This window comes from Cinclus cinclus, chromosome 18 (assembly GCF_963662255.1).
Source record: "Cinclus cinclus chromosome 18, bCinCin1.1, whole genome shotgun sequence".
Taxonomy (NCBI): Eukaryota; Metazoa; Chordata; class Aves; order Passeriformes; family Cinclidae; genus Cinclus; species Cinclus cinclus.
This window is the reverse complement of record NC_085063.1, coordinates 6,778,105-6,882,018: the sequence shown is the minus strand read 5'-3', so window position 1 is coordinate 6,882,018 and position 103,914 is coordinate 6,778,105. Positions and strand designations below refer to the sequence as shown.

The 103,914-nt window shown below is 51.6% G+C and overlaps 5 protein-coding genes across 5 annotated transcripts; 4 read left to right on the top strand and 1 right to left on the bottom strand.

Moving 5' to 3' along the window:
* Positions 1-25,783: 25,783 nt before the first annotated feature.
* On the top strand, positions 25,784-27,263 carry PKIG (cAMP-dependent protein kinase inhibitor gamma). The gene is made up of 2 exons (XM_062504795.1): positions 25,784-25,934; positions 27,184-27,263. The coding sequence occupies exons 1-2, from the start codon at positions 25,784-25,786 to the stop codon at positions 27,261-27,263; spliced, it is 231 nt and encodes a 76-aa protein (XP_062360779.1).
* A 2,522-nt stretch (positions 27,264-29,785) lies between these two features.
* Positions 29,786-49,435, bottom strand: ADA (adenosine deaminase). Its single transcript, XM_062505022.1, has 11 exons — positions 49,400-49,435; positions 41,855-41,916; positions 38,658-38,780; positions 38,398-38,541; positions 37,478-37,593; positions 35,080-35,204; positions 33,560-33,631; positions 33,197-33,298; positions 32,403-32,470; positions 31,879-32,008; positions 29,786-31,485 (listed from the first exon to the last, which is right to left on the bottom strand). The coding sequence occupies exons 1-11, from the start codon at positions 49,433-49,435 to the stop codon at positions 31,384-31,386; spliced, it is 1,080 nt and encodes a 359-aa protein (XP_062361006.1). The 3' UTR covers positions 29,786-31,383.
* A 20,106-nt stretch (positions 49,436-69,541) lies between these two features.
* CCN5 (cellular communication network factor 5) lies at positions 69,542-74,693 on the top strand. The gene is made up of 5 exons (XM_062505166.1): positions 69,542-70,354; positions 72,701-72,917; positions 73,530-73,781; positions 73,980-74,173; positions 74,670-74,693. The coding sequence occupies exons 1-5, from the start codon at positions 70,295-70,297 to the stop codon at positions 74,691-74,693; spliced, it is 747 nt and encodes a 248-aa protein (XP_062361150.1). The 5' UTR covers positions 69,542-70,294.
* A 5,086-nt stretch (positions 74,694-79,779) lies between these two features.
* On the top strand, positions 79,780-80,832 carry LOC134051543 (P2Y purinoceptor 1-like). The gene has a single exon (XM_062505337.1). It carries the CDS (start codon positions 79,780-79,782, stop codon positions 80,830-80,832), a length of 1,053 nt encoding a protein of 350 aa, XP_062361321.1.
* Positions 80,833-93,344: 12,512 nt separating this feature from the next.
* Positions 93,345-97,950, top strand: KCNK15 (potassium two pore domain channel subfamily K member 15). Its single transcript, XM_062505189.1, has 2 exons — positions 93,345-93,636; positions 97,037-97,950. The coding sequence occupies exons 1-2, from the start codon at positions 93,354-93,356 to the stop codon at positions 97,948-97,950; spliced, it is 1,197 nt and encodes a 398-aa protein (XP_062361173.1). The 5' UTR covers positions 93,345-93,353.
* Positions 97,951-103,914: the final 5,964 nt, after the last annotated feature.

Genomic DNA, 103,914 nt, shown 5'->3' with positions numbered 1-103,914 from the left:
CTGAAACTTTAATGTATTGAAAAGTATTTAAATAAAATTAAATAAAATCTTATATTAAAAAAAACATAACAATAAAACAAACAGAGATAGATTGGAAGGAATATTTTGCACAAAAGATCTGCAGTGACATCTGTGAATGAACCATGAAAAGCACTAGCAACAGATGGCTGGTAAAAAAGAGGAGGGAGTGAACAGTTTCATGCTAGGTGAATGTGGTACCCTGCAAACAGCACAGGGAGCTCAGACAGGGCCCCCAGGGGTGCAGGATCTGACCCAGACAGGGCTAGCACCGCTGGCTCAGCCCCAGCCCTGTGCTGATGTGAGCTGCTTGTACCTGTCCCAGCAGGAGCCTTGGAGCCAGAAGCATTGCTGGAGCTGGCACCTTCTCCCATCCCAGCTCAGCAGAGCCAGCATCACCCCCTGCTCGCCTGGCACAACTGAGCTGGGCTCACCTTTGGTGCTGGAGCACCTCAGGCTGTGCAGGGCATAGACGACCATGCTTTTAAGTAGCCACTTCAAGAATGGGCACCCGCAAAGCAAGCCAATCTTCCACTTGAGCATTGCCAGAGCACACTTAAAAATGTTGCAGAGTTTATAGTTTCAAATGGTTTCGTGCCTTTTCCTTGCTTGATATATTATCTTTTCATTAAGGCAGGATTTATTTCCCCTGTGTCTGTGACCCCATCTCTCCCCTGAGAGCCTGCACTGAAATCCAGCTGGCCAGCTTTTGTGTATCAGCAGAGCAGCGTCTAGTGAAACAACAGTGGGAGGAAAAGTCAGGAATTTCTTGATTTAATCCTGCCTTGAGCAGCGAGGAGTTGTGTGGCTTTAGGTGAGCCACAGGACTATGTGAGTCAATATGTAATGTGAGAAAATGAGCATATCCCAGAGTCATGGCAGACTGTTCATTCATTTTTAAATGCAGCTTAAAATCCAATGAGTACCTGACCCATTTTTTTTTTCTTGCACTAAAGAGAGCAATACAGAATCATACTGGCCATGATAATTTCTCATAGCTGGAGATTTTTTTTCTCCCCCTTCTTTTCCATTGTCCCCCCAACTGCTGCTTTCCAAGATGCTCTGAATCTAGTGAAATAGTTCTTTCTCATAAATCTTTTAAATCATGTAAATCCTCCAAGCATACCAGCTGACATTTCAGATGTTGCATTTTTGCATTTGTGCCAGGAAGCTTTGAGCATGTTACTGTTGCTTATGTTGTTATATTTTTTTAAAGAAGGCAAAACAGTTCCTTCCTCTTGTGTCTCCAGCAGAGACTGTTTCTCCTTGAGAAAGGAGTTCACATGATCATATAGATGCGTCAGATAAATCCCTTCCCATGTTTGATATTTGCCAAGTTGAATGATTGTTATTCCAAAGCCATAGCTGGGATGGTTGTGTAATTTAACATCTCCAGAGCAATTTTTTTCTTCTATTCACAAGCTTTAAAGAAATAGTCTAGAAACTAAAACCTTCAACTTAGAAAGACTCAGTAACCAAACACTCTCAGCCGTGTTATCTTCACAAATATTTCTCCCTGTTTGTTTGTTTGTTTAAAGTTGGCCAAGAGTTCCAGAAATACTTTTAAGATTACCAAAATGGGCATCCAGCTCATAAAGGAACTCTGTATTTAGAAACTCTGAAATACTACTGGGGGGTGGCTGTGCTGTTAACTCTTTTCTGGTTGTTCTGAACCTCTGTGGCATTGAGGAATGAGTCATGACATTCTTCTTTATCTAACTGTTTTTCCCATCCTAGATGATTTAGAAGAAGTGCGCTGGGGAAGTCTAATAATACAATGCCATGCTAGTCACATCTCTGGGTTCAATAGGGTTGTTGCCCAAGAGGGTGTAAATCAAGCAGTTTGCAGAAGGCAGCGCAGGGCAGGAGCTGACAAGGCTCAGCATTCACAGCATCCGCGTGCACTGCGGGCAGAAACAGTCACAATCCTAATCCTGGAAGGGAAGGAAGGGGAAGAACTGAGGGCTGAGTGTTGGTTTATCAGGGGATCTTACAACCAGCTTCCTGCTGCAGAACACACTTGAGAAAACGGAGCTGCAAATGCGCGCAGTCAGTTTAAAGTGCACGTTAAGTGTGTCGTGTTCCTGCGAACCCGAGCGTGTCCATAGGAAACAAAAGCAGGTCACTGTGCTCAGTGTGACGTACAAAGGTGTTTCAGTGGCCCGAGCAGAGTCATTTCCCCCTGTTACAAATAATAGTTCAGTTCTGAATTTGTTGGCTTTACAGATAGTGACAGAAGTTTCTTCAGACTCTACAGGATGACTTAAAATTTGTAATGAAAAGGTGTGCATGTATAATTGCATTTCCTACCTTGTTTTCCCAGGTTTGTGCAGAAACCAATGCCTGGACAGGCCTACAGTACAATTCTTGTGGATATTTTCTTTTCAAAGCTGTTTTATTTCAAACATGTATTTTGTACCATTGTATCCTTCAAATAATTTGATGCAAAATCCATCGAAGCAATGCCCCTGTGTGTTTCAGTGTATGCCACACTAACAGTCGTTTTTGTCTGAGAAATAGTCCTTGCAAGGGCTGAGCTCTCCCTCCAGCCAGTGAAGGTGGACAGACAGGATGAATTATTCTCTGATACCTGATCTACCACCATTCCCTTAGTCCTGGCCTCTACTTACTGTCACGGGAGCTTTGATGTCTTATTTTTAGATGAGCTTTTGTGGTTTTAAAATTAAAGTCTGATTGTAGCTGGGTATTAATTTCAATGAAAAAAAATAATGTGGAAAACCTGACACATGCTGGTCAACAAGGATCATGCTGGGCACTGGGAATCTCAACTCAATTACCTGTCTGTAGGGTTTCAAATTTACTTAGTGTTTTATGGTTAGGCAGCAGCTGATGTGAAGATGTTGCTTAACTGAAGAGTCATTATTTACCATTAATAAAACTGATACCATGACAAATTCCTTATGGCGTAGATGTGCTATCATATCTTGGCAACGGTAGCAGAAGAAATTATTCTGCCTGACTTGCAGGCTTGTCTTCATTGTAAAAAGAAAAAATAATGAGGCTGTAATTACCCAGCTTGGAACTAAACGAACCCAACTGAAAGTGCTGAATGATTAAAGATGACTCCTAACTGCTTCCCAATTGTGGCTTGTTTGAATACCATCACTGACAGTGCCAGCTCCTGGCTCTCGCTGGGCTGGATCCATGGCCAGCAGGCACAGCTCAGTTGTTTGGACTGTGGTGGTGTCCCAGTTTGAAGCACCATGGAACAAATAGTGGTAAATATTCCACAAGCCTTGCCAAAAATGACCTGCTTACACGAGGAAGTCAGCATGCAGTAAATTGGGATGAAATTCAGAGCACACAAACCCCTCCATGTTGTTTATTGGGGTAAAGAAGCCTATTATGTAGTGGTATACTCTGAAACAGTAATTATTTTGCACGTGGGATCACACACTTCTCCCTCCAGCATCCAACATTTCAGTATCAAATCTATCATGTGTGTCTAATTTCTTACTTCCCAAATTGTTTTAGATACTGAAAAGCTGGTGACTTTTTCTCTTCAGGACAGAAGTGACATGTTCGGTGGAGCTCTTGGAGAGATGGGGATGAACTTCCTTTGCAATGAAGAGGCATAAAAGAATGTTTCCAGGTCCCCAGCTGGCTATGTTCTTGTTCAACTCATCCTTGAAAACAGCTGAGATTTAATTATATTATTAATGATAAATTACAGTGCCTGGAGAGTTGGATAAATAATAACCAAAAGGCCCCTTAGCCATGGTAAAGTGGATTTTCCCTCCTGGACACGCTCAGTTTGAGCCCTCGTTCCTGCAGGAAAGCAGGTAGTGCTACAGTGGAACACACATCTCTTGTCTGACCTGCAAGATCTCCTGCTGGTTGCCATAGAGATGGAGAGCTGAGGCCTTTTTGTGAAACACTTCTGCACTGCAAATGCCTTTTGGGTACCACGTCCCCCTTGTCAGCAGCTCAGTCCCTGGAGCTGGACACGTGCAGGTGCCCAGTGTGTTGTAGAGGCTTCTCCCTGGAATCCTGCCTGTGCAGGATGGACAGCACATCAGAGGAGGTTCAAATAGAGAAATGCATCTGTCCCAACAGAAATAATAGCACAATTGTCACACTGATGGCTTGCTGCATACCTGGCAGGTCACATCACTGCCACCACGGCTGTGTGAGTGGAGCCATTGGGCACCACGGCAGTCTGGGCAAAGGCTGCTTTGGGTGGTGACTGACATTTACTTCTCACTCAGAGGGCAAGGAACCAGCTCAAACACTGACTTGTAGATAAAATATGTCTGAAAGTTTCTGGCCCAAGACAGCCTGGATGGTGGCTTTTATTAAAGGGTCTTCTGCAAGAGCTTGCTATGAGATATCTAACTTGGGACTGTGTGGAACGAAGGTTTTGACATACAGATCAAGAAATCTGATGTCTATTTAAACGCTATTGCTAGATTATTCTTGCAATTGATAATCTGAATAAAGACCCTTGATACTTTTTCAGGTCAAGTTTTACAAAGCTGAAAACAATTGCTTGAGAGATGCTATAAAAAGAAATTATTCAATCCACACAAGTGAGTGGCAACAAGGGTCTCTTCAAAAACATTTAACTCTGTCTCCAAAAAGCCATAATCCTGTATAAAAGTGAAAATATTTTACACCTGTCCAAGAAAACCCAGCTCAGCTTTGGGAGAAAGTAAGAATCTGAAACCAATATAGTGAACTAAGAGAGTAAGAAGAACCCTTTGAAAACTGGAAATCCTGGAATAACCATAAGGGAATAGTCATGATATAAACAGCAGTACATTAAATACTTCTCAAAGCAGCAGGGAGTGATATTGGCTATGATTAGGTGAGGAAGGTCTGTCTGCTGGCACAGACCCATGAGAGCATCAGGCCATCCATCTGTGATGGCCATGGAAGAGCTGCCAGTAACAGAGCAGCTGGGCTGGGTTAAAATCTGTCTCCAGTGGTCATTTAGCTGTCCTTCCACCAGCCACCCACCAAACTTTAACTCCTTTAACTTTGTCTGTCTTGGCTATTTAAAGGAATAAGATTTCGGAGGCTGGGACTATGTCGTAGGATCTACTGCTTCAATAGGGAAGGACAGGGATCTCAGATTGGGACACTGGTGTAACTCACTGAGAACTGATGGCTCTGTCTCCTGGCAAATCCCGTGCCCCACAGCATCCTGCATTCCTCCCAGGAGCCAGCACTCTACTCTGCCCACAGCTGGTCAGGAAGAACAGGGCTCCCTCAGCCACTGCGTCCACCCTGGGGTGGCAGAGCCCTTCTCTGGGCCACTCAACATGCAGGGCATCTTACACCTCCCTGTGCCAGCCACTGCACACCTGGGCAACACCTGGAACCCAGAGCATGTTGCCAGCATGGTGCTGGGAGCAGAGGGCTGTGTGCAGGGCGCGAGTGAAATGCTCCCAGGTCACCAGGCAAACCCTGTTTTTATTTCATGTACACTGTTGGCACAAGCAGAATATTTTGTTCTCTGACCAGAACACAGAGCTGTACTCATGAGGCACCCTAAATTCCTGCTGCTCTCAGATGAAGTCACAATGATGCTGCACCCCCTGACCTCAGGAAGAGCTAGAGTAGATAAATGAGTAGACCATGTCTAAGGGCATGGGATAGCACAGGACACAGGAGCAGCCTTGCTGGGCTAATCCTGACTAATGAAGTGGTCAGTTGCTTCACAAGAAGCCATCTGATTACACAAACTCCCTTAATCAACCAACATGGAAAGCAAGGAAACTTAACAAGGATTAGGCTGATTTTTTTCCCAACCACAGATAGAGTGTATATGGTGAAGCCTGAAGATTGCAGGCTATGAGTCACAATAACACAAGTTTGATCCCTCACTATTCCAGAGCAGGAGTCTTCTTTGCAGACTTTGTGGAATAAAGTAATATAAAAGCCCATTTAGCTGAGAGCACAAGGTAGATCAAAATATTTACTTATCTGCTGTGCATGGGCAACAGGAATCCTTGTCTGGTTGCCAACCACCAGTGAACAATCAGCTGTTGGCTGGGTGGCTCTGGCATGTATTTAACACAGAGATGACTATTTGCTTCTCATTTATCAGCAAACCCCTTTGCTTTTCAAACCTCTGCTCCTTGATTTCTTCCAGCTACATTCTCTGTCACTAGCAGAGAGACAAAGGGAAGAAGCATGTGTTTGTGGACCTCAGGACATCTCCTGCTTCCGTGCCAGTAACATCTTAGCAGTCAAATGATCGGCTTAACCAGTCATGATCAGCTTAAGCAATACCTCTCCTGCTGCACCTTCTCATCCTGACAATCATTCTTAGCTTTTTCTGTAGATCTGACCCTTCCTAGCAAGCAGGATGAACCTATTTAATTAATACTTGCATGTTCTTTCCCCCTCTGAACACATCCTGAGCCGACAGAGATGTTATTCACGCTGTGTCTCAGACAAGAAAGCTTTTACCACAAGGGATGATTTTCTGATGAAGCATGTGCTGGATGTGTGACCTTTGTGGGTTTACACTGGAGAAGCTTCTGGAGTCCTTTAGACAAACAAACCCCTGACCAAGCAGGATTTATGCGTGTTTTGTAGCCTTTGTGCCCTGAACCAGCTGCAGCGCTTGTTCCTATCAGCAGCAGGTAAAGTGTTTCTTATAGAGAGTGTGTGAGGGACTTTGGAATGGGCTGTGGGACCCCTCGGGAAAAACCTGGTGTAGGCAGTCTGTCACTGCCTGGGGACTCTGGCTTGCCATGAGATCTGAGTTGGAGATCTGCTTGTATTTATGCAGCTGCAAAGAGGTAATTGTTAAGTGACTTCTTTCTTTTGCTGTCAAGTGACTTCTTTTGCAAGAGCCTTTGGACAGAAGGGATTTTGCAGAAATGAAAGTTGAGAGAGTGTATGTCCATGATGGGCTTCCAGCAAAGCCTTGGAACTAGGCTTCAGGGACTATTACACACAAAAGTCATTTATTTTCTAAACTGAAGGCATTCCCTAGGGAAAAAAAAAAAAGTTTAGGCTGAGACTCCCACATATCTTGTTGGGTCAAGCCTTTTGGAGGTGTTTGGCACAGAGGCAGAGGAGATAAAGTCACTGGAAAGAAGTGGCCGGGAAGGGGGAAGGGATGAGCTCATGGAGTGAAATTGCCCAGAAGCAAAGCACAGCCACTCACTTTGCAATGAAAAGCTTTATCATCTCTGCACAGATTAGTGCAACTAAAAATAGCTTCAGCTCAAAGTAAACAGTTTTCTGAGTGTGCTCTGCCCTGCTGGAATGCCAGCCCCGCACAGAGCCCCCGTGGCAGCAGCCACAAGTGTGTCCCCACTGTCCCGGTGCCCAGAGGGGCTCCCCATAGCCCCGCTCAGCTCCACAACCCTGCCTGTTAAGAGGGGTGACCCTGGAGGGGGGGTTACTAATGAGTTTAGCCTCATTACAAGATTTTTTGTGTTTCACTTGTTGAACCTTTCTGGATGAGCAACTTCTATAAAAACAAAATGGGTCTGAACATCGGGTTATTCATTCAGACATCCCAACACTCACTCTCTTTCTTCCCTAATCAACAGCAAACTGTGTCCCTCCCTTGACAGCAAAAAGAGTGAATTGTCACTAAAGCTGCTTTTAATTGTTGGTTTCTCCTCTCGTGAATCTCCAAGTGAAGCTGTTATTTATGGCTTAAGATATATCCACTCTTGCCTTGGGGAACACAGCACATCAGTGAAATATGTTCTGTAGGGGGTTTTTTTGGATCAAAAATAGTTTATTTAAAGTATTTATTTTATGGGAGGAAGTCTGGAAAGAAAACAGGTTGTCCCATTTTTTCCATGCGTATCTTGTGCCACGCCACATTTCCTTGCAATCGTGATGACATCAAGTGACACGGAGACCTCAGTGCCTGGGAAATGCAGTGGGAAGCTGTTCTTACGTGAGGAGGCTGTGTGCTACATCAGCGACTGCCACAGCGCTGCTCTAACCCTGGCAGCTCGGGCTGCTCGGGGAAGCGAGGCTTAGGCTGCAAAAACATTGGGGTCAGAGGCAGGTCAGACCCTTCTGAAGTGACAGCCTGTCTCCTTGGGCTCCAGAGTGTCCTTTGTGCTGGTGGTTTTCCTTGCTGGGGCAGGCAGCGTGCAGTCCAGCACGGCAGTGCTGCTTCAGGGCTGGGCTTCTTTACGCTGCACCCTTGGGGATACTCTCACCTCATTCTGACATTTGCCCTCTGAGACTGCTATGGTTATGTTCCTCTTCCAGCTAAAGGTTGACAGTCAGCCTGCGGGGCAGCTTCTTGCTCTTCCCTGAGCCGTGCTCTCCCATCGCGTGTGGCACCAGAGTAGCAAAGGTGGCACCCACAGCACGGGCTGCCAGCCAGCACAAGACCATCCTTTCCCTGGGGCGTTGTTCTCTGCATCCCACTCTGTGGCACAGAACCCAAAAATTCACAGTTCACTGCAGACCAACTGCAAGGTCAAAAGCAGCGGAGCCAAACCTCCAGCTGTCCAGAGTGGTAATGGCATCACCATCGATTCTGGGCTACGCAGTACAGCACAGTATGAGGCAGATGGATACAACAACCTCACCAAAGACAAACGTGTGAGTAAAGTAGGAGCCACTAAAGGCTGATTGTGGCTGCAGCTGAGTCAGTCAGCTCAAGGCTGTGACACCATGCGTCACACAGGGCGAGCCACGCCAGGCAGCTCCAACCTCTGCCCATCACCTCCAAATGAATGTCTCATGGTGGACAGAGCAACAGGACAAGATGGTGAGCATGAGCATCAGCCAGGAGTTAGGGTGTGTTACTGTAAAATGTCAGCCTTTACTTAAGAAGAGGAAGACTGAATACATTGAAAGCCATGCATTTTTATTCTAATACATTAAGATTTCAGGAAAATTTTTGGCATCTTGGGACTGCCACCCCTTCTCCCGCTTGTGAAAAAAAAATACAGTCGGTAGAAAAACTAAAACTGCAATTTTTTATGTAAAAAGCGTTTTGATGGAAAATGTTTGACTAGTCACTGTAGGGTATGGTGTTAGATGAGAAAGTCACTGTAAGGACACACAAGTATGTGCAGAAAAGGATGGACTTTGTGGTAGATGCTTGAGGGGGCTTGTTTCCAGGACCACACACAGGATTGGGAGTTTTGAGCAAGACAAGACTTGTCTTAATTTAGAAGTACATACACTGGGCTCCTGGCTTTCCAAAGGACTTGGCTGTTGCCATTATTCTTTGTTGTCTGTTCTGTAATGGTACTGGCCACATTCTGCCAAGGAAATGCCTGGGTAACTGGTGTAGCACTTGCATCCTTACCAGACTTGGCCTCCAAACTCTGCGGTCCAAGTGTTAGTGTGAAGCTATAACCTCCTGGATCCTTTTCAAATGTATGCTGGAGTAAAGGCAAAACTGCAGCCTTGGCCAGCCCAGCACAGCAGTCTCCTGGGGCTGTGCTGGCCCTTGGCACAGCAGAGCCCTCCTTCCTCCCTGGCATCTCATGAAGACAGGAGGGGAATTGTTGTGAATCCCTTACTGCTACTTTTGGGTGAGCAGCAGCAATGTGTGTCTCGAAACGACTGGAGAGAAATGAGTTCTGCCAGGTAACACATCTCAGGAAATCAAGTGGTCCTCCTGAGGTTGTTTTTGTACTAAAACTGAATTGAGTCAGGAGGCAGTACAAGGTAGGTTTAGGGATGCACTGAGCATGGGTGTGTTTTGCTTTATCGAGGTCCACTGCCCTTCATCTGTGCCTCAGTATTGTCATGAGGGTGTTTCCTGTGCTGCTTGCTGCTGTTGTTGGTGGTTTTATCTCTTCCTCTGATCCCGTGGGTATCTTTCACAGCAACCACCACAGTTTGGGCACACAGAGATTCTGGCTGGAGATGGTGATGGCAGCAGAGGTGGAAAAGGTCCAAGTGTGCAGGGTGATGCTGGGTTGGGAGGAGAGGCTGCTCTTCACCTGGCACTGAGTGGCTCTGGGTCCCATCTATCATGGAAGAGCTGCAGGAATGCAGAGATGCACTTCTGTGCCTGTCTGGTGCTCAGTGGGACAGTGGGTTGGGAAAGTGCTCCTGGCTCACACCACTCACTTTGCATGCAATCTGAAACAAAAACTCACCTAGCTCAAGGGAGGACTCGATCCATCCCTTGGCAAACACCCTTTGTGCTCCCCAGTTGAGTTGTGAGGACCTGAGTGTTCTTACAGCAGGGATGAAGCAAATCTTTCAATCTCTCAGCAAAGCTATTACCACTAATGAGCCCTGTTCTAGCAGAGATCAGGCAGGAGCAGGCAGCACTGTGCACATTCTTGTGTGCTCACACACCTTCCCTCCACACTGGTGAGGCTGGGCAGGAGCTCAGGACCAGAGGACAACTGCAACCACCTTGAGTGTTTGGTTTCAGCCATCTGGTGGGGTCTGCAAGGCTGATGGGACACCAGGAGGTGATGCCAGATAGAGGGACATTCCTCAGTCCATATGGTACCAAGAACATAAAAAATTCCTCTTCTTCTGTAGTGACCTCGAGTTCACTGATAGGTCCCAGGGTGTGCTTCACACAGCAGGGTGGTTACAAAGGTGTGTTTTAAGTGGGGTCCTGCCTTAGCACCTTCCCCCTTAAATCTAGGTGCCGTCACCAGCTAGCTCTGCACTTCAGCCCCAAATACAGCTGGCACGCAGGGGCAGATGAGCTGAAGTACTCCTGGGTTTTACTTCATGGGAGTCAGTGGAGCAAGACGCACTCCAAAACAACACACGGGTTTTTCTTGGGAGGCACTTTCACAGCGCTCTACACCTGGTAGGATAGTTCAGGCTGCACGGGGTGTGATGGTGTCTCTGGCCAGGCCCTGGTGGAGAGGATAAAGGGTGGGATGCAGGTGGGACGTGCATCCGAGCAATGTGCCGGAGAAACCGGGGGGAGCAGCAGGCAGGAGGGAGCGCCCGGCAGCAGAAGCCCCAGGGCTGAGCATCAAAGGGAGGATGCTCGGGCACATGCAGCTGCCGGGGGATGGGGTTACAGCCCGAAGCTAAACAAAGATCCCTGTGAAAAGGAAAACGGATCCCTCCTGCGGACTGTAAGGTAGGAGCCGAGCGGGAGCTGCTTGACATCATCGGGCAGAGCATTGGATTACAGCAGGCAGGGACTGACTCGAGGAGAGGAGAACACGCCCATTGGCCCCACAAGTGCAACTTCATTTAGCAGCTCCCAGGAGAAGGAAACTGCAAGTCTGAAAGTGGCTGCGAGGCTGCCGGCCGGCTTGGCTGCTCGCCACGGCGGGCAGGGACGGCAGCAGGGTGTAATCCAGCCTCGGCTCCTTCCTCGGCGGCGGAGCGCGGCCCTCGGGAGCGGAGAAGCGGCGGGAGCCGGGGCTGTAAGTGGGGCTGTGCTCGCTGCGGTGGGGGCGAGGGGCTGGGGCGGGGGTGACAAGGACACCTGTCCGGGAGTGCAGCCAGGAGCCCCTGTCCTGCCCACGGCCGCGCCGCCGGGCAGGGGTTTGTTCGGAGACACGGTGAACTTTTACCCACCCGACTGCCAGCAGCGGGGGGCTTTGCTGCCGGCAAACCGCGGGCTAGAAAAGCAGAGCTGCATCCCGGTTTTTCTGCTGTTGGGAGAGAGAAGCCGCTCGCAGGCTGGCGGCAGGGGAGCAGGCTGCTGCTCGGGAAATAACGCGCTTCAGTACTCGCCGCGAAGGAGTAGCAGGGAGAGCAGACTCAGAGGATAGAAATCACAGAGCACCATGGATCAGTGACCCCCGTGGGGATTTCTGGCCCCATTTCCAACGTGTGTCCGTTTATTCTGAGCGCTTTGCCGGAGGGAATCCCTTCCAGCACGGGAGTGGGACGGGCACCCGGCGGTCCGGCAGTGCGGGGCCGTGCTGGGAATCCATCCCTCGGGATGTCGGAGCCGTGGGGCTGCCCGGGACTCCCCTCGGAACCGCGGGCACGAGCACAGCTTTCAGAGCGTGGCAGCAGGAGCAGGCTCGGAGACTTGCTGGCATCCGGCTTTCCAAGCGAATGTTTGAAAAAGCAAAGACTTGGGATAAAAAAAGCACTGCTGTGTGGTGGTATTCTCAGGAGGGTTTGCAAATTCCTCCACCTCGAAGCTGTGTGTCTTTCCTCTCTCTGGATTCCCCATAGCAGCTGGTAGCGAGCCGTGGTGGGAAGCTTTCGCATGCATGTAATGCCTTGGCCCCAAAGGCGTGTTTGGGAAATTTCGCTTTGCTTGGGAGGAATAAATGGTTCTGCGGATCAAGAGCCAAGTATAGCTGTGAACCCAGAGGCAATGCCCTGGGTGGCTGCGCTGGTGACTCAGACCAGGAGGACAAGCCGGGGTCAATGAGCACGGGGCGATGGTGAAGGGGATATGTGGGGGGGGGGTACGGCTCGATCGGGCGGCTGAGACCCTCCGATGGTGACAGCCCCTCGAGCTCTGGGCTCTTTGCTCGGCGTGCCTGGCTTGGTTCCTGTGGGGAAGTGCTTGGCTTCAGAGGCTCTTGGCTGGAAAGAGCCACCCTGCTAATGTGTGGCCACCCAGCTAAGAAATTGCCACCTTTCAGCTCTTGTGAGGGATGGTGTTTAAGAAAAAAGGATCCATGAAGAGATCCTCAACGGCTGAGTTTGTTTATAATGCAGCTGGAGGTTAAATAGCCATTTATAAACACAGATATACCAATAGAGCTTAATGTACCTTGGGCACCCCATGCCATGGTTCAGGGGGACACTTTCTACGTGGTGCAGACTCAGATGTCTCAGACAACTGGATACAATTAGCTACAGAACACAGGCAGCTTGGTCACAAAGAGATGAAACCTTCACAAGGAATATTCACAGCTGAGCATCTTCCAGCCACCTGGCACTTCTATACCCAGTGGCTGATTCTGAGGAGTGTACAGGCTCATGATGAGCTAGGATGGGAAGTTTTGCTTTTTTTCCTCTCATTCCAAAGAAGAATCCATGTACTTTTGATCCCACTCAGAGGAATACCCACAGGCACACAACCTTGCCACCCAAAATAACTATGGAAGATATTTTCCAAGCTGCTAACATTTCCTGATCTCCCACATTTCAGAGCCAGTTCCTACAAGACACTACTGTGCATTAATGCCTCCAGCCTGTCTGGGCACCCAAGCAGCAGCATCATTCCTGTTTTACATGGGCCTCACACAAAGCAAATGATTTCCCTGGGCTTACACACATCTGTGGCAGAATGGGGGGCGAGTGAATGCACAAAGCCATAAGGAACAGCAGAAGCTCCAACCTGGCTTTTTTGTTTGCCTGTGTCACCCTGTTCTGATCGCTCCCATTTTCACATTCCAGTTGTTTCTCCACACCCCTAGGGATTTCTTTAATGTCATCAAAGTTGTTTATATGGACTGAACCGGAAAATAAGTTTTCCATCACAACACCCATTTCAGTGAGGATGAGAAGAGAAAAAGCCCACTGCTTCTGGTTGTCTTTTGCTCATGACTAGGAAAAGACAAGTCATAAGGGAAGCTGCTCCCCAGGCTTGCCAGCACCATCCAGGGAGAAGGGAAGGCTCATGTGTTCCATGGGCCTTGTCCCAGGCTCCACATGGTGGCAGATAGAGAGGTTGAGATCACTCCACACCTTACCTGGAACCTGCAGCACAAGCAGGAAGAGCAGCAGCTGGACTATGAACTGCCCTGGGCCCCGCTTCAAAATGCTCACTCTCTTGGAGCCTAAGGCAGTATGTACTTTACACCACTCATTTCTGATTTCCACAGCGAGTTGCCCAGCACTTTCCTTCCCAGGAGAGCCCAGAGAGGCTGGGTGCTCTTTGCACAGCTCCTCCATGCAGGCACATTGCCACTCACAAGCCCTGCCTGGGGAACTCCCCGGCGGGCGCCGAAATGCCATTTCTGTTGATATTTGCAGTGATGTAATAAGCCAAACATATCCCCACCAGAGCGTCACCAACTTTACTGGAGTTACTGTTTCCACAAAGTGTAATTAATCTGTGGTGCTCATTGCTGTGAGATACCCGTGGAACAAAGAGCTCCGAAAGCATTTGAATGGATATCAGGGCTGTTATCTTGGTAACAAAACAATCCTGGGTATGATTAAGAGGATATTGCATTGTAAGCATTGTAACACCTCCTGGCTCCGAGTCATTAGTGACTTATGAAAAGCATTCCATTACAATTAGAGGTTTTCTTGTACCTCTGAAGCTGAGGAAGCCAGCTGCTGCTGGAGGCAGGGCACTAAACGAGGCAGGCTGGCTGCTCTGGGAGGACCAGGCTGCTGTCCTGATCAGCCATGCATGCAGCCTGTTTACCCAGCAGCCAAGAGACACAAGAACAACCTTCTCCCTGCTGCCATCACCTTGCTTGAAACCAGGAAGGATTTCCTCTCTGGATCAAAGCAGCACCGCAACAGCTGTTGTGTAGAACAGTCTTGAATTCTGCCAAAAAACATTAATTTTAAAGCAATGCTGAAAGAACTAAGGTTGTTTCATGTGCTTGCTCCTCTTGGATAACAGCTGATCACCATGGAGGGAATCAGAACCTCAAAGATGTGCAATTGTGCACATTGACAAGAGAAAATGGTCTTAAGTTGCACTAGGGAAGGTTTAGGTTGAATATTAGGAAAAATTTCTTCACCAAAAGGGTTGTCAAACACTGAAACAGGCTGCCCAGGGAAGCAATGAAGTCACTATCCCTGGAGATACTAAAAAGATGTGTGGATACAGCACTCAGGGAGATGGCTTAGTGGTGGACTTGATGAGCTTAAAGATCTTTTTCAGTCTAAATGATTCTATAATTCTATGCTGATGCCCTTGTAATTCATACCTGATGGGGTATGGATGCTTGTCTAGCCACTGAACATTTCCACTAGGGTCCCAAAATAACGCATGGTACCTTGATATGTTCCAGGACTAAACTATCAAAAAAGGTGTTCTTTAACAAGTCACTGTAGCCCATCCTTAGGTGGCACCAATCCATGTGCCACCATTAAAGTTCCAAACAGCCTGGCCTTTGTGCTGAGGGGCCTCTGGAGCTCTGCCCATCACCCTGGGAGCAGCAGGACCAGGTGAGCCAGAAGAGGATGAGCCTTTGTGGATGGAGCAAGAGGGTCAGCTTCAAATCTGCAGATTCCACACACCCAAGCAAGGAAGGAACATCTAGAGAGAGCCAAGCCTGCAGGGTTGGAAGCCAATACTGGCTGCTAAAGAGTTTTTGTCTCCAAAAATCAGCTGTTTTATGAGAGAGAAAATGGGGGTTTCCCATCCTATCCTATAATGAACAGGGCTGCTCAGTGAAACCTTCTACTTCAGAGCATCATTGCTCCAGTTTACTTTAAGCCTCTCTTGGCAGAGGCCCACATGTTTTGAGATATTTTGCAACACTGCTGAAGTGCTGGAGGTTTAACTGTTTGGGCAGTGTAACCCACAAGCCAGGGCAGGAAGGCAAAGGAGGAAAATAGAGACTTATGGATTTTCAAAGCTGTGTTTCTTCCTTCCTGCTTTTGTTTGCTTGTTTGGTGCCCGAAAAGGGCAAAGCATATTCCCAGAGTTGTGGGAATACTGTTTCTTTTCCGGTTCACTGTTTCCAGTAAGCACTTTGCTATAAATGGGGTTAAGACTAACAAAAGTTTATTGTTAAATCCTTGTGTCTTTGTTTAGCTCCTGTCATGATCATAATTAGCATTTTCCACTTCTGCAAGCCTGTCATCTGCAGAGCTGAAAGTGTTTTAAAATATTTGAAGCATCTAACAGGGGGAGGGAGTATTAATAGCTCCATTTAACAGATGGGCAAACTGACACATAAAAGCAGTAAGTGCCCTGTCCTTGAAGCAGGGCCAGAGCCAGCAAGTAGTCGGCTCCAACTACAAAGTTTTGAAAGTGGGTCAAAAAAATAAAGAGTAAGGCTGTAGATCTGTCCCAGTTTGGAAAATGACGGGAAATAGTTCCAGTTACAGTGGTACTCAGCCCAGATGGACCAGACAGATGAATTGCTGGAAGAGCTACTGCTTATATGGTTAAAGTGCCTCGTCTCTTGATTTCTGTTCTGCTAACATTTGTCCCTGGGACAAAGGGAAAAACACAGTCCATGATGTTCCAAAATAGTCAGAAAGCTGAAACAGCTGCTAAAATAAGCAAGTGTCCTGTTGGCTGGGCTCTGCAGGTCAGAGGATTGCAAAGCACCCACAGATGTTGAGGCCACAGAGGAAATGTCTTTGAGCAGGGCTTGGGGACAGCAGGAGGAGGCTCAGCTGTGCACAAACAGCAGAGTTCCAAGGAGCTGGACACAGACCCAGCAAAGCAACCAGAACCAGATTAAACTTCCCCTTTCACCTCAGAGAAGCTGGTATGGTAGTTTCACTTCTTTAAAGGGCAGCAGAGCTGCAAACCAATATTCATTTATAGTCTGGAGGCAGCTGCTGGTCCCTTCAGTGCAGGTCAGGACATGAGATGTCTCAGTTCTCCCAGCACCTGTGGAAGGGCAAAGAAAGAAGCAAAACCAAAGAGGACTTCTGTGTGCTTTAACCCAACAGTCCAAGTCTGTTAGCACAAGCCCTCGTGAGGAGGTGCTATACGAACACAACATCCCACAGCCCCTGGGGTGTCTCCACCAAGCCAGGCTCCATCTGAATCTGCTGGGCAGAGCCCTGCCAGCCCCTGCCACCCCTCTGCTGTCCTGGTCACAGAGAGTGGGAACAGCAGCTGAGCTTTTTGCTTCCCAAAACAAGCACAGATAATGTTTTCTTACCTTTTTCCCCCCTTCTTCTTTCCCAGAAGCTGTTGTCCTGCTGTGCATGAAGCGTGTTTGAAGTCATGTCCAGAAGAAAAGTCCTCTAAATCAGGTAGGGACTCCCACTACGGCTGATAAAGTTTTTATTCACAGGGTAATATTACAAACAGAAATGGGTTTTTTCCTTCCTGTAGCATTGAGCCACTTGACCTCCCTCTGAATTACTAGATGCTAGAAAGCTGCTAGGAGGAAAAAAATATCAGCAATTCCCCCATAATGACTTTCCTGCTGTATTATCCACACTTCACAGCCATGTCCTTGTACCAAGCCACATTGCAGCTCTGACTGCAAGCAGCCCCAGTGCCAATTGTGCTCCAACTCTCCTGTCAGTGATGGGGATGTTCTGTGCAAATCCTGCTAAAGGCTGCCCACATGCTTTGCCTGTATGTAGCCATGGGAGTTCTGTTCTGCATGTAAAGTCAGCCCAGCAAGACCCAAGAACCCCCAAAACTTAACCTTTCATGGCTCCTGCATAAATGGCAAGTCCTCTCTGTGTTTTCAGCTGTATATCCTGCCCTCAGAGCATCCCCTCTGTCCTCAGATCATGTCACTGCTTTCCCTTGTTCCTGTGCTGTGGTGTCCCTTGCACAGAGCTTCCAGGGTTGTTTTGTGTGAGCTCTGCAGTGCAGGGTCTCAGGACTGGAGCACACAGACATCCCTCCTCTTGCAGGTCTCTCAGAGCAGCTCATCTCTTGCATCCAGCACCTTCCCTCCATGTGCTGGAGACACCCCATGTCCTTCTATGTCCAGGACACATCAGCAGACCATGAAAGAGTTGGCAATTTTATTAGAAACTTTCTCTATTCTGAGACTACAGCTGGCAATGATCACTGAGCATCCCCAGGGCAGTGCTACAGTGCTACATCTGGAGCACCACTTCAGCTCAGGTTTAGATGTCACATCCCTGGGGACTTAGGCAGAAAGTTTTACCCTGCCTGCAGGAAGGATCAGGAGCTGCTGTCACCTGACACAGCTGTAAGGAAATGTTGCATCCATCACAGAAATCTTCAGCAAAGGAGGTGTGCAGGCCTGCAGAGCTTTCCCTGCCCAGACAGGGAGCCCAGCAGGGCAGCACAGCCAAAGGGGTTCCTGATTCCATCAGGTAACAGAAGCCATGGAGCTTCAGCCACCCTTCAATGCCAGCCTGTTCTGAACCCCAACACTCCCTTTTGCTTTTGCGTGGCAAACACCAATAGCAGCATCCCAGCCATCAAAGACACTTCTCTCACCCCCCTTTCCCAGCCAGCACTGCCCCTGCCCCAGGCTGGGGGTCCCAGCAGCAGGGCAGACACACAGGGCAGCCCACTCCAGGGAGCAGAGCTATGCCTGGTTGTGCTAATCAGCTTCATTCTGTACTGACACTCTTAAGAGGTGTCCTGGTTATTTTTAGGCACCACTGGGAACTGCCAGGGCTTTTGCACCCCAGGAAGATTCACAGCCTTTCTCTCAGCCCTTTACACTGCTCTGAGTCAGGACCACTCTTTGGATGCTGGATGCAAATTCCTGTGGGATTGTGCAAGCCTCACTGAAGCAGAGCCAAGGCAGGTGGCTCTCAGCTTCAGGCACCCTGTGCTGAGCAGAGCTTCCTCAGGCAAAGCCTCCTCAAGCAGCAACAGCCAAACCTGCCCAGTTACAGCCTTCACAGATCCTCTCCCAAGCTCAGCTCCCCTCCCCAGTCATGCAAGCACTGCTTTCACACAGCAGCACGGCTCAGCTCATCAGATGACAGAGAAGAGCTGAACAAAACGGCTCTGTTTTGTTTTAAGCTTAAAAATAAGGACTCATCCTTGTTTACCTCTGTCCTTGTAGAGGAGCTTTCCTCAACCCAGAAATAGAGCTACACCACCAAAGGCTGCTGTGGCTTTGCCTTCCTCTTATATGTGACAAGGGCAGCTGTGCTAGAAAATAGCTCAGCTGCATCTCCTCGGCACTTGTTTGACTTCTCCGTTCCCAGGGAAGCTGCAAGGTGCTGGGAAGCTTGTGCTGGGGTAGAGCATCCCTGGGCCAGGAATTCAAGTGGGGTTTTGGAAGGCGATGTTCACTGAGAGATTGGTGCCTCCATGTGATCAGAAGAGCTGTGGGACTACTGGGGATTATCCAGCCTTTGAGGTGGAATCTGACTGGGACTTTTCTTCATGAACAATCTGGAGGAAGGCAGGGAAGCCAGGCCTGAAGGGGATCCCCACTGCACAGGAATTCACCCCATGGCCCAGGTGTGATAAGGTGACTGCATATCACAAACAGGGAGGATACATGGGACATGCCTGCCACAGCAGCTGTGGGACTTCTGTAGCTGAAGGGTCACTGGTCTGTGGTTTGTCTGCTTTGTAACTTCAGGCACTAGCAGATTTTCCACACAGTTCTTTGTGTAAGAATACATTGACATATAAAGGTAAATAAGTAAGAAGTTGTGGGAAAATAAAAGCAATGGAGAAGGGACTCATAGCCCCAGACTCCTCAGAGCTTTGAAAGGGTCCCTGCAGGGGACAGAGGGTCCTGGGGGTGCTCATGGCTGCTCTGGGTGATCACGAGGGATTTGGCTCTCTTCTCCCTGCCATGCAGAAGCCACAGCACTGTGTCCATCCAGTGCCAGCCTGCCCTGAAGGGGTAAAAAATGGGCAGGGAGAAAGATGCCAGCCTGCCTTATCCTAAAGGCCTGCTGGGGCTCAGCATGCCTTATCCTCACTGTCACCCATCCCTCAGAGGGAGAGGTGGGGGCAAACCAGACTGCCCAGATTCATTGGCACCTTGAAGCTGAGAGATGGGAAAAACAAGCTCGACCTGGGAACAAAACAAAAATATAACTGCTGTCACGGCAACTGTCTCCAGATGCACAAAGAGACCAATTATTTCCATTAATCAACTTAGCAAGAAGCTGCAGTAGCAGCTTAAGCTGCATCAAGGTTTGGTAGTGAGGGGAGGGTGGAGCAGAGGAGCTCCATCAAACAGTGATTCTTCCTGTGGTGAAGGATTTTTGGAACAGATTCTCAGCACCTGTACCTTGTGGGGACTGACAGAGGGCTGCTGCCTGCTCCAGGCATGGGGATGCAGGCTGGCAACAGTGCTGGGCACTGTGCTGCCTTCTGGATGGATGGATGGATGGACGGATGGACGGACGGACAGGCAGCTCTCTCCCACCATCACCCACACATCCTGATGCTAACAGGAGGCCACTGGGGCTGAGCATTGCTCCCCTGCCTCCTTCAAGCTCCCCCTCTCCCCGGGGGATCAGAGCAGAGCACACAAGGACTCACCCTACCCCGATGCCAAGGGTCAGCTGTGATTTTGAAATCTGTCTGGACCATTTCTTACATCAGTGGGAAGCCAGGCAGTGGCTGTGAGAATGTGGGACAGCAGGAGGTACCTTGGGATAGTAGGGACTCCGGAATGGGAGGGCTGTGGGGATGTGCTGAAGGCCAGGAGGGAGAGGAAGGAGTTTGGGGAGCTTGGCAGAGCTAAATACAAAGTCTGTGAAGTCATAGAGGAGTCAGGTGAAGCCTAATCTTAAACGTGGGGCTTAGCAAATGGTTATCAGTTCTACAGACATTAAATGATCTTTATACTGTAAAACCAGGCCAAATGAAAGGAAGGGATCTATTTGTGGACACTGAACCTCAGCTGTATCTGCTCTCCTCCTAAAGGAATTAAAATTTTCCAGCAAGTCCTAGAGAATGCTGGAAGCTTGTTCCTGCAAAACCATTGCAGTGCCTGGAGCAGCTGTGATGTCTGTTCAGGCTGAATTTATCATATTTAGTGTAAGAGCCTGGGGGTGCAGAGTTATTACAAGGAATCCCACAGCAAAAACCTTCCATAAATATGGATGTACTGGACTCAGCTTGATGTCTCTTCATCACTGAAGTCTGGTGAGGCTTTTCTGTGCTGTTCTTGTCTGTCCAGAAGCTGCTCAGCACAGGAGATGGACACACGTGCCCTGGTAGGAGATCAGGCTGCTGCCCTGCTCCTGCCTGTTTTCTCACCAAACCAGGACACTCAGAGCTCAGCAGTTTGGAGCACACCAGTTCTGGCCAGTAAGACCCATCACCACCACAGTGTGGAGAGCACAGAGCCAACGGGAGAGCAGGGGAGCTCTGTGTCTGCTGCAGACCCTGTCACCAACATTACACACCCTGTTGCAGCCAGACTGGGCTCCCAACAGGAGCATCTTCATCCTCAGCTGCATCTTTAGCTCAGTTTCTGGCCAAGGATCTGAGCTGTAGTGCATGGGGATCATGAGACATAATGAGGCCTTTACAGCACAACCCAATAACACCATTACAGTGCCCTTCTTCTTTGATGTACAGCCCCTCACACATGTTCCCAGACAAGACCCAGTGGAAAATTTGCTGAAATTCCAGCTGGACGTTGTCAGACAGTTGGTGGAAACCCCCTGACCTCAAGTGCTGGCTTCAGCCCTACAGGATATTTTTTTCTCCTCACTGGATGAGACTCTCCCAGCAGGAAACCTCACAGCAAACCCACAGGGAGCACAGAAATCCCGGTGCTTCTGTCTTTGTGCTCTACCAGGCCCCCCTCTTTAGTAAACCATCCTACACTGTAAATATTTTAAAAGCCCAGCAGGGCTGTTCAGTATGTTTTGCTGTTGTTATGGATCCGGTCCCAGCAGGAGAGGTCTAATAATAGTCCCTGTACCCTGGAATGAAAGGGCAAGGGGCACTGCACAATGTGGAGAGCTCCAAGGCGAGTGCACCACTTCATTCTTTGGTGGTGGGATGTGATGCTTGAGCAGAAAAAGGAGTCAGATCCCTGTTCCCAAGCAGAACTTTGGAATTTCACCCCAGAAATGTGGCAAAGTTTTGTTCAGCTTCGGGGCTTTACAACTCCAAAACTTTGGATAGTGTTAAAATCCACTGGTTAAATCCACCAAGCAGGAGGGAGAGCGCGTCCTGGGCTGGGATGAGGGAGACATCTCCAACCAAAACCTGCAGCTCTTGGTCCCACCTGTCACTGGCAATGGACAGCATGAGGCCAAAATTGGGTGCAACCCCTCAGGAAGGGACCCTGCCAGGGCTCCTGAAGCTGGGAATTGCCTGCAGCAGGCACAGGGAAGGCTGAGGTACAGGGCTCCCTGCCTCAGGTGTCCCAGGGACAGCACGGAGGGCAGGGCTGTGCTGGCTGCCTGAAGGGACAAGGATGTCCAAGCAGGAGCCTAAGCTGCCTCATGCCTCATGGATCTGTGCAGAGAACAAGGTGAGGAGGAAAACGCTGAGAAAGGTGAGAGGTCAAGGGGCAGAGCAGGAGGCACAAAGCAGGCAGGGGGGAAATGGCTGAGTTCAGCCCAGCCTGCTGATAGCCAGCACCAGCACCCAAAAATAGCCCTTCCTAGCCATTAAAAGTTTAACCTAGACAAGGGACTGATGCAGTGTCCTGGGAAGGGTTTCCTTGAAACTGGAGTCAGGGCTGGGTGTGACTGTAGCATCCACCCTATCCCAGGGATCAGCCTTGGACACTGGCTGGGATGACAGAGCTTGGGCAGAGCCCTGTGCTGAGGGTGCCCTGCCACTTCTCTGCCACTCTGAGGTTGTTTGCAGTAACTGTTTGCTGTAGTCCCTGGCATCCGTGCTGTGAAGCAGGCAAGGGGGACACAGGAATTAAATGCAGGCTTGTCAGTGGAACCAAATGGGATGTGGAGCTGAGCCAAAAAAAATGCTTCGGTTTATTCTACCAAAAGGCAGAGGAAACATTTAACTCTTAAATTTCTTAGCACCCACTTTCTAAGTGGGTAAAACTCAGCCCCAGAATGAGTAGGGCTGGTTTAGCTGCAGCCCCCAGAGTGGAGCCAGCTGCTCTGTCAGCTGCTGGGTGATTTCCCTGGAAAATGCCAGCAAGCCCAGTTGCAATACAGCAGCAAAACCACTCAGGAAGTCAAATCCCCACCGGCAAAGCCAAGACTATTACAGCTCAGATTTTTTAGTACTCACAAGACACTACAGAAAAATAAGTCCAAACCAAACAGTACATGTGGCAGATCCAGGGACAGGAGCAGAGACAGTTCTGGGGACATACCTGTGTCAGTGGCAGCACCATGTTCCCACGGCAGAGGGGACACAGCTCCCTCCAAGCAGCAAACTTTAGAGGAATGTGCAATAGGCAGCAGATCCCAGCTTCCCTGCCCCATCCCTGCGGGCTGGCACGCTGTGCTGAGGGCACAGGGACTGTTTCTGTTACCAGCAGCAGCAGAGAGGAAAGGGAGGGCAGGAAAGGACCCTCTGGGGACAGCCAAGCTGAATCACCTCTGTGAAGTGCCCTGGAAACCTTTGCACGTTATATGTGTGTGCCGTGGGATTATTCCTGGAATGCCTAGGAATAGCAGGAACCATCCTGCAGAGAAAGAAAAAACAAAGGTGGGGAGCCAGCAGGTGAGACACCTCCCTTTGCACCCCCTGCCACCCCTAAGTGACTGTCCACAGGGACACAGGTTCAGGTTCCACTGAACTCTGTAGGCAAGAGGGAAGGTAGTTCCTTTGCAGTTCCTGAAAGATGTTAAAAGCAGTTACCGAGTGAAAACCCACAGAACTGGGGGTTCTGCGCCTGGCAGTATGGAAATGCTGGTTGAAAAATCAGGTTTTCCTATCACAGCGGAGGTAACTGCTCCCATCACTCTCTCAGCCCAACACCCTCCCGGAGGCGGAGGCTGGAATCTCTCTGCCACCGGGGAGGGATCTGCCTGAAAGGTTTTTGAGAGCCACCCACCTTGAAAATCCCAGAGGAATTGCTCAAATATGAAAGCTTCGCTGGTAAACCCGCCTGTCTCCAGATCTGTGCGTGGAGAGCCGAAGGCAGGAACCCTCCGAGCCACGGAAACAAATAAATCACATGCGCCATCTCCCGGCCACCGAGTCGGGACCCAGACCTGCACACTTGCTGCCCTCTGGATTTAATCAGGATCCCATCCTTCTCCCGTGTGAGGGGAAGCAATTACTTGGCACAGCGCTGCCACTACCACTGGCAGCTACATCAAGGGACACCAGGAAAAATCTGCATCCCAGGGGCTGGCTCCTGCTCCCCAGTTTGTCTAAACCTGGTGGTCCTGCCCCTGGTACAAGGGCAGCAGGACTCTGGAGTGTATCAGCTCTGGAATGGCCTCGCTGATTGGAGAAGGACCTGGCTTGTCTGGCTCGCTTCTAGGGAAGCCTCCCGAGTCTATGTCACATCTCTCTGGCAGCTGTAGAAGGTCAGCAGTGTCTGGGCAGTCAGTGACCTGTGAGAACTTGTCTGGGAATGATGGATGTCTGGGGATGCTTGTCCTGTCCTGCTGAAAAGGCACTTTGCTCGCCGAGCTCATCCAGCCTGCTGCATCCAGAGTAGGCACACCAGGGATGGAAGGAGGGAAGATGAGGAAAAACATCTGGGGCATCTCTTCCTGGGGCAAAGGATGCAGCTTTTCCCAGGGCTCATTTAACAGGAGCTAGATGGATGCCAAATCTGTAGAGGAGGCAGGTATTCACAAGAATTGTTAGTTTTGGGGAAACAGGATCTCCTGCAAGATCTGGGTGGGCCAAGCCCCACATCCCACCAGTGAGCTGGTGCCAGCACGCCCTGAGCTGGCATCTGCACTAGGAGAGGAGTCCCTGGGGCTACCAAAACATGCTGGGTGTCTGTGGGTTTTTGGTTGCTGCACCCTGCTCAGCTCAAGAGCAGAGAGAACTGAACCTCTTTTATCCCAGTTACTGCATCCTCACCTGTATACCCTTTCTACTGCTATAACATCCGGCATTGGAGTGAGGAGTGTGATTCCTCTTCTGGCTGGTGCCTGAATCTGCCAACAGATTTCCCTGGCAGGAAAATCAATATCAAGCAGGATTTGTAAAGGAAGCTGAGCAAACTCCTCTGTGGGTCATTAACTTCGAGGCACAAAAGCGAGTGAATGTGCATTAAATGTGCATGAATTTGTTTTCACTGCACATGAGCGTTTCTAATCAGGACCTGCTCTGAGCACTGCCAGCAATCAGCAGGGCTAGAGGCACATTTTCTAGTGATCAGAATCACAGATAAGACAGCAATTAATCTCTTGATTCCATGCAGAAAAACGAACTATGTGCCAAACAGTATACAGGAGCAGGAACTGAGAGCTCCAGGTTTCCTGAGCAGAGGCAGTGTGTGCTTGCCAGCTCTGTGCTGAGGAGCCAGGATGCCCACAACACTATCCCCGGGTCCCTGCACTCTGTGTGCTGTGCAAGCGCTAGCAAGGGAAGCCAGCAGCCAAAATGAAAACCCAGCAACTTAAGGATTCCTCAGCTGAACTCAGAGCTGGCTCACAGCATGGCTCGCATGTGACAAGCGGCCACTCCGGGCCTTTCTTCGTGCTGTGCACTTGGCACTGGCACAAGTCTGGAGTGAAGGGATCCAAATGTCTCGCAGAAGGGCTGAATTTCACATGGTAAAGTGTTTATCTCACAGCAGCCCAGTCCAGCTTCTCCAGTGACATCCAACAGCCAGGGGAGGCCAGTACTGCTCCAAGCCCTGTACCTGTAGAATTACTCCCTGCTCCCCCAACTTCCCAATGGGGATCCATCATTTCCCATTACAGATTCAGGTTGGATCACCACCCCATCCCCCAAGCAGTGAGCTAAATTTGGCCTGTGTTCAGAGCTCCCGTGGCATTTTCAGGAGGAAGCAGGGCTTTCTCTGCAATGCTTTTTCTGTAGGGAAAAGCTGCTGCAAGCGACCTTGTGTGCCTAAAGGAGAAGGCTGGGAACTCAAAGGAGAGCCAAATGCCGTGTCTGCCTTTGCAGTGGGAAGGCAGAACATCTGGGATGGATCCTTCCTGCCTACCTGCCCTCACCTGGCACAGTGGGCCACCCAGCATGGTGGGTCTCCCCACACATTGCCCCACATGAGGGAGGTGATGCCTGACATTTCAGTACCTGCTGTCAAAGGAACTGGAGCAGAGTTACAAGGACTATTTCTCATGCTGTAACGTTACCCCACAGAGTAACCTAACCTGGAGGGAGCCATGCCAAGCATCCTGGGCCTCACAGCTGTGCTTTCTCCACAGCATTTTGCAAGCAAATAGAGATGCAATGGAGGTAGAGTCCAGCACCTACACCGACTTCATTTCCAGCGACCGGGCTGGCCGGAGGAACGCCGTCCATGACATCCAGAGAGAGGCCACCACCATCAGCATGCGCAAGCTGACCGAGGACATGGGTGACCTCGCTGTTGAAGGAGCAGGTGAGCTGCCACAGGCATACAGCAGAAAGCCCAGCAGGTCCTGGCACAGGCTGGGAGGGAAGGCACAAAATGGCAGCACAAGTGGCCAGTGCTGTCTCCAGCAGCATCAGGCTGATGCTCAGGAAGAACATCCCATTTCTCATTGCTTCAGTCAGTGCCTGCACGCTCATGGGGGCTCAGGTAGTGGGAGACTCTCCAGGTCAAGCAGTGCTTGCAGTGAGCAGAATGATCCCTGGATCCTGGCACAGGAGCACTGGATGCTCCAGCCCAGGCCCTTTGCTCACTGGTGCTTAAACAAGGCATGTACTGACCAAGACCCTTCTTAGAGCAAATTACACATCAGTTATACCTTAGGCTTTGTAAAAATCATGTATTGAGCAGGCTGTGGTTTAATTTTTCTTTTTTGGTTGGTTGTTAAAAAAAAAAATCATCAACCTTTGAATAGTTCTGCAGTATTTCAAATAACAACAGAAATAACTTTCACACCAACAGCCATCTCCAAATCCTCCCCTTCAACCCAAACGTGGCAGCAGTATCACCCTGCTCAGTGTCTGCTGCTCAGCTGGCTGTGATGAGCTTGAATCCTCTGTCCAAACCTGCCACTCTGATTTCACTAATAACCAACACAACATAGGCTATCATGGCAGAAGGGAAACTCAGTTTCCCCCCTTGCTTTCTTAATCCTCAACCTGTAACTATAAAAACATTTTAAAATACATTCATTGCTCCAACTGTACTTCTTTCAACATGACCATACCAGCACATGTCCATCCACCTATCCATAGTAAGCACAAAGTGGAGCTGCTCCACCAGAGAGCAGCTCAGGCAGCTGCCAGGCTGTCAGGAAGACAGTTCTGGAGCACTTGAAAGTCGGGTGAGTGCACATCCCTACCTTGAGGCTCCCTCCCAGCATTGCAAGATGTGTTGAGAAGTGTTTGTACTCCAGGAATGTGAAGGGAGAACCCAATACTCTTAATCATAGAATCATAGAAAATGGTTTGATTTGGAAGGGACATTAAAGACCACCTACCATGGGCAGGGATACCTTCCACTCTACTTCCCACTCCAATCCAGCCTGGCCTTGAACACTCAATTTATGAGGCTAAGTATCTGGTCACAGGAGGGAAGTGATAGATCTTCAGGTGAAAATCTTTTGTCTTTCTGGATGAAATCAGCTACAGCAATCACTTATGGCTTGTGTCCTCAGCAGGGTGTAACTGTGCTTTCTTCCCAATCCTCCCTTCTGCAGAAAGCCAAAGAGATGCCAGTTCTTCTGACAACGACCCCGGAGCAAGACCAAAGGGGCAAGAAAGCAGCCCCTCCCCATGAAAGCAAAAAAGGGGGGGGTGGGATGGGCAGGAGGAGGGTCTTGCTGTGAACATTAAACAAGAATTTGTTGAATCTGTGGACAAAAGCCAACCTGGAACAGCAAGCTGTCTGTCAAATGCCTCTGCTGGAACCATGCTTGTGGAGAGAGACACAAGACACTTGCAAGGACTGGCACCTCCAAAAGACTTCTGTCCCCATCCCTAATGGTTTAGAGCAACACTGCCGTGGTTGTAGTGATATGAGCCATTCTCAAGATGCCTTAGCTGCGATTTTCTCTTAGGGGAAAAACAGTTTCAGTAATAATAGACACACCAGATTTTCCTGTCCAAGGTACCTTCCTCCTTTGCAGATTTAGACTATTATTTATTCTGTTTCCATAGATTAGAAATTTAGGTTATTGTTTTTTCTAAGCCTCACCCTCATCTGCATCTTAGACCTGGCCTCTGGATTGTCCACATGGCCCCTCGTCAGGGTGGGCAGTGGGGAAAGGACCTGACCTCTCCTGCTGCCCTCATGTCAACACCACTCACCTGTGCTGCTGCTGCTTAGCATCAGGAAAGGACCAAAGTACAGCTCTGTGGGGATGAGCCCCACCTGGAGACCCAGCAGCACCAGCCACAGGCATCTTCTTCTTCAGGCTTTAACACTTCAAGATGTTGTTAAGGGGAGGGGAGAAACATTTTGCTGTTTTGACTGTTGACATTCAGGCTTAACTTTGCAAGCTGTTAGCTGAGATGATCTCTGGTAGGATCTCACACTCTTCTCTCTTTAAGGAGATGTGTTTTGTGTTAAAGATGGTTTGATAAAACTACATAAGCTGTTGGAATAAATGACACAGCCTTCAAGCATTGAAGGTGTTTTTTTCTGCCTGGATGTTTCTCCTTCCTTTGTTTTGCCTTTAGCTGAGGGGTGGTTTCATGGGGAGACACGGAGCTGTGCAAGAAGAGTCCCCTGAGTTGGGGTCTGTGAGACCCCATGGGTTTGTAGCACACAGATGGAAGCAGATGTAGCTGGGCACAGATTATAAAAGTCTGCCCCCACTTTCCCAGGTTTACTGCCCTGGCTCCAGCAGGATTTGTGCTAGTGGGAAGAGGTGTTTTCCCTCTGCAGCACAGAACTACAGGAACATTGCTGGTTTTTCACTGATCTCAGTGGAGCAGCCTGGCTGGGACTGACCACCAGCACCAGGACAGGGCAGAGCTGACCTGGGAAACTCTCCACTGGTGACACAAGGGCAAGAATTTCCCTGACATCCTAGGGAAGAACTGAATGTTACAAGTTTGAGATTTATCAGCCAAAACAAGGCCATAAATCAGCAGAGAAGTGGCTGCCAGACAGAAGGAGAATTGTCTGTGAGAAGCAACGGCCATGGGGTGAGCACAGAGGTGTCCACAGCTCCAGACCCCACAGAAAACGAGGATTTGGCAGCCAGGCAGTGGCCGTGGCTGCTGCTTTGGCAAAGGGCTTCTGGAATGGCTGAGTGTCATTGCAGAGCCATGCCCAGACAGCAGCCAAGAGCCTGCTCTCACTTCCCATGCCCGGGGGCAAACCAGCAGGTAGCTCCTGTCCCTGGCTGACTGCACAGTTGTGATTTTAAGCCCCATTTCCAGTTCTCCTTACCACAGAGCAGTAATTTTGGCTCATGCTGACACACACACACACAGAGCTGAAAGGCAGTGCAGAAGGACTGAGCAACACACAAGACCTCCAACAGTCAAACGTGGGCTAATCTTAGCTCTCCCTAGTGAGAAAATATCTGTTTCAGAATTATATTTAGGCAGAGGAGTAGGGACTTTTTGGCCAGCTTCTCTCAGGGGTTGGGTGAGAGGGATCGGGTTCCCCCTGCGAGTGACAGCCAGCTCAGCCACTGTCACTGCCTGTGCTGCAACACCAAGAGCTGCTTTAATCCAGCCACATCCTCATCTGCAAGGCTGCTGAGCACAGGGATGCTCCAAGCCTTTCTTTTCAGCTGAACATGGCCATGCCAGACCTGTCAAAGTCTAACCAAGCACTAAATGACCCAAAAACCTTTGGGCAAACACTCCCCTGCTCACACTGACAGTGTAACCCAGCAGCCCAGACTGCTCCTCCTTGGCTCTGAGCATCAACCAACTGTGCAAAACCCAGGAGAAAATAAGTGACTACTTTGGTAAACACATGGAAAGGTGAGAGTAGCCCGTGATGGCACTGCTGCTCTGGCAGTGGTACACACCCCTAAGATTACTGAAGGGAAAAGGACAGGATTGGAATAACCTGCAGCCATAAATCCAACTTGGCTGTTTGGCAAGGGAGCAAACTTCCCTCTGGCTATCATAGTGCTCCAATCTGGCAACAGGAGAAGGCAGCAGTCAAGCTAGCAAAGCCCCATCACACCTATCAATGAACCCCTGTGGTCTAGCAGGGGTTCAGGACCACAGACCACAGTCCCTAACAGTTACTCCTGAACAGAAAGGCACAAGGATTTCTCTTTTAATATAAATTTGTTATTTTATTAAACAGGATTAACAATCAACTGTCCAGAATCCAAACAAGCAACCCTTCATTGCAAACAATTGTTGGAGAAAAATGACCCAAAAAAAGGCCTGTTTCTTTCTGCAATCACGTCCCTAAAAGTGATACTTAATCTTCTGCTTTATAAAAGTAAGAAAAGCACTCTCATCTTCATTTATCTATGTGTATATATGCACCAAGCTCTTCAGAGAGGAGCATTTTACTCTGAAGACCAATATGGAAGCCCAGAAAGAATGAAAATACTCCCAGCACACCATCACTGCTGGCTGAGGCTGGACCAGTCCATGGTCTGTCCATGGCAATGGTGACCACGGCCCCTTGTCAAAGGCAACTTTTTGGTACAGTATCTTTGGAGTGAGCATCTTGGCAGACCCCTGGGATGCTAAAGCACACCACACACTCAGGTAAGAAAACAATGGTCTCTTCTCTGGCTGCCCAGCTCTATTGCTTATTGAGTAAAAACACTATAATGCCATAAAATCACAAAGGAATTTTTGGTGAGTTTCTCTATAAATTCTCCACCAAACTGAAGATCTGACTTCTAGCCAGTGTCATAATTGAGTGAGAGAAGCAATCAGATGGGACCTGAGTCAATGTGTGACAATGGGTCCAAGTTAATTTACTTATTCAGCCTTAAGAGTACCTAATGATTGTGTCAAATCAGAAAGAGGGCAGAATTGTTTAACCAGGCAATCAATCACATTTTTTCCAAGTCTTAAACAAAGGTAAGAGGAAGATCAAACTGCAGTTCACAGGAGTTCTCCAAGATAAGTAAAAAAGAGAGAAGAATCCCAGAAGACAGATTTTGGTGCAAAGTGGTAAAATTATGTTCCAACTTCCTATGCATGTGTGAGCATGGTCATGGCCAGCTGTGAGCACAGCTGGGGCCTGAGCCCAAGGTGTGCAATTCTGCAGCAGTGACATTGGGAGGCCTCATAGATGGGAGTTCTTACACAAGAAAGGATGCCAAAAAAATTGTATTTTATTTTAATTACCCTTCAGACCTGTGCATGGGGCAAGGGCACCAGCTTGCAGCTTGTTCTTGTTCCAGTCTTGTTAGTACAAGACTAACTCTGGGTAAATATAGCTGTGACCAAACCTTCCCACCCACAGGGACAAGAATAAAGCCTCTGTACCTGAAAAGACTGCTCACTCCCTGCCAGCACCAGCACACCTCTTCCCTGGAAAGGTGAAGATTAACCCAGACCACAGCCAGAGTTGAAAGTGGTTATTTCAGCACTGCAGGCAAAGGCCAGGCAGGTCAGCGGGACAGGACAGGTAAAACAGGGAATGAGAGGGAGGTTCTTCTGTTTGCATTTGCAGCACAGAAACACCAGCAGATGGAGAAGGGAGTCAGGCCAGCAGGCAGATCCAGTCTGCTTGCACAACAGCAGGATAGGAAGCTGGATATCCATTCAGGACAGTTTGTGGGTACAAGCAGGTGTATGTGATAGTCTGATTCTGATGAGCACTGTAAGGGTCAACACAGGGCTGCCAGGACTAGAGACTGACTCTGGGCACCTCCTGCCAGTGCTCCCACTGGCACAGAGGACAGTCAGGCACTACTCGTGAAGTAGGGCCCTGCTCCACACTGGCTCCCAGGGACAGGTCACGATGCATTGGGGACCATCCCATAGGCTTTGTACAGCTTGTTGAGCAGCTCCTGCTTTTCCTTCTCCGGTAAGAAGCTGGACTGTGCTGCGTTGATGTTCTGAGGAGGCAGAGGGGGAACACAGGGACAATAAGACACATCAGACATGAACACATGTTTGTGCACAACCCAGCACCTGGCTCTGAGCAGCAACAGGCGAGGGAGAGTGTAAATTTTCCACTCTCAGATTCATTTCCAAAGCCTTATTTTATGCCAGCTGCTCTGGCCCATAACTAGCGGCAGTTCCAGGAGACCAGTACAAAGCAAAGGTCTTTGAATAGTCTGGGAGTTTTGGGATATGTTCTTTGAGCCTGGTCCTACTTTCCTACTTACAAGGCCAGAGCAGAATTTTCTGGTTTACATTAAAAACTCTTCAGCTTATAAAGAAAAACCATCAAGTTGTTCTGGGCTGCACTGAGACACCAGCAGAGCACCCAGCCAAAGCCAACTTACAACTCTCTTGAACTCCTCTTCAGTGAATCCCATGTGTTCCTTCACGATGCCATAGTCCTTGTCAATGGTGGAGTTGAAGATGAGGGGATCATCCGTGTTTAGAGAATAGTTGGCACGATCGTTCTTAAATCTGTAAGGAAATCAGGTTGAACTGGTGGGCAGAACACTGGGTGTGATACTGTGCAGTTCTCAGGGTGAAATGCAGCAAAAGCAAAGATCTCAGGGCTGTCTTTGCAGCTGGAACTGCTGGAGAAAAGCACAAGGTTCAGCTTGTCCCCCCATGGCTCTGCACTGACCTGCCAGGAGTGGCTGGGGTGCAGCATCATGTGCAGGAGGGACAGGACAGCATCCCCAAGGGACCCCCACAGCCGTCCAGTTGCACCAGGCTCTCCCATGCCAAAGGACATGGATGAGCCACGTTGTCACACATAATTAGATGTGCCTTAGCTTTGTACAGCAATAAAGCAGCTGTAATCAACCCAAATCCCGATTATTTGAGATTTCACATAATTGAGAAGTCTTACTGTATTACAGGGTGTTTGGTGAAGTCCGGAGAACATGCTCCAGTCAGATAACTGGACCAAGGGCAGACCTGTTGGGGGAGTTAAGCATGAGAACCAGAATCAACCACATGGATCTAAACCCCAGCTGTGCACACAGATAGCTCAGCACACTGGTAAAACCAGATTAGAGCTTTGTCCACAGCTGCCCCTCAGCACTACTCCGACAGTGCATGTCCTGGATATGGATGCAAGGAGCCCACACGACTGTGACAGGGGCCAGTGGGATGTTGCCCACAGCCAGTCAGTCACCAGCCCTGTGCCCATCACAGTTACAAAACCACTTGTATTAAGTACATATTATTCCCTCTATTAGTTGGCTATGTCCACTCTGGGGAAAAAGCAAAAGAAATCCTTACATGCACTGTAACACCCAGGCATTTCCACCCTCCAACCAGGCTTGCTCTGCTACAGCAGCCTGATCTGTGGAAGGATGAGCCTTCAGGCTTGAGGTGTATAAATCAGTGAATATACCCTCCAGAATTCATCCTTGGCCACAGAAGGATCCATTTTTTCTGCTACCTCCCTCCCTGTGCACACCAGTGCTCCCAGGAGCACACCCCAGCAAACAGACAGGTTTGTCCCCAGCATTTTTCCTGTGGTGCTTTGGGCATCTGGGTTAAACAAACATCACTGTACATGTGGTGAGCACTTGGGTGTCAGGTCCTGTCCCTGCCTGCAGCACAGCCCAAGTGAAGGCTTGTTTTCCACTCAGATAGCAGCTACCTGGTTGTCACGCTCCCACCACACATCTTTACCTCAAAATGCATCTTTATCTTCAGCAGCTCCTTGTAGAGCTCAGGGTCCTCCACGACATGGTATCCATGGCCAACACGCTCAGCCTTCAGGACATAAACTGCCTGGAGAGCACAGGAAAAGCCCTCAGAGCCCCCAAGCACAGCCCAGGCCCTGCCTGCCCAGACCCCCATCCCACTGCAGGTACGACCCACACCACAGAGCTGGCTCCTGGGACGTCCTTCTCCTGCCATCAGGTCAGATCTGTGCCCATGTCCCCAGTGCTCACTTTCCTATGGATATGGGGAGGATTTGGAGCCTCTCTCCCCAGTGCAGGACACGTCACACCCCTGTCCCTCTCTGCCCTGAGTCAGAACTCCTCGTACCTCCTTGACCATGGCAGCAGGGCCAGCCTCCCCAGCATGGACAGTGCGATGAATCCCACATCTCACAGCTTCCTGCAAAACAAGGGAGAATTGTTCCAGTCCCATCACCTGCAGCAAGGTCAGCAAGCTCTGGGGCTGGCACTGCTCTCAGGGGCACAGCAAGGCTCCTGTGCCAAGAGCCCACAGATCACGAGCCTTGCAGTCCAAGGAGTGCAAGAGCTCAGTAATGTCAGAGAGAGAGAGAGACTTAAAAATCCTGGTTATCTTCCACTGGAGCACAGCCAGGATCTTCACAGGCTTTTAAGAAGCACCCCAGGGCAGAGATGAAGAAATGCCCTGACATGAGCACCTCCCTCCTGTATGGGGCTGGGGGTGGAGGCAGCCCAGCTGTAAGGACCCCACAAGTGCAGCTTTGGGTGCAGCTCCATGATCATCCTGAAAATTTCTTTGCCAGAGGGTCACAGGCCACCTGGGCTTTGGGAAGCCTGGAGGGAAGCCTGGCTTCTGCTTTGCTGGAGAAGGGCCACCCAGCTGGCAGCAGCAGGCAGGCTGCAAGCTCCATCTTGCAGCAGACGTTCTTCACAGACAGTCCTTCAGGGATTTGCACTCAGGAGTGTTTTTCAGTTACTTAATACCGATGGGAGGGTGGCTTGCTTCAGCATCTCAGAGCCTGAGTGAGCCCCTGGCACAGAGACAAGATGAATCCTCCAGACAGAGGAGGCTGTGTACTGCTGGCCCACCAGGGCAGGACAAGACTGCCTTCCCATCAGTTACTGAACCCCTGTTCCCGTGTCATTGTTTATAATCACCCTGTTCACTCAGCACAGCAGTGAACAAGGCTGGCCTTGTATCAGCTCCCACTGATGGGGTGAAGACCCCAAGGAAGCCCCATGTATCTTCAGATCTGAGCACTGCTTGCAAACCACCATCCTTCTTGTCAGTGATGGTGCACAACCCCTCCTCCACGGATGGTGGGCACTAACAACCTCAAATTTCCATCAGCAAAGAGGAGTGAGGCTTTCCCTTCCCTCCAAGCCCCTGCAAAGGCTGAGCTTTGGAGACAGCCTGGGATCAGGCTCCTGAAGCCATTCCAGTATTCGAATTTGAGATGATCAGATAAAAGCCCTGCAAATGTGCAGCTTCCCCTCTGCTCCTCCATGATCTCTGCCAGACTGGAAAGGCCAGTCTCTTCCACCCTTGGCTGTGGTTTCACCAGCCTAAGGAGCCATCAGCAGTGAGGTGGGGGTTGGTTTGGGCTCCATGTCACTCATGTCACACTCAGTGCTGCAAGGTAGCCTGCCAAGCCCCAGCTCTAAGGCCACGATTTAGCAATGATGCCTGCCATTAATCATTTAGGAAATATAAACAAATACTTTAGCTATTCAACTGAATGTTTTTAATAGCTGTAACGAATTTTTAAGCTGTTCCAGCTGTTTGCAGTTTGAAAAGCGTCCCTTCGCACACATCCCCTCAATATATATTTTTCTTGTAGTTTCTTTTTAAAATCTTATTCTACAAACCTCATAAGCCTTCTTATGCTCAGAGTAATCCTCCACCTTCAGGGTCTCATCTCCAGCCAGGTCAACAGCCACCACAGAGTCATTTTGATACTTCTTGCAGAGCTCCACCACCTCTGGAGACCAGCCTGGAAGAGGCAGCACCAGGATTCAGGAGGAAGCATTCACAAGGGTCAAACCTTCAGCATTTTTCTAAACAAATCCTAGTCCCGTAACTAGAAGGCTAGAGCTATTTTTTTTAGTCTTCCCCAAAATTTGATGCTCAAAAAGAAACTCCTAGGAAGGTGTGTCATCTCTGTCATCTTCAGGCAAGTAAAAGCTGTCAACTGATCAGTCTGTTTTCAATGAAAGAGAAATCAAATGCATTCACCAGCTGTAAAACTGCTCTTATCATGTTTTTCTGCAAAGAGGGGGAACTTCCACTTCAAGCAGGGGAAAATATTAATTAAACTTCCAAGCAGTGGTGACTGCTGCAGTTGGCTCGAGGTCAGATGAACTGCACTGCCCTGGGACTGTAATATGGTGTGTTAGAGAAATCCCTCAACTCCTGAGCTTTCATCCCTTCCCTGGCTGGGCAAGGTGAGGGCAAAGGCAAGAACTGTCCCACCAGATGAGTTCTGTCAGGGAGGAGACTGGGCTGGGCTGGATCTCTGGGGACCCTGTACAGCCCTCCCTGCTCTGTTGTAGGGCATCCTTGACTCTCCCAAGGATTCTAGTCCTGGTGGGAAGGAGCTGAAGCTTTATCTAATTGCCCTCAGTGAGAAAGAGACTAACAAGTGGCCAACGACTGCTTCAGAGCTCTCTCTCATCACGACTGACAACCTCTGAGAAAGAAACTGCATCTACCAGCTCACATAGCACTTAACCTTAGCAGAAAGGCCAAGAAACAGAGATAAACAGTAATGTTAATAATTAACAGGCACCTGCCATGTACAGACAATCCCCAAATCAGATGAACACACCAGGATGATGTGTGCAGCTTCATAGTCTATTTTTTTCCCACCATTTTCCAACTTGCTGGGTTAGAGTCATTATTTAATTAACAAGTTTAATATGAGTTAGCTCTGGCTGGTATCTCCACCTTCCTCTCAACAGTTCATTAATTACAGGGTGGCTTCTCACTGTGCAGCACATCTGGAATGCACTGCTGAAGACCCTCTATCAAGCACATCATTGGCTCTGGGTATCAGCTGGTGCCCTGGGACACAGGTAAGAGAATGCCACCTCTGCTGGTTGCACAAGCAATCCCTCCTGCAGTGAAGTGCAGGCTGCACATGCCCTTGGATGCTCCTGCCACCTCCTGCCTTTACCACTTGTGCCCTAGCAGGAGCTGTAACTGCAGAGCAGTGTGACTGCGCCTTACACCTCTCCAGTGTCTACAAAGAAAAACATTTTTTTTTCCCCTAGAAACCCAAATTTCCCAAAACAGAAATGTAAGGATCAAGTCTTCAAAGTATTGTTTGGTGTTGACTGCGCAGGCAGAAAAAATACAAACCCACTCTCAAATCTACCACTTTCCAAGAACATAATTTTTCACATTTCTAGACACAAATTAATCATGTAGTCACTAGGAAAAACCTTTCCACCATCTACCCTACTAAGCCTACCTGAAACTGGTGTGAGATATGAAGATACTCAGAATAAAATCTTCACATAAAATAGCTACTGCCACACAGCCTCTCTCTGGCTGCATCCTTCCTTAGAGAAAGATGCCTACAAAATTCTACAGCCCACTGAAATGTTGGAAACTGGGTTTTCTTCCTATTCTGGGTCACAGCACCTGTTACCAACAAAATTTTTCATCAGAGCTACTGATGTTACAAAAAACCATTTTATATATGTGCCTTAAGTATATCTGACATGTTTTCAGCTTAAGCCAGCAGAGATTGCCTGGTGGCAGAGGATTCTCTGGCCACCCCAGGCTAAGGAAGGAGCATCCTGCTGTAGGACCACGAGCAGGGAAGTGCCAGATGTCATACCTGCTCCTCCTTCCATGACCATTTGCTCTCAGACCTCCAGTCACTCGTGGCAGATGCAAGTGCTCACTGTGCCAATGGCTTTCACCGGTCCAAGGTGAGCTCTGGCTTTTGGGCAGGGGACAGAGATCACAGCTCCCCCAGCAGAGGACAGAAGAGCCCCTTTTGACCCTCCATCAAGACCTTTCAGACACTGGTTGTACCCACAGACCCCCTCCTGCATCCAGCACACCTTTCCCTCCAGTGAAAGGAGCAGAAAACCCCAGAATCTCCTCAGCACTGCCTGGTCCTGTATCAGACCCCCAGACTGGGGCTCGCCCCACATTCCTGCAGGGGCCCCAGACCCAGGGACCCCCCCCACCACACACACACACACACACACATCAGGGAAGGGACAGAGCAGCAGGGGAGCTGCAATACATTACTTGGCATATGGCGCATGCAGCATAGAATAGACCTGGCTTTGATGTGGAAATCCCTTTCTCCATCCTTCAGTCCCTGATTTACGAGCTGAACCACTTCGTCTGGAGTGAGGTCTCCCCTGCAGGGAAGAAAAGCCATCAGCAAGAGGCCAGACACTTGCCAGGGAGGCAGGCAGGAGCCACAGGTTCAGCACAGCATCCCCTGGGAGGACAGGCTGCCCCAGGTTCCACCAGCCCATTGAGACCACCCGGAGCCCCAGAGCACCTTTTACACCCATGCCACGACCACATTTACCAGATATCAGGCACTGAAGCAGGCACAGATGACACTAAGGTGTAGAAAGGCATTGGGGAACTGGGTGCCCATGCTGCCTGAGCAGAGGAGCCCCCTATTTGCCAGAGCATCTCATTAGGGCACACAATTCTCTACAGCTGGGCAGGGGCAAGCCCAGGGCTCAGCATTCACCACAGCACTCTTTGAAGGGGCCCCAGAGCCCAGCACTGATTTAATGAGAGGCACATATCACAGGGAGATGACATGAAAGGAAGGGATCTGACCACCAGCCCCCTCCAACACCACCCACCACCTCTGCCAGCTCAAATTCCCATTTTGTGGTCAGGCAGTCCATATGTGGACATTTCTTTCCCTGTCACAGGGAAGGGCTTCAGCCAGAATGTTGCAGCTGCTCTGCACATGCAGAACTTGGTGCCCAGAGCAAGGGATGCTAAAACACTGCAGCACACAGAGGTATTCAAGATGAAAAGCCCTGTTGATGGCAGAGAGAGGTGGAAGCAGGCTGGCTCTCGCTGCATGGGAGATGAGAAGAGGTTTGTTACAGCAGCTTTGAACACACAGTGGCTGACTGGCATGGGGATGCCTTCTCCAAGCCCAAGGAGCTGCCCAGCACGGCAGGATCACTCACTCAGCTTGTCCCCAGGGGATGGGAGCCACACCAGAGTTGGCCAGGAGGTGAGGGCTGTACCGGACCTCCACGTAGGCGACTCCTTCCTTCGCTTTTGTTTCCACAAACTCGTAGGCAATTCTCTTCACTGCCTCACGGTCACCCCTGCAGGGATGGCAGTGGGACTTGTCACCCTCAAGGCCCACAGGGGACCTCCAAGGCTGAGCCAAGGGATCCTGCCAAGGGTTGAGAGGGGAAAAAGCAAAAAGCAGGGTACTTACGCAATGGCAGGCATGTAATAATTAAATTTCTCTAGAAACTTTGGAAGTGTCAGTGGTGTGTCATAGCTGACATACTTCATGAGCTCCTCAACAGTATCCCCAGGGAGAGGGATGCCTCTTTTCCTGGAAACGAAGTCACACGTTACTGACAGGGAAGGTTATTGCATTTTTAATCAGCCCATTTTACACACCAGTTGCATCCAAAGCTGGCAGCATCAACCACCATTTCCTCACAGGAAAGATACAGCACACGCTGTCCTTCCAAAATCTCCTCACGGATGGAGCCCTGAATCTCAGCAGAGAGGAAGGCAGTCCAAAGCACAGGCAAAGCACAAACAAACCGAAATACAAGCCCAGGCTGACCCGGCAGGAACACAGCCAGGGCACATTTTAAGCTTAAGAAGGAGTTCATCTAAAGGGGCTCTGGATTATTTCTTGGCACCTCCTAGACATAGCAGCAGAATTGCCAAAATTCTTTAGAAAAGTTAATTTCCACATATGTAGGCTCAAAGGATTAAAAAATCAAGGAGATGCTCCAAGGCCTGGGATCACACAGGCAGAAGTGTCGTGGCTCATGGCTTTAGTGCCAGCAGCTCCTGCTTCCTGAGCCCAGCATCCTGGTGGCATCTTCTGGGACAGCAACACCTCCCACACAGGAACAAACAGCAACTGCTGCTCCCAGTGCAGGGACAGACAGGCTAATGCCCACATAAATGCTCCCAAGAGGGAAGTGGCCACGTTCCCCAGGAACAGCTGGAATACTGAGGGGGTGAAGGTGTTCCTGGTGTGGTGACTGCCAAGATCAAGGGGGCTGCCAGCCAAGGGCACTGCAGCTTCCTGGGCAGGCTTTGCCACCCCCCTGCCCTCTGGTACCCTGCACAAGCCAAAACAAATTTGGAGTAATAACCAGACATTTGTTTTTAATCCTCTTTCCTGCCACAATGAATTACAGCTGATTGATAGGAGAACTCTGCTAATAGAGACAAAACACCACAGCTTCAGTGCTGCAATGCCAGCGGCCATCCCAATGAGCCATGGCTCCTGGGCTTGGTAAACATTGCTCCTTCCCCACTCAGCCAGGAAGGAAACCAGCCCCACACTCAGCCCTCACATGCAATCCGCACAGATTAAGTTGCTGGCATTCAGCAGGGAACACTCATTGCTGCCAAGGCATCGGTTTTCCTCCCTGCCTTGCCCTTTCCATGGCACTGACACATCGGCCTCTGCTCCAGGAGCCAACATGCACCTTCCTCCACCTGCCCCAGGAAAGTTTCCTGTAGCAAAGCCCCTTCCCTGACTTCTTTCATGTGCTTCCTGAAGCAGTGCCTTCATGCTGGCACCAGTGGCAGCGCTTCGGGATGATCCACACTGCAATCATCCCTGGATGAGGAGATCTGGTCGATCATGCCAGTGTGGCTTTTGGAGCTGCTGCTGCCCCATCCAATCCTCCCTGTAGGTAGGATCCTTCTTGAAGCAAAGTGGCCAGAGGGGGACATGTTTGTCCTCACTGCCATCTCAGAGTCCTTCCCAGACTTCCCTCAGCCGCAGGCAGCACCATGCTCACTATCCCACCATAGAAAGGGCACCTCTCCTTGGGGACACCTAGTCCCCATGAGACATCTGTAACAGCTCTGACCCCTTTGGCAGAGCAGAAGCACCATGCAAAGACTGACCCAGACCTGACAGAATTAGAGTTTCTAAAAAGAGCCGAGTTCAGCAGTGCACTGCCCAAGGGGGCTCGTGTACATGGTCAAACACCACCAAACAGCAAAATTATTTCCAGTTCTTTATCTTTGAAAATAGACCACAGGCAGCTTTCTGTGCCCAGGGTCAGGTTATTAAGGCAGTCAGGCCCCTACAGCCTTCTGCACTGCCCCACTGGGTTTTTTTTGTGCGTGAGTGCAAGTTTTAGAGCCCATGAATAGCACAGCCTTGCTCCACCCAAGGGCTGGCAGCTCAGAGGGATGCCAGGTCTGTTTAAAAATAAGAGGGAGCTCAGCACACACTCAGGCAATGAAGGTTTCTACCCTAAGAAAGGATCCTGGCACAGGATCCCCAGCCAGCCAGTGCTTCCTGGGTTTCAGGGCTCCTACAATTCTCCTAGGGGACGACACTGGCATTTCCCATTTGCAGGCAGAGGGACCCAGCAGAGCCCCAGGGAGTCAGCACTAACTCTTCTGTTCATTTGGACTGTATTCCAGCCCTGCAGCCCATCAGCAGGAACCCTGAATTCAGCATGCCAGCATCCAGCAAAAAATGGGATGGACAGCCCTGACCCACCCTCCTTTCTCTGACTACACAGCACAAAGTATGGCCAGGCCCTGCAGGAAAAGCTACTCCAGCAAGAATATTTCTCCCTAGGACTGCACTGCCTTGGAATCTGCTGGGCTCACAGGATGCCCATCCTCCTTCAAATTGATTTCCTCTCCAAAATATCTAAGACCCATTTCCCAAAATCCTTACAATTGCTGCCTTCTTGATCTGAGAGTATCAGTGACAGCTGGAAGAAATCTTGTTTATTTTGCTTACGAATGTGGAGCCAGGCCCTCACACAGGTTAATCATTCACCCCATGCTTCCCACACGGTCTACACTGAGGGAAGATGCACGTGGGCTCTGTCAAGGAAACAGCCTCTCTCCAAGTCACTGCCAAGTGCTTCCCTGGGTCACCCCCACATCAGCGTGACTCCTCACTGCTGGCACCAGGCAGACAGCCTGGGATTCAAATGCACATGGCAGCAGGGCAGGCAAGGGCACCCCAGCTGGCTTTTCCTCCCAAACCCTGCAACAGCACTACCACCACCAAGACAACTCCCAGCCTGCTGTTTTGGTTTTGTGATTAGTAATGTGGGAAAAGAAATGAGAACACAGCATCTCTGTTGTGTGCTGGGTACACTTCAAAGGCAGGCAGCTCTTTATGAGACATCTTCTGTTTTTTTCTTATGGTGACTCCTCTGAGCTTGCCCAGCTCACAAACTCACAAGCACCTCAGTCACATTCCTGCTACCTGGGAAGCCCCACTGTCTTTTGGGCTGTGCTCAGTGTCCTCACACTGTGCAGCCAGCTCTGAGCAGAAACAGAACCAGCACCAGCCAGGTGCGCTGCCTGCAGGAGCTCCTCTGTCACAGATCTGGAGAAGCAGAAGGGAGGATGCCTTTGAACTGCAGCTCCCAGAACTTCCTTCCCTCTACAACTCACTTGCCAAAGTACAAGATGGTCTCTGGTCTGATGGCTCCATCCAGGTGGACGTGAAGCTCTACCTGCAATAAGAGAAATGGGTCAGATATTCTTGAGCTGCAACAATAATTCAGAGAGAAGTAACTGGTGCTCACATTGGTATAAATTGGTAGTCAATACAGGGACAAAGTCATGACAAGGAAGAATATAAACGTTTCTTAAATATCATCATCATAAAGTTTATTATTCAAACCTAAGTATTGTCTAAATATTTTGTTATGGCTGCTGCAGCTCACACACTTAATGAATCTTTAGACATTTATCCTGTTTCCAGTAATTTTTAGGGACCACCCTATCCTTATTTAGATTTCAGGAGGAGTGAAAAAAGCAAACCCCAAACACATTCACTTTCCAGCTTGCTTCCTCCTTGAAATCACATGCATCCAAACCCTAATTAATTTGCTAAGAGTCATTACACGAAAACTTTGACTTCGCTTCCAAGAATCAGTTCCTGACAGGTTGTTAATTACATGGTATTATCAGGGTTTACAGGCTCTCTAATCCTACACAAGGGGTCAGTCCCAAGGCACAAAAAGGGCTGTAAAAAATAATGATAACAAGTTGCCCCATAGAAGTAACAAGGTTTCAAAATAAAACACTTAAATTTTTAGTCATTAAAAAAGGGACAGGTCTTTTCATTCTGAAGCCCTATTCCCCCATTATTGCTGAAACATTGGATTTTAGAGAAAGAAACCCAGAAAAGCAAAAGCAGGCTTTGTCCATTAGCCAGCTGGGGCTTTTGGAGGAACATGACAAATATGATCTGGAAGCTGAACTGGGAAGGAAAATATTAGCTGTAAAACGTTTCAGCTAGATATCCATCCTTCCAGAACTGTTTTCTTTTAAGTAACAGAATAGCCTACAAAATACATATTTGATCTTATTGTATTTTTAAATGAAACTGCAGATTAGAAACTTAAAACACAAGGTTCTTTTTTAGTTATAACATCATGGACATTTAGTTATAACATCTCTGCATTTCCCTGCAGAGATGATAGCTGCAGGGTGCAAAGGGTAAGAAGGGAGTAGGATTTAGAAGAGGACTGGATATTTTCATGGATAACTAAACTACCCAGGGTTACTAATTAAAACCCACAAACCCTCTGGCGTCAGGGTATGTATCAAACAATAACTACGAGGAGCTGGGAGAAAATTGAGTAAGCAGTGCCTGCAAGTGTCCAAGAACAGGTGAGGTGAGCTCCTGGCACAGGGCTGGCAGTGCCCTGGGGCGTGCACTGATGCCCAAGAGCTCACTCCCATCCCCACACGCTGCCCTGCAGGCAGAGGCACCTGACTCACTGCCAGGGCTTCCACTGGCCCCTTCTGCTGCAAAAGGCAGGGCAGGGACAGTGCTGGGGCTCAGGCCATCTCCACATGATGGCTGTGAAGCTGCCACTGAAACATTGGTGGCATGCAAAATGCAGGTGTGGCAGGCTCAGGATAGATCAAACTGCTGGTGGCAATCAGCTGGCCCGGGGTCATGAATACACCCACAGACACCACTGAGAGCAGATGGTACAAACATATTCCTGCCACTTCTCCTGCCCTTAAGATACAATCTGAATCTACAGAGAGGAAGATTTTAAAAGGGCAAAAACCTGATCTTTCCCCCCTCCTTGAGTTATGCAATCCTGCTTATGAGGACTAAATGTCCTGCAAAGCAGCAGATAAAATAACAGGATGCAAACATGGCCTGCATTACCAGATGTGGACGCCTGGCACGTTTTCCACTCCTGAGCTCCAGTTCCTATTTCAAAACCATACAAGATCCACTCCTTGAGGTACTCAACAGCCCTTATGACTTTCTGATGGAGTTACAGGTTTGAAATTTGATCACATTGGATTTAAAAACAAAGCAACCTGAACCTATTGAGGTCTTCTCCCTCAATCACTTTCTAAGTGTGTCTGGGGAGAACATCTCAACATGAGATTTCCATCAATGAGAAAGCAGACTCCGTGGCATCCTTCATCTATGTGAGTCACCTCCTCCTACCACTTCTGCAGGGGACACACTTATAAAGCAGCAAGTTCCTCTCCAAAATCAGCAACAGGCTCTTTGTCGCCTGTCTGCCTTTTTTGGGGTCTGGAGCCACTTAAACCAAGTGCTGAGGAGCCCTTGTGCAATGCTGCTCAACCCAAAAAGTTTTGTGTTTCCTTCAAGACCGGTTCTTCAGAGCAGAGTTTTCTGCAGCTTCGAACTAATCTATGCTATTTAAATGGCCAAAGGACATTCAAGAGAAGATGCAAAGGTGTGCCTACAGGGCTCCAGATAAGGATGCAAGGCAGAGGAACAGCCCAGCAGCTCATCTGCCCTGGGCACCTTGCGTGCAAACGCTGAGGGCTTCCAGGTCCGTGGGAGGCTGCTCACTGCAGATTACATTTCAGCTCTCTTCCTGCCTGTTTGTTTCGGGTAAACAAAGCACAAGACTTTTCCAGATACAAATGGGTGACACGACCTTGCCTTAAGCCAAGGAAAGTACCCAGATAAGGATGAAAGACTTTTCTCTAAACTGTGGCTCCAGGGAACGATGCCTGAGCAAGCAGAAATTAGGTGAATGCAGGAGCCCAGTGCTTCTTCCAAAGCTCTCTGCTCTTTAGTACACAACTCTATGTGCATGTGGTCTCCCACCCCAAACCTTCCAATTTATTTATAGGGAAAGCAAGAGCACGCACATTTTATTGGAATCTCAACAGCTGGTGAAGGATCTGAACAGCACCGCAGGCTGCACCAGCACTAGACAGGAGCCTTCAACCACTTCAGGACCACTGATCATAGAATCACAGAAAGATTTGGGTTGGAAAAGAACTTAAAGGTCATTTAGTTCAAAACCCCCTGCCGTGGGCAGGGATGCCACCCACTAGACCAGATTGGTAACTTCCCTTCTCACAGCCCAGCTGGATGTGGTACCACCTGTTCTGATGAAGAACAAAAAAGCAGCAGAACCCTCCAACGCTTTCCTGAGGAAGGAGCTTTTTTCTTCTCCCAAGTACAGTGAGACCCTCAAGACCAGCTTTGTGCAGGAACCCTTTAGTCCCTCCTGCACCTCCACTGACCTCCCACCAGCACATCAAAAACCCAGAGTGTAATGCAAGAAAACATTTAGTTTCACTCTAGACTTGTTGAAAGTCAGAGAGATGGGTTCAAAGAGCATTCAAAAGGCTGTAAATTGTGTATCCTCAGCACAGACAGCCCCCAGCAAGGCCATCACAGCAAACCCAGTGATTTCCACTTTTATGCAAAAAAATTTTAGCTCAACCACAGCACATGACTCATTAGTACAGATATCAGCAAGTTGGTTCAGATTTTTAAAAAGGAGAAGTTTTAAGGGCTCTGGCTTGACTTCTCTGAAAATATTGTAAAGTTTTCTTTGAGATGTAATAAGCTTCAAAAATAAATTCAAACACAAAATTAAGGTACTCAAACAAGTATGTTCCATTCCAAGATCAAGTCTGATTATTTTTGTTTTAGTGAAATTGAGGGGGAAAAGTTAACTAAACATTCAAAGTATTTTCATCCACAGTCAACCCAACACAATTTCTCTATTACTGTTTGATCAGTGGACCATGGCAGAGCAGTTACCTGCTCAGCTTGTCCCTTATATGGCATAAAAAAAGCCATTCAAGATAAAGCACTTGAAGGATTTTCTGTATTATGGGGGTTTAGGGTCTATTTTTAAAATATGTACAATGACCAAAGTCAGTCCACCCCTTTTATTGTGAGATTTCCTGCAGACATTAATAGATAATCAGGCAGCTGACAAAATTGCATCATTTTGAAACCCTTAACAGTGACTTTGCCCAGGATTATTTATCAGCCTCATAAAAGGGGATAATTTAGGTTAATTCTATTAATCTCAATGACTGAAAATCAGGGTAATTACAGCTGTAATTTGTCAATTATTAGATAAGCATGGCAAATCACTGCAAAAAACAATTGTGCTCCCCAAAGACTGGTTTTATTGAAGTGTGCTGTTAGAAACAGAGTTCCTCATCCTAAGTTCATCTCAAACACTCATTTAGAAGCAAGAGGTGAGAGTGGCTCAAGAGAGTTGTGAGGTGGAAGCAGCACAGCATTATCCTGAGAGCACCACAAATGCATCTGGGAGATTATCTGTCACATGCTTTAAGGGGTGAGACTTTAAAAGAGAAACGTGGGAGACTACAAGCCCCACAGTGCTCCACTACAGGAAATATGTGTGCTTTCTACATCTGGACAATGATTCATGGGTTTGGTGGCTGAGGAAGAGGAAGATGCTCGAGTGCTGAGCAGCCTTTAGTACCACCCTCCTGGCACCAGCTACTCAAGCTCCACTGACCTCAGTAGGAGACTCCTGGTGACATCAATAGGTGATGGTGGCTGTGTGTCATCTCAGGTGTTGGTTCCCATGGGGTGGCAGGGCCATGTGCCCACCAGTCCACCACAGACCTCACACCCACAGCTGCCTGGAGCAAGGCACTGCTTCAGAGCAATAAGCAGAGTCCTGGCACTTTGTGCAGCACCAAGACAATCTCCTACTGCCACTGGGTTTGACAAGTGGATCTGAGAAGATTATCTAAGAGCATCCCCTCACCCAATTATGGAAGAACTAAGCACACGAGGTACCACTGTGTAAAGTATGGCTTGAGCTCAGCACAGTCTCAGCAGCACCAGGTTCTGACCCCTGCCAAGTCAGGCTGTGCACAAGAAGTAGACAAGCCAAATCCAACATCATCCTCCACATACCATTGAGCACTCGCAGTCCCCTCAATAGGCAGGAAGAGTCTGCAGTGCTACAGGGAGTGGGGCAGGATGTCCTCTCAAACCCCCTGGGTACAGCCAGCACAGGCACCTCTGGAACCACCCAGGCTGGATCAGCAGCCAGTCTTCTCTGGGAGGCTGCCACACACAGTGTGCCTCACACGGCCCCATGCCACCTGATGGTTATTTTGCAAATGAGCTACACCAGCCACTGGAGAGAGTGGGCCTGACCCCAGAAACCCCTACTCCCATTCTGCTCTCCACAACACAGCTCAAGGCACGTGGGAGCTGCAGGAGAAGACAGCCACATGTCCTGAAGCCCCCCGTAGGCTGCAGCTGGCCTACAAGAAGAGGGCAGTGAGCAATAGCACAGTGCTCTGGTTGCGGAACAGAAAAAGTGATGGTTGATATCAACTGAACATCAGCCTCTTCTGTTCTTTTATGGCCTACAACAAGCAGGGTTCAAAGCTGTTCTCCCACAGCTCCCTGTTCATCACTGCAGTCACTGGGAGTCAGCGAGTTCCTGAAAAACACAGAGGCACCTGTGGCCCCACATTCAGCTGGGGCTGAAGCTGCTCCAGTTACCAGAAACATCTCTAAAACACAAACCTGATAGTTCCCAATGGTAGAGGATCCAGAGGAATGAATAGGGCTCATTAACTGACTTCAGGCCCATTTTTTTCCCCCCAAGCCTGACTTAGCAGGTTCACAGGACTGAAAGGGACCACCTGAGTCAGGAAGACCAGTCTCATAATTGCCAATATCCAGACAACAGAAGCCTGATCTTAGCAGTCAAACCCTACAGTTTTTCCTAGGTCTTTCTCTTTGGTATCCCAGTCTCCCACACACTGGAAAAGTGGAAACACAAATGAAAGAAGAACTTAAGTTGCTTTTCTCAGCTAAAAGTTTAAAACCACTGGATGAACCAACAGCCTTTTTTCTTGGTGGAGCTGATGAAGCACCACTATCTCCCAAAACTGTAGTGGACTTAAAAAGGCTTTAACCATTAGCAGCTGCCAATGCTCCCTGGATTTTGGTATCAAGGTTTGCCTGCTATTGCATGGATCAGCTTCCTATAAAGGGAACCATGGTGAGGGAATGAAACATTAATCAGACCTGTGCACACCACCCTTTCCAAGTATGTGAGACTTTCCTGGTGCAAACTCAACTGAGAGATAAACGGTTTGGGAGTGGGAGAGAATTCAAATAGCAGCAAAAACACCCAATCCTTTTGTGGTTTTGGATACAGTCTTCTTTTCTGGAAAAGCCACAAGCAGTTGCCACCACTTATGTTCTCCCAGAGCAGCACCACAACTCTCACATCACTTTTCTTGGTCTCCTCTGCCTTGACTACTACTTTCCTACAAGAGTCCAACCTGGCAGACCTGCTCCCTGTACAGCACCTTACCCAGACCACAGTCTGAGAGCTGAGCCACCCTGCAGCACAGGCAGTGCTCCTCCATCAGATACAGGACTCTTGCTTAGCCACAGCTGTTTCATCTTCTTTGTCCTCTGTTTTACAATCTGGATGATAAACACATTACCACATGTGCCTACCAAAGATGTAGCATACAGGGCATAGAGACAGTGAAAGACTGGTGCCTGCTGTCAGAGTGCTCCAAAGTGGTGTTGTGGGTATCTGAGGAACAACTGAACTGAATGCGTAAGAGAAAAACAAAAAAACCACAAAAACAAAAACAACAAAGAAAACGCAAAAAAAAATATCAACCCCCAAAACAAAATTTAAAAACACAAGAGAAACCACCTGTTTTAGCAGACTACACTCGCTCCTTCCCCAGCCACCTGCACATCCCCAGCCTGGCGGAGCAGTGTCCGCGGCCGGACGCTGGGGCGAGCCTGGACCCGCATCGCTCCTGCAGAGGGATGTGCGGGACAGCCCGTGCCTGTCCCTGTCCCTGCGGGGAGCAGCGCAGCGCTCGACTGGGACCGCGGGGTGACAGCGCCCGCCGAGCCCTGTCCCGGGGTCCCATCCCCAGCGATCCCGGCCGTGCTCCAGCTCCCACCCGGCTGCAGCCCCGGCGTGCGGAGAGCAGGTGCGGCCGCTCGGCTCCGGGGCACGACCGGAGCGGGCACGGCTCCTCCGGACCGGGGGGGCACGGCTCCTCCGGACCGGGGGGGGCACGGCTCCTCCGGACCGGGGGGGGCACGGCTCCTCCGGACCGGGGGGGGCACGGCTCCTCCGGACCGGGGGGGGCACGGCTCCTCCGGACCGGGGGGGGCACGGCTCCTCCGAACTGGGGCACGGCTCCTCCGCACCGGGGGGCACGGCTCCTCCGAACCGGGGGGCACGGCTCCTCCGAACCGGGGGGCACGGCTCCTCTGAACCGGGGCACGGCTCCTCCGAACCGGGGGGCACGGCTCCTCTGAACCGGGGCACGGCTCCTCCGAACCGGGGCACGGCTCCTCCGAACCGGGGGGCACGGCTCCTCCGAACCGGGGGGCACGGCTCCTCCGCCCGGGGCACGGCTCCTCTGAACCGGGGCACGGCTCCTCTGAACCGGGGGGCACGGCTCCTCCGCCCGGGGCACGGCTCCTCTGAACCGGGGGGCACGGCTCCTCCGAACCGGGGGGCACGGCTCCTCTGAACCGGGGCACGGCTCCTCTGAACCGGGGGGCACGGCTCCTCCGCCCGGGGCACGGCTCCTCCGCCCCGAGCACGCCGCGCTCCCCGCTCCCGTGCACAGCACCTCGGCGCCGGTGCACGCCCCGCTGCCGGCCCTGCGCCTCCGGCAGCGCTGCCAGCTCACCTTGGGTCCCCCGAAGATCCTCCGTGCCCCCTCCATGCCGCCGCTGTCGCCGCTCTGCCGCCGCCGCTCCGCGCTCGCCCCGCCGGCCCCGCTCGCCCGCCCGGCCCCCGCCGGCCCCGCCCCGGCCCGCCCCGCGCACGCCGGGCCCGGGGCAGACACACGGAGCGGGGCGCTTCGATGTGGGGACACGCTAGAATTCATCGCGTTCCTCCTCCCTGCCATGGGCAGCGGCACCTGCTGCTAGCCCAGGCTGCTCCAAGCCCCAGTGTCCAGCCTGGCCTTGGACACTTCCAGGGATTCAGGGGCAGCCACAGCTTGTCTGGGTACCCTGTGCCAACCTCAGCGTTCTTACAGGGAAGAACTTCACCCTCACATTGAATCCAAACCCACCCTTCCTGCAATCCCACTCGCGTTTCCTTCAGGAGCTGAGGGCCCGGGTGGACCTGCTCCTCCAATGATAACATTGGCAGAAAATAGAAAGGAAAGCGATCTCCAGCTTTGATTGGAGTCTTAAGCAAATCAACAATGTTTGTTTTAACCTTTCCTGTTCTCAAAACTGCTGCTCAATGATTCATTTTATTTTGTGTGATGGATTTCGGTCCACCATACACTTACTTGCAGCTCTTTCAAACTCACATTCAGCTTTTCATTTCTTATTTTCAGTGACCTGGACATGTTTTATGCTGCTCCTCTGCCTCCTGCTTTCCTCTCCTGCGGGGGTTGCACGTGGCAGCCCACATCTTTGAAGACAGTGAGGCAGAAAGTCACAGAACCACAGAATGGTTAGGTACCTCTGGAGATCATCTAGTCCAGCCCCTCTGCTAATACAGTTTCACCTAGAGTAGGTTGCATGTCCAGGTCGTTTTCGAGCATCCCTGAAAAAGGGGACTTTCAGAGTTCTGCCTGCTCCTCTCTGCATGGATTTTCTGATAGTGGGGAGAGCAGAGTTTCAGTCACTCCAGACCTGGCATCCCCATCTAACTAAAGGCAAATTTGCCAAATGGAACCTTCCCTAGATTGACCCTTGGGGAACATCTATGGGGCCCAAATGCAGCCCTGGGTGAGATGAGATCTAAGCTTCCCAGAAAGCACTGACCAGGCAGCTGGTACTTCCAAAATCACTGCAGAGACAAGCACCACAGTTTAGTTCTTCATGATAGAAGCTCACCTGCCCAGGTGAGGCCATCCCCAGACCACAGGCTGTGTCTGCAGGGAGCCTTGGAGACAAAAGTCATTATAAAGTCATTATATCAATGAAAAATACTATTGTTACTTGCTCTCGCGCGTAAGCAGAGAAAGCTCTTGGGGCTGTAGTTATGAACACTACCACAAATGGTTGCAAAATAAAGTTTCTTCATCTCCTTCCCCAGCTGTGTTTACTCCAGATGGACACTGTTTGTTGAAGCTGGCAGCAGGGGATTAGCTCTGCAGAGCTCTGCTTGTGGGGATGGGGAAGGCTGGGTGCTCCTCCAGCCCTGTGCTGTCACAGCCAGGTGACAACTAACAGCCCAGGGGAGCGAGCAGTCCTGAAGGAAGGGACTGCAAGCTGGTGCTGGCACTGCTTAGTGAGTGCAGGACATGTTACAGGATCACTGCTCCACAGGGAAATGTCACCAGCCTCCCTTGTCACTCCTCCCCAGCTTTTCCATGAAAGCAGTGATGGAATTTCTGCCCCAAAGCCAAGTAGGCACTGAGAAAACAGTAGTTTTTCAGCTCAGATCCCAAGGTTATTTGGGTCTGTGCCCTGCAGTGGAGCCTGTGGTAATAGCCCAGGGTTTGGCTGGTGTGGAAGGCTCATCAACACACACTCTTTTATGAAATACAACCTTTCAGGGATGCCCGGACTGCATCCATGCTCTACAGACAAAGCACATTAGCCACAGCTAACAGGCAAAAATATCCTTTACAAAATAGCGACTAGCAGGGGAAAGTTATCATTAGCTGCCAAGTATGGGGCTAGCACCACTCAGGGCTTCCAGAAGACTGTGGGATGGAGCAGCACTAACCAGGCTTATGGAATACAAGCAGGAATAAACAGCATATATTTTAAAATCATTTCAAGCTGCCAAACCTTTCAAAGTGCTGAACTTGGGAAACACCAAAACACACTTCTCTGAGTGTGTATAGATGGTCTGAGCACAAATGAAATGGTCCAGGCAGGGTACACAAATTAGCCACTGGGTGTAAAACTGCCTCTGGGCAAGGGGAGCTCTAGCTCACCTGGACCATTTCACCTGCATATCATGGGCCTTTTTTTATCAGCCACCTGAAAAACATCTATTTTGCCTAGATAATGACTTATAACATCACATATTTGAGGTCTGACTTCTGGTTCAAAGCAATTACAACATAAATGGCCCTGGTGTGAATAGATAGTACTTTCCAAGGATCTTTTATGGGCACAGCCCTACTCTGTGTGTCACGTATACTGGGAGGACAGAGGTCAATTAGAGCATTTATCTGAGATTAGAGGAAATTACAAGGCATAAAAAATAGCTGGTGGGTAATTTTCTGCTGGGAGGAGAGTTGATAACAAAGGTCAGAAAGAGGCAAATGGAGCTGCCCCCATCGACTGCAAATGGTGCAGTAAGGGGTTTTTGAAGGTTTTTTTCCTGCTTAGCAAATACACGTGTGCTGCAGACTCAGCTCTTTCCAGGAGTGTCAGCACAGTGCATTCATTAGACACAAGTGTGTTGCAGAGCCTTAGAAACATGGCTTGGGCTGATTTTAATTGACCTGACCCTGATCCACTTTATCCATCTTTACCACTGGATTAATTGGGTGCCATAGCTGCTGTGCTTTTGGCATTAAATCTGTATTTCCCTATGAGAACACCACATCTCTTTGCAGCCAGAAGGCTCAAGAAGAAAAAATGTGTCTTTTATGGTGAATTCCCACTTGAGAAACCAGAGGAGCACAAACAGGGCCCTGTCTAGACAAGCACAAGGATGCTCTGGGGCCATCCTGGAAGAAAGAAACTGTTCCTCTGCATATTTGTCTGGTCCCTGATGTTAATTGTTTATCTTTTGTATTTTTAGGGGAAATTCCAGGCAGCAAAGTAGGGGTAAAACTGCTCTTGGAAGCTTTTCCAATGCTTATTTCCCAGGAGCTATATTTAAACCTGTTCCCTTTCTCTTGCCCCCAGAAGTTAATACCAGCTGTGTGTCAGGGTTCCTGACACCTGCAAACAGCTTTCCAAAAATAATAAGAAGTATGTTTATGTTGGTCTTAGATCTTAAAAAGGCACTTTTCTATTTTGGTTTGAGTTTTTTGTTGGCTTGATTTGTTTTAAGTTTTCTTTTTTGTTTGTTTTGTGGTTTGTTTGGTTTTTTTTACCAGATACCAGTATCTCTCTACAGCCCATTCTTAAAGGAAATTATGTTTAGATTAATTAATTCTGTCAGTATAAATGCCACTGTCATGTATAAATATGACATAATGCTTTGACTTTGCCAGATGAGACATTCTCAGCCCAAACATCCATTGCTTCTGCAAAATTTGTGGTTTTGATACAAAGCTTTTACTTATCTCAGCAATTCCCATTTAATTTCTGCAGCTTCCCTACAGGGCAGGGAAAACCTCTGCCCCTGGGTGAGCCATCACTGGAGTGACTGGTGGGAACTCAGCTGTGTCCCATTTGGCTCCTGCTGGGGATCATGGGACTCTGTGGTCAATGGGAAAGGCAAAAACCCTGATGAGGATCTACCCTGCTCCTCAAAGAGACTTCACTTCCCCTCTGCTCTCAAAGGAGCTGGAAACAGACATAACGCTGGTCTCCAAAAGCAGAATCAGATCCTGCATTACCCCCGGTCTCAGGCAGACTTTCTCCCAGCTCTCCATCAACAGGGAGTGGGTGCTGAGCTTTTCCTAAGGATATTCATGCAACTGCAGGGCCAAGAGCATCAGAGGAAGCAGAGAGGACCACCAAGCAGCTCCTCGGAGGGCTGATGACACTTCAGAGGCTCTGCTGGGCAGACTCTTCTGAGGGGCTCCTGTCTGGCACTGCTCACAAGGAAACCACAACCCTCGCACCCCTAAAACAATACCAGCCTGAAAACAGAAAGAACCTCCTCAGTAGAAACCCCCTGAGACACAGTCCAGGGAACAGATGAGGCTGCCCTGTAAACAGGTTGCATTTTCCCATTTTGGGGCATTTTTGTGCAGCACAGAAATTCACACCCAGCTGATGACATGCCCAGCATGGGCACAGCCCAGGAGGCAGCCACTGGCAGAGCCACGTGGACTGCTGCAAGCCTGCTGCACTGATCCCCTAACCAGATTAGGGCTGGAACACAGAGGCCCAATTTGCACCCAACATCATGTACTTCAGCCTATTCTGAGCATCTCTTGGAAAATAAGGCTACCTGAAATGAGTTAGGGAGGAGCTGGACTGCTCCAGACCCCACCAGACAAGTATGCTACCCCCCAAGATTGGTATAAACACATCTTTGAAAATTATAAAGCAGACAGAAGGCAGAGAAACACAGTCAGTGCTGTGGGAAAGAGCAGTGGTATGAGTCTGGCTGTGATTCAGACTTGGAAATGTCTCCAAGGCTCACCCTGGAAGCTGTGGAATATCTAAGGAAAAAGGCAGCCCCATTCTCACACAGCAATTTGGGTCGCAGGTGAGAGGAGCACACAGTCCCTGCAGTGCAGAGCAGCCTCACCTCAGCAGCAGCACTACCCTGCCCTCTGTTCTACTTGCTTTGTCAGCCTTTGTCACTGTTAAAATCCAGCATTCAAGTTGGAGAACGAGGGCATTATCATCACAAATGGAAGCAGGGTTCACTTTGTGGGATAGCCCAGCTCCTCCTGGGCTCTTGGGCTCTAGCTGCCCTTGGATTTCTCTTGCGAGTAAAGACAAGGAACCACCTCCACCCTGCGGGTAAAGACAAGGAGCCAACTCCACCCTATGGAAAGATGTGGCCCTTTCCTCTTGTGCCAGTGCTGTCAAGAGGAGCTGAGAGAAACCTGAACCGGCCACAGCAGCTAAGACAAAAGCCTGACTGGGGTGTGACCTCTGCCAAGGTCGGACCAACATCACTTTATGCCAAGATCATCCTGAGGAGACCAGGAGATAAGGGGGTGGTGGGTACAAGGCTTCCCTGGCCAAGTGCACCCACCACCTTCACCACAATGGATGATGTCTCAGGAAAAGGCTTTGTTGCTAGGGAATTGCTGAACCCGCTGCTGCTTGCAAGACTGGAACCACCTCACTTACGGTGGGATGATCAGAGGTTCCCCCTCCTGCCTGACCCCCACCATGCAGGACAGGGCACCCTTCTGGTGCTTCCACCCCGAGGAACTCCAGCACAGGTACACATCAGTCCCTCCCTGTCCTGATCCCAATTTTCACAAAGAGAAGCCCAGAGACGAGAGCAGCACGTGAGCAGGACATGTTCCAGCATATCCCAGCGGGTTCCCACACCACGCTGAGCAGGTCTCAGTGCAGCTCAGCCAGATTTCCTGCAATCAGGACGTGGGGACGCATTTCTATTTTGTGTTCCTTAAAACAATAAACACATCCCTAATCAAGGCTGGGTGTAGCAGAGCCGTGACTCAGCAATGCAGCTCTGCCACCCTGTTTGCCGAGGTCGCTGCCCTCCTTGTAAACACCACACACGACAGAGATAATATTTGCACCCAGATTCACCCCAGTCTGGCACAACAAGCTCCTGCTAAGGGTTTTTAGCACCATCTCAAAAGGTTCAGCTCACCTGCAGATCAAAACCTCCACAAGAGCAGCACTGCTGTGTCCAGGCTGTGGCTGGAACATGTCCCCAGTGTCCCACTCTGACCTTCCTGCCCTCTTCCACAGAGCTGGAATAGCCCTTCTGGGCCTGGCCCTGAGCACCCTGAGCCCACAGTGCAGCTCTGGGACCTGTTGGGGAGGGGTGGAGGAAAGCATTCCAGGCCCCATACAGAACACATTCCCCCCCACACCCCTTCCTGCAGCACTTCTCTCGAGGGAATTCCACCCGGAGCAGGATGCCCTGCTCCAGCAAAAGGTCATTGAACAGGGCAATAGAGATGCAGCTCCCAGGCTGAGCACAAGCCCAGCTGTGGCCAGCTAACACGTCTCTATTCAGCTCCACTTTTTGAATGTGGACCAAGAGACACATGGGATGACACCTCTGATTTTGTCTCAGCAGGGCAGGCCCAGGGGAGCCAAGGGCTGTGCAGTTTTTCACGTATGCAAAGTTCCATTGCCCCAAATCCACAGTGCCCCCAAGTTCTTCCCCCCATTATCCAGAGCTGTACAAGGAGCAAGTCCCCATCCTCACAGGCAACTCACAGCTACATCCAGTGCAGGAGCTAGATCAGATGTCACACCACGTTCCATGGCCAAGTGCTGCCTAGAAGTCGCAGAGTCACCAGGCAGAGTGACAGGGATCCCAAAGGAAACCTCTGGCCAGGGTGCTGTCTGCACACCCAGCAGCTGTGACCAGCAGGACAAGCTTCTCTGGCCCCAGAAGAGACTCTGACTCCCGGGGTTTAATAGCACATGTCACACTGTGGAGGGCTGAGCTGTTCTCCAGCCCCCAGGGTAAGCAGGTAATTAGATTATCAGCACAGGGCCAGACACTGCCACCCGGGCCGCTGAAGGACAGAGGGGAGCTGAGGACAGCATTTCTCAGGACTGTAGTGCCACAGGTCAGCATCATGCATCCCATCCTCACTGAAATGAGACAAAGAAAAAGAAAGGGAAAATGTTTTTGCCAAATTTGACATTCTTAGAAATAGTTCGGATGGCATGGAGTACTGGGAAACAGAAATTATCAGCATAATATTGCCCCCCTCAGACTCTTTCTAAAATCACAATCTCTGCCCTGCCACAGCAGGAAACCCCAAATCTCCCCAGCTAAAAGCACAGCACATCCCCTGCCAAGGGAAATTTGAGAGTTTCCATTTGAACCAAATGGCATTTCTCACCTCCCCAGAGGATGCCCAGACAACACCTTCTGGAGCTTGGTTTGTTGGGTTGTGGATTCCCACACACCCTAGGGATCCACAGGATCAGCTGTGTGCTTCCTCAGGTATTTTAGCTGAGCTCTCAGCCCTTCATCACACACTCATTTCAGGTGGGACTAGGGGAGGAGGTGTGGGAGCAGGGCTGGTCAGCTGCTGCCGGGATGCAGGAGACACAGCTCACTTGTGGGGATGTGCTCTCTGTGGAGCCCCTCAGTACTGGGGGAAGGAGGGCATTTCATCCACTCTAAACCCCACCACACCAGGGATTTAACACTGGGTTATTCCACTGATACAGGCTCTGACCAAGCCATCCTGCCCAGGCTGTAACACAGCAGTGCCAGTGCTGAAGGGGGTCCCTGATCTTCTCAGCAGCACTCATAGACCAGGGCTAAAGAATCTATTATTGCCTCATAGCTTCATCTCCACCCCAGGCAAGGGCAGATCTCTGTGTCTGTTCCCAGACCCAGATGCTGGGCCAGAGGAGGGAGCAGCAGAGACCCAGAGGTGGCAGCCAGGTCCAACCAGGAGCTCAGAAAATGAGGCAACAATAGTGATGGGGCAGGTGCCAGGGCATGCCAGGAAGTCAGTCCCGCCATCAGGGCTGGGATCAGGTCCAGGAGCACCAGCAGGTCCAGAGCAATGGTGCAGGGATGACACCGAGACAACAGGTGGAAGTCAGGACAAAAGGACCCATGGCCAGGCACCACTGTGGCTGTACTGGAGCTTATCATTGCCCCAGCACAGTCAGCAAGAGTCTGAGGCTCTGGGCTGAGCTTAATGTCAGCTTGTGGGCCATGGGCATGGGGCAGGTGAGCTGGTCAGGGCCACAAGGCCCATTAGTGTTTTCACAGCTCTGATACTTGTAGGTCACATCCTGTAAAGCAGAGCTGGGGGGATTGTCCCCACTCTTCTGCCACCCTGACCCTGTAGAACCCTTAAACATGGCAGACAGCAGGGTTTAGTCCTGGCATTGGTCCATTTCTGCCTGTAGGTTTTGGTACAGGAGCTGTTCTCATGCCCAGATTTAGGCATCTCTGAAAAGCAGAGCAGTAACTTAGATTGTCCTCCCTGATGCCAAATCAAAGATGCCATCCCAGGATGTCCAGATCACTCATCCTGAAATCCCAGTGAAATCCCGGCTGATCCCAAACTGAGGATCCCAAACTGAGCACTCCTATGAGTTGTTGACTCCTCAAACAGGGCTTTCTGAGCACCACCAGAAATATCAACACTAGGAGCCACTGCAGGTAGAGAAAGGCAGGTGAGGGGGAGAAAAAGCAGAGGGACAAGGGGAATAACCAGGAGTTCCTACGTATGTCCCCAGTGCTGGCTCCTGTCAGGACTGGTACTACTGGGCTGTACAGGAGGTCTGCCTGGCACCTGTCATGGCAAAGGTGGCTGCAAGCCCCAGGGCCAACTGGTCACGGCCTCTGCTTCAGCAAAAAATGTTTGAAGAGCAACCAGTCTTCAGTGTTTTGGGCTGGAATTTTCTGGACCATCTGGAGATGTTTTAATTTATCTAATTCAGGGCCCTGACCCAATTAATATTCTATAGGATCTCCTGGAGCTGTTGTTTTGTTCAGCTCTTGGCTTCAAGGGCAGCAGAAGAAATTGAAAACAAGTTATTGGGAATAAAACAGCTTCAACTTTTAGGCAGCTGACTCTGGTGAGGTTGGCTTCGTTTCCAACCAGGTGTGATGCAAGACCGGCTATGAAGAGTCTTTCCGCCAGTGGCAGAAGAAAGGATTTGCTTAAAAGCAAGAGGCGAATATCCAGGAGAGGCGCTGGCCCCGCTCACACCTCCGGCACGCTGGGATGGAGCCAGCGAGGGGCATGGGGGCACCGGGGCTGCGGGGGCTGTCGGGGACAAGGCGTGAAAGCCCGCAGCTCCCCGAGAGCCCGAGCACAGCGGCCACGAGAGGGAGGCAGAGCCCGTGCGCTGCGGCGGGACTGGGACCAAGGGACCGGGGAGAGGGGATAGGGAATAAGGGATGGGGGATAAGGGACCGGGAATAAGGGATGGGGGATAAGGGATGGGGGATAAGGGACCGGGAATACGGGATGGGGGATAAGGGACCGGGAATAAGGGATGGGGGATAAGGGATGGGGGATAAGGGACCGGGAATACGGGATGGGGGATAAGGGACCGGGAATACGGGATGGGGGATAAGGGACCAGGAATAAGGGATGGGGGATAAGGGATGGGGGATAAGGGATGGGGGAATAAGGGACCGGGAATAAGGGATGAGGGATAAGGGATGGGGGATAAGGGATGGGGGATAAGGGATGGGGGATAAGGGATGGGGGAATAAGGGACCGGGAATAAGGGATGAGGGATAAGGGATGGGGGATAAGGGATGGGGGATAAGGGACCGGGAATAAGGGATCGGGAATAAAGGACCGGGATAAGGGATGGGGGATAAGGGACCGGGAATAAGGGATCGGGAATAAAGGACCGGGATAAGGGACCGGGAATAAGGGATGGGGGATAAGGGACCGGGAATAAGGGATCGGGAATAAAGGACCGGGATAAGGGACCGGGAATAAGGGATGGGGGATAAGGGACCGGGAATAAGGGATCGGGAATAAAGGACCGGGATAAGGGATGGGGGATAAGGGATCGGGAATAAAGGACCGGGATAAGGGACCGGGAATAAGGGATCAGGGATAAGGAATGGGGGATAAAGGATTGGGAGTAAGGAATTGGGGATAAGGGATTGGTGCTGCGGGACGGGGGAATAAGGAATAGGGAATAAGGGATCGGGAATAAAGGACCAACGAAAACGGATTAGGGATAAGGGACCTGGGAAAAGGGATTGGGAATAAGGAATTTGGGCTAGGGGCCTGGGGCTGCGGGACTGGGGCTACAGGACCAGGACTATGGGATTGGGGCTGCAGAACTGGGGCTACAGGACTGGGGCTACAGGACCAGGACTATGGGACTGGGGCTACAGGACTGGGGCTGTGGACCAGGACTATGGGATTGGGGCTGCAGGACTGGGGCTGCGGACTGGGGCTGCATGGCCATGGATAAGGGATTTGGGCTGCAGGATTGGGGCTGTGGGAGCGGGGCTGCAAGGTCGCCAGTGCCCACCCTGCTGAAGACAGAGCACGGGTCCAGTCCCCTGCTCCCTGGAACCCTCCATTTGTCTGCTCAGCCTGGCCAGCTGAAGAGGCTGAGCACATGAACACACAGGTTATGGCTAAATCCTTCCCAAGGGCTGTTTTTCCTCCTCAGATGCCAAGGCTTTGTCTCATTCCCAGCTCACACCAAAGACATGGGTTGGGAGTGGGACATCTTGCACGCCAGCAGTAGTACCAGGAAGGGAGGAACACCTGGGAAATCCCTGTGGCTGAGCTCCTGTCTGCAAATCCAGGGCTATCATCCCACTGTGCATTACAGAGGGACTGTCAGACATTCACTGAGCAGGGCAGGAGCTCATGGGGTGGGCTCTCAATCCCCACTGTCCACCCTGTGCCAGTGGTTGTGGCTCAGCCCCAGTTAACAATGTGACAGATTGCGCCAGGCGGGGTCAGAATCCCAGTCCTACCACAGGTTTGGTGCCCAAAGAGTCCCCAAAAGCACTCAGGAAGCCCCCAGTGAAGCCCATCATTGTCATTCTCTGTGAATGAATGGTCCCTCTGGATACTGCTGACACACCACTGCTGAAAAACCTGTATACTCGCTGCCAGCAGAAACTGGGCACTGGCAGCTACAGACATGCCTGGTTGGGAAGAGGCAGCTGAAAAACTGCAAAAGTGTGTGGTCTGCCAGGGGTCAAAAATATGCCAGGGTCAGGAAAGCAGCTGGTGAAGGGGAGGGAAACATGGGGAAGCTTCTTGTTTTTAAAATCACATAATGCAAGGTTCAAGCACAGACTTCACAGTGACATACAGGAGAATTGACTCTTTGACACAAAAGTGGCCCAGACAGTGACTCACAATAGCCCAGTGACATTTTAAACACCTGATTTCCAGCTAAGAACAACCTGAGGTCAGCCCTGTAAGTTGCCACGTTATGAAAAAAAAAACAAAACATTCCTTGAAAAAGTCAGCCTTTTGAAGGATGTTGCACAAGGAGTGGCACCTGGACATAGTGGAGCCAGTCCGCTGGCACTGTCAGCATGCTCATGTGGCCAGGACAGTGCCAGCAACACTCCAGGCCAGTGCTTGGCTGCCTCATGGATTTCCAAGACAGACCCAAGGCTGCCTACCCTCCCCATTCACCAGCTCAAGAAACTGGGGATGGCAGAGGAATGTAAACCAGGCCAGAGGACTCATTCATCGTCCCGCTCCCGGCTCCAGTGCATTCCAGGCAGTCTTACTACAACGCAGCATTTTGTGTGCTGCAATCCATCCGTACACACGCCTGCCTCTCATCCTCTGCCAGGGCTGACTCTCCCGAGGCACCTCGAGCTGAGTCTGTAATAAATCAGGCAGCAGCCTCCATCCAAGACACGCATTCCCTGGGTTCCTCTGCTGAAAAATGAGTGCTGAGCTTTCCATCTGAACACCTGCAGCAAGCAGGCAGCCGTGCTGACCCGGGGTGCGGTGTCACCTCCCAAATTAAAGGCATGTTGCTGTTCAGATACTGTGAAACTGTGGCCAGTTTGCTGTGTGCTGAGGACTGGGATTCGGCTCCCACACCTGATCCTCCAGGTTCTGGGAATCCTGGTCTGGCTCAAAGCTGAATTTGAATCCATCAGCCTCTGAATTCAGTGATGACCATTGCTTTGTAATGAGCTGGTGAAAGATTGGCAGCAAAATCCTCCCAATCAAAGGAGGTTGGGAGGGAGACCTGGGAATGGGTACATACAGTGCATGCTGGAGGGATGTACCACAGGCATCTGGAGAAATATTTCCAGCAGAAGAGGTGGGAGCAGGGAAATTTTGCCCAGGGCTTCCGTGGTAGTAGCACCCTGGCAGATCCAGCCTGGGGCGGGAGCACAGCTCTGTCAGCCGTGGGAGGAAGAGCAGCACTGCTGGGACCCCACTGATCCACTTGGGAAAGTCAGGAGAGTGCCCAGAGGCAGGACACAGGGTGCAGCAGGTGGCCACACTCCCAGGGAGAGTGGCCAGTTCTGGTCCCACTGCGGCCGGGCAGAGCCTGCAGGGACAGTGGTCGGAGGTGGGGAGTGCACAGCCTGAAGCTCCCTGAGCTCCACAGAGGAGCATGGCCCTACTTGGGGAAGCTGGAGCCAATGCCAAACTCATCTGGCTTTGCTTTGCACACTGCTGAGATCTTTCTCGGGTTTATTTTCATATGCATGTCTCCAGAACGCAGAGACAGGCAGGAAAGTGAGAGCTGAAAGGAAAACAGGAAACAGGCAGGTTCTCTTCATTTCTATTTTTAACACTGCAAGCAACATTAGTGTCATTATATTTAGGAAAAAAAATATTCAGAGCGTTTCCTGCCTCCCCTTTCAATACCTTCAGCTATTTCCTTGCAGATGTTTGCAGGGGCCAGGGCCCAGAGGCAGGAGGAGCAAGGCTGGACTCTCACCCTGCAGACAAGTCCTGGGAGAAGAAATTTGGCTCAAAGCAGGTGCCTGTGGTCCTGCATGGGCACAAGGAGGACAATGAGGCTGTGGAGGAGGTGTCCAGGTGCAAGCAGAAGCTGTGTGAAAATGCAGGACCTTTGAGCTGTGTGTTTTAGCACCTTTGCTGCTGTGACAGGAGGCACAAAGTAAGTGTAATGCAGGGGAAGGCACAGCAGCTCTGTGAGATCAGGGTTACAGAGGGAGCCTGCAGCAGCCAAGGCTGGAGGCACAGCTCTGCCTCACTGCAGGAACCCTGGGCTGAGCAGAGCATCCCTGGACCAAGCTGCTGGTTAAGGGACTGCTCTGTAGAAGCTAAACCACGAGTCTGTGGTGAGCTGTGGCAGCAGCAAAGCGAGATCTCAAAGCTGGGATTGCACACAGAGAGGGGCTGGTGTCCCTTGGAGTCAGAGCCTCTGCACTTGTCCCTTTTCCACTGGCCCGTGCCAGCCTGGCTTGGCTCCTCCTGCACAGCTCGGAGGATGTCCCTTTGCTCCCACAGCCCTCGGCTCACTGCCTCGCACTCCAGGACTGCACTTTGCCAAGTGTTTGTGTTTAATTCTCCCACAGACCATCCAGAGGAAGATTTCTGGGTGCAGGCCAGCGGGATGGCTTCGCCTGCACGGGTGGCAGCCCACAGCTCAGCAGGACCACGGAATGCAAGGAAAACTGGGATTTAAATGTGGTCAGCTTCTGGAAGTGCAGATGGCAGGCAGGTGGTGGGGAAACGGCTCTCCTAACCCCAACCATGCTGTGCTTTCCAGCAAAATCATTGACCACCATTTCTCCATGTGGCCTAGAGAGCTCTCTGCCCCAGGAAGGACATGGAGATAATGTTAGAAAAGTATCATGGACAGCATACACAGCAGCGAAATCACCTCAAAACATTCTTTGCAGCCGGGGCCAGTAGGGAGGGCAGAGCAGTAGCCTGGCTGTCCCCCCCCCACACACACACTGCTCTCCTCACTCCAATTGCTGACCTGGTGACAGGAGTTCCGTGCTGTATTTTCCTTCCTGGAGCTTGGTTCATGAGACGAGCTGCCATGTAAGATGGTTCTCTGGGGCTCTGGCTGACTCCAAACTGGCTGGGGACAGCTCCTGAGGCAAGCCAAGCCATAGCCAGCCTGCCATCACCAGCCTTGGATAACCAGGTACAGACAGCCACATAAGTCAAATATTCCCTTTCTCTATTTCTCTCCCCAAAATCCTGCAGCAGGTGGAAACCCACCCCAAAGGGTCTTCATTTGAAAGTACAGGAGGGATGCCTTGCAATTCCCAGTCCAGCCCAGCCCATCTTCCTGGGGAACAGCAGGACAAAAATGAGACTGTAACAGCTGTTCTTCCCTTTCCTCCCCATGTCAGAGAAACCACCAGTTCATTGGAGACCCTCATGCCCCAGGGCACCTTTTCCCCAGCCTCAGCTTGCTTTCAGAAGGGGAAATTCCTACCACCTTCATATGGCCACAGGCATCCTTCACGGGATGCTGCTGCAGGACAGCTTTGAATCACAGGATGGTTTGACATGAAAGGGATCTTAAAGACCACCTGATTCCCAATCACCTGCCAGGGCCCGGGACACCTTTCACCAGATGAAGTTTCTCAAAGTCCTATCCAACCTGGCCTTATCCCCAGGGATCTCCCAGGCTCCTTCTCCCTCTCTGCTCCTGTGGGTGCAGTTCCCTCAGACACAGCCCTGCCCCTCTGCAGGAAGCTCCTCTCCTGTGCAGATTGATGCAGATTGGTGGCTCAGCTCAGGCTCAGGCAGCAGGAGGTCTGAGGACACTGTCCTTTCCAGCTGTGTGCCCATGGTCCTGCAGTTCTCCACTGTCTCCTCAGTGCCCCCGCAGAGCCCCTGCCTGGGCTGTGCTGGGTGCTAGCCCACCAGAACCTCCCCACACTGGGAGGGACACCATAAACCTGTAAAGGGACAATCTGGGGTGTTGCTTTATGGTCAGAGCACAGAAGAAACCCAGCCAAGCAGGCTGGCTGCTTTTGTTTAGGACTGCATGAGGCAATCCCCTCCCTGTTCCTTTGGGGGGAATTCTCATTTGGGGGCCTCCAGTTTGCAATTAGCAAATCACTGCTCTCCCACCTCCCACAGCACCAGGTCACCCTGCCCTGGGCAGCCAGCAGCCAGGGGAGAGAGCACCCAGCCAAACACCTTTTACAAATCATTCTGCATAGTTCACATTCTCGGCTGGTTTATGAGCATTTTAGCTCCTCATATTGATCAGGGCTGGAGCCGAAGTAATTACATTAATCAGAAATAATTTCCCCATGATTTTGAGTCATGTTTGAGCTGGTGCCCAGCTCCTCTGCTCACCCCTCTGCTCTCTGCTCCCTGGTACATACTTTCCAGGCGACATCGCTGCTTCCATAACCATAGCGAGACCCAGAGGTTTGTTTTTCTCAGCTGGATCCCACACATGCTCTAAAGGTTTCAGTCGTGTCTTTATTGAGTTGGCTGGGGAAAGGGACAAGAGGAGGTGGTTTATGTGAAGTTCATGCTTGGGAAATGTCTCCAGATGGCTCTCACATCAGGAGGGGGCATAGGGAAGGGCTGGGGGCCTGTCCTTGGCACATGGAAACATCACTTGCTTCAGCTTGCTCAGGAGATGGAGAGTAAACCCAGGCATTGCTTTGTTCCCTGGGGTGGAATTTGGAAGTGGGACTCACCTGCAAAGCCTTTGGTGTGAGTCCTGGGGAGAAACAGCAGGTCCCCTTGGCAGCTGGCTTGGGTGGTGACCAGTCATTTGAGGTTTTCAAGTGCTGGGTGTGAAGGGTGAAGTGGCAGCTCATCATCTCCCCCTGCCCAGCTTCCCCGATGTGCCCAAGGTCAATGCTGCAAGCTCCTGCAGGAGCCAGGCTCCTTCCAATCATCAAGGATGCCGAGGAATGCCCATTTCACTGCCTTTGGGAAGGTCCCAGCCACAACCAGGGGTCTGCAGAGCAGCCACTGGAGATATGCCAGCTGAAGAGGGCTGCCTTTGCCCCAGGTCACTGTCCCCTCCCCAGCACTGCCCTGTCCCAGCATCCTGGATTCACCAGCACCCTGAGCTGCTCCTGCTGCTGGAGCATCAAGAGCAACCCTGGGGATGTGAAGGGCTGTGACATTTGGGAACAGACACAGCCTGTGTCACCCAAACCTCTTCCAGCACCACACACTTCCCAGGCACAACACCAGCTGCCTCATGCATGCAGCACTTACATCCTCAAAAGCCTTCCCAGAGTCACTGAAAGCAGGGCTGGAAGGGAACACAGCCATCACCAAAACCCTCTCTAAAACAGAGCTGGCACAATTACAAGGTGAGTTTGGAGACACCTAAAATCATCACTGGCTGCACATTGGTGAGTCCCTCCATTTGCAGCCCCTTAGGTGCTGCAGGGGACATGGCAGCTGTGTGAGAACACAGAGCACCCTCGAGCAAGACAAGAACTGAAGGAAAAACACTGTCTATTTTAGCCTGAAACCACAAGAAAAATAGAGATAGTCAAAAAGAATGAGCAATTTGATCAGGAAACATGAGTGAGCCATCCAGCCCCATGGAAAATACAAAGGGTCTGTCAGTAACCACACAAGGTCAGGATCTGGGGATTATATCTTGTCTGAAAGATAAAACTTCTAGTGATATTTTCAAAAAGAAGTTTATATTTGATGATATTTGATAATACTCAGTAAAAAAAGTAAATTCCCAGAGGAGCACAATATTGAATCTGTGATGATTTCTGGCACTGTTTTCCAGATAATAATGGAAAACCTCATCTGGCTGAAGTTTCCAAGCTTTGTTTTACAAAAGTCTTATTCTTTGAGTTATCTGAATGTTTAACTTAGTGGGACAATTATGAATTGCTCTTGTCTGGACTGCAGGGAAAAAAAAAATCATACAGAAGTATTGCCCAGGGTTTGATGGGTTTGATCTTCCCCTGTTGTCCCTTCACAACAGCTGATACAAGGCTGTGCTGTGCTAACGAGAAGCCCCTCAGTCTGAAGGATGATCTCTCACCGTAGTTTTGGCTAAATCAAGTCTTTTCGTGGCTGTGATAGTCCATTTGCTCCTCATGTAATCACTCAGCTCCTTCCTCTTGGCAGTGTCAGACTTTGAGAGCAGAACCAGCCCCAAGCCCCATTTTTCAATGCTTCTTTCTTGTGAAACCTACCTAAAAATGTCTGGGAAATGGTGAAGGATCAAGTATCCCCAGCAGCAGGCATGGTTCCTGTCTCTCCTTTGGCAGGGGCAATGCCCAGCTGCTGCCTTGCTGGCCTGGCCACCGTGGCTGGGAGCTTGGAGGGGTCAGCTGGTCCCAGATGTAGCCAAGGTTCCTGATGCAGTTGCCTGACCATCAGAAACTGGACGGCAGCCCTGAATTCTTTTCTCCTAAGTCACTTGGCCAGGCACCAGATGGTAAATACTTTCAGTCCCTGCATCCCGGGTCTGGGGTGGAAGCAGTGACCTCAAGGTAAAAGACTGCCTGGCCCATCTCTTGTCCCTTGGGATGCCCAGTCCTCTCAGCCTGGCTCTGCTGTCCAGTTAAGGTGTGAGAACCAGAGGGAATAAAAATGCCCAGACAGGGGTGGAAATAGCCATCACCACCTCTCTCTGCTCTTGCTGTTTGAAACTGGAGCCAGATTCATTCTGGGTAGGAAACAATTCTCCCATCCTGCCAAAAACAGAGATATTTCAAAATTTCCCAAAGCCATGGTGTTTTCCAGAAGTCTCATGAAAAATATCCAGCAGCCACCCCAAAGTGTCCAACAGCCAAAGGTGACCTGAGGCATCTCCATTTCAGCTCAGGGCTCTTAGTTTTTTCCAAGCTGGATGTATGTCCAGCTTTCCACCAGTGCTGTCCACCCTCCATGGGCAGCCTTGCTCCTCTGCAGTGGATTTGAGCCAGGAGTGCCCGGGAGCAAAGGGAATATTCTCCTCACTAAACTATGGAGCTGGGCTCATCCTAGACCCACATTTTCACACCAGGAGCCAGAACAGCCTCACTGCCAGAGATGGACATCCAGACCCTGTTCTGACTTCCCCCAGCTCTAGGGAGGGTGCTTAGCACATGATGCAGAGTAAAGAAGGGGAGTCTCCTGCATAGGAAAGGCATGAAGGGAGAATATGCTCAATATCCATCCCAGATGGATGCAATTTCAGCTGAGCAGGGTGTGCAAATGAGAGCTTTTCTGTGTTATTCACGATGGCACGTTAGAACAGCAAACACATGAAAAACTCAGCTCTCTAAAATGTAAATTCACTGGGGCAGTTCCTTCATTTCTATAGAAACAGCAAAGCTTGCCAGCGGCTAACTCAAAGGAGATGTATTCAGATCCCTGTATCAACTATTTTCTTGCACAACTGACCACAAAAAAAAAAAAAAAAAAAAAAAAAAAAAAAATATATATATATATATATATATATATATAAACCCCCCCCCCCCGAAAAAACTGACAATAATACCATGGAAACTGTGGAGCGAGACATATGGACTTAATTACTAGCTCTGAAATCACATGTATGGTACAGAACACTTATAGGGTACGTGCTCCAGAGGAGAAGGGCTATAACTGAGTATTTGGAAAATGAACTGCTAATGCGCTGTTCTGGTGCAGCTTTGCACATCAGAACTGGTGCAGGGGCTGAATTTCTGTGCCAGGCTCTGCCTGCAGCCCCTGCAGCACCAGCACAGCAACCTGGGCAGGCACATGGGACCCAGAGAGTTGGGAGAAGGGAAGCTAAAGCCCATGTCACACAAGGAGAATCCTCTTTGGGAAGGCAGATCATGGGAGACTTTGTGGGTGCTCCTCCAGCCAGCTCCACTGGGCACCTCCAAAACCCAGTAAGGTACCAGTGAGGATGGTCAATGTCATGGCAAGTGTGGGCGGCTTGCCAGGCATGGGATGCTGGGTTTGCCTCCCTCTGACTGCTTGATTTGGGGCTGTTGACCTGGCTCAGGCTTGACTCGAGCTCTCTGTCACTGCCTGAGCTCTGACAGCTTCCTGGTGTCACACCATCGCAGTGATGTCACCTCACTACATTTAAATCTCAGTGACATCAGGTGTGGGGGGAAGCAAGGTCCCCTCTTGTTCAGAGCTGAGGAGGGAGTAGAGAAAGGAGCTGACCCTGTAGCCAGGACACATCAGGTGACAGGGGGAATGTCCATTTGGACATTCAATGGACATCCAATGGACAAATGTCCATTTGGTTCCCCTGGGCAGCCCTGAGCCTCCTCCTCACCCAGGGGTGCCCTGCTGCCCCCTGAGACCTCACACACGGGTCTGCCGACTGCTCCAAGGGTCATTCATTTTAGGAAATGAGAGGTTTTTATTTCTGTTACCAACACTGGCACCTGATTTCTAACTGGGAAATGAACTCATGACCATCAGTCAGGAGTCCCTAATAAACACAAGCCCGGAATAATTAATGGAACTGTCGGCCTGTGGCCAGGCTGGCTCGGTACTTCAGCTCTCCCAAGCCACTCCCAGGATGTTTGGCTGAGCTGTACCCAGTGGGAGGGCACCGGCTCCGGAGCAGAAAGTAGAACTTGAGAGGTGTCTCCAGCCTTAGGAATCAAACCCTCGGGCTTGTGAGCGCCTGTCAGTGGCTCCTGAACCACCCCCCTGCCAGTGAGTTCAAAGCAATGTGCGGTCCTCATGCCTCCTCTGCCACAGGCAGGGCTGCCGGAGCAGACTCCCGGACCTGCATGGCCTGGGTGATGCACAAAGCTGGGGCTCCAACATGCAGAGCGGCAGCTCCAACGTTTGCATAAGTGACAGCAGCCTTTGGAAAGTGTCCTGGTATTCCCACAAGCAGCCATGACCTCGTTTACAGCCTGACTGCAGTTAATGAAGCACAGCCAAAGCAGAGATTTGGGGTGGTAATGTGAGAGATCTGTCTGCTCTCCTCCCTGCTGGGCTGCGCCCGCCCTGCTCTGTGCCCTCACTTCCAGGCTCTGGAAAGCATGGGGCTGAGGTCAGGATTGCTGCTCAGGTGACTGAGAATCTGGTTCACAAAAGCAAATCAGAGGGAAAAAAGGCCAGAGGGAGAGATGGGGCGTCACTCTTAGTTGCATGGTTTTGATGTTCTGACTTATAGCAGCCAGCACCTCCTGTGTGTTTGCCAACACATACCTGATATCCAGCAGCACTTCTCATCATGCCTGAATGATACAGGGAGTCTGTGCACAGACACCAGGATCCATCCCTTGGGCCAGCACAGGAGCAGTAGTCCTGGCCCCAGAACACATCCTGCAAGAAAGGGGCAGGGGTGCACAAGGGGAGCCAGGGAGAGCTGCAGGACATCCTGCATCCCTATGCTCAGGCCTCTCCTTTGAGCTCTGGGCTCACAAATTGTTCCCTCACATCTTGTGATAAGATCTGGGGAATGGGAATATGGAGAAGTGGCTCTGTCTAGTGTAGGTCTTGAGGTTCTTACGTTTGTCTTTCCTAAGAGCTATCCTCACATCCTCAGTCACAGCAGACAAGAGAAAAGCTTGCACAGGGCAGACTGAGAAAGCATTGGGAAGTAATGGCTGAGCATGGGCTTTTCTTCCCCAGACGTGAATTTCTAATTGTCACAATTGATTAAGATGATCATAATACTTCAGGGGCTGAATCTGCATTTACAAGGCTTGAAATCAGCAGGATCAGACTGCAGCCTCCTCTGCATTGGGTACCCAGGACAGTGCAACACCATTGGATGTGCATCCAACCACCCCGCCCCAGCAGCCTCCCCAGGTGGCCACAGTCTCTCTCAGGATGGGGATGATGTGGCACCACCAGCACCAGCACCACCACCACCACCACAGCAAATCCATTTCCAGCTCCTTTGGGTGACTCACCCCTCTTCTACAGCCTGCCATACACAGGGTGCAGCATTAAATGTAGGGGTGGATGCCTTATTGCTGCCTGGCCATGGCACTGTCCCATGGCAGCAGCAGGGACAGTCCTGCAAATCCCTTCAAATCCCAGGAGGAAGATACCACCTCTGCCTGGGCAGACTTTGATCAGTAGGAAAGGGCATGAAGGTTCTCTCCCAGGCTAGGAGAAGGAAACTGAATCACCCCACCAGCCTGGTTCCCCAGTCTCTCTCCCCTGCTCCCCAGGGACAGCACAGCATCCCTTCCCTTCACTCTTTGTCTTGGTGGACAGCTTATTCTCACCTTGAGAAGAGTGGAAATGGCAGCTGGAATGTGGGCTGGAAAAAAAAAAAAAAGAAGAAAATCTTGAGGCTTGTCCAAACCTACTCATGTTTATATTGGAGCCTGTGAGTGACATCAGAGCAGGGAGAGTATAAACACCAGCAGGACCTACTCTGGGCTTTAAAACCTGCGAACACGCCACTGCCTCCAAACTGCCTGGGGGGTGATATGCTGAAGTGGCACAGGGGAGAGCACCATGAGACTCCAGCTGGAGAAGCAGCTCCTCTTCCTCTCCCTCCTCTGCATTCTCTCCAAGGTAAGGGAGATGGGGCACCGGGGCAGCTTTAGCCGTGGAGCACCCGGTTCTGGCAAAGCGGGGTGCAGGACGGACTGGGGTGTCACCACAGACTCGGTGTTTATCGCCGGCCGGCAGGCAGGCTGTGTTGATGGAGGGGGCAGAGCCGTGCTCGGGAGAGGTGTTTGAGATGCAGCAGCAGGGTCTGAGCGTTCCTGAGCCCAAGGCTCCGCTGTGCGAGTCCCTGGAGCACGCAGGAATGCCGGCAATTTGCTGCTCGCTCGCTGTCCCTGCAGCTCTCCGGGCTGGGCTGCGTTCGGTCCACGCGAGCCAGCGAGCAGCAGCTGGGCGGTAGCGGCTCCTCCAGGCTCCTCCAGGCTCCTCCAGGCTCCTCCAGGCTCCTCCATCCCCGCCCAGGCTCCCGAGCCACGAGCACCAGCCCTGGCATTACTCAGCTCTCCCCACTTCTCAGAACGCTCACTCCAAGCCAGTGCCTCCGATGGGATTTGGGTTGTTGTAGAGATTTTTTTTATTTTTTTTCTCTTGGATTCTGTGTGAAAATATTTGCCTGTGCAGAGAACAGAAATGTTGAAAAATTTGGGGCATCTCAGCTCCAAGTTCTAATTGCTGCTTGAATCCCCAAGCAGGGATGTCGTGGCAATGTCGTGCCTATTTGACTCTTTTCCCAGCAAGTTCAGATCACTGACAGGAGCCACATTGCCATCTAAACACAAGTTAATTACAGGGAGCAGGGGGAAATGGATTTATGACTTGGCTAATCTTTCTAAAACATTGATTTGCAATAACAACCTCCTGAAAGATGAAAAATGCCCTTGCCTGCCTGGGAAAGCTGTAACAGAGCAATGATTCTTGCCCCAGGTGCTCACGAGGGCCTGGAGAATCACCAAGGACCATCATGCTGCCAGCCCAAACCTGGCCACCACAGCCAGTCAGTCCCTAGATCCCTGCCACATTAATAATGCTGCTCACTGACAGAGCTAGAAAAAGACCCAGATTACCCAATCAATTTTGGATATGTTTTAACTCCAATTACTGGCACTGACACTCCTACAGACCCGTGAAAAGCATCTGAACTGCTGCAAATGGGGAACAGATAGAGCACCAGTAGCTACCCTCTCTGTCTGACTCATCATGTCAGACCTGATGCCACTGGGAGAACCTGAAAGAAAAAGAAAAATGGTGTCTAAAACCTACATGGTCTGGTGAACCCACCGCTCTCCTGGCAGACTCAGCAGTCACACCAGTACCTGGACCAGGGCAGGGATGAATGTTTTGGTTGCATGTTTGCTGTGCTGCACACGCTGGCCCTGCATTGAGCAGCGTGTGCATGGTGCTGAGCAGCAGGGCTGCCTGGTGGCTCTCATGCACTGTCAGGCCAGTACTGGCAAAGGATTCACTTCCAAACTGCAGAGCCAGCTCTCCGTGGTTTCAGGCTCTATATGCAATAGCTCTGTCACATGTGACATGATGGGAGCTCAAGAGCTGCCTGAAAAAGCTGTTGGATGCCAGGCTGGTTGTGCAAGCAGGATGAGCCAATGGTATAAACATCCACCTGCCCAGGTGAACTCCTGTGGGCACCTCCCTGGCAGACAACTGGCTGAGAAGGCAAAGGACTGCAGTGCACAGCTCTGCCAAAGTGATTACTCAGTCTAGCCACGAGGGAAAACAGCTCCCAGTCCTTGAAAACGTGCCTATCTCCGGGCTCCTTGCCCAGTGAACCAGGCCAGGTGAGGATGCTGCAGCCAGGGACAAGCAGAGAATGCAGCTGGACCAGTGAGGAATGCAGTGAGGTCTGCCTGGCTTCAGATCCCTACTGCTGATGCAATGTCCTGTTTCTTGGCATGAATGAGAGCTCTTAAGACTGTTAGGAGTGAGATGTGTGCACTCAGCATGTGAATTCAGTCCCTGCAAAGCCACCTCTCTCGCTGGGCACAGCCTGCTGCCTTGGGAGCAGGCAGGGGGATGGGCTGCTTTCCCTCCCTCCCTTCCTCTCTCCCACTGGGCTGCCTGGGGCTGCTGACCTCCTTAAATAACCACCACTGCCTGCGATGTTCACCTTGTAGCTCCATCCTCCTCCTGTGTCTTCAGAGCACTGGCACAATGAAGTCCCCATCTTGCAGAGTGCTGAGCCCCTGAGCATCCTTGATTGTCCGTGGTTTTCCATAGGTGCCCTTCAAAGGGGACTGTAGCTTTCCAGGATGCTTTGAGATATTCCCATGGATTTGCAGAACCTCTCTCCACCAAAAATCTGCCCCCATGACTGAGACAAGGTTACCCAGCTGCCCAGTGACAAAGCAGCTGTTAGCCAAAACAGCCACGTATATGAATTCAGCTTTGCCTCCACAGGTTTGTGCCCAGCTGTGCCGGAGACCATGCTACTGTCCTTGGGTGCCACCTCGCTGTCCCCGCGGGTCCCCCCTGGTCCTGGATGGGTGCGGCTGCTGCAAGATCTGTGCTCGGCGCCTGGGAGAGCCCTGCGACTTCCTGCACGTCTGTGACCAGAGCCAGGGGCTCGTCTGTGACTACAGCTCAGCATCTGGAGGGACAGGAGGCACCTGCAACTGTGAGCACAGGGGTGACCCTTTTCCCCGAGGATACCCACACACTCCAGCCCAGCACACAGCCCAGCTCCATTCATGACCTCACATGGCTACAGGCATCCCGCAGCACCACCAGGGAATAGGAAAGCAGCTTTCCTGAGGATGACACATGCAGCTTGGCCATGGGGCTGTGACCCATCTCCTGCCAGCTCTTGTGCTGCTTTCTGACTGAGAATTCAGGATGGTTTCAATGAGAATGGACAAGGGGGGTCCCAGGGATGCTGCAGTCACCCAGCCAAGGCTGGAGCCTGGAATTCCTGCAGAGAAATCTCAGAGAAAATTTTCCTAGCTTGGAAAGCCCGAAGGCAGTATCAGAACCAAAGGGCAGGGGGGCTCTCACGGCCTGTGAGCTGTCGCTTTGAAAAAACAGAGAGATGAGGCGAGAAGGCAGGGAAGGGGAGGAGGCTGGGTGATGAACGTGCTGCTGCAAGCCCGTGCCTGCCCTGCACACAGCTCAGTCACTTCTGTGGTCCCCCCACGTCAATCCCTTTGTTCAGCCCCACGGTTACCCCCAGCACTACCCCTGCCATCCCCATCTCTCTGTCCCTTATGGGCTCCCCGGCTGTCACTTGCAGTTGAAGACGATGAGGAGGGCTGCGAGGTGAACGGCCGGGTCTATCGAGAGGGGGAGGTTTTCCAGCCCAGCTGCAAAATCCAGTGCCACTGCTTGGACGGGGGCTTCAACTGCATCCCGCTCTGCCAGGAGGATGTCCGGCTGCCCACCCCGGACTGCCCCTACCCCCGGCGCGTGGAGATCCCAGGGAAGTGCTGCCCGGAGTGGATCTGTGAAGCCCAGGACCAGCACCTCCTCCGGGATGCCAGGGCAGGTAAGATGCAGGGCAGCTCCAGGGAGGGGATGCCCGCTCAAGTCTCTGGGGATGGCCCCTGCCCCCCAGGCTGTGAAACATCAGCAGGAGACACCTCGCACGTTTCTCTGCCACGCAGGGCTGTGCCTACAGCACCACAGGGCAACTGCACAGCACCTGCTCCAACCACCCTTTCCCCCCTCATCTCCTTTCTTGCAGCCCCCGGGGCAGTGTCCCCACTGCTGCGACACCCCTGCCAGGAGTGGGGCACGGAGTGGAGCGCCTGCTCGGCCACCTGCGGGCTGGGCTTTGCCACCCGCGTGTCCAACCAGAACCGCTACTGCCGGCTGGAGACCCAGAGGCGGCTCTGCACGGCCCGGCCCTGCCCGGCCCTGCCGGCAGCGCTCCCAGCGGTGAGTGAGGGCTGGGTGGAGCTGCTGCCCCTGGGCAACACGTTTGACTACAAAGGGAAGTGCCGGTGAACGCGAGCCACGGGTTGCCCACTGCCCTGTGGGCCCCCCATCAGCCCTCCTCAGCCATGAGCTGACCGTGTCCCAGGACACATGATCCATCTCCTTGGGAAACAGACGATGGCAGGTGCAGACCAGAATTCTGGGGTCTCTGGATGTCTGAATCCAGGAGCACTGTGGATCCCATACAGGTGAGCTCGGCCTGCCCCTATGGCCAGAGGTGGATTTGCAGCTCCTTCCTGGATCCCTGGGCACACCCGGGAGGTGATTCTGCCACCCCTTTATCAGCCTGACACATCCCGGTGTGGACACAGTGCTAACCTGCCTTTCTGGCATGCAGGTGGCACCTTCTGCCCACTTCTTTCCCCCTGCACACCAGCTGCAGGGACATACCACCATCCCTCTCCACCTCCCACTGATCTCCATTCTGCCTTTCCAGAGGGGAAGAGGAGGTCGTCTGTAGCTGTGCCCACCCTGGAGCCAACGCCTCATCCTGGCAAAGAGTCTGGCACAAACCCATGGCACTGTGGTTATGGTGAAGATGGATGATGTTTCCGTTGGGAGAACAGAGAAGAAATTATCGACTTTGGCTGCAAAGGACGCTGGAAACAGAGAACAAGATCCCTGTGTCACCCATCACCTGCCTCCTCTGTACACCCTGCTGCTCCAGGCAGGGTTACTGGGCAGCATTCCAAGTTCCTTAGGCTGAATGAAATGGGAAATGGGGAAATCCCGGCCCAAGCATAAACACACCCAACAAACCAGGAATTGGTCCTTTCCTGGATCAGTGGAGCTTCTGAAGGGGTGATGCTTCTTCTCTGCCACATCATGCAGCTCTGCTTTGCAGGGACTTCAAGAGAAACCATCTCCAGCACCTGGAAGCCAAAATCCCTGGAGAGAACCCTTATGCCCTGGACCCCCAGAGAAGGAGCAGGTGATCAAGCTGCACCCCACAAGTCACTGCCACACCAGGCTGAGCTGCTCAACCATGCAGGAGCTCAGCCAGCCCATGGCACCCACACTGTAACCCAGCAGCCGCCTTCCCGGGCATGGGCAGGGTCCTCCTGATGGCAGCTCTAATTCACCTTCCCCTCATCCCTCCAGAATAAACACGAGCCTTCCCGCTCTGCCTGGCCTCCTCCTCTCCAAAGCGCTGGTGGTTTGGCAGGGCTTCGGCAAGCGAGGAGCTCAGACACCGGAGACTCCGCTCCGCAGCACCAGACATACCGCCTGCCATCCAAGCACATTCCCCGCGAGCCGGGGCCAAGGGAAAAGCGGGAGAAAAGGAAAACAAATCGCAAAGATGAGTCGGTGCCGTCTCCCGACGGGCTGGAGCTGCTCCAGCCACGCAGGAGAGCTGCTCGGCTGCTCTGGCTGTACTTTCTCCCAGTAAAAAGTCCTTCTGGGTGGTGGAAAATGAAACCCAAATGCCCTCTAATGGCCTCGCACAGATGTGCAGAGGGAACGCGTGTTCCACCACGGGAAGGAAGCTGGAAGGAGCAGCGGCTTGGGTGACGTGTCCAGGTGAGAGATGGACTTTTAGATGCTTATTTCTGGGACTAAAAATAAAGATGTGCTCATCCAGGTGTGGAGCTTGTCTGTGCAGGGTGAGCCCGGTCCTACTGCTCAGGGCCATCTTGGTGGGTGCAGGGAAGTCCTGGCACAGGGTGGGGCAGTCTGGAGGCACCTCAATTCAAGCTGCTTAGAGTAAGAGAAGGAAAAAGAAAAAAAAATGCTGATCAAAGCAGTGAACACATTATTACAGTTTATTATGTCATGGATTCACCCTTCACTCTTACCCAGCTCTGCTGGCACCAGCCCAGGTCATAGCAGTGCCCAGGTCTCCAGTGTTGGGACGTTCAGGAGAACAGGGCAGGGCATGGCACCGGCTGCACTGCTGCTCCATCTGCAGCCACAGGCACAGCCTCTTCTCAGCCTCCCAAAAATCAATCCCCAAGCTCATCTCTCCTACTGCCAGGCCCACATGTCCTCCAGTTCTCCTGGACTGGGATTTCCCCAGCATGATGCAACTACCACCACCAGCTGACTGTGCTCCTGACCAGAGCGGCGTATGCCAGGGGAGATCTGGGGGTGAAGGGGCTAAAGGCTGAATGGCAGGGGGAGCTCCTCTCTCCAGCCCAAGGAAAAGCCTCCCCAGCAGCAGAAGAAAAGGCAGCAGGGCGAAGGCAACTCACCCACGCCCTCAAGCCTTGCAAGAACTGAAAATAAAATGAAAGTCAAGGATGTGGTTCAGTCACAGTCTTGGGGGGGGGAAAGAAAAAAAAGAAAGGAAAGAAAGAAACCTTATTGCTCTTGCAGTAAAACATTTCCTACAAAGAGAATTATTTGCTGCAATCATCTGGTGCTTAGCCTGAATACAAATCATTAATTCTGTTTGATATGGGCACATGGTGAACCTCCAGCAGGCAGCAAATCGCAGAACAAACAGCTTTGGTTGACTTCTCTAGTTCTCTGGTGGCTATGCCAAACAAGTGGTGACCTAAAGCTCATGGAGACTTCAAAACAACCATGTTTCTCAGCTGACATGGATAAAACATGTTGTGGGTACTGAAAATCCTGGTTTTAAGCCAGTTCTTGTTTCAAACATGTTGAGGCTCAGCCACCAAGACTGGGTGAGCTTCCAGGGCTGTCACACACTCCCAGATCCTGCCTAGCCACTTCTGGGTGATGGTAAAAATCAGAAGGTGACTTTTTAGACAGCAACCTGCAATTCTCATCTCAAACAAATGACTCAACACACCTCTGCTAAAATTATCTTTTTTTCCCCTGCAGAATGTCTCCCTGATTCACTAAAAGGATCTAAATAATGAATTAATGATTCCAAATAAATCAGAGTTATTTTTCCCTATGAATACAGGGAAATCAACTCTTGCAATTTGATTGCCAGTCTCGCAATATTTCCCTCTAAAGCCCCGCTACCCTGGAAACGTGGTTATTTGAGGCTCTGACGCAGGGTCCTGGCTTTGCCTGCTCATGTGGGGCAACAGCAAAATATTCCACAGGTAATGTGCAAAGATAAAAATCCCCAAACCAAAAGAAAATTCACTCCTGTCTCCAAGGCACAAGCCACATCTGCACACAGCCTGGGATCTGCCATTCACACTCCTGAGCCAGAGATGAGCAGCAGATCGTGGCTCATTTCTGTGCCAGCACACGCAGCAGCTGAAGGAAAACTGTCCTACTGGATGAATAAATAACATGCATCAGAATTTCTTTTCCAAGCCATTCTCATGAGTAATGATTTTTAAATGCATAGAGTTGGGTGAAAGAGGGCTGGATGAGCCCCTTATTAAAGCAAAACATTTTCAGAAACTGAGCACAGGAATGCAGTGCTCAATTGAAAAAAAAAAAAAATCAAGTAGATCAAATGGGGTTTTTTATTTTTCCTGGAAACACATGATTCAGGTTATGTGTTTGCAGGAGCAGTCTTGGCCCTGTGTTCTCATCCTGACATCAGCACTGCTGTTGCCTGCCAGAGCCAGGAGCCAGAGGGGAGTGTCCTCATGCAGGATGTTTGGGCAGAGCTGGCAGTGGCACCTGCATTGTGAGTAAAACCATGGGTCAAGCGAACACCTAAAACACACAGGAGGCAGGCTCGAGAGAAAAGCTCTGTTCTTGTGTCTCCAAGGGGCCCAGGGAACAGATGTGGAGGGCATGGGGCTCCAGCCATTCATGGGCAGGGCTCCCCATGCCCTGCCCTGCTCCTCTCTTCCCATAGCAGGCACCAGCTCCAAGCTTTTGTTCTCGGGACAGGGAAAGCTTTGCCTTCATTGCTGAGAGCAGCTCATGACCCTTCCCATGATCACAGCAGTCCTCCCAGCCAGCTGCTGTCTCTGCCTCAGTTTCCCCCAAGGTTGATGCTCTGGGACAAAGGGAATTGCTCCCAGTCTGTTCCTCTCCTTTCGCTGCCTTTCCAAACCTCCATAAAGTTGCTCTGCAAGTGCCTCCCCAAGCCCAGGCTGCAGCAGCAGCTGAAGTGCACAGAGGTGAGGAGGGCAGGAACAGGGCAGAATGGAGAATCACTTCCCTATGGGGTGCACCTCCATGGACTCCCTCCGCTGTTGTCTCTCCGGGAGAACAGACCACCAGAGGCTCTGCAAACCTCAGAAAAGCCATATCTTCACCACATGTAAACCTTTTACACTTCATCTCTTCAGCGGCATAGTGCTGAGATTTTATAACACAGGCAGGAAACAATACACAGTGTTTTCCACCGCTTATCGGCTCCAGCAAGCACTTTGAGAAGTCAGCAAACACACTGGTACTCTCAACACCCAGCTACCCACCACCCCATCTGCGTCTTGGGCTTCCCCACCGTGCTCCCGAACCGCGGTCCCTCGGAGATGTCCAGCTGCACCCAAGGAGGGAGGGATGCGCAGTCGGGATGGCTGGGAAGGACTTGCCCTCCCTCCTCCTCCTCCCGCTCCCCACTGGCTGCTGAGATACCAACCTCCTCCCACTCCCTGCCCGGATTCAATTCTCGGAAAGCAGGCTGCCGTGGACCTTCCACAGCCTAACCTTTCACCTCGTTTCCGCAAGGTCGTTTTCCTACGGTTTATCAGGGCAAACCTCCCTGCCGATTGCTTCCCTGTTAACTCCCGCGCCTGCAGATCAAAGTGATTTCTGACCTCGTTTATGCTGCAGCAGCTGCTCAGCAATGCAATCGGGGCTGCCCTTCCTCGGGGTCTGCTTTGGGGCCGCTGGTTTCAGTCTTGACCCAATTTCACAGTATCTTGGTGCCTCTCACGCTCCCTGTGACAGGAAAGGAAGGGCACAGCCCATCTCACGTCCTGCCTGCACGGCTCGGGACCGCTGGAAGGAGGAACGGGGAAAGGGGTTTTTTGTGCTTGGGGAGGGAGATAGAAGTAGGCAGCGAGAGCAGCTGTAGGGAGGGGGCAGCTCTTGAGCAGGACTCACTCTGCCCGTGCCGGGGACAGACAGCCTGGTACATCTCAGCCTGCTGGCACTGCCTGCATGAGCCCCATGGCAGCAGGAGCCCCGGGGAACACTGCCGGTCTCCTCCTTACCTCTGCTCCGGTATTTCTGAGCGTTGGAGCCAGGGAAAAGGCTGACAGGAATGGCAGTGAGGGCGGCTCACGGGGCGCAGGCTTCCAGTCCCCGGTCTGGAAAACTGGGAGGTTTCTCCTGACCACGAGTGGGACAGAACAGAACAAAAACAGGCTGCAAGCTCTGGCTCCCCTCTTTAGACATCCCTCTGCCACCTCCCTGCCTCCTGCTCCCTCCAGGCACTCCCAGCGCCCAAAATAACCAAGGGGCTGCGTGTCCCCGGCGCCCGGCTCCGAGCGCCTCAAGTGGGACGGGGGGAGGCGCCGAGGGAGCGGCGGAAACTCCGCTGGGGCTGCTGTCGGCACATCCTCCCCGTGCCCCGGGGAAAGTCCGGCAGCCTCAGGTCCCAGCAGGAGCGGAGAGCTCAGGGGAGCCGCAGCCTGTGCCGGAGGATACGGCGCTGCCGCGGGCACCGGTGCCTCCGAGCGCTGCCAGCCCGGGCAGGGCTGCGGCAGTGCCCGATGGCCGCGGAGGTTCCCTCCACGTGGCCCGGCAATGGCACTCGGGCTCCTTGCCCCGTGGATGCCGCCTTCTCCCAGCGCTTCCTGCCCGCCGTGTACCTGACCGTGATCCCCCTGGGGCTGCTGGGGAACGGGCTGGGGCTGTGGCACCTCTGCACAGGTCCCCGTGAGGCTGCCCGCCAGCCCCTCAGCCTGCTGGTGGGGAACCTGGGGGTGGCTGACCTGCTCTACGTCACCACTCTGCCCTTCCTCGTCAGCTACTACCAGCAAGGCAGAATGTGGATCTTCGGGCAGGCCTGGTGCCGCCTCACCCGCAGCCTCTTCCACCTCAACCTCTACGCCAGCATCGGCTTCCTCACCTGCATCAGCATCCACCGCTACCTGGGCATCGTGCACCCGCTGAAGGCACGGGGCAGGTGCCAGGGTACGGCCTCTGCGGGGTGGCTCAGCATCATGGTCTGGGTGTGGGTCATCGCACAGATAGCTCCCGATCTTGCCTTCAGCAAGACAAATGTCACCGGGTCGCAGTGCCATGACACGACAGGACAGGAGCACCTGGGCACTTACTTGCCCTACACCTTTGCTGTCACCGTGACTGGGTTTGTCATCCCATTCCTCATCATCATCGGGTGCTACTGCCACGTGGTGTTCGTGCTCTGCAGGAATGACAGCGTGGATCCCAGCCTCAGGAGGAGAAGCATCGCGCTGGTGGTGCTCGTCATGGTTCTCTTTTCCATCTGCTTCCTCCCCTACCACATCTTCAGAAACCTCAACTTGTTTTTTCGCTGGCAGCCACAAGGATCCTGCACACAGGCTTCAAAGGATGTCTACATTTCCTACCAGGTGACTCGGGGCCTGGCCAGCCTCAACAGTGCTCTCAACCCCCTGTTCTATGTGGTAACCAGCAAAGACTGGAGGTCACGAGTGAGGACCATCCGCCAAAGTGCCAGGCAGTGTCTGAGGTCTGTCTCTGGGAGCAAAACCTCTTGCCAGGCAGCTGAGAAGAAGAGGAACATCATTCTTTGTAAGGGAGAGGCTTCTAATGAGCTCTGACACCTTTGACACCCCCCGCTTCTGCAGCGTCAGCTTGTGCTTGGCCCCTCCCTGAGGGCAGCCTCTCACCTTGACACCTGCTTTGCAGAGATGGTGACATCAGCGTCACGGCTCCATGCACACAAGGGATGGACAGGACTGTCAGCATCGGAGAGAAAACTGGGACCAGATTTCAAAAACAAAACTACTCAACCCAACCATTTTGCCTACAGCACACTTGGAGATGGTAAGAGATGATCACGTTTGCTCCAGTCCAAAGCATCTCCCTCCAACCTCTCATGCAGCAGTCTGAGCTGGTTAACTTCCCCTCTCTTCCCAGCTCCTCTGTGACTGAGGGATGGATGGGAGGGAATGACACCTTGTCCCTCCACTGCATCCTCTCTACTCTACTGTATGTGGGTTTGAGACAGGATTCCTTCTTTCACCTGAGGAGAGGTCCTGCATTGCAGAACAGCTGAGAGGACAGAAATGGAAGTATTCATTAAAAAAATCAGGTTTTAAGTACATTACTAAGCTGTTCCAGTTCCTGGGTGACTGAGCTGTTTCAGGATCTGTGGGATCCTCTACTGCCCACCTCCTTTGCAGAAGAAAAAGACATTTTTGGCATTACTCCCTCTCTTTTGGAAGAGCACATAGCAAAACTAACAAATGGGCATTTTCAAGTTTTTGGAGGCTATTGGTTGGGATTTTATTTTGGAAGGTGAATGACAGCAGTAGCCTGAACTCCAGCTTTCGGTGGGAAAATGCCAGGAGAGTTTGCAAATCTTCAGGTGAGTGCTTGCATCTTGCATCCAGCCTTACGAGGGCACTAGATATGACTTGTAAAAATTAGATGTGCAAATAAAAAGAGAAGCAGCACTGGCATGAAGGCTTGTGAAGGCAGGGTGTGATGGCAAGGGCAGATGCCTGTCATCAGCAGGGGTGGCAGATCTCTTTGGGATCAGCAGAGGCTCCCAAGCACCGTTTTGGTTTTTGATCTTGGTGTTGCCCACTACAAACACCTCGAACATTTCAATTCAATACTGTGATTTGCAGCAACATCAGCTTTTGGAGCCCAGTTGGAGGAAGTGGACTGTGAGTTAAAATCAGCCCTTTTTTAGAATGCACTGGCCCATGGACGGATGTTGTGCTCTTTTCCTGACATTTATCTCTGTCAGCTGCTCCTCACACAGACCCACCTTAGCTGGGCAGTGGAGGGAGCACGGCTGGCTTTCCGTGCAGTTAATATGTCTACAGTGCAAATAAACACCTCATGCTTTCAGTTTTGAGTCGTCTGGCTTCTTTTAAAGCTTTATGGGAAGCTGGGAGCCAGCTGGCCTGCGGGTTGGAGCAGGGGCCTGCCTGCTCAGGGAGTGGTGATGCTCTTCCCAGTGCTCTGCAGACCGGGAAATGCTGGGAGACTGCAGGCAGTGGGTGGAGAGTGATCTGTGACAGGCACACACTGAGGAGTCTGCTCAGCACCAGTCGGGGGTCCAGCAGAGCCTGAAATGTCCAGCTCCCACCTCATCCAGAGCAAAGCTAAAGATAAAGCATAAATTCATCAATGATATCTTCTTTCTGTAGTAGGAAGATTGAGATATTAGGATCAGACCTGGTCCCTGCTCCTTGCACACATGCTCCAGATATGGGCTTCTGCAGAGCTCTGAACATCTCTTTCCTCAAAAAACACCCCCGCCTCTGAAAGCTGTCCATCTCTTCCATCTTCACATGTGGGTCCTGTCTAAGATGCTGCAGGCCCTGTCAGAACCAGCCTTGGCTCCCACAGCCCATGGGAGCTGTGACACCCTGTCACTGCCCCCCCTTTGGGCAGGATTGGTTGAATAAAGCATCACCGCATGCTGGGGAGGGAGCTGTGTAGGAAGTGCCAGCAAACTCTGCTCTCACCCCCTGCATCCTTGTGCCCAGATGTGTCTTCTCGTCTTCTCCAGTGCCCCCTGCCTTCACTTTTAATAATGGTTTAAAGATCTCTGTCCTAAGAAGCATCTCTGAGCCCCGGGGACAGTTGCAGGTATAAATCTGCACATTTTTCTGCATTCTGTATCTGTCAAAGCAGCAAAAGCCTGTAAGGACCTGTGTGTTGGGCTGATGTCTGAGATATTTGGGGTTGGATTTTTAATTATTTTTTAGTCTGTAGCTTCACAGTCCCCTTGATTCTCAGACAGTGCTGCTTCCCACCTGAACTGGAAGGAATGAGCTCTTTCCCTTTATTAGGTGTGTGTGTAATTAAGGCTCAACCCCTGGCACACGAACCTCTTCATAGCTGGTGATGGGGCAATAAAACCTCCCTTCTTCCTCCAGCTTTCCCTCCCCCATCCCTCCTTCCTGCCCTCACTGCCAGGGAGGCTCCTTCCCTCCCAAAGAACAGCTGCTGCTCTCTGTAGGACATGGAGGCGTGTGGGCACTCAAACGTGTGTGTGGGCTGCTCTGAACATGTGGGCACTGCTCCCCCTTCAAAACCTCCCAGGGCTTTCTCTGGCACCAGAGGGTGGGATTGTCCCTGGAGCAGCCAGCATGGGCAGCACCCAGTCTGTCCCAGGTTCCACTTCTGGCATGGGAAGAACTTTTGGGAGTAGGTAAACGGGTAGGGAAGGTGGGAAGATGTCATAATCCTCCTCCCCTTCTCCCAGCAGTCTGCCAGACTGCAGGGCCACGCACAAGAATTTGCTGATGGCAGGAAGGGGCCAGTGCCACTGGAGAAGCTGTGCCATGGTTACCTCCTGAATCATCACCCCTTTTGGGCTCCTGGCCTATGATGAGCTGAACATTCCTCTTTCCCTCACTTGGCTGTCTGTTGACAGACTTTGAAGATGTCTAAAAGCAAGTAGAGGAATCCCACCTGCACTCTCTGCTTTTTCCACAGCCTCTCTGGGACAGCAGCATGGAGCAGTGGTCTTGTCTGCAAAATCAAGCTGAAAGCAGATTTTTAACTCCTTTACTGAGATTAGACCCAACCAATAAATCAAACATGGTGGGAATTCTCCTCCTGACACTAATGGGATCAGGGTCAAGCCTGGAAATTTGGCAGCATTTCTTGCTTCATTAAATAAACTGCTCTCGGTTGAGGATATGTTGCAAACACAGTCAAGGTTTGTTATGTTACAGAGAACTTTTGAGCTGACAGCCCAGGGAAGCCAGTCAGGCAGAAATAACTGACACACATACAGATGCACAGATGTAAAACCTCTTTCTTCCTCCAAGATGCAGAACTGTTGGGTTTTGGGTGGTTTTGTTTTTGTTTTTTGGCATGCAAAACACTCTACAAGAAGAAAAGATGTTGCTATCAGCAACACCTAAATGCACAGAACTCAACTCTAATAAATTCTTTATTTAATTTTGCACACATTATATAAAATCTGGCTCTGACTCAGTTCAGGGGTGTTGGTATGGTCACTTTTAGCAATCAGGGAGCCCTCCTGCCCACAGCTGCCCTTTGCTGAGAACGTGGGCTCATGCCTTTGTGTCAGAGACTTCCACAGCCCAGGAGAGCAGGAGCTGCAGCACACAAGGGCTGGGGGTGCTGGGGACATCACTATGGGACTGAGATGGTGCCTGGGTCCCTGTTGGACAAACAGGCCATGGCCATAACAGGCCCAGGCGAGGTGTGAAGACCATGTGTGAAGCTGGAGGAGAAGCAGCCAGAGCAGGAGGCTCCCGCAGGACGTGGCTCCCCATTACTCCAGGCACACAGAAGCAGGATTTTGTGGAGCATCTTTTACAGTGTGGTGGGAGGCTGCAGTGTGCACACATAAAGGGATGAGTCACTCAGGTCACTAGGGAAAGGTCACAGCATCCTCAGATTCTGTGAGAGGCATTTATTCCTCCAGCAAAACAATTTCTAAAGTACCTTTAGTGACAACAGACCTGACAGGTTATCTTATTTACCAAGGGTATCGATTGGACTGGGAAGGAGTAGTAGATACAATTATCCAGGTGAACTGGGTAAAATGGTAAATATACCTGCCACTGGGGTGCTGTTGGTGAATATTTTAATGAGAGGGAAAAAGCTGATTCCTTGCCTGTACTACATGGAGTGCTTTGGCATCCAAGGGACCAACAGCTTGTGCAGAAGAGAGCAAATCACAGAAATAGAACAACACTTAGCGTGCCTGTGTGAAGCCATCAGTCCAATACTACTCCTGCAGTGCATGCAGTTATAAATAGGTGATGCCGTGCTGCGCGGGACCTGGGGAGCGTGAGAGCGAGGAGGAGCTCACGGGCAGCTCCGGCCGCGCTGCGCTCCCGGCTACCGAGCGGCTGCGGCTGCACACCCCGCGGGCACCGATCTGTCCTGGAGGACTCGCCGAGCCCAGGCGTACAAGAGTTGTGCCATTTTTCACGCCATTCCTTTAAATATCCCCCGCAGCAAGCGCTCCTTGTCCCGGGTCGCTGCTCAAGGCAGGAGCCAGCGCAGGAGAGGGGCAGTGAGAAACCCCCGGGAGATGCTCAGTGCGTCACGACCTGTGCTGCCTCCTCAGCATCCGGGGAGGAAGCTATCGTTTGAATTTTGCCCAACACCTCCGCTCTGTCATGAGCTGGAGACACTCAGATCCAGTCTGGCTCCCTGAAGAGCCCTTCGTGCCAACGCACAGCCCAGCCAGCATGAAATTCTTCTGCTTGTTTGGGCTTATGGGCAAAAAGTTTACCCTAAGGAGCATCAGAGAGCTACCAGGCTTCCCAAAGGCACCACAGCTCCTCCTTGGAAAGCTGCTTCCATGCTGTGCTCAGGACATCAAAGGACAGGAGACAGATTAACTCTCTCCTGGCTGCCTTTGCTTACATGTGGAGGTGCAGAGGTGGGCAGAACCACCCCCCACAGCTCCCATTCTGCTTTTACCAGCACAGCCCACACTGCAGAACCTCTGTGTCTCCAGTCCAGGCAGTGGGGAGACAGTCCCATGGCAATGGGAAGCTGCTGACATGGAGGAGAGCTCAGGGGTAGGTTCACTGGTGGGGATGCCAAGGCATTCTCACTGAATGAAGTGTCACTCAGTTTGAAGGCAAAAATCCCCCTTTGAAAGCGCGTAGCGCTGGCCTCACGGTGCCATGCTCAGAGTCCAGAGGAGATGGGGATGCAGTTTTCCTTTGGGATGAAGCTCATCCACAAGCCTGGGGCTATTCAACACCCTTTCATATCTGCACTACCCATCGTAAGATGCTGCAGCTTCCTCAGGGCTGTTGGAGGAAAGAATCTTTCTGTATGCAAAGCCGAAACAACAGGTCCATTCCTGTAGCCACTATCCCACTGCACTGAGCTGGGATGTGGGCAAAGCTCTGGCAGGGTGCCCCATGGCAGACACCAGCAGCACAAGGGGCACCGTGAGGAAGAGGGACTTCACGAGCTGAAACATTATTCCCCTTTCCAGTGGGGCATGTAGAAGCAGAGGGTGGCTCATGGACAAACCAGCAGATTCAGCCTGGGAGTACAGGACACATCCTCTCCCAAAGGCATAGTAGGGATGAGTGCTGGACATGCAGCCACACCTGCCAATCCCAGCCTGGGGAAAGTTCTCATTGTCTCCATAAAGGGGGTTGTTCACATGAGGTTCTCAAGCCAGAAACCCCCAAATGGCCATGCCCTGAGTCTGTGCCCGGTGCTGTGTGGAGATGCACAGGGGATACCCAGAGCATCACCTCCTGTCACTGCTCAGCGCCTCAGCTCCTGCCTCAAGGGACACTTAAACAAAGGACCTAAAAGTCAGTTAAGTATTTCAGATCACAGAGAATCGTCTGGTTTATTTTTCCATTTAACTCAGGTGGATTGCCTGCCTCCAAAAAAGCCTATTGTTAATTTAATTCCCTCTAACGGATTCATGGCAGGTCTGGTGTCCCAGTGCCTGAACAGTTGTTATTCCTGTGCCACCACTTGCTGTGCCCCGGGGACACCACACAACCCCTGAGCATGGCTGGAGAGAAAGGGCCAGGGCTGCAGCAAGGGACAAGCAGCTGGGCCAAGCGAACAAAGGGACATTTTTGCCTTTGCAATTCAGAGAGGAAGTGTCTTATCTCCCCAGCTAGTCCTTCCAGAGAAAAGCCTAAAGAGAAATAACAGGAAACTCTTTTGTGTATAAACAAGACTTAGTAAAATCTGCAGTTTTAAGGTGGAGGAAGAAACTAGTCCCTAACATGGTGCTTACACTGCAAGAGAAAACAAATATTTCATATTGTTCTGTTCTTTCCCCGCTGGGAACCCGCTGTGCTCTCAGGCATGGGCAGCAGGAACATTTTCACAGGGCATTTACAGCTCCCTTAGCTGGGAAATCACTTGTGGCCCCAAACCAGAGCCGTTCTCGCCAGCGGAGTGTGGGACCAGCCATGGAGCATGGAGCTAGCTGGGGAAGAAAAATTAATCTTGGAGGAATCAAACCTTGCATTGAAATAAGTCGGTACCTGGCTGGGAAGCTCAATCAACCTCTCAGCACCGGTTCTTCGGAGAAAAACAGGAAAGGACATCTTGAGTTCTACTAATAAATGCACTTTTCTCCATTTGAGGTCCCGGGGCCGATTTTTTTCCCTAGCGGGTTATTTTTAGCATTGAAAGGAGCTATTTGCTGTAAACTGTCTGCCCGGGAATCGGAGCTCCGGGGACCGCAGCCCGGCTGTCCCCCGGCTGTCCCCGGCTGTCCCCGGCTGTCCCCCGGCTCTCCCCCGGCTCTCCCCCGGCTCTCCCCCGGCTCTCCCCCGGCTCTCCCCCGGCTGTCCCCCGGCTGTCCCCCGGCTCTCCCCGGCTGTCCCCCGGCTCTCCCCGGCTCCCCCCGGCTGTCCCCGGCTGTCCCCCGGCTCTCCCCGGCTCCCCCCGGCTGTCCCCCGGCTCTCCCCCGGCTCTCCCCCGGCTCTCCCTGGCTGTCCCCCGGCTCTCCCCGGCTGTCCCCCGGCTCTCCCCAGCTCTCCCCGGCCGTCCCCCGGCTCTCCCCCGGCTGTCCCCCGGCTGTCCCCTGGCTCTCCCCCGGCTCTCCCCGGCTCTCCCCCGGCTCTCCCCAGGCTATCCCCGGCTCTCCCTGGCTCTCCCCCGGCTCTCCCCCGGCTCTCCCCGGCTGTCCCCCGGCTGTCCCCCGGCTCTCCCCGGCTCTCCCCCGGCTCTCCCCCGGCTCTCCCCCGGCTCTCCCCGGCTCCCCCCGGCTGTCCCCGGCTCTCCCCCGGCTGTCTCCCCGCTCTCCCCCTGCTGTTCCCGGTCCCGTCCCAGCCGGAGCGGGCTCAGCTGGGAACCCGCCTCCCTTCCTCCCTGAAGCACATCCAGGCAGGCACAGGCGCTGCCCTCTGCCCCACCAGCCCACGGCAGGGGCACTTTGAGAAGGGCGGTGCCATGGGGTGCCATGGGGACCCGCTCAGCACACCCACCAGTGCAGGCAGACACCTTTGGCACCGAGGCCACCGAGCACTCACCGTGTGGCACCCAGCACACAGCCCATCCCATCCCCATCCCATCCCCATCCCATCCCATCCCATCCCATCCCATCCCATCCCATCCCATCCCATCCCATCCCATCCCATCCCATCCCATCCCTCCCCCGGCATGTCCCGCAGGATCCCTGCAGCTGTTCAGGACCTTTCCAATCCTTGCAGTGCAGCGCTACCATGACGTGGGGCTGCCTCTAGGACAGGGGCGAAACTGTCATCGGGAAACCCTTCGAAAGAGCCTCACATATTTGTAATTCCTTCCCAGACCCTTTGTCCCCCCCCAGCCCTGACCTGCCTGGCAGTCCCACAGGCTGTGATGCAGGGAAGACATTTATAGCGTCGTGATGGGAGCAGAGGCACACCCAGGATCAAGCCCTGCTCTCCCTGTGGCCAAGTTCCTACGCTGAGTCTGTGCTAGTGGCCATGGCAATTCAGTTCAACATTCACCTTGCCCAGAAGCAGGACCCTTCTCCAGACAGACCCCCAAAGCCTCTCTCCTCCATCACAGGGATCCAAGGTCTCCTGGCAGTAACCAGTCCACTCTGGCACCAGCAGCAGCACCACAGAGCCTCCCAGCCCCAGTGCCCAATCCAAACTGTCTGGCAGCTTTGATTTAACAGGCTCTCAGCAAATATTTCCACTTTTTTTTTTAAAAGTAAAGGCATTATGATGTTATCTTATTATTTTATAATTAAAGCCAAGATCCTCAAACAAAATAAATGAACCAACTAAAGTAACCGAGATCAAGAACTTGCTAAAGCAGAGCAGCACCTTTCCCGTTTGGTTGTGGTCCAGGGGCTTTATGGCAGGTACTTTGTGCCTGGCTGATGTTCAACTGACAGCTTTCCAAGCATATAAAAAACTTATTAGGCTGAAAATAGAGTTTGTGACCATAAACTGTCAGGAGTACTGTCAGCATTTCCAGCCCAGGTCTGCTTTGTGTACAACCACTGGTAGATCAGGCTGCTGGGGGGAGCGGAGTGGGAGGGAGATGGGGCCATGTTCCCTCACAGAACCCATTTTGGGTAGGAAGGGTAGTTGGGTAAGGCTTCCCAATGAGTTCTGGGGTATTAGGAGGTGGCATGATGAGGTTTAGCATGGCTGGTATTAGGTAAGGTGGTTGAACACAATCACACATGGAACTGTGCCCACCTGCTCTGGGCTGGAAACCTGGAAGTCACATCCATGGGAGACCATGGGGAGGCAATCTGCATTTACAACCAGTTTATATCCAATGCTTCATTAGTTCCCTCGCTGAGCTTCCACATCACAATGCAGAGCAAAGTACCTGCAGCCATCTGAGCTACAAAGCTCAGGAGGGAGGCAGCAGGAATTCTCAGAGCTGAGGGAAAGCTGTGAGGTTCCTGAGCTTGCAGTAACTCTGAGCGTGGCCAAAAGACAGACCTGAGGCAGCTCCAGCATGCAGGAGGATGTTTTACAGGATGATTTGTGGAGTCATGGGACAGAAGCAAACACTACACCCAGCCTGGATCCAGTCGGGGATGCTGTGTCTGCAGAGGAAGGCATTGCCATGGCCCTTCACACAGAGAGGAGGGATTGCTCTGCGCCCAGCTCTCAGTGTTGCCTGCCTGGGGGCAGCCCAGCAGTGCCTGGAGTCTGCTGTATCTTAAGGACATCATCTGGGCAGCTGCAGCTGGTTGTTATTCGTACTCTGATACCTTATACTTCCTAGAAATTAAAAGATCTGTTGCTTTAGAAATACCCTGTGGCTTTGCCAGGCTATCTGTAATCTAAGTATTAATGGCATTAAAGCTGGGATAGCTCATGCTTTTACTGAAGCAAACAAAACCATCAATTTGGTGTTTAAAAATAACCAAAAAGAAGTAGAATACATCAGGATGGTCCCCAGGCCCTCAGAGCTGGAGCACCTTGCAGCTGAAACCAGGGAAGGGGCTGACACCTGGTTTGCTTGGGATTAACTCAAGCAGCCCCACACAACTGGTCCCTGTTCAGTGCTTTTCATCTGAGACTGCTAAGCAGCTTTTCTTATTTCAATCCATTAGAACTAGAAAAGCTCTTTAATAAACTCCCTGCCAGCCTGGAATTAGTAGATGTGGGCCAATTAGACACATTAATTAGGCAGTGGTTTAAACACAGATGAGGTTTGACTTTGTTTACCAGCCTCAGAGGAAGCAGCTTCTCAAAGTTCACCTCCAAAGGATTTGAAAAAAGGCACGTTTGCTCCCAGTTGCAAGCACCTCCCCACGCAAACACAGCACTTGGACTTACATTTTATTTTCAAACCTCCTGCTTTTTCTTCACCTCCCCATGCAATAAAAATGAGATATTTAATATCATAATGCAACTTCTCACTGAAAATCAATGATAAAGTACATTATCTTGCCTGCCCTGAACCCACGGCTCCAGCTTGACCTTCCTCAAGCAGACCAAAATCCGGAGAAACACAAAGGTTGAACTTACGGTTTCCCAGCAGGAAAATGAAACTTTTCTGTGCCTCAGGAGGAACAGGACAGGATGGCCCTCCAACATAGCCATCTGACTCAGTTGGGTGTCACTCATTCCCTGTGATCACTGCAGGAAGGAAAAAGCAGTGTGTGAGCAGTGAGAAACAGAGCAGGCTGAATCCAGCCTCAATTTTGAAGCCTCCAGCCCCACTCCAAACTACAGCATCATCTTGACCCTCCAAATATCACCTGGGGACCCCAGAATTTGACCTGCAAGACACTGGAGACCCCAGAACCCCTCCTAAAAGATGTGTGACAGGCACCCAGAGATGCAAGCATTGTAGGATCTCCTTCCTCTGTAACAGAACCATCAGAAGTTCAATTAGCAGCTCTGGCTTCTGTCTTCAAGGTGGAAAGTCATTGCTGACCAATGGAGAAAATTACCAGAACCAGGTGAAGTGCATCATCGTGAGCAGGAGGCCCCCACACGTCTCTGGGGCTGGAGGTTTGACAGCATCCCAGGCCCTGTTAGCAGGGCTGCAAACACTCCCCAGAGAACACAAACCAGACACATTCCTCCAGCAGAGGCTCTGCCACATGATTTAGGAGGTTGCAAGCCCTGCGATGTCGAGCAGCACGCCGACAGCTTGTGCTGCTCCTGATGGATGCTGGAGTCTATTTTTTCTCCAATAACAACTTTCACTAATGGTGCTGGCACGGAGGCTCAGCAAGGAGGAGGGAAGTGGCAACTGGCCAAGGTGAAAAAGAGTTCACAATTACAGTAGTAAAGGCCACTGTGTCCCTTGTGCTGGCCATGGTAATGCTGAGGACAGGGATGGAAGGGCTCTAGGAGAGCATTGAGTCACCCCCTCCTTCAGAAGAGCACCCACTGTACCCAGAGCATTTTCAGCAGACACCCAGACATCTGCTTATTTTATTTTTAAACTCTTCAAGTGACAGGGTGCCACAATCTCCCCCAGCAGTCTGTTCCAGTGTTTCACTGTCCTCATGGTTAAAAAGTTTTTCCTATGTCCGGTTCAAACCTTCATTGGTGCAACTAAATCCCAAAGCATCTTCTCTCCAAAGAAGCAAGATGGATGAAGAGGAATGTAAGCCTCGGTTTTTTTCACTCGTGTGCTTTATTCCCAGCCAAAAGAAGAAGAGTTTATTTTCCTGAAAAAGATACTGTCTCCTGCAACACACAACTCAGAAGTATATTTCTATTTTTAAAAGTGAGGTATAGGAATTACATAAAAGCTATGGTAACCAGGAATGGGAAACAGGGTCTTCAATATGTGGGCTCTGTCTCCTAACACAGCTAATCTCCTTGGTGCAGAAGAGGCTGAGCCCATTGCCCCCCACAACAGCACAGGGTGAACAGGCCCCACATCCCCTGTGCCTGCAGCCTCTCACCAATGTGCCAAATAAAGTGGCAGAAACACTGAATCTGTTTTTGTTTCTTTCTGCCCTCTCAAAACAACACTGGACACAACATGCCAGACTCCCTGCTCTGGTAACCGGCTGAGAAAAGGATGACACAGATAATGCAGAGAGATAACACAGCTAACACAGACAAATAACACAGATAACACAGATAGATAACACTGGGAACACAGACAGATAACACCAATAACACGGAACAGAGATAACACAGATAACATAGACAACACAGATAACATAGATAGATAACATAGAAAACACAGATACACTGTTAACGCAGATAACACGGACAACACATGTAACACAGACAGATATCACAGACAGATTGCGCTGGTAACACAAATGCATTACACAGGTAACATCGGTAGCAGCAGTGTTCCTCAGTGCCATGGCTGTGAAGCGGCCCAGAGCTGGACAAAGCAGCAGGAGCGAGGGCTGATACCACAGGGTACTTCGGGACAGCCACACAGCCCCAAAGGCCCCTGCTTTCGGGAGGGCAGGCAAAATGAAATTCCTCCAGCCTGGGAACACCCAGGGACAACTTCGGGGAACCGGGCTGTTACTACCGGCACGACAATGAAGCGCGGCCTCGCTAGGGCTCACCCGCGGCCGGGCGCTGCCCGGGGCTGCCAGGCAGGGAGGGCTCGGGGCACACCGGAGCCAGCCTAGGCGTGCATGCGAGCCGGAGCCCGCAGGAGCCGGTGCCCGGGGCAGGCAAGAGGCTCTGCGCGGTGCCCGGGTTCGCTGCGGGGTGAGCCGTGCGCGGGCAGTGCGGAGCGCCCGGGCTCGGTCACGGTGCGAGGTGAGCGGGGCGGGGTGCGCAGTGCCCGGGCTCGGTGCGGGGTGAGCCGTGCGCGGTGCGGTGTGCGGGGTGCCCGGACTCGGTGTGCGGGGTGCCCGGGCTCGGTGCGGGGTGCCCGGACTCGGTGTGCGGGGTGCCCGGGCTCGGTGCGGGGTGCCCGGACTCGGTGTGCGGGGTGCCCGGGCTCGGTGCGGTGTGCGGGGTGCCCGGGCTCGGTGCGGGGTGCCCGGACTCGGTGTGCGGGGTGCCCGGGCTCGGTGCGCGGTGCCCGGGCTCGGTGCGGGGTGAGCCGTGCGCGGTGCGCGGTGCCCGGGCTCGGTGCGGGGTGAGCCGTGCGCGGTGCGCGGGCGATGCGCGGGGGGCGGTGCGCGGTCGCGGGGGGGCGCGGGGGGCGGGCGGGGGGCGGCGGCGGCGGGGCCATGCGGAGCCCGGACTGAGCGCGGCGGCCGCCCCTCGCCATGAAGCGGCAGAACCTGCGCACGGCCGCTCTCATCCTCTGCATCTTCTCCTACCTGCTGGTGGGCGCCGCGGTCTTCGATGCGCTGGAGTCGGAGGCGGAGAGCGGCCGCAAGCGGCTGCTGGAGCAGAAGCGCGGGGAGCTGCGGAGGAAGTACCGCTTCTCCGCCGACGATTACCGGGAGCTGGAGCGGCTGGTGCTGCAGGCCGAGCCGCACCGCGCCGGGCGCCAGTGGAAGTTCGCCGGCTCCTTCTACTTCGCCATCACGGTCATCACCACCATCGGTGAGTGCGGCAGCCCGGCCGGCGCGCCCGGCATCCCTCCATGCCTGAACCTCTGCACCCCGTGTCCTTCCACCCAACCTCCCTACACCCCGCGTCTCTCCATCCCTGCCTCCCATGTCCCTCCATCCCCACGTCCCTGCTTCCCATGTCCCTCTCCCTCCACCTCCATGTCCCTGTATCCCATCCTTCTACAGCCCCACACCTCCGGTACCCCTGGGAGCTCCAGGACATTCTGGAGGGTGCGTGCATGGCACAGGCAGGTGTCACCCTTGCAAGGCTGGGACATCTCTTCAGGCCACCCCCGAGCTGACTTTGTGGGACCCGAGTGCCCACTGCAGGGCGAGGCAACCCGTGAGGAGGCTGGGGCCACCCTGTCCTGGGGGTGCTGCTACGGCTGGGCCCACAAGACACGATATTGTCCCAGGCAGGCAGCAGCTGCACAGCTTCTGCGAGAATCTTCGGAGCAGGCAGCTGCCGAAGCTGGGAGCGGTGTGGGAGGGCAGAGGTAGGGGCCATGTCCATCCCATGGATGTAGCCAGTGAGCTGGGTGAAGAGCTGGGTGAAGAGCTGGACAAGAATTGTTGGCTTCTTTGCTGGCTCAAAACTCTGTGTCTTTGGTTGTGTGAGACCTGCTTCACGGAGCCAAGAGAGCCACGAGTCACTGCCCGCTGCTCTGCCTGCACAGAAACCTGCGGAGACATGGGTGCCAGCTTGGAGGGGAGTGATTGAATCACATCAAACTCCCCTGTAAACGCACTTATCCATATCAGAGCCCAGTGCCTTGGTTTGTCCGCTTCAATTTTGCTAGAGAATTAAACTAAATTGAATGAGGGTTGCCTTAATTTAGGTGAGATTAGTCACATGAGAGTTGAGCATTGTTTAATTAATCCACTTTGATTAATCCAGGCACCCTTGGCATCCCATGGGGGTCCACAAGGATCCTGTGCTTGTGTCACTGCTTGTGCTGGGATTTCAGTCAGCAGATGCGTTTTGGAGGCGGGAATCCTGAGGCCAAACCCTGCCCTGGCACAGCTAGCAGCTGCCTCCTGTTCTTCAGGACAGGACTTTAGCCTTACCAAAGGGCTTGGCATGGTTGAAATACCTCTGTTAGCTGGAAGCATCATCCCTCAGGACAAGGGTTGGTGGGATCAACTGCACCATGTTACCAGAGGACAAGAGGTGGAAGAGGGACAGGCCTTGCCTGGGGTCTCTGTGTGCTCCCATGGGATGGGGTGTGGGGTTTGTGTAGCTGGGAACACACATGGTCACCAAACCACGGTGGGCTCAGGGCATGGTTTGGGTCACACCCCAGCAGGAGGGAAAGATGAATGGCTTCAGCAAAAACCCCCATCATCACCTGACAGGTTATAGCTTCATTTACATGATTTTCCTGTTGGCTGTGACAAACAATGGCTGTACTTATCACACACCCTGTGTGATAAATAATTTTAGCTCAGGTGCCATATTTCTCAAATGCTGACATGTTAGATCTCTTTATATTGCGCTGTGCTCCAAATCTCAGTTTTAATGTTACTATAGCTGTATTTACTCTTTCTAATTCCCTTTGTCATTTTGAAACCATCAGTCAAACACTCCTTCAAGAGTCTCTCAGGGTATAACAATTGTTTTTCCACTTACTGCTCCTCTGGATCATTATCTTTACGTCCTCACTGCTGTCATTGTACTATCTTGTAGCCTGGGACCTGGTGATTGCACTCGGTTATTAAGCTTGGATTTGACTGGGAGGTTTTGCCACCGCAATCTCCTGTCTGCTCTCTATTTCATGAAATGTGGCATGAAGGCATTAAATTCATCATTTTTTGTTGTGTGAATTTGTGAACAGAGAGAGTATTTAGAGGCTGGTCCCACTGCCTGTTCACAGTTCAGAGCACAGAATGGTGAAGGATAGTGCTGTCCTCAACCCCTCAACCCTGTCCCATGCAGGAGTTTCTTGGAGCAGGAGGTGTGTCAGGAGCCCAGAATAACATGGTTATCCTTCTCTGGTCCTTCCATCACTGTGTGCAGCACCTTCCCCAGGTGTCCTGGAAATCCACAGGCAGCAAGGATTGAGATGAAGCCAAGTCACAGCTTAGAACAAGACTGTGGGGTAACAAGAGGGTGTTTTTCCCAATGTTCTCCATGCAAAAGTCAGGCAAATTCCTGCAGAAAGTGAAAATAAAAATAGCTGTGAAAGGCCTGACAGCAGTGCAGGAAGGAGCTGGCACTGTTCTGCAGGCGCCTTCAGAAGGGAAGTTTCAGACCCTGGTAGTTTCTTGTAAAAGCAACTCAAAAGAAAGGCTCAGATGCCTTTGGATGTCTTTGGATGCCATTACTCCCCACGCCACATGACTCCCTCACACTGAGTTTTTACTCATTCTCTGAGGTCAGGGGTCACTGATTTCTGCTAAGCTGCTGTAATTGAGGTGGGCACAGAATCGCTGGAGTCTGGAAGACTGCAGTGAATACCTCGCTATGCTTCACAGTGTAATTGTGTATGTCCTTGAGCCACAGCCCTGAAACTTGGGCCAAGGTGGAGAAATTAAATCTCAGAAGGCGTTCAAGGAGAACCTTTTCCTCCTGGAGCTCCTTGTCCCCAGGAAAAGGGCTGACAGGGCTACAGTAGCATAAATGATCCCTACCCTGCATCTAAAACAGCACAGTCCCTCCTCCTCAATAGTCCAGTGGTGCTTTAGGTCTGAGTCTTAATGACACTGGTGTAAATCTGGAGTGGATCTGCAGAAGTCCTTCCAGACTTAGCTCCTCCTGTGGGGACTCTCCCTATAGCACAGGGTTGTATGATCACTCTGGCTCCTGTCCAACAGGCTACACAGCAAGTGCTCATAGAGCTGAGACTCAAATGTGCATGTGACACTGGACAGATTGGGAGGAGGAGGAGAAGCAGGTGACAGGGGAGGTGGCAGTGCCCCTGCAAAGACGGTTGTGGATGGTCCTGGCTGGGTTGCACCTCCCCACAGGGTGATCTGATGCTGCTGGTCTCAGCATCTTATAGAGCCTCTGCTCCCCCTCACTGTGGGGTTCAGGTTACCCTGCACACCTGCCACTGGCACAGCATCATGGCCTCTAAATAATTGGTGAGCTGCAGGAGGTTTGCAGACCCCAGTCCAGCTCTAGGCCTCCTCTTGTCCTCTGTGACTATGAGGAGAGTACCTTCTCTCTTTAGAGGTCAAACAAGGTTTTGCCTACACAATACTTCAATGTGCCATCATCCCAAAGGATGGGCATCCCATGGCCCCATTAGTATTGCCTACAGATCTCCTACTGAGTCATTTTCCATTTTTCCCCCCATTTCTCTACTGCTCCTCTTGGTCACAGGGCAGCCTCGCTGCAAACCCCAGTGAGGGCTTGACACCACCTTTCCTCTTTCCCGTGTTCTTCACAGGTTATGGGCACGCTGCTCCGGGCACAGATGCTGGCAAAGTCTTCTGCATGTTCTACGCCATCCTGGGCATCCCCCTGACCCTGGTCATGTTCCAGAGCCTGGGGGAGCGCATGAACACCATTGTGAGGCTACTGCTCAAGAAGATCAAGAAGTGTCTGGGCATGAGGACAACCCATGTCTCCATGGAGAACATGGTCCTGGTGGGCTTCCTGTCCTGCATGGGCACCCTGTGCATTGGCGCCGCAGCCTTCTCTTATTTCGAGGGCTGGACTTTTTTCCATGCCTACTACTACTGCTTCATAACCTTGACCACTATTGGCTTTGGAGACTTTGTGGCTCTGCAGAAGAACGAGGCTTTGCAGAAGAAACCCCCGTACGTGGCTTTCAGCTTCATGTACATCCTGGTGGGCCTGACCGTCATCGGAGCCTTCCTCAACCTGGTGGTGCTGCGGTTCCTGACCATGAACTCGGAGGACGAGCGGCGGGACGCCGAAGAGCGAGCCTCGCTGAGGAGAGCCCACAACAACATCCACCTCAAGCCAAAAGAGGACAGCCGCAGCAGCAATGCCATTTTTCTCCCTGTGGAGGACAGGACGAGCCAGATGAACCTGATCCCGCTGGTCCAGGAGGACACGGAGAGGCAGCGGCGCCAGTCGGCCGCCTCGGCGGCCGCGGTGCCGTCCTTCTGCACCTGCCTGTGCTACAGACCCCAGGTGTGCGGCAGCCCCGCGCCCTCCCACCCCGAGACCCTGAGCTGCCACACCAACCCTGTGTATTACAACTCCATTTCCTACAAAATCGACGAGGTGTCCCTGAGCACACGGGGTCAGACCGGCTCTTCCCCGGGGAGCACTTTGTCTTCCAGCAGCCCTCGCTGCCGGCAGCATCCCCGGCTGCGGAGGAAATCCATCTAGGAGCACGTGCCCAGCTGTACTCAGCACTCGAGTCTTACTACGATGTTAAATTAAGAACAGTCATGTCAGGTTCTTCTTACTCATTTCTTCTGTTCCTCTCCCTCCCCCCAGCAAGAGCCTCTAAATCCTGTTGGGAAATAATGATTTTTTTGCAGGCACTGAATGACATCGTTAGTTTTAATTTGCTTTTTCCTCCCAAGTTCAAGCATTTAGGACTGGCAAGAGCCCCCCCTGCGTCCATGTGAAGTCCAGTGAGCCATGGGTTTGCTCTCCCACCTCCCTGCTCCCTAAAGGGTGCATTGCTGCCCTCCCACCCTGTTGAGTTGCATTTGCTGAGAGTGTGTGAGCAAGCCTTGAAGGGCTGGGGACCTTAAAGTTGTCCCCTGACAGCAGATGCAGGTAAGTCAGTGTCACACTGTAGGTTTGCAGCTGGTGGGTGGGCAGGGAGAGGTGGGCAGAAGGGAAGGGGCTGCAGTCCTGAAGCTCAGCACATGAAGACAGCTTCATGGAGGAACTTCATCTCCTGTGAGCAGCCCTTTGGGTCTGAGCTCAGGTTTGTGGCTGGCTCAGTGTTTTTGGAAGCTGGAGGCCCATGCACTCACCCACCTGCCCACCAGCACACTTTGCCTCTTAAAGCTCACCGGCACAGGTAGGTTCTCCTGGCTGAAATGGCTGGAGGGACACTGTGCCCCATTCCCAGGGGAGTCTGAACTCCAGTCAAGCCCAGCCCAGCCCCACCTCTCCTCTGTGCTGAGCCCAGACTCTAGTAAGGGCAGCCCCATGGAGAGCTTTCCTGAACAACACAGTCATCTGCAAAGGGCTTGGTCCAAAGGAGATTGTTTTTTCTCTTAGCTAAAACCACCGCTTCCTTCCCCACCCTTCCTCCTGCTGGCAGCCCAGCAGCTGTGCCAGCTCCTCGCCTCCTCCCAGTCCCTGTGAGCCCATGGGTTTGTGCTTGTTGCTTCTGGGGTTATTTGAGGCGGGGGTGGTCCCATCCACATTCATTTCCATGTGGGATGTGGTACCTGCACAGCCACATCTGGGTGGCTCTTTCCAGCTGGTGATCCCTTTGTCCATCCTGTCTCATCTGCATGACAACAGGGCTCTGACAGTGGTAGGAGTGCTATTTATTTATTTTTTTCTCTGATAAGGGACATTTTCACTCTCAGTTCTATCTAAAATACCCTCTGAGGGGGTTTTTGTGGAGAAATAGCCCCTTTTCCTGGTGGGGAAGGCATGCAGAGTTGCCAGCATTGGGAAGGTTCAGAGCAGGTTTTGCTCTCTCCTCCTTTTGTTCTGGGTGGCAGCTTAATAAAAGGTGAATCCATCTGGTGGTGGTTGATTATTTGTCACAAGGAAGAGTAAAGGGATGTGTCCAAGCCCCAGACCCCAGGCTGGCTCCCTGTGGGGAGGCTGCACAGCCTGAGCCTGGGCACACAGGCAGAGAGGAGGATGCAGGTGCTGCTGGGCTGCCACCAGGGACTGGTTTGTGACACCTCCACCTGGGTGCTCCCCAGGCCCTTTGGGCTGTGTGACATTCCAGGGGTTGGGAGGTTCAGCTGGGAGGCCTTACTTTGCACCAGCCCACATCTGCAACAGCTGGGTGAGCCGTGGCTTCATGAGAAACAGGGAGGAGGGGCAGAACAAAGCAAGCAGTGAGTGTGAAAAACAGGCTTAAAAATGAGGCTTTCATTGGCTTCTCAGCTCCACAGTGTGTCACTTCAGGCCGATCCCACCAGCTCAACCCTTTTGTTGCCATGTGCCATCTCCCCCACCCTCCCCATGGATTTCAGCCAAAAGTTTGGCTGTGCTGTGCTACCCTTTGCCATCAGAACTGAGCAGATGGAAATCTCTCCCTCTTTCCAAGCTGAGCTTTGGACATCCAGTGGCCAGGATGAAGCTGTACCTCTCAGCCACATCGACAGCTGTGGAAAGAAGCAGGTCTTCAATTCCTGCTCAAGTCAGACCTGCATGGTATTGCCCTGCTGAAATTCACCTCTGGTGGACTTCAGGAGAAAACCTGAATCCAGAGGCTGAGCCAGCCTTGCACTGTCCCTCTGGATTCAGCACAGCACTGCCCAAGCTCAGTGGCTCCGTGGGTGTGTCACAGAGCCCACGATGCAGCCATGAAAAGGCAGAGGCAGCAGGGCTGGCTGTGTGACCTCCACACCCTGGAGGGCAGCGCTGGTGATGGGGTGACAGTGCAGAAAGTTGGGCACCTGCTCTGGTTGCTGTTGTTTCCATGTGGTCTGAGCTTCCAGGCAGCACTGCCTGGCTGCTGAGAGACAGCCTGAGTCCCAGCCTGCTTGGGAAGGTGGTGGTGATCTGAGGGTGGGAGATGCTGGGCTGCCCCCTGACACTCTAGAGAAACCCTCCTCCCCCTCCCTCTTCCATCACTGCTCCCCCAAAGGCTGTAGCTGGGGCAGGTGGGAAGCCGGCCCTTGGTCTCACCCTGATGACCTGCAGAAGTATTTGGAGGCGTGACAAACACCTTTTAAGAAATCCTTAGTCAACTATGACTTTTTGAACCCTCATTCCCACAGGAAAAGGACTTGCAGTAGGTTCCCAGAGAATGGTGTCTATTCTCAGCACCACCACCTCCTCCACAGACACCTCCAGCAGGATCCCCCTGACATTCCCCACCCCAGGGCTCATGGCTCTAGGTCATCGAGGCAGCAGCTGCACACCCAGAAACATCTGAAAATCTCCTTTCCCTGGGGGGCTCACCTGCACCCGCACTGGATGTTCCCAACAGCCTGGGCCAGGGGTGTTTTATTTCTGAAGTAGTGTCTTCATCTCCAGGGTTTCAAAATCACCCTTGAATGGCCAGGGCTGACCATGAAGGGTCTTGGAAAGAAAACAGCAGCAGGAGCTTTAGGTTGGGTTGGTGAGCACAGCACAAGTGGAAGCAAGCTTAGCTCTGTGCCTGGAGATGCCCATGGCCAAATTACATCCAGAAGTGGCTTAGGGAAATGCAGGTTTGAAGCTGGGGCAGATTGAGGGAGCTGGAGCGACAGCCCTTCCATGGAGCACTGGCACGCACCAGGTTGAGCTGCTCTAATTCCCTACAAGCATAAGGAGAAGGAAGGGTCCAGCTGAAATCCTAGGTTGAAGATAATGATGGTGGCAACAGAGAGGGCAGAGACACTCTACAGAAAAACTTCCAACACACCGTAGGAAAAAAAAATTTTATTATCACCATTATCAACGTTTTCATTAGCTTAACACTGAATTGTAAATCACTCAATCATTACATATTGTCTGAATAAAACCTACAGACAGGAATAAAATGTAGCAGAATCCTCTCCTGACTACAGACGAGTGGCCAGTGTCCCACTTTCCACCCAAGGCAGCCCAGGCACCTCACAAGCCACCCTCCAGCCAGGCAAGCAGGCTGCCCAGCTCCGTTGCCTGTGTTCCCTCTGGCTCCACAGGGACTACACCATCACCAAACGATGTTAAAAACCTCCAGAAAGTTTTGGAGAGGGTTACAGAAGCCAAAAAGAGCAGATCTGAGCTGCCCCCACTCCTAGGGAAAAGCAAGAGCAGTGTTGTAGTATGTCTGCAAAGTTACTGATTTTTGTGGAGCAATTAATGAAGTAAAAAGGTTTAACCTGTGAAAGCAGATTTCCCTACAGTGGCCAGGCCCTGGCAGTGGGGAACAAGGCAGAGCTCAGCACGGTGGCACAGTGGGGTGGGAGCAGGGATGGGCTGAGGTGGCCCTGTCCCCGAGCAGAGGCCAGCTCTGCCGCACCGCCCCGGGGCTCCCGGTGGTCAGCGGGGGACGGATGGTCAGTGCAGAGAGATGCCGTGGGCAGCCTCAGTCCCCAAGGGTTGGAATAAGGCCTCGTGTCGAGAGGGAAGTGGGGACCCATGTAAGGAGCAGAGGGTGCTGAGTAAAGCCTGCCGGGAGCTCCCCTTCTCCCTGGCCAGCACAGAGGCAGCTCCCTGTCTTCGCCTGGCTGTCAGTAATGGCACATCCCATCTGCCTGGGCTGCAGAAGACCCCTGGCTCCTTCCAAGGATGGGAAAGGAATGAGTTTGAATGTGGGACTGCTACAAAACAGTCAGGACATGAGCATCCCTGGTGGGTGGCAGGCCATGGCAGTGCTGCGTGAGGGGGTCTCAGGGGAGGCACTGCATCCCCAGGATGCCCTTGCACCGTGAAGGGAGCAGCTTGCAGGGACTGGAGTAAGACAATCCCAGTGTGGTGAGGCTAGGGAAATACGCCTTAAGATTCACCCTCTAAACCTCACTTGTCCTGGGCTTCAAAGCCAAAACCAGCTCCAGGTCAAGAAGATGGAATCATCAAAATAGAGACCAGCATGCAGCACTGGATCAGGAGCCCCGAAGAGAAAACCTGCTGAAGGATTTGAAGCTCCAGGATGGCATTTAGTGGGACCTGGAGTCCCAGTGGGCAGATACCTTAACATTTGGTGCCCAAGCAACTGGAAAAACCAGCTCATGCAACGCTTGTGGGATGGCTTCAGCAAGGTGTGCCTCAATCATTCCCTTGGCTGGTTCTGCTCCCACCATGGCTCAGTGAGTGCAGCTCAGGGCTGCCAAATGGCCTCTCTGCCAGACACAGCCCTTCCCTGCCCCTACACAGGGGGCTCAGCCCACGTAACAAGCCCAGAGTCAATGCCAAGGCTGTCCATGGACCTGGCCAAGATGGGATTAACAATACTGCTTTGGTTGCCATTTTAGCTACTGGAAAGTCACAAAGGGAAAGTCCTTAGGTCGTTGCCTCTGTTTGCTGGTGCTCTAGAAAGGGCTGGTACAGGGTCCTTCTGTTTCAGCCAAGAAAGTGCAAAGAACCAAATGCTACAAAGAAACTCTCCCCAGCTCCTCTCCTCCACCAGGATAAGAGCAGCTACCATGGGAAAGGGAGGGCAGAGAGTGCCTGTACTGTGGAGAAGAGCTTGAGGTTCCCCAGGGATGGGTGTGAGGCTGCTTGGTCACTGGGACGTGGCCACTGAGCAGAGGAGTCTGGCAGTGAGAGCTGAAGCCACATTTTGAGAACACCTAATCACCTGCAAACTCCCTGTGGAATTACTGTGTTCACAGACACACACCTTGGCTGGTGTGCACTGAGGGAAACACAAAAAGCCTTTCACTGATCATTCTCTTTTCTAAATGCTTGGCTCAAATCCAGCAGCTGCAATTTAATTTTAGATGCTCCCTCCAGGCCACAATAAACCTTGGACTCTTCTACTGATGGCAGTTTGCATTCATACCTCTCTCTCTTCAAAGCATTTCACAAAACCCAGGAATTCTTCCAGCATTCCTTGGGGCTCCCAGCACCACTGGGACCTGCTGCCTGCACAGCCAGCAGCCTGGCAATCTTGAGAACAACATGGACACTTGTCCTAGGGGGAAATGCTGGGAGGAATCCACAGGCAATGGACTGGGATACTGTTTTGAAGCTCTTTTATTCTATGCACTGCATCAATGATGGAGCTGACTTAAAATCCAGTATCCTGACCCTGCCACTTTGGAAAAATCAGAGCCCAGCACTAGCAAATCTGAAGAAAGGCACAGAACAGCCTGTGCCTGTTTTACATCTTGGTCCTCTGTGATCCCCTGCAAAGGTGCAACCTCTCTGCCTTGGGTGGAATCTTCTGACAATTATGGACAAATACCACCTATGAAATGGACAAAATAACCCACAGAGCCTTTAAAGAAGAGCAGCCCAATCTGCTGCTCAGAAAAAACCCCTCCCTTTAGCCTGCCCCAGGTATCTTGAGGAAAATAGGCAGCTGTCAGGCAGAACTCAAGTGGCCCCAGAGTGCAAAAGCTTTTTTGCTTTATTAGGGCTACAATGGCAGTGGGAACCATTCTCGTCAAGTTACAAATACTAGATAGCCTAAGAAAAACAGGAGATTGAAACAGTCATTAAGTTCATACTGAAACTATTTTTTACCTCTGTAGTATGAAGTCACCTACAGCTGTTTCTTTCTTCACC

Bases quoted from the DNA above. Each gene is read 5' to 3' on its own strand.
- PKIG (XM_062504795.1), top strand. From the start codon at position 25,784: ATGGAGGTAGAGTCCAGCACCTACACCGACTTCATTTCCAGCGACCGG. The intron at 25,935-27,183 runs GTGAGCTGCCAC...TCCCTTCTGCAG, and splicing joins CCTCGCTGTTGAAGGAGCAG to AAAGCCAAAGAGATGCCAGT.
- ADA (XM_062505022.1), bottom strand. From the start codon at position 49,435: ATGGAGGGGGCACGGAGGATCTTCGGGGGACCCAAG. The intron at 37,594-38,397 runs GTGAGTGATCCT...TCTTCCCTGCAG, and splicing joins ATCCCCTGGGGACAAGCTGA to GGGAGACCTCACTCCAGACG. The intron at 32,471-33,196 runs GTAAAGATGTGT...CTCCCCCAACAG, and splicing joins AGATAAAGATGCATTTTGAG to GTCTGCCCTTGGTCCAGTTA.
- CCN5 (XM_062505166.1), top strand. From the start codon at position 70,295: ATGAGACTCCAGCTGGAGAAGCAGCTCCTCTTCCTCTCCCTCCTCTGC. The intron at 72,918-73,529 runs GTGAGCACAGGG...TGTCACTTGCAG, and splicing joins GACAGGAGGCACCTGCAACT to TTGAAGACGATGAGGAGGGC. The intron at 73,782-73,979 runs GTAAGATGCAGG...CCTTTCTTGCAG, and splicing joins CCTCCGGGATGCCAGGGCAG to CCCCCGGGGCAGTGTCCCCA.
- LOC134051543 (XM_062505337.1), top strand. From the start codon at position 79,780: ATGGCCGCGGAGGTTCCCTCCACGTGGCCCGGCAATGGCACTCGGGCT.
- KCNK15 (XM_062505189.1), top strand. From the start codon at position 93,354: ATGAAGCGGCAGAACCTGCGCACGGCCGCTCTCATCCTCTGCATCTTC. The intron at 93,637-97,036 runs GTGAGTGCGGCA...TGTTCTTCACAG, and splicing joins CACGGTCATCACCACCATCG to GTTATGGGCACGCTGCTCCG.